This window comes from Cyprinus carpio, chromosome B25 (genome assembly GCF_018340385.1).
Source record: "Cyprinus carpio isolate SPL01 chromosome B25, ASM1834038v1, whole genome shotgun sequence".
Classification (NCBI taxonomy): domain Eukaryota; kingdom Metazoa; phylum Chordata; class Actinopteri; order Cypriniformes; family Cyprinidae; genus Cyprinus; species Cyprinus carpio.
This window is the reverse complement of record NC_056621.1, coordinates 18,579,006-18,723,184: the sequence shown is the minus strand read 5'-3', so window position 1 is coordinate 18,723,184 and position 144,179 is coordinate 18,579,006. Positions and strand designations below refer to the sequence as shown.

Here is a 144,179-nt window from a genome sequence, read left to right as displayed (position 1 = left end):
CTCCATCTGGTAGTTCTGGTAAGTAAATCCACATCCCACCATATTAACGCACACAGCTGCCGCGGATGATGCTGTTTTATCTCTGCTGACAGTTACCATCATTGGGTATAAAAATACATTACTACTGTGTACAGTATGTTCCCACAGATTTAAACAGCAAAACTCTGTCTGATTATTTCTAGGGCTTTTTGGTCTCCATCCAGGGCTACATTAATGCAGAGGCTTACCTGGGATTAAGCCCAGGACCCCTAGGCTAAAGAAGGTCCCCACTGCTGTATGACATATTGAGATTGATTACGGCAGTTTACAATGTCTTGGCTACAGAGGCCAATTTTGGCTTTTTTGTCCATACACTCTTAATGAAGTTTCTTTATTGTCAACTCATTGTTCAGTGTAGCCTCTTTAACATCTACAGAATCTTTCCATTGCACAAAAGATTATTTATTGTGAAGAAAAGATTCTTTGGATTATTAAAATGGTTCTTTTAAGAACTGTACACTTAAAAGGTCTTTGGGGAAGCAAAAATGGTTCTTCTATGACATCACTTTAAAACCCACTTTTGGTAACTTTTATTTTTAAGAGCACACAGTAAAGTTCAATAAGGTCTAATGTAGGGTTGCACGATATATAGAAATAAAATCAATATCAAAATATGGCTAAATGCGATTATCAAATCTTGAAAGCCCGTAATTCAGTTAAATAAATATAAGTGCTGCAGGTTTTTTTATATTTATTAAACATACTCTAATAATCTGTTTTATTTACAGCTTCGAAGAGAGAACAGTGAGAACAAATAGAAAAAGACAAAATAAGAAAAAGAGAAAACTCTTTTTTTTCCCCATATCATTATTTATATTGCAGAAAACAAAACATCACATTGTCAGTTGTTGTTGTTGTTGTTGTTGTTGTTGTTTTCTTCTTCTTTTTTTTCCAGTATCAGGCATCTCTCTAGAACGGTATATGTGAGGATTTCCAGTCAGGATTTAGACCATATCATAGTACTGAGACTACATTAGAGTTACTACATTAGAGTTACAATGCTCTTATCGGCTGTATCTCTCTATTAGTGCTACTGGATCTTAGTGCTGCGTTTGGCACTGTCGACCACAACATTCTTTTGAATAGACTAGAAAACTTTGTTGGCATTAGTGGAGGTGCACTAGCATGGTTCAAATCGTACTTATCTAACTGCCATCAATTCGTATCAGTGAATGAAGAGGTATCTGTGACAAGTGGGGCCGAGAACTGTGAGAATGGAGCGAGGCTGGTGGAGTAAGTGATTATGCATGACACCTGCGCCACTAACCGTTCTCGAAACCCATGGAGAGACGAGAGAACGAGAGAGGACCAGGACTTTATTTTGTGTTTTGGTTCTGTTTGTGTGCGACATTTGTCCACTATGGGCGGTTGCGCTATTTTCAGTTTTGTTTATTTTATTATTAAACTTTTGTTTAAACGTCCACCTATTCCTGCCATGTTACATTAGTGCCGAAACCCAGGAGGAAGGAGGCGGGAACTGGCGAATCAATATGGGATCAGCTTAGGTCTCTACATATTATACTCAGCCCTCTACCGGTTCTCACGGATTCATCGAGTGAGGGCCTGGCACTGGACGTTCCGCCACATCTGGTTGCCAAATGGATTGATGAGCTCGACAGGGTCTACAGTATGGAATCCCTGGAGCAGTTCTAGCAAGCCGACATTAAACCGGGGCCTTCAGTCAGTGCTTCTACCCGTTTGAGGTGAGAACACAGGAGGATACCGGCTCCACACGAAGGCTATAGAATCTAGCGAACATGTTGGGGGTCGCCCAGCCCGCAGCTCTACAAATATATGTCAGTGAGGCGCCACGAGCCAACGCTCAGAAGGATACCACACTTCTAGTAAAGTGAGCTTGCAACCTGAGTGGGCAGGGAACACCCTGTGCCTGATAAGCCAGGGTGATGGCATCCACTATCCAGTGGACCATCCTCTGCTTAGAGATGACCTTCCCCTTCTGCTGTCCTCCGTAACAGACAAAGAGCTGATCTGGGACAAGCAAAGCTAGGGTTGGGTCTGCCTCCTCCGGGGACAGTGCTTGCAGGCTCACCACCTGATCCCTCAAGGGAGTAGTGGGAACCGTGGGCAAATAGCTGGTCCATGGCCTCAGGATTACCTGGGAGTTAGCCGGCCCAAACTCTAGGCACGATTCATCGACCTAAAATGATTGCAGGTCCCCTACCCTCTTGATGGAGGCCACTGCAGGAGCAGAGTCTTCACTGATAGAAACTTCAGCTTAACTGACTGCAAAGGCTCAAATGGGCCCTGCTGTAGTGCTTTGAGTACTAGAGATGGGTCCCAAGAGGGTATAGAGGGGGCCCAGGAAGGATTTAACCTTCTCACTCCCTAAAAAACCTGATGACTAGGTCATGCTTCCATAGTGACTTCCCTTCCACAGGGCCGTGGTTAGCAGCAATTGCAGCGACATAGACTTTAAGGGTGGAGGGAGACAGCCTTCACTCCAACCCATGCTGCAAAAAGGACAGCATGACTCTAATCGGGCATCTCTGGGAGTGGGTGGGGCTAAAAGGGTGGCGGTAGATGTCTTTCATTAAAGGTGATGTTGCCGAAGTGATGGTGTCAACTACCCCCTGTGTTAGGTCGCCTAGAACCTCTAGGCCACAGGGCCTTCCACAGAGGAATCTGCCAGGGAGAGGCTGTCACAAGGAACATTAGTTCCTGGAACCAGGTCCGCCTGATAAGGCGCAACAAGCAGGACCTGCTTCTCATCCTCCCTGATCTTGCACAGCGTCTGTGCGAGAAGGCTCACTGGGGGAGAAACACATACTTGCACAGACCCTGCGGTCAGCTGTGTGTTCCCTCAGACAGGGAGTAAAACAGCTGGCAGTGAGAGGTGTCTGGAGAGGCGAACAGGTCTACCTGAGTGGCACTAAAACATTTCCAAATCAGCTAGACCATCTGGGGATGGAGTCTCCATTCTCCGGGGAGCATAGCTCGTCGGCTGCATGGTTGTGCAGACCTGAAATGTGAATGGCATGAAGCAACCTCAGATTCTTCAGACTCCAGAGGATGGGGTGGCGGGTGAGTTGCGACATGCAACGGGAGCATAGACCACCTTGTCGGTTGATGTACGCAATGGTCGCAGTGTTGTCCATGTGGACCAGCACGTGCTTGCCTCGTAACCGCCCTCTGAGATGATTCAAGGAAAGGCTTACTGCTAACAACTCCAGACAATTGATGTGCCAGTGCAGTTGGGGGCCCGTCCAAACCCCCGACACTGCATGCCCATCGCATGTGGCCCCCCAGCTGGTGGTAGAGGCATTGGTGTAAATCCTTTTCCAGGGCACTCCTGCCAGGAGAAACATGACGTCTGACCATGAGGTGAAGGTTTGGCGGCAGGCTGGTGTGACTTGGACCCAGTGAGTGCTGTGTTGCTACGCCCACCTTGGGACTTGGCGATGAAGCCAGTGTTGAAGTGGTCTCATATGAAGCAGCCCCAGTGGCGTGACTGCCACTGCAGCTGGCATATGCCCCAGGAGCCTCTGGATCTGTTTCAGTGGGTCCGCTGTCCTGCTCTTGAACATGTTCAGGCAGTTCAACACTAACTGATCACTTTCCTGTGTGAGGCATACTGTCTGTTCGACCGAATCTAACTCATACTGAGAAAATAGATCCTCTGCATCAGGGAGAGTTTGCTCTTTTTCCAACCGGCTGAGTCCCTGTGTTCACACAACTGATCCTGAGACTGAGCTAGTATGTGACAGTCATTGAGGTAGTTGAGAATGTAAATGCCCTGCTCCCTCCGCAACTTTTGTGAAGACACCGGGCGACAGGGACAGCCCGAAGGGCAGGCCTTTTACCAATATGGTACCGAATGCTCTGTGGCATAGAAGGATCAAAACATGAATGTACGTGCCTTCAGGTCGATCGCTGCAAACCAATCTCGGGGACAGATGCACCCGAAGATGCGCTTCTGCCTGGGCATCTTGAACGGTACCTTGTGAAGGGCCGGGTTCAAGACATGCAGGTCCAAGATCGGTCGTAACCCACCACCTTTCTTGGTTACAATGAATTAAGGGCTGTAAAACCACGTCTTCATATCGGCTGTAGGGACTGGCTCTATCGCATCCTTCGCCAGTAGGAATGCGACCTCTGCACACAGTTTACACTCGAATTGGATTGGTCTCTCTAAGCGAGATCCCAATTCGTCGGTCACCAACGTGACTCGGAGTTCTGGCAACACTGCACTGGCTCCCTATTAACCCTCTGGTGTTGATCAACGCGGATACGCATTTTGTGGCATCTTCTCCTGATAACCCCAAAAATTACTTAAATTACACTTTCAGTTTTGATCATACAGATAAGAGCAATAAATCAATCGAATCTGTAGAGGGTCTACTTTTATTTGTATACACACATAATAACAACAAAACTTTGTGCATTTATAAAATAAACAAACAGGGTGCGTTGTCTGCCGCCTTGGTTCTGCGTGATCTTCATTTAGAAACACGTCATTAAAATTAACTGTAACTCAGCAAATTCTCAACAAAGAGACATGAGAGAGATATCTATAGAAAGCTTGACATGTCTACTTTTAAACTAAGCAAGTCTTATCGAAAACAAATATTCTGTGATAAAGTAATCCATATGAAAAAACGCGATGTCCAGTCTTTCACGTCTCCATTAATCATATCTAATGCGACCACGACCACGCACTGAACGCGCTATTGATATTACATTGTCTACGTGAAGCTCGTGGTGGGTAAACGCCCACATGACAGCAAACAAAGCAGCGAGACTGTTCTTCAAGTTTTTTTTTTTTTTTTTGGTGTCCGCTTCGCACTGAGAAGAATAATACCGGTACATAATTCACCTCAAGAAGATGTGCTTAGAGGAATAAGATTTGGATTACTTCAGAAAAAAGAATGAAGCGGCTTAAACCAGCAGAGATCATAAACATGAGCAAGTCTTTTTTTATTTTAATCCACTTGTATTAGTTTTCATATAACTTGTACAAATTTTACTAGTTAGACTTTTTCCAAAATATAATTCCTGACTAAATGTATAATCAAGTGAAACATTATGAAGTTTCATTTACATCACCTCATGTTTCACGATGCCAGGATGTTTTTATTTTTATTTTTTTTAAATGTTCTAACGTATAACATAGACCACAATACAATATAAAAGTAATATGAGGTATGTTCCAGGTATGTGATGTTCATTTATATATTCCAACATGACACATTACCAGTCAAAACTTTTGAACAGTAAGATTTTTTATTTTTTTTGTAAAGAATTCTCTTCTGCTGACCAAGCCTGCATTTATTTGATCCAAAATACAGAAAGTTGCATTTGCTAAAGCAGTAATATTATGAAATGTTTTTACTATTTTAAATAACTGCTTTCTATTTGAATATATTTTAACATTTAATTTATTCCTGTGATTAAAGCTAAATTCAGCATCATTACTCCAGTCTTACTCCAAGTGTAACAATATACACTATAACATTCAAAAGCTGGGAGTCAGTATATATAGAAATTAAAACTTTTATTTAGCACACAAGTGATGATAAATACAATAATCTTGTTACAAACGATGATGTTCTTTCAATTAATCAAAATAATAATAATAATAATAACAAATGTTTTTGAGTAGCAAATCAGTATACTAGAATGTTTTCTGTAGGATCGTGTGACTGGAGTAATGATGCTAAATATTCAGCTTTGAAAGTCAGCTTTGATTGTTCCTAATAAACTGTTTAACTGCACTCGCAAGTGAAGTGAATAAACTACAAACCTAAAAAAATATACATTTATTTTGTCCTCACATTCTTTCTTGTAACTTTTCCCTCTTGGTCACACACCTGACTGAAAGGCTCACTATGCAGCTCATTATGTGGGCCTTTGTCTTCTCAGGTGTGAACCACACTAATATTGATGGTTAATCACACCTACTCGCTTATGCCCTTTCGAAACAAAAAGTGTCTTAGAAAATTTAAATCAATCTATTGTTTTCTGTGAGGGAGTAAACAAGATGATTTTCACATCATTTTGAAGCAAAGATTCTAGGCTACAAGGTCCATGTTTGACAGTCTTGTGAACAAATGTTCTCTAGGTGTTTTATGACCTTATTTTAGTGACTTCAAAATTTTAGTTTTACACTAACCACGCATAAACGTTGTTTTCTCAAAAAACACAATCATGTACATACATGCTATTTACATATTATTGTAGCCTAGTTTGTACTGATAACAGTGTTATTAGACTTTAGCCATGTATATGTTTATAAGCAACTGAAAAAAGCACAAAAGTCAGGGGATGTCAAAACTTCTCCAGGCTCCAAAAACCCCTTAGACCCCAGAGGGTTACTGAAGGTAATGATCGTTTGACCAATAACATGCAGATATTGTACGCAATCAACCAATCGTGGTGCGTGAGAAGGTGGGATCTACAGAGAACGGTCAAAGCGATGCAAATACGTATACATATAAGTGTTGGACTTGAAGCAGCACTGAGCACACCGACCGGTGTATGACATCAAAGTACCGTGAGAGTGATTCAAAAGCACAAGAAGCTGTCTGCTCTCTAGAGCTCTTGAGGTAGTTTTTAGTATAACGATTGGTATGCGCAGTGCAAACAAAGCCAAAACGTGGATATTTTAGGCAATATAGAAATCCTGGCCAGGACGTGTCCTGGGAAAATGGCACATTTGGTCACCTTATTTATATAGCACTTTTAACAATACAGACTGTGTCAAAGCAGCTTTACAGTATCAAATAGGAATTTCATGATATGTCACCTTTAAAGGAAATTTGTAAATTATAAATTTTTATTTTTATTTAAACAGGAAACCAAAGCCAAAACCTGGATATTTTAGGCAATATAGAAATCCTGGCCAGGACGTGTCCTGGGAAAATGGCACATTTGGTCACCCTATATATAAATAAAGGTGACCTGACTTGACTAGTCCTGCTTTTTTTTTTTTTTCACCCTATTTCAAATGATCTTCTTTTGGGTTCTGCAAAAAAAATCATGCAGGTTTTGATTGACATGAAGGTGAGTAAATGATAACCAAACTTTAATTTTTTTTGTTGAATCATCCCATTAGTTTTTTTTTTTTTTCTAAATTGATTAAAAGTACGAATATCAATAATTAGCCTTTCATAATATCTGCACACACTTCATGACTGACCACTGAAGCTAGAATGACTTTCACAGCAATAATCTCAGATATAAATGTTGAGTCATGTTAATTAATTCATGAAAATGTCAAGGTTTATTATGTGCTCATATTAAAACAATAGTAAAGTATTACTTGCTTGACATGTCCTATACAAAGAAACTTACAATAAAACTCGAGGAACCAGCCTAGGTTTAACCAGTGATTAAGTGTCTTCCACAATCTACTTCATAAATCACTCTCACCTGGGAATAAAATGAAAATGGCCAACAGTTCAGATCCTCTTTCACCAATTCATGTTTATGTAACCATTCTGCAATGTCATTGCTCTTCGCTGTGTGAGATGCGAAGTATGCAAAGCTTGTTTGGATTGTGAAAAAGTAAAACTAAGATTGAGAGAGATAAAAAGGAACATATATGTACCTAAACATTGTATATTGTCAGTGTGAACTCTGTTAATACTGCTGCACACAACTTATTATAGCACACTTATGATTCTATCTTTTAATGGTAACCATACGTTTTCTGATTGACTTTAGTGATTTTACAGACTTTGCAAAATATATTATAGTCACATTATGCTCAGAACACCGAGACGCACCGACTTAAATCTTTCTGAACGTTACAGTGGGTGTGATTGAAATGAATAAAGTTTGTGTGAAGGGTGTAGTAGACTTTATCTGATTCATGCATGAGTCTGCAAGCCATCTGCAAGCTGGTTAAGTTTGTTAATGCTTAGTTGCAAATGGAGACATTCCCTTTTTTTCCTCTGCATTTTGCATATTAAGAAAAATAATGTTTCTTATTGAACTGGCTTTGCAATAACAATATCATGCATGCATAGATGCAAGTTTGGAGTGGTATTAGTGTCATGGATTACAGATATAGATTGATTAGCAAGTGGAAGTTTTTTTTTTTTTTGGTGTAAGTGTGGAGAGTGTGTTTTTTGATTTTCATTTTAAATATTATAGTTTTTATGTGTATGTCTTATAAATTGTAAATTGTAAATTGCAACATACAAAAGTATGTTGAGCAGCAAGTTTTAGACTAAACACTAAGTGCCTTTTAATAACCAGTTAATGCACCTTTATCTTTAGCATCTGAAATCTACAAGATTTCAAATTTGATTTAGAGCCGTGCTTCAGACATTGCTACAATATTGACATTGAGTGCTAATATAGGCTATGCTGTTCCATGAGTTATATTTGTGGGGATTTTTAATTAAATCTAAGTATTTTTTGAGTGAGTCATTGAATCACTGATCCATTCACCAAAAAGATTTGTTCACGGATTTATTCCATGCAGGTTAAATCATAGTTGGCCAGTAGGTGGTGACAAGTGAGTCTTTTTCGTTCACAATCTTAACAATCAGAATCAGAATTTCAGAATCGGAATTAGCTTTATTCGCCAGGTGTGCACAAACACACAAGGAATTTTTTTTTTGTTTTGTTTTTTTTGTTTAAGGTGCTCCTGATACCTACACACATACATGCATACATACACATCTGACATGAGAACAGAATAAAAATAAAATAAAATTAGTAAGACTTCGCAATAAATAATGTGAATGAATCTGGAACAGTAGATTGATTTATGTACAGATTTGTGCAATTTTACTCTATATAGAACAGTATAAATAAAGAGATATGCATATGTATTTACATAATACTTGAGAAAGGCAGTCATTTAAGACGTAGAATGATTTATGGAAATGAATTACAGAACACAGGTAATGATTCATATGTTGTATGTTCATAAGCTGGAGATGGCATGGGGGAAAAGATTTATGCCTAGATGTTCTAGTGCGTAGAGATCTGTAGCATCTGCCTGAGGGGAGAAGTGCAAACAGGTTGTGTCTGGGGTGAGAGGGGTCTTTGATGATGGTACCTGCCCGTTTCTTCACTCTGTAGTTGTACAAGTCCTGAAGACTGGGCAAGTGCACACCAATGAGCTTTTCTGCTGCCTTAACAGTCTGTTGCAGTCTTCTTAAATCTGATTTGCTGGCTGACCCAAACCAGACAGTTATAGAAGAGCACAGAACCGACTCAATAATAGCCGAGTAAAACTGTGTCATCTGTGCCTGTGGCAGGTTGAACTTTTTCAGCTGGTGAAGGAAGTACAGCCTCTGCTGGGCCATTTTTTCAATGGAGTCAATGTGAATGTCCCAGTTCAGGTCCTGAGAGGTTGTTGTGCCCAGGAACCTGAATGACTCCACTGCAGCCACAGTGCTGTTCATGATAGTGAGTGGGGGGAGAGCAGGGGGGTTTCTCCTGAAGTCCACGATCATCTCCACGGTTTTGGGCGTGTTCAGCTCCAGGTTGTTGTGACTGCACCAGACAGCCAGCTTTTTAACCTCCTGTCTGTAAGCAGACTTGTTGCTGTCCTGGATGTCCGATGACTGTGGTGTCGTCTGCAAACTTCAGGAGCTGGACAGAGCGGTCTTTAGAGGTGCAGTCATTTGTGTAGAGGGAGAAGAGCAGGGGGAGAGAACGCAGCCCTGAGGAGCTCCAGTTGGATTTGAGTTTTCCCAGCCTCACTAGCTGCTACCTGTCTCTCAGGAAGCTGGTGATCCACTGACAGATGGAAGTTGGTACAGAGAGCTGTGTGAGTTTATTCTGAAGGGTGTACAGGATGATGGTGTTGAAAGTGGAGCTGAAGTCCACAAACAAGATCCTTGCATAAGTCCCTGGTTTGTCCAGATGTTGGAGGATGTAGTGCAATCCCATATTGACTGCATCATCCATGGACCTGTTTGCTCTGTAAGCAAACTGCAGGTGGTCCAGCAAGGGTCCAGTAATGTCCTTCAAGTAGCCCAGCACCAGTCTCTCGAATGACTTAATGACCACAGATGTTAAAGCAACGGGTCTGTAGTCATTAAGTCCTGTGATTTTTGGTTTCCTGGGTACAGGGATGATGGTAGAGCATTTGAAGCAGGAGGGGACTTCACACAGCTCCAGGGATCTGCTGAAGATCAATGTGAAGATGGATGATAGCTGGACAGCACTGGCTTTGAGGCAGGCTGGAGAGACACCATCTGGGCCTTTGGCTTTCCTGAAGACTTTGCATACATCCTCTTCACAGATCTTGAGTACAGGCTGAGAAACAATAGGTTAGGAGGGAGGGGGAGGGTGTTGATGGCTGTGCTGTGAGATGGTCAGAGTGGGTGTTGGGTGTCAGACCAAGCTTTTGCTTTTCAAACCTGCAGTAGAACTCGTTCAGGTCTTCAGCCAGGTGTTGATTGGCCTCAGTGCTGAGGGATGGGGTCTTGTAGCTGGTGATGGCTTTCAGGCCATTCCACACTGATTTATAGTCATTACTTGAAAGCTGTTGTTTTAGCTTTTCAGAGTAGTCCAACTTTGCCACTCTTATCTCCCTATTCAGTGTGTATTTGGCCTTTTTTACAAATCTTTGTCCCCACTCCTGTAGACGTCCTCTTTGGCCTGGCGAAGCTGTTTGAGCTTTGCACTGAACCAAGGTTTGTCATTGTTAAAAGTTAAATAAGTCCTGGTGGGAACAGACATGTCCTCACAGAAACTGATGTAGGATGTCACGGTGTCAGTAAGCTCATCCAGGTCAGTAGCTGCAGCCTCAAAAATACTCCAGTCAGTAAGTTCAAAGCAGGCCTGTAAATCTTGCTCTTGTTCAGCAGTCCATCTCGTTACAGTTTTTACTACAGGCTTAGCAGATTTGAGGTTCTGCCTGTAGGCTGGTAGAAGATGAACTAAACAGTGATCAGAGAGTCCCAGTGCTGCTCAGGGGACAGAGTGGTGTGCATCCTTTAAAACAGTCTAGCAGTGGTCCAGTATATTGCTGTCTCTGGTGGGGCATGTGATGTTCTGTCTATATTTAGGCAGTTCACAGGTGAGATTAGCTTTATTAAAATCACAGAGAACGATCATGAAAGAGTCCTGATAACATTGTTCTGTGTGTGTGATCTGACCGGCCAACAGTTCTAGTGCGATGCTCACTCGCGCGTCAGGAGGAATGTACACACTCACCAGAATAAATGATGAAAACTCAAAAAGCTTGCAGTTAATGAAGAAAGCTTCCAAATTTGGGCAGCACATCTTCTTTAAAACTGTCACATCTGTACACCAGCCTTCATTGATATAAAAACATAATCCACCGCCTCTTGTTTTCCCCGATGACTTGGCGACGCGGTCTGCTCTGAACAGCTGGCCCGTTAGATGTAACGCACTGTCTGGGATTGCTCCGTTCAGCCAGGTTTCCGTGAAGCAGAGCACAGCGGAGTTTAAAAAGTCCTTGTTTGTGCGTGTGAGGAATCGTAGTTCTTCTGATTTATTTGCTAGGGAGCGGAGATTCGCCAGATGAATGCTCGGCAGCACTGTCCTAAATCCGCACTGTCTGAAATTAATGAGTGCGCCACCGTGCTTTCCTCTTTTGTGTCGCCTGGAGCACTTGTATAGGAACGCAGCTCCTCCGACTAAAATGTCCAGTAAAATATCTGAATGCTCAAATGTTGGCAGAAAGTTATTTGGTGTGCTATCTCTGATGTACAGGAGTTCATTCCTAGTAAAGCTGATCTGGAAAATATTACTTAAGACAGGACAAACAAACAAAGCGTACAAGTACCAAGGACCAACAAACCATGGCTGCCATCTGTGGTGCCAACCATAAGTTAGATTTGTGTCAGCTTATTTACAGCATCATAGGGATGTAGAAACTTCTACTATGTCTTTACTTGGACCCACTGGACCAACTGTGCAAGTGCTATTATTCCTTATTAAAAACATCAATAATAGTGTTCTACGTCATAAACAATTTCTTCACAAAGCATATGTTTCACTTTCTCCATTTTGTCAACTTCTCAGCATAAATTTTATTGGGGTTTTACAGGTTTTACAGTAACTTAAATCTTGTGAATCCATTCATTCATGGATTTATTGACCAGAGTTGGGTAACGCGTTACACAGTAACTTTCCTGATAACGCAGTAATGTAATGCGTTAAATTTTACATTTATGTAATTTGATTACAGTTACTAATGTCACTAAAATTATGTTACTTGAGTTACAAATGCAGTGTTAAAAATATGAAGTAAAAATCATGTTTTGTGCATCAGTATGCCCTTTAATAAATCTCAGGAGAATGTGAGCTAAAATGCAGATGGCAACGGCAATGGCAATTTTATTTATATAGCACTATTTACTACAACCAGAGTTGACCAATGTGCTTTACAATAAAATAACTAAAAGCACCAATAAGACAATGAAAAATAAAAAGCAGTAAAGCCAAGAGGAAGGAAAAAATATCATAACATGAAACAAAAGGATAAAGAGTGCTTCAACCAAAATTAAAAGCCTTATCGAACAGATAGGTTTTTAATTTAGACTTAAATATAGCAACAGACGAAACCATTCTAATAAAAGTGGGCAGCTCATTCTAGAGTCTTGGGGCAATAGTAGAAAAAGCATGATCACCCCTGTACTTCCGCCTCGTCTTGGGGATAAACAAGAGTCTTTGGTTAGAAGACTGTAGGGATCTGGTTACAGATCAACATTCAAGGAAAGGCTGCCTATCATATTTCAAAATGTTGCACTCGATTTCACATATTTTAGTCTGGCATTATAGCTTGGGAAAAGTTCAGCTAGTGAATGTGTACAAGTTTATGTCACAATAACACTAATTTTAGTAAAAATAGATGACTCATCAGAATGAGATCCTCTGCTGGATTAAGCCGCGCATTGCATCATGCTCTTCTTCTGAGAAAAATTCAAGTCTTATTCCTAACAAGGTGTCTTCTCCCCCCGATACCACCACCCCCCCCAACAAAAATTGTAGCCGATACGAACTCAATTCGATTCGTGCATCTCAGGCCTGGTTTCACGTGGATGATTATCATATAGAGTGTGATGTGCATGGGCGTAACCACATTATAGATGAGTTTAGATGGGAAAGACTGTACCTCATGTTGGTTTCATACGGATTATTTTATGAGAAATTATTTGTTTTGAACATGACTTACTTAATTTAAAATTAGACACTTTAAGCTTTCTTTAGATATATTACTCGTCTGTGTGTCAAGTATTTGCTGAGTTTTTTCGTTTCATTTCGTTTCGAGAATGCAGAAAGCGTACCTTGTTTGTTTTTTTATTTTACAAAAGCACAATGTTTTGTTGATATTGTGACTGTATACAAATAAAAGTAGACCTTTTACAAATGTATAACAGTTTTCATGTATTACTCTTATCTGTACAATAATTTTTTTAAACATTTATAATTCTTTTTGCTGTTATCAGGAAAAAATGCAAGTGATCGTACAAGTTAGTTTTAATATGTATTTTTCAGTCAATATTAAATTAATGAAATGACTACTGTATGAGTTTCACTGTATGAGTTTCACTTTGTAGTAAAATATGGTGGCAACAAGTGAGTGTTTGTTGAACAAGTCATTGAATCACTAAACCATTCATCAAAAAGATTTGTTCACATATTCATCCAGTGCAGGTTAAATCATAGTTGGCAGGTAGGTGGCGACAAGTGAGTCACTGAATCACTGAACCATTCACCAAAAAGATTCATGGCGACAAGTGTGTCTTTTTGAGCAAGTCAACTGATTCATTCACTCAGCATAAGTTTATCAACCAAAAAAAAAAAAAATCATTTTTAATGAGATATCACTAAACAATTAAAAAAAAATATGACATCATTTGAATAGTGAGACTGACTCACATGCTGAGCTAAACAAACAACATGTTCACTCTCATTCAGTCCACTAGTAGATTCTTGTTCATGAACGAGATGCCTCATTTATTCGAGTTTATTCACAAATTAGCAATTTTTTCAATAAAGGGGCATATTCATTCAGTAGGTCCCACCAATGAAATACTCCTTAACAATGGCTTTGTCAAAAAATGCTATTATCATTTATTCAGGCATTTTCTGGATTTTAATGGTCACGCAGTGACTTGTTTATGGAGTCCTGTATGGCATTAGGTTTATATTAAGAGCTATCAGGCTTTGTTATGGCACTTGGCTTCTTTACTCGTATGTGTCAGCACTTCTCATCCCTGTGCATTGTTTCACAATAGTTTCTCATGCCTCTCTTAGACGTTTGTGCCATTTGTTCTTTTTCCCACGATACAGTTGCACTTGCTCTGGCTTCGTCAGACCTGGCTTATCTGAACAATGCTTCAAATAACTACGGGACTCAATGCTGTATGTTCATACGTTTATGAGTGTGAGGAAAGAGCTAAAGCTTTTTTGTGAGAGATCAAGCTTGGTGATCAAGATGCCAAAAATAGTTGTCCCAAACAATTGGAGAGGAGAGCTCTTGACAGAGATAGGGCTTTGACAGGCAAGGAATCCTGCTTTGAGAAGCGTCAGGTAACAGCTGCAGTGTTGTTGTGGCACTGTGATGCTCAGGCCTTTCTTTCACTGCAGCCTGCTCTCATCAGACATGATACCATCTCAGAATTGGTCATTAAAAAAAAAAAAAATTATGATTATTAATCTTATTGTAATATTTAATTATATATTTATAATTTAAATATATCAAATACTTTAAATATTTATATTTTTTAAATTTAAATATTTTAGATTATATTGAGTTATATGTAAAATATTTTATATACTTACATTGAAAAAAAAGTCCTTTGAATTGACTGTGTAAATGATGATCAGACTTTATTCAACGATTTCTTCTCTCTCGGGACTGTCCTCCGTATTGAGTTTTCGATTCAGTCAGTTTTCAATCAACGTGAGAGAAATGTCTGCATTCAACACTCAAAATGAACAACTGAAATCTACTTGATTAAAACATGTTCACATCAGAAATATAAATGAAAATTCATTTTTGTAATTTCAAAGACCTGCTACGTCCATTTTTTTTTTCAGTGTAGGTAATACTGTACACGCATGTACACATTTTTACATATTTAACATGATGTCTTTTCATATTACAAAAACAATAAACATTTTTTTTTCTGTGAAACTCTTTTTCCATGAAGAAATATTAAATTTTAATAAAAGAAAATTTAGTTTTTTCTAACTAATTTATAAAATTTCATATTCTGTAGATTCTTTTTTCACACTACATTCAGTGACACAGTTATGCAACGTTGGCTTGATCTATTAAACTTAAGAAACTTTTGTGAAGTAAAGGTGGAGGCTGAGTACAGTATGAATCACATCATTGTAGTTATTCATAAACAGGGCAGCCATGAACTAGGCTTGAACAGACTTGATTAGTTCAACCAGATTCTGCATAAAGTCCAAATAATTCTACAAAGCCACAAAACAAAAGTCCCTCGCACATTCGTTTGGAAATTACCCGAAAAATCCAACTTGCTGAAACATATTTCTCCCAAACCAGACTAAACTTCCTTTCTCAGATCCCAACCCTCATCCCACCGATGTCCCAAAACCTTGATATGACTTCCCACAGATAATGAGGTCACTGCCTGGAATCAAAATACGCCCACCGGCACCCATACTGAGCCTAGAGACAAAACGCCTTTATGGGAATGTGAGGTTGGACAACAAACCAGAAGAAAAAGCAGCCAAAAGTTCTCCCTCTAAAGAATACGGTTTCCTCTGATCCTAAACGAGTTATGATTGATCATATTAGGATATGGCTGAGATGGGATCAGAAGTGACCTCTGGCCAGAGCTAGAATGAGGTGGCAAAATCCCAGCACTCCTTGTTTGGCAGGACTCCTCCCGCAGGAAAAAACGGGACTGATGTGAGTCATCCGGCAGACATACCTCATCTCTCACGCACACACACGCACACACACACACACACCCAGCTGTAACCATAATACAGCCCACTGACGAGGAGTGGAAATGAAAGGAAAGGGTAAGATTGTTCATCAAAGGATGTTTGATAGCATTTATGATACTCTCAGTACATTACATCGCTCTGGATTGTGGAACTGCAGTTTTAAAAAAACAAATGTATAGGAAGAAAATGACTTCATATAACATATACACAGTCATACTTCATATTACTTCGTTAATAAGTTACTCAAGTCTGTGTTTAAAGAATAGTTGTAAAAGTTCATAATGTATCGCACCCATAAATCCTCTCCATACACATGTAAGCTCCTATTATATATCTTTATAACCATCATGGTATGACCAAAATGAATATTAATATTTATATTACAGAAAATCTGTTTTCTTGTCTTTGTCTGTCTGTCACATTTGTTATATACAAATCTTAACATATTTAATTAATGTGATGATGTCTATTTTATAGTCTGTCTTTTTTTAAATGAGGGAAAAATTATATTTGCTCTTTATTTTACAAATAACAAAAAACAGCAAAAAGTTTTCATTTTTATTAAAATGAATTTATATTTCACAGTGTTCTTTATATCACAGTTTGGTTGTGCACTTTTCTAAAACAGTTGGTTATAATTGAAAATTAATTAATTTAATAATTGGTACTATATTTATTTTATTTTAAATATTTAATTCAAAAGTAATTTATAATATTTTTAACTATATATATATATATATATATATATATATATATATATATATATATATATATATATATATATATATATATACTTTTGCTATATTTGAGCTTTTTTGTTTATATTCCATCTCTGCACAGACTGGACCAACCTCATGAGCTGCATCCTAGGGTGTATTCTGAACAGTACTGAAATTCCTGTGAAAGCAAGACACTTTAAAAATAAAATACAATAAAATAAAATAAAATATAGCCTATTCTATATTTAAATATATGTAATATTTTATTACTAAATAATAAATAAATAATAATTCAATAATTATTCATTATATTTAAAAATACGCAAATGCATGACTTTATGTTATTATTTTGCATTGGCCTATATTATGTTGTATTATATTATTCTAGAATAATGACGATTTTGTGATCGATTCAGATTATACATAAATCACTTCAATTGCATGAGAATCTAAGTTCGGACATGTTAGAGCTGTAAAGTTTTCTCCGGAACGCGGCCGCCCACGCGCTTCCATTCATACTCCGTCACGAGGGGACGGGCGCACGCGGTCTTTAAAATCGGAGCCGGTCTCCGCCGCATCTCACTCGCGTCTGCCTGGATTTTACGCACGCATGAAGAAGCACAGCGTCGGCCGGCGGCTTCAGCGGAGATACGCAGCTCTGGGACGTTCGTACTCCTGTCTCCTCGTTCAGAACCCGAGCTTTACCAAAAGCGCCGCCGTAATGACGGGCTCCGAGATCTCTCACGTGCTGAAGGAAGGCGAGCTGGAGAAGAGGAGCGACAACCTCCTCCAGTTCTGGAAGAGGAAGACCTGCGTCCTCACCACGGACAGCCTGAACATCTACACGGACAACCAGAAAAAGAACAAGAGCAAAGAGCTCAAGCTGCAGTCCATCAAGAAGGTGGACTGTGTGGAGCGCACCGGGAAGTTCGTGTACTTCACGATCGTGACCACAGACAATAAGGAGATTGACTTCAGGTGCCCGGGCGAGGAGAACTGCTGGAATGCCGTCATCACAATGGCTCTGATTGACTTTCAGAACAGAAAAGCCATTCAGGACTTTAAAACGCGACAGGAATCGGAGAACACTTCTCTGGGACAGCAGGAGAGATGCAAGGCTAGAGCACCTTGAGATGTTTCCAATCCAAGCCAAAAATGGTGAGAAATCATCTGCCTATGCTCTTAAAAATAAAGCTTCTTTATTGGCATCAATGGTTCCATCCGTGGAACCTTTTCATTCCAACAAAAGGTTCTTTAGATTATTAAAATGTTCTTCACTCTAAGAAAAAAAAAAGGTTTCTTTTAAGAGCTGCTCACTGAAAGGTTCTTTGGGGAAGCAACACTGGTGAAAACCCCCTTTTGGAACCTCTATTTTTAAGAGTGTATCAATTGAAATGTAAATATTTATTGAATAAAGATGTTTTTCGAGTACTTGTGTGACATAATTGGCTAGTTATAGATGAATCGTTTTACAGAGGAAAACCTGAATTACTGAATTCTCCTTTTTTGATTCATTTAGAGATACAGCGAACTGAATCTTGAAGCTTGGACCAAAGCGAAGCTTTGATGATGTCTGAAAGAAGCCCATGTGCTCAGAGTCTGGACTGTCGTTGAGCTGGTCCGTGAAGGTCTTCGGAATAAACCTGCAATGATTTCAACCAGCAAACCCCTCAAAAACACTCAAGACTGAACCCTTGAACTTTCACAAGGCTGCGGATATGTACATGTAAATGTATCTATTTATTTTTACAAAGGAATGCTGCAAATACCAATGTTGTACTAAGTTATTTCATGATCTGTGTATTTATTTAAATAAATTTGCATAAAACGGAGTTTGTATTTGGACTTCATTTATAAGTAACAAAGTTTACAAAAGTGTGACATTGCAGATAATAGTGTGTGGCTTTCTCTAGAACATCTTCAATTATTTCTGAAGCAAAAGCACTATCTTGAGGTGATGGTGACCAGTTACAATATTTATTTATGATTTATTATTTCTAATCTCTTTATTTTTTTTAAATCGTTCTACAATAATTTATACAATATTTAAAATTTTCATGTCATGATGTGGCTGTAGTCTTGTAGTCCTCATGCAATAGTTACAACATTATAACTAAAAACAATATAGCATTTCTAGAAGACTTACTTGCCTTTGCAATGATATTTTGATATTTCAGATAAATAACTCAATGGACTTGTTGTGAGCCGCACCCACTGACAACGTTTATTACACGCTAACATTTCCATAAAAAATCCTTAAAATGTAACACAAGCGTTGGAAGGTGTCCTTTTGATGCTTTATTGCGGCTGTAATCTTCACATTTGCCCTTATGAACAGGTGTAGGCGTAGATAAGCTTATAAAATGTGTGCTCCACCCCAAACTACAATAAACGCCGCCGTCTTATCAAACTGAGATCCAATAAGTCATGCGATTACAGGAAACCGCTCATCATTACGTTATAACTGTGTGTCATCTGTTCCAACAGCATTAAAACTCCTACAAAACCTATTTTTCTAAATCCAAATGATGTTTCTTAGATATAATGTATTGAAAGGTCAAGATAACTGATAATACAGACTTCTGCAGATATAGCAGTCTATGTTGTTTTGTTGAAGTGTCAGTGAGTTCTCGGTGGAGTTACACAGCTTTACAGATTACGGAGGCTCGGCTTTGAAGTGGTATCCAGCTACTATACGGTAACAAGAGACACGCTGATCTAAGGAGCAGCATCCAGTCAAGAAATATGTCTGGCTCCTGAGGTTCACTTTGTATTCTCTCGTGGGGCCTGGAGGTCTGGAAGTGTGCGGATATCTACATGAAGACATTTATAACCCGGGGCCATAAACCCAGGCATATGTCATCGCTATTTAAGGTCCTCAATCATCTAATTGAGTTTTATTGTTATGACTCATTAAAATAAAAAATAAAAAAAAAGAGGATGAAAACAGTGTGTAACATAAGATGTTTTGGATTCTTATGAAATTGGCACATCTATGATTTTCGGAGATTACTAAATCACTTTTTGATTAGGCCTATATATAATTTTTTGTGGTTTAATTAAACAAAAATATGCACAAAGCTCTGATATATTATGAATATCATCTAAATAGCATTAAGCTGCAATTACATTCAAAATACAGCTTGGCCTCGAGTACTTGCTCTTACTATTTAGGGGACAAATTTGAATTCAAATGTTTTTATGAGACATTAAATTAAAATTAGACATGTTTTCTTTTCAATAAGCGTTTAATTGAGCATATTAAGGAAAATTAAGATTTGAAGTATTTAATTAAGTGTATTTATTAATTATTTAGATATTTAGGGCACACATTTCTATTAAGGTGATTTTGTGTATTTAATAAAAAATATACCAATTTGGACATTTTTTTAATTTTATTATTATTATCAAGAATTCTGTTGGGATTATTTAATTTAAAAATATTGAGGGCACAAATTACTTGTTTTACTTATTTATTATGCATTTTATTTAGTTTATTAAATAAAAAGTGGACACCTTTTTCTGTTATTTCTCCTATGAAGCATTTTATTTAGTATATTTAGGAAAATTAGAACACATATTTCTTTTATGAAGTATTTAATGAAGTGTATTTAGTAAACAAATATTTAGGACACAAATTTGAAATTTATTTAAATTCCATTTTAATGTTTGTTATTATTATTATTATTATTATTATTATTATTATTATTATTATTTATCAAACATTTTATTAAGTGTGTTTAATACAAAAAAAAAACTTTTTAAAGAAATTTTCATATTGATTTTTCAAATAAAATGAATGAATTAAAATATTCAGAACGCAATTTTTAAACTTCATTTATGAATAATTTATATATATATATATATATATATATATATATATATATATATATATATATATATATATATATATATATATATTGTGCCTCCACTGTGTCTCTGTATAATGGCAGTAATAACAAGAATTATTTGTACAATGTCATATATGACATTGTACAAATAATTTTTGTTACTGTTGGCATTATACAGAGACACAATGGTCCGTGTCTCAAACAAACACTTTTGAACATCAAACTTCACAGTCATGCAGGCGGAACCGGAGAGTGTTGTATACTTAGGGTTGGGTTTACAGCGGATATGTATCTTTCGTCCCATATCTAAAAGATAAGCTGCGCCCACCAGTCACTTGTTTGATCTTAAAATTGACATACCCTTATGAATCATACTGCAGTCCGAAGTCATTGTTTAGTGCTCGGTCATATGATGACTCGCTGATTCTTGAGAAAACTTCACCTCCCCTTAGTTTGGACCAAACCAATATTTTTCCTTTGAAATTAATCAGAGATGGTCACTAGAAAGTTTTAACACAAGTGCATCATCTTGTATGTGCGTCCCTTTATTCTTATTTTTTACAAAAGTATGGCATTATTATTCTGTTATCTTTACAGCATGACTCAATTCATTCTTCAGTTAGATTACAATAAATACACCATTGTTTTGGCAACATCTTTTCATTCAGGAGCCCACTTGTATGCTACTGTCAATATTTACCATATTTGATCATTTTTATTTGGTCTTTCAGATGTGTTTTGGGGGGAATTTGCCCTCACAGTCAGGTGAGCCCTCACTTGAGTCCTATCTCTCATTCTTCACCCGTGACCGCACGAGTTAAAAACAGCCAATCAGAGACCTGGTGAAAGAATGTGACTCCTAGAGTGGCATTCAAATGCGCTCGCAAAAGGAGTCAGTCGTCTATTGTAGAAGTGAAATGTTTGTGTGTATAGAGGTATTGTGTCCTTTAAGTTGTAATGCGCCCTGTCCATTTTTTTTTTAGCAGTGCTCTAATTCTTTTTGGTCTGTGCATAAATAACCTGAATGTTTGGCTTCAGGCATTTGAAACATTTAAAGCCACACTCAGATGCTGCCTGATATTTAAAATCAGTTGACAAAGACTTGACAAGTTCCTTCCTGTGAGATCAAATTTCAAGGAAATGGGGATTTTTTTTTTTTTTTTTTTTTTTTTTTTTTTTAATGAAGTTTTTAGTTATTAAAAGATATTTAGGCACAAGGTACTATTGCAATGTTTTTGTGTATTTAATATACAATACCAATTTTGGTCAATTTCTTTGAGTATATAATTTTTTATTAAGAATTTTATTGGGATTATTTAATTAAAAATGTTCAGTGCACATGTTGTTTTATTTATTTATTGTGGATTTTACTTAGCTTATTTAATAAAAAGTGGACACCTTTGTACTGTAATTTTTCTAGGAAGCGTTTTGTTTAGTATATTTAGGAAAATTAGGACACATGTTTGTTTTATAAAGTATTTAATAAAATTGATTTAGTAAAAAATATTGAGGACACAAATTTCAATCCATTTAAAATCCATTAAAATGTTTTATAATAATTACTATTATTATTTATTACATATTTTATTGTGTTTAATAATTTGGATATAGCTGCATCCTAAATATCATTATAAATGTGGTCAGCTTGAGTCTTTTTTTCTCTCAGAATTCTTAAAATTTAATTTTAATTTTAGATTTTAAAAAGGTTATATAATATATATATATATATATATATATATATATATATATATATATATATATATATATTATATATATATATATAATTTCAAACCATATGCATATAGCTTAAGTGTCCAAATATATTGAGAGACTCTATCCTGTTTCCAAAAATGTGGCAATTTTTAATAACATCTGTTATTAAATGTGTCATATTCTGCAGCTGTCTAGAAAGCCAGAGAGAGAGAATGAGAATGAGAAAGTTAATCAAAATCTCTCTGAGGTAAAATTACAATCATTTGCACTTTTACAGCCTAGCTCGAGTTCTTTGAGAAATGCATTACGACTCTGGGTGGAAAGTCCCTGGCACAAGCTTTTTTCAATATGTTTGACCTCTCATTACTCAGCAGTTCAGTGTCCTGTTTTCCAGGAATTAAGTAATGCAAACCTTAAACGGGGTGTCTTTGGGTGTTACCTAGTCACAGAAACCCCTTGATCAATTGCATGGGACACAAAGACTCAAATAATCATGATTTTGATGACTGATGACTCTAGTCTTGTTCCCCCATAGAAAACGCAATGATATTGCAGAAAATAGGTCGGTCGTGCACAGACTTTGGTGATGAATTATTACCTGGGGCAGTAATTGTCTATTTTACAGATGAATGCACGTGCTCGCACCCACACGCAATCAGCAAGCAAGCCACTACCTCATTTCCTCTTCCGACACTTTGTCCTGTTCTGTGGCCGGGAATGTCATGCACCTGTGCTAGGAGCAGCTGTGCCTTTTCTTATGAATTCATGATTTATGTTGCCACTGTTTAACTTGGGCTCGGCTGGGCTGTAACAGTGAAAGCGTAGGAGGAATTTGCACATTAGGGGTTGCACATGCAGAGGATGTGCTCCATTGTATCTGAGATACAATAGCCTGTCTATTTATCTCTATTCTTTGGCGGAATGAATGTGAATGAAAATGAATGAAGGTCTGGGCAGGTTGTTAAATTGAAATGCCAAGTGATCCTGTAAATAAATACATATGACCTCAAGAGCTATTAAAACAGTTCAGATGGATGTTTTTGGGATTATACGATGTCTCCTTTTCTACTTGAAGCTCCCCAAAGAGACTGTAATGGGATGTTTGGCGCAGTTCTGTTGTTACAATCACTGTAGTTTGCAGACAATGAAATTCCTCCTATGGGAGAGTTTTTAAGAACAGACTGTTATTTGATATAAGAGTTTGCATGGGAAACAGAAATGGTATCCTTCCCATGGTCAATAGTAAAACCAAACCCGGAAAAATCAAGCTTTTTAAAAGTTCATATTCCACCCAGATTCAATGGAATCCAGGACATACACCAACACAACTCGAAGACCTTTTCTGGTGAACCTCAAGGAATTCTAAAAAGCTTGTTGAGAGTACACACCACCTGACCAATACTGTCAAAATTGTAAGACCCAAACACTAAATTGCTTACTTATTTGCTCTCCAAATGAGTTGACTGAGACAGACAGGCTCTCACAACACTTAACTTAAAAATGAAAGAGTCTTTCTGTGCAAAACAGGTACTGTTATAACTGAAATGCAAATACCTGTAATAATACTTGCATTCTAAATCTACTGTTTGCTTTCCTTAAACACTATAGACTTTGTCTATTTGCAACTTGGGCTCCGCTATCCTGCAGAGTTTAGCTCCAGCCCTGATCAGGTTCACCTAGCCTGTAACTTTCTAGTAATCCTGAATATCTTGATTAACTTGTACAGGTGTGTAACCTAAACCCTGCAGGTCTGTGGACTTTGAGGGTCAACATAACCCAAAGAAAAGTAAAGTGGATTAATTTAAGGATATCAATTTTTTTATTTTTGTTTTACTACATTTGAAGGAAAGATGTGGTGTGTTAGCATTAGGATTAGCATTGACTGCTACATAAGGAAGGCTGCAGTACAACCTCACTACATTTTGCAGTGTGGACACAAAATGGCACAGAATATTGCAGAGGTATGTTAAAAGGGATACATTTAATGTTTTCATTTCAAACCCCAGCCTACAAAAATCTAAGGTTACTAGACCGCAGAGCTAGTGGGCAGAGACAGATATACTGTATGTTTGAGTATCTTGATATACTAACTTTTCTTTCTACTGTCCTTTCAAGAAAAGATAGTGCCATGGATCTTGAAGGAAAATTGAGGGTTAGGCATATGTATCTGGTCCTAGTCACTAGTCCTTTTCCTTCACTGCGCAAAAACAGAAATTAAACTATTTCATCAAAAGGGGATATCTTTATCATTTTCATCGCTTTCAAATAGTTGTAATTTAGCAAATTGCTGCTTACCTCCAGTTCATGTTGCAGAATGGATAATTCAAGTTATTTAGACTGTTAATAATTTTAATTATAGGCCTATTAATTGTATAATAGAATCATTTTCAATAAAAAGTAAGCTAATCTTTTATTATTCTTGCTGCGTGTCAGTTATGTGGTGATGCGCTCTAAAATTATTGTGGGCAAATGAATTGTAGTAGACCTAAAAATGTATTAACATAAATACAATGATAATAATAATAATTTAATACATTAATTGGAAATGCCAAATCCTCTCGATATCATCGATAACTGATGTTTTTGTAAAAAAAAAAAAGATGTCTCTGGGTCCATATACACAGTGTCATCATCTGCACAACCCGAGTATTTTTATTTTCAACCCAAGTATAGTGCGAGCACATAAATCATGAACTATGTGCTATTGCATGTAAGCTACTCATACAGCATGAGTCAGTAACTTTGCAAGGAAGTTGAACAGAAATCGCACAGTGTACACCCACCCTTAATTGCAGAGCTCTTAGCAGCTGGCCTCAATTACATTTAACCCCATTTCTGTCTTGGCACCAGTGCAACAGGTTCTACTCAAACCAGTGACAGCCAGCATGGGAGATGGGCACTAACAAAGATGCTAAAGACAGCAGCCTCTAGTAACAGTTGCTAGTGCATCTCTTGAGGCCAGGGGGATGATTTGTTACCTACACAGCTCTTACAAGTCAGCTTCCATTACACTCACCCCCATCTGGGTCATGGCACCATTGCAAAGCGATTCTACTCAAACCAGTGACAGCCAGTATGGGAGGTAGGCACTAACAAGGATACTAAATGACAGAAGCCTCTAGCGACAGTTGCTAGTGCACCTCTTGAGGCCAGGGGAGTGATGTTTTACCTGCACAGCTCTTACCTGCTAGCCTCCATTTCACTCAACCCCATCTGGGTCATGGCACCAATGCAACCTGTGTTTCACTCAAACTAGTGTCAGCCAGCATAGGAGGTGGTCGCTAACAAGAATGCAAAAGATAACAGACTCTAGCATTAGCATCTTGAGATTCACCTGCATAGCTCTTACTAGTTTGCCTCTATTGAATGTACATTAAGAATTACATCAAGGCGCACTTTCATCCTCATATATGTTGATAGCCAGTGTCAGTTCTAGATGAGTCACATCCATCTGGGGTCTACATTAGTTATTTCACCAGTGGTATGCAAGATGGGTAGACATCTAGTTGCTGGCACGTTGACTCAAGCTGATCAAATCAAATCTTCAACCTCATTTGAAAGACAGTGTTAATGAGCCAAGAGAAGCTATGAGAGGAACCAGGAGAGGGTTTGGGATCAACTTCAACAGGCTGGGCAATGTCAGGGTCAGTCTTGCCTTTCTAAACCCTCCCTGCTGCCATCCGCTCATGTCTCAGGTCTTGGAAAAAGTGTAAGATTGTATTACAAACACATACAAGTTCAAGCCACCATCCCCACCCCCAGCACGTTCATTTTTGTACATACTACACCCCCACAGCTGTGCCCGAGGTGGCAGGGTCTTGTTTATCGTACCCAATGCAGCTGTCCATGACGGCAACTGCAAGCTGAGGATTAAACAGAAGACAAGAAGCAGCAAGAAGGAGGAAATGTGACGTAAGCAAGATGAAAGGGTGAAAACTAGTTCCTTTATTCTCACTTATGGATTTGAAAAATTCAAAAACCTTACCATGTATTAGATCACAAAACAGGAAAAAGATTCATCCCCCATTAGTCGAGAGGATCAGAAAGTACCACTACCCAGGACTTGGGTTTCTCAAAACACGTCCATGCTATGTGTCAGTGTGCAGCCAGCGCCAACAAAAGAGAATCTGAGATGGTGGACAGAAAGCCAGAGGTTACAATTTCCATTCATGTCAGTAGCCAGGTTTTCATCCAAAGTTGCGAATTTAACTTTTTTATTAGAATGTCGCATAAAACATTTGTGAATAAGCAGCATTTCCATTTGACGAGTCAAAGAGAACAAAATCGTCACTTCCTGATAAACTTACTCTAAATATCACAAAGAAAAGTAGGAGAAGCCACTGAATATAATAATTTTCATATATAAAAAATGACTTGTGCCTCAGAGCAAGCAGACAATTTTGTGAATTTCAAAATTTGGCATTTCCAAATACTTAATATTTCCAAATGCACATTAAAACAGGGATCACATGACAATGGCAATATGGAAGATGTAGTATGTCCACAAAGCAAGTTCTTCATCAAATACAATACATACCAATATGTGAATTTGGATGCAGAACCACAGAATGTTGAGTCATAAATATGTGACTAATAACTGTGGAGCTAATCATGGCAGCGTTGTTTAGCTAATTGCCAAGAACACACACAGACTCAGTCCTAACAGAATGAATACACTGATCTGTACTAACAATAATGCCATTTGTTGATTAGATCACCATGTTATTGTAATCAAGTCTTATGTTGCATAACTTAATTTCACTTGCATGTTGAGTTCACGGGCCTGTCCTGACATGCTGCATTTAGATACACCCAGGAAATCATACCTCAGTCCCACAGTCCCACAGCATAATATTTCCTGGTGTAGTGAGGTCAGTTCTGGGCTGTCAACAAAAGGTTGAAGGTTCCTGCAAGATGCAATCCTTGAGCTATCAGCACTGTTCCCTTGAGTAAGGCACTCAGGTTACTCCAGTTGGATTGTCCCTAAAATAAGTGCACTGTAAGCTGCTTTGGGCAGAAGTTCCTCCACATTATACCTCATTACAAATGGGATTAGGGTGGTTTTGCTGTTGATAAGCAATTCTTACAGCATGTTTCTAACCAAAACAGAATGTATTGTTTACAAGAGATCTATTTTATCTATTCATGGACTACCTATCAATCAAACCCACAACCTTAATGTTGCTAGCATCATGCACTGCTGTTTGAGCTATAGGAACATGTTTTTTTTTTCAACTGCTTACACACAGAATCACACAATTTCTTGAAACTTGACACTCAAACAACCAGAACCACACACCAAATATGCAAAACCATGCATGAATTCTCGGCTTTTTACTCAGTTTTCAATTTCATAAAACACTTTTTGCAAAACACAACACACAATTCTCTATGTATTGTTGGTCCATATGTTTTCAACATCTCTCTGCCAATTACTTTCAGTCTTGTACAGAAATGTATACAGGAGCTCATGAAAGAAGCGCTTTAGGTTTTGAATAACTGTTTATATGAAATATCAAATATTTTGCATTTTGTGTGTGCAATCCTTGGAGTTGTGTGTAAAGTTTTGGAAAAAAAAGAGGCAAAGTGAAAATATGTGTAAGCAGTTACAAAATAATAAAACGGTAAGCAATCCTGATATACAGGTAGGTAGCAATATAATTACAGATATATACTGTGATAAACTCCTTTTTGTGGTAGATTCAAGAATGTGAGCATTAGAGTGCACGAGATGCCAGCAGACCTTAAGATGTCCCTCTAGGGCTCTTTCAGCAGTCACTTCTTTGAAGACTCTGTGGCATGTCCTTGAACTGTTCTATGTAGAATACCTACAAGAGTAGTGACAGTATTGAATTTCGTCCATTTGTAAATCATCCTGTCAACTTATCAAGGACCAAGTGCTAAGAAAGCCCTTTCAAGTCCTCCACAGCTTCTTCTGAGGTTCTTTGATGTCTCTTTCAGTACGGGACATTGACCCTGAACAGGCCTCTATTGCAAAAATAGATAATCAAATTGCATGCTTTTATTTTATATATGACAGACCAGTGTAAGTTTACTATCGTTGAGAGATTATTAGTTTTGATTTGTTTGAATTATTTTTATATTTTCCATTTAAATTTTTGTCGAAGTTTAGGTAATTGTATCTATATATATCCTTTTCTCAGGACCCTGTCAAAATATGATTCACAACAACTGATAAAGTACACGTTATCCTTTTAAAGTACTTGTCACAACAGAGTAAGATTGTACTGTCGTTTTTTGTTGTGGGTGTGCAAGCATGACTGTGTATCTTAGCACGATCGTGTATTTTTCCTTGCAGGCATCACAGCAGGTCGCTCTGCATTTGAAGTCATTTGTTCTGGAACAAGACCTGACAAGCTCAGTCAAGCCAGTCATGACCCACCCTGCTAAAGGAGGCTGGATTTTTCTTTCGAAACAGGTCACAGCTGTCTGTCAGAAGCAGACAGGCAGGGCATCATAGTAGAAGAAGACATGGGGTTCTGTTTATGATGACCGCTGTATCTCATCTTGCGGTGCTTTGAAATATGGGCAGCTGACAACTAGATAGATAGATAGACTAATAGATAGATAGATAGATACTACCTGATGAGGACAAACTGGTAAAGAAAGATTTACTGAACACAACAGCTCCACCACACCTTCAAACAGAAAAGTTCAAACCCTCAACTGCTAATGAATCATTTCCTTTGTCACAAAGGTAATTTTTTTATAATAAAAAAGTAATTTTAACCATAAATTAGGCATCAAAGCTGCTCGAAAATATGCACACAAGGAAGTCACATGTTTAAGACCTAGCACATATTTTCTAGCAAAGCAGTTCTGGGTAGGCCTACTAATCTTCATCAATTTTTGCCATGATATATTCATATTTGTAGAAAATTTTAGTAACACTTTATGTTAAGGTCCAATTCTTTATTAACAAACCATAAACTATGACTCAAAAACCTTAAAACTCCTAATTAGCTGGCTATTAATAGTTAGTAAGGTGGTTGTTAAGTTTAGATATTGGGTGAGATTAGAGATGGTCATGCAGAATATGTGCTTTATAAGCACATAATAAACAGCCAATATAGGCATGCTAATAGGCAACTCACTTAATGGTGAGAATTGGTCCCTGTACTAAAGTGTTAATTTTTTTTATTTGAAGTTTACAAGAATAATATAATGTTTTATAAGTTACAAAAACTACGTGACATGCATTATTTAATAAAAATTATCAACACTTGTTGTAAAATCAAAGTTTAGGTTGATCTCATCCAAAATAATTAGACTGGATCATCTAATGTAAATTATGTGTATGCACTGTAATTCTTTATTATAAAACAGTTAGTTCTGCTCCTTATATTTGATTGGTCAAGAGGCATTTTAAAGACTGATGATATGACAGTCAGCCCTGTTGGATTCCAGGCCCTGCATGTCACTTCAACATGCACAAAAGAATATCTCCTCCGTTCTTTTAACATGCAGATCTAATGTTCTAGGGTTAATTATCGATTTCATGTCTATTTCAGTGTTGATTCAGTGTTAATTCAGCATTTAAAGTCTGTGTGGGTTTAATGTTGATTGATTTGCATTGATTCACTGAATCAGAATTGTTTAAATGTTGGTTGAGCATTGTTTCAACTTCGATTCAGTATTTAGTGTTGATTTAATATTGATTAAATGTTCCTCAAAAGAAAAAGCATACATAAAATAAAATATCTGTGTGACTTAGCACAAACAGTGCAGGATAAGTTCTGCAGCAAAACTGAATACTAAAGGTTAAGAATTTGAACAAATCCTAACCCTAAATATGAGTAATAATGTTTTTTATGCCTAATTATACTGCACAGAAACTACATATCTCATTTATTGTACCCTGTGGTTAAATACGCCCCTATTCAAAACAAACCAATTTTTTATTGCTTTTGTATACTAAAATATAATGAATGTGTCTGAAAATATAATGAATGTGTCTGAAATTGTGACTCATAGCTGAGCGTGGTTGTGTGTGTTTCTGTATGCAAACGATCCCTGATCTGACCTAGTGAACATGTCAAGGCATGACTCTACCGCCTCCCTGTGATCTGTAATCTGAGATGTCTCAGGGGAAGCTCAGGAGTGGTAATTACTGGGCAAACATCCGCAAGAACAACCCAAACTAGTCACCACCTTGTCCTTCAACACACCTTAGTCTAGCATTAGTGTTCTGCCTTCTCACCTCTCACCTTATCAGCATCGGTTGTGGTACATCATAAATAATAAGTGGTTGAAAGTTTGACACTTTCTAATTAAACAAAAGACAACAGACTTTCTTAACACCGGTGAGAAAAGTGGGGAATGGATTCTGGAAATGACAGAATCAGGTTCAAACTCACATCTCTTGCATAAGCAAGCACCATGGCTCAACATGTCAGAACATGCACACTAACTGCTAGGTCAGCACTCCAATGCAGTGGATGTTTTTATCGAGAGTGACCAGAAGTTCAGTGTAGTGATCAGCCGTCCAACATTCAAATGGTCCATCAGTGAGGTTGACTAAGAGAGTTCTACATTTTCCCTTTATTAGCTTTAACATTTTTAAGTGCCTGTTATTTTGCAGAAACAACTTCTAAGAGAGGGATTTAGCTTGCTAGCATGCTAACAGTATCTTTTGTACGTTTACATGCACTTTAAAAGTTTAATTGGAACTAGAAGAGTAACTTCTTGTTTAATGTCTGAATGAAATCATACCAGCCATTTTTTGGGACTAACAGCAATCCATCTATTTTTCAAACTGCTTGTCCTATGTTCGGTCACAGGGATGCTGGAGCCATTACCAGCATCTCAAGCTGTAGGCAGGAAAACACTCTGGACAGATGGCCGGTCCATCACATGACACACACTCACCTACAGACAGTTTAGTTTCCAAGTCACCTATGCAGCATGTTTTTGATTGAGGGAAAATCAGAGCACCCAGAAGAACCTCACAGAAACTTGGGAAGAACATGCAAACTCCACACAGAGAGGCCTCCTGGCTCAAACTGGAGACCTACTTGATGTGAAGCAACTATTCCACCCACTGAACCACAGAGATGGACTAACAGATCTTGACAATCGTAACTAGTGTATATATGCACATTAATTGGACTAGGCAAGGCCTTGGCATTGTGCGTTCCTTAAGACTGACTATTTGTTCATAAAACCTAGTGACAAGTCATTTATGAAATGATGTAGGTTGGACATACTGTTCAAGGACCCAAATATGATAGCTTAAGGCTCACACCTTGCATTACCTTTCTGGTTTTCAGTCATATGAAAATATTTTATATATTTGGTAATAGATTACAGTAACATTAGGCTGCTTTTAGCCTTACCCTGGACTTGGTTTACTCTCTGTCTATAAAAAGTAAGTAAACAATTAAATAAATTAACATGGTATTATCGTGTATTGGCAATCTCACAGGTTAACGCTAGGATGATATGACTATGGAGCATATCGCCCAACACTAAGCAACACTAAATATCGTCTTACTGACTGTCTCGAGAAAGTCCCTCACCTCAGTCTTTAAATGGGACACTGCGTACCTAATATGTACATGCCTAGCAACATGAAGAAGACAACACAGACCACCTTGTTTAAAGACACATTCCTAAAGAGCAAATCTCCAAATGTATGACTGCACTGGAGACATTACAGTGGAACAAAGACTCTTTGCAGGCCTTGGGACTGGAGCCACGCCAAGAGCGCCCAGAAACCGCTAACAAAGAAAGGTGTGACGGTAAGAACCCAAGAGACCCGCCATCCCTCCGAGGGTCTTAACTTACAGAAGTACTGTCAGAACACCCACAACTGCTCTTCTGTCAGTCATGCATGGGTCACGTCCAACTAAAAGGATCTACTGAGGTTTCATCATTTGATAGACAATTTGTCCTCAGGCATCAAATCTTATGTCCACATTTTGTTGTCCAAGAAAGCACATTACGCTACTGTAGGAGGAAGGAATTCTTTTGTGAAGAGTCCAGCAAATATGTGACCTAATTAGGCCTTGCGTTTTCGGAGTGTTTCCGTCTTCCCCCGCATGTATCTGAGCACAAAGGTCCAGTGTATGCGCCCACTCGCAGATATGTAGCCTGAAGGCATTGGCGTAGTAGTCCTTCCTAGACTTGTCCATCAGTGTGATGGGCCGACAATGGCATAAAGAACTGAATGATCACCATGAACACAAATAAACAAACAGTTACCAAGTAAACGTATATCAGATGACTCAAGGCAAAAAATGCTAATCTTCATGTGTTTTTGCATTGGTATCCCTAGAGACTGCATTAACATGACTGTGCAACATAACATCCTGACACCAAGGGATCATGGAAGAGATGTAGAACTAAAATAGCACTTGTCTTCTAACCTACGGCTGTATTGCTTGAAAGTGAATCGCTGACTCACACGCTCCCAAAAAACCACACCCAACCTCCGCCTGGAGGCTTTTTCTACAGTCATAGTTTCCATGAAAATCAACTAGATACCCGTAGGTGGGTTGAGGCAGGCTGCCTCTTATTTCTATTTTCCTTTCACCAGCTCAGACAGCAGACTGCAAATATTGCACTTTCATTCCACAGGCCTGCATTTATACAAGGAAGTGGAGGAAGGAAGGGGGTTTTCAAACAGTAACACACTTTTTACCACGTCCCGACAAGCCCTGCGACTGCCTGCTGTGACAAGAAAACGAAAACTCCAACTACAAAGGACTTTTAACCAGAAATTGAACTTGAACTTTTTGCCAATCTCTTATGCACAAAACCCACCATCACATTTCAAGGGATTGTGGGTAGTTGACAGATGATTGCTTAAGAGTGTTTTGGTGGGTGCCAGGATATTGTACAGTATACTGTATATAGTATACAGTATATAGGAACCAAAAAGCTATATGAGACAAGTACAGTATTTATAAAGTACTAGGTGAAACTACAGATGACCTACCATTTCCAACAAGATTCTGAAATGCACCTCCATTGGACACTTTACTATCTCACGAGGCCTCAGGAGAGGAGCTGTGAATGTCTGTGAAATTCATGGCACCATTGGTCACATGACAATAGCAACTTGGTGAATGTAAAGCATTCATATTTCCTTCATACTATTTAGAACCTACTTTTAACACAATAAGTTTATACCTCATCAAATGTAGAGTCAACTCAGTAAATGATTTTGGATGCACCTTAAGTGACTGCTACTGCTAACATGTTGCTAATGTGTTTTGAGTGGTGTTCTGAGTGGCTGCTACCCCTAGCATATCTAGGGTGTTTCTATGGTAGTACAAAGCAGTTGCTAAGGTGTTTGTTCTTAACTGATTTTTTTCTTGGTTTTCTGTCTTACTTAAGAATTCTTGAAAAGAATCTTTATTTAAATTTCTAAATAAAGTAAGGATAACCACCAAATGACTTTCAAATTATAATCACAACACTTGCAATACATTACTACTTATTAGGAAGTGTATGGCTTTCAAATACTGGCAAAATGGTGAACAACTTTTGTAAAAGTGATCTAAATGGGTTTATTTTATATGTGAATGTTTCAAAAATGACAAAGCAAAACGCTGAAATGTAAAATTTTACTGTGGTGTGGTAATTGCAACAATCATTAACAAACAGTGAGCCATTGACATCTCATTCATTTCAGTTGTCAGACAAGATAACATACTGTGCTCTGTAAAAAAAAGAAAAAAGTAAATGAAAAATAATTTGAAATTCCAATGGGTTGAACTATGGCTCAGGAGTGAAAGCATAATTCAAGCCTGTTTCCTATTTGATTCCTGCATTGGAAGTTTTGTACTTTGACCTTAATATTTCCCCTCAAGGGGTCACTCAAACTACACAACAAAATATTTCAGGAAGAGAAAGCATTTTGATGCTTAACTCTACTTGCTCCCAGAAAACCTGAATGAATGTGTTCTTAAAAACAGTACGATTAAATATAAAACAAATCAAGTGAAATGATCAAATAAATACATTCTCAAATTCAGTTGTTCCAAACAAATACATGTATATACACTTTCGATTAATCAGTCACACCTTCGTTATTGAACATATCGCACTTCATTCAAGCAACTTCAATGAACTTGAACTTCCCAAAAGGCCTCACGTGTCCCTATTGTGACTGACCTACCCAATGCCCAACAAACAGTCATGTATATGAATATTCTTATTATGGCAAGCTGTTTTAACATTTAATCCTCACAACATACTAGTATCTATTTGCATGCAGTATCTATTTGCATGCTACTAGTATCTATTAAATAGATACTAGCACTTTTCATTAGATACAGCTTATTTATTACATACTATAACTTACTGATTAACTACTAGTACTTATTCAACAGATACTAGTACACATTTATTAGATATTAGTACTTATTCTAAATGTTACTTGTAAGATTTTTAATTGAACTCTACAGTGGCCATAACATAAGATGAGTCAAAAGGAATTGTGACTTGTAAGATAAGAATGGTTTCTAGTACTTTTTATATACTAGTACTTATTCAATAGACACTTGCGCCTATTAAACAGATGCCAGTACTTATTCATTAGATACTAGTATTTATACAACACATACTAGTACACATTTATTATATTCTAGTACTTATACCAAATGTTACTAGTAAGATTTTTAATTGAACCCTACAGTGGCCATTCTGACTAGTCATAACATCAGACAAGTAAAAAAAAAAAAAAATGATACTAGTGTCTAAAATACTAGTACTAGTAACTAATGAATAACTACAAATATGGATACTTTTTACAGATACTGGTACCTATTTAGGTCCTTGTTTCTAACGAAAAATAGCAGTATTCAATAAATATGTACTAGTATCTAATAAATACTTACTAGTAATATTTAAAAAGACACTACTCATTATTGTAATGCATATTAGTTAGAACTAAATAGTTGATATGTGTTTTAAGGATTAAATGTTAAATTCGCTTGCCATAGTCTTATGGCTGATTGTTCATTCTGTTATCGTAGTGCTTTCACCAATTCTGTTAACTTCATCTACATTTACACAACGCATTTGGTGTCAGAGCATTGTTTCCTTTGTGTACAATCAAGTTTGTAAACATTTACTCTTCTTTGTATTGTTCTATACAGAAACACTGTTTTGGTTAAATAATAAAATGAGCAAATTTGTGTGGTCAGACGTTCACTTGAAAGCATAATAAAATTGCACTGGTGGACTTCACTGCCTTTTCGCTTCTTTTCCCCCCTTTTTGGCATCAGTTTTAAGGCCCGGTGTATAAATGGAAGAGGAGTTTGTGGGAAATGCACACAGACACACAAACCCATTCAACTGCATTCAAATATGCCACAAATACATGACCTATATTGCAGAGAAAGGGAAGTACGTAGGAAAGAGGGAACACGTCAGTTAACGAGAGTGGCAGTACAGTGTTTTACATCCACTCCGAAAGGATTATCGGTCATATTCATTAAAACAAGAGTCTCTTTCTCTCTAATTGAAGTGCTTAGTGCTTGATGGTGCGGCTACAGTCGGTAGCAACATTACGGTGGGGCATTCAAGGGGCTGTGAGACGGTGATAGTTTGGCTGTGTTTATTGCTAGGCGATGGTTGTTAGGTGACAGCATCTCAAGTGAAGATGTAGTTGATGAGTAGCTGGAAGAGCAACAGCATGCAGAGGATGAGACAGTGGCGGCCGCTCAAGGACTTGCTCTCCTCCGCCGTCTTGTGCCGCGTGATCTGACGTCCCAGTGCACTCAGGTTTCTGAAGATAAAGGGATCAGTGTGATCAATATACAATACTGAATAGCAGAGAAACATGTAGTTATTATGCCATCAGTAATGAAAAGTACAGTATGTCTCAGGCTGTACTTGCCTCTGGATGTCCTGCTGTGTTTTCTGTATAGCTGCTACCGAGGCCTCTATGAGGGCGATGTCCTTCACTTCTTTAGTGCATCTTGCACACTGGTTCATAAAGCCTGAGGAAATCAAAATGAGATGTGTAAAAATCTGAAGACTTGAATTGTTTTTAAATTGTATTTAAAAAAATAATTTTGATTGCCTATTTGTGTATATATATATATATTATATATATCTATATATATATATATATATATATATATTATATATATATATATATATATAAATATAATGTTTTCTAATACACACTTTCATTTTATAATACTGTTTTATTTAAAAAATACATTAGTTTTATTTTTAATACATGTTTTTGTTTTATAATAAACCTTTTTGTTTTAGAATGCATATAATTATTTTAGAATAAATATTTTTGTTTTTAAATAAATATTTATTTTGCTTTTTGAATATATATTCTATTTTAGAAATCATACTTTATTTTTTTATTTAAAATACATTATTTTATTTAACAATACATTTAAATTGTTTTAAAATCTTTTTTTTACCTTTCATTGTCATATAATTTTTATTTTATAATAGTTTTTATAATATGGCTTTTATAATTAATATTTTCATTTTACAAGTTTTGTTTTATCTTATTTATTTTATTTAAAAGTACACATTTATTTTAGATTTTTTATTTTATTTTAGAATAAACTGATTGTTTTAGAATAAGTGTTAATTTAACTATTTTGTTTTATTTTAGAATAGATATATTTTTTAAATATCTTTTTTTTATTTGAATACACATTTTAGAATAAATTATTTTATTTTATTAGTTTTTTTTACCCTGTCTAATCAGCCACGTATGCACATGTGTTAAAACAATCACCCAATTTTAATAACTTTTGTATAGGTACTTAAAAGTCCAAATTGTTTGTATAGGTATGAAGTGGATAAGTCATGTCTGAATCTTTTTTAACAGCCTACCGTCTGACTGATGAACTATTTTAATTGCCGGATGAACTATTTATTCAGCTCTTAGAATGGAGCTGTGTTTGTGTATGGCTTGATGACTGGCCTTCGTTGTCGGATGACTCATGGTTGGGTTCTGGTGTGCTGCTGCTGCTCTCTGTGTTCTGACTGCAGCTGGACGGCTGGCTGCTTGACTTCCTGTGTTTGCCGTTCACCCGCACCTGACAAACACACACGTGCGTCAACCAAACACACCCTGAAGGGCCAGCAGGTTACCTACATGAACACTAGGAACCTGTGGGACTCACCTTCTGCTGTGCAGCCCAGTTCTGGCTGTAGGAGAAGCTTCTGCGCCGGGATTTCTCTTTTGTCTGGATGACGCCGTCTTTCTCGAACTGCAGCAGACAGCGCTCCGGATCCCACGGCTTAGTGCTGAGAACAGAATCAGGACGAGGAGATTATTAGTTTCTGGAACACTGCCAAATTTGTGGTTTAGTAATTTTTTTTTAGCAATTAAAAATGCTTGGAAAAAAGCAATGATTTACACATTTTAAGATTAATAAATAAAAATACTGTAATTCACTTATTAATGTTGATTTATTACAATAAATAGAAAATTCATATTCATAAAAAAAAATCAAATATACACAATTTTCTATAATATTATAGTTATTATTATTAATAATAATAATAATATGTAATAAAAGCATATGCATAATTGAAAAGTAGGGTATCAGCTTTTATATTTAGCTTTTATATTATTTTTCTGTAGCATTTGTGTATGATAATTAATAAGCCTCTATATATGAAAAATAATAAAACAACACACACAAATTAATACTCATACAAGTAAATAAAATATATATCATTGTATATAAATATAAATAACATTATAGTATTAACTACAATTACTACTACTTATAATAAATAATTAGTATTATTATTAACAATTGTTAATTTAATAATACATAATAATATATGATGTAATCAAAAGGTAACACTTCATAATAAGGTCACATTTGATAACATTAGTTATTGGATTACTCAACATTATCTATTATTGAGCAATACATTTGTTACAGTATTTATTAATCTTTGTTAACTCACTTCCATCAAATAATATTAGCAGACAAAACTTTTGATTTCAATAATTTACTAGTAAATGTAAAAAACTAACCAACAATGAGTATTTTTCATTGTTAGTTCATGTGAACTAATGATAACCAATGTTAACTTATTGTAAGGTGTTACAAATAAAAATAAATAAAATGTGCTTTAAAGCGCATCATTTTTCTGTATTGTGTGTGTATGGTAATTAATGGTCTTGTGGACGTACTCTGTGTATTTGTAGTGCCACTCGTTGGTGTCGGTGTTGAAGGTGAAGAGTCGTGGGTTCCAGGGCCGCTCGGCTCGCTCTCTGGCCTCCTGCCGCTGAGCCTCTTCCAGCACAAACTTCTCCTGCGTGGCTCTCATCTGGTCTTTATCGCTAATCGCTCTGGTCACATGCTGCCACAGCCTGCAGGAAAACACACCGACACGAAATTATTGTGAGTGGCTGTTATCTGGTCTTTGTGCTTGATTGTTAACCAGAACATGAAGGTCATATTTAATGATGCTTTGCAAAGTTGATTCAGAGGTCAAGATTCAAGAGATCCAAGAGTGATTTGTAGTCTTCAACAAGGTTTGACTGGTTAGCGTTAGCAGTTCACACCTGCTGGTAGATCCTGTAACTACACCAAAAAACACCCTTCTCCACTCAGTCATGTATTAGCCATGTATTCTGACAACACGTCAGCATGCAGAATTTATGCTAATATTTCATTTCATTATTGAACATGTTTTACCAGAGCTTGAGTTTTTTAAAGAGCCCCAGAAGTGTAATACATTTCTGGCTTTTATTTTTTACCAAAAATAGCTTAGAAATAAAAAGTAATGATTTATAAATGTGAAGAATGAAAGGTATATTAAAAATATAAACAAGACATAAAATAATAAACCTATATACTAGAAATATATTTACTGAGAAAAATGCTGATGTGTTCAATACTTATTTTACCCCGCTATATATATATATATAATATATATATATATATATATATATATATATATATATATATATATATATATATATATATATATATATATTTTATTTTATTACTTATTCAATTGATGTATTGGTGTGTGTGTGTGTGAATATACTACTGATCATGATGATGAGCATTATTATTATTATACTATTATATTTTAATAATAATAATAATGAATTATTTTTACTAAAATTATATAAAAGAAAAAAAAAATCAGTAATTAAAATAAATAAAACATAAAAAATGCATAGTAAATCACAAATCAACTTGCATATGGATAATCTACACTAGTCAACATCTGAAGTGGATCAAAACCTTTTATAAAAGTTGTTCTAAAATCTAAAACCAAAATGTGTTCTTGTCTTAGGACAACTCTGATGAACTTTTTTGATCCTCTTCAGATGTTGCCTATTATATACAGTGCAGCTCTCTCTTCCTCTGTGATGTGAATGTGTTTGTGCACCTCTCGGACTCGAACGCCTCCTGCTGGTCCACCTGCACCACCTGTCTCTTCAGCCGCTGTCTGCGTATGTCTGGACCGGGGTTCCACAGCACCTCCTGCTGGCCCGTCCTCTTCTCAGTCAGGTGCACCTTACTGTCCTGCAGAAAGATTTGGATTCTTACATAAAATTCTTACGTAATTAACAGTATTGTTTATTTTACAATATATTTCATTTTAGATTAAATGATGATTATATAATTGATTTTATAAATATGATTCACTTTATTTTATTAGACTTTACTTTGGAATTTGAAAGAAATGTTTCTGATATGACTGTTCTTTTATGTAAGTGTCTGAAATGATTCTTACCCAGTGCCCATCTACTGTAGCCAGAACGTCTTCCCCCATGCGGATCTTTCCAGAAATCTGGTTAACGTTGCAAGAGCTGCCAAGAAAAGGCTGGAAAAGAGAAAAAGACAACAGTTATTATAAGATTAAGATTATAAGGTTATGATTAAAAATAAATAAATAAGTGGCATGATTAGGTTTGGGAATTACCTTCAATTTGTATTCAATTTCTGTGTAACATTGTGTTTTTTCACACTCAATGGTGATTTTCCCGCCAAGTTCTAATGTCATTGTACCATACAGAATCCCTGTAAGAAAGACACAATACAATGTTCCATGAAAACATTAACATTGACAGTTATTATTTATGCGTTTATGTGTATAAAACAATTAAAAATACATATTATAGTACTTAGTAATATTAATAATAAAAACAGCACAAATAAATACACCAATAAAAAAAGTAATATATTAAATTTTATATAATTTAAAATTCTGCACATTATTTAATTATGAACTTTAAGGTCCATCACCTTTACAGTGAGCGTACGGCATTGTGATGATATACTCTTCATCTCGGGTGAGAAACAAGAGTCTGGCCTTTCCATCGAGTATAGCAGACAGCGAGTTCCCTTTAAGAAATCACACTGAACTTACAACCAACATCACAACAACAGCACATAGGCTGTGTATTTGAACTGCAGTATGAACGTTATATACCATAAAACTTGGATTTGGCCAGAATGCTCCCAGTAATGCAGAATCCGTCCTTCCTATTGCTGATGTAGAAAGCTGAAACCGGAGGGTGATGAGAAACCTGAAAGTACAAAAGTCCACCGCTTATCACACGAGCTTATCGGTTTCCATTGTTATTACGAACAGAGCCTGTCGTCATGTTTACATTGCATGCAGAGGAAGACAGACTAACCACTTCATACTGCAGACATTTAGACAACCAGAAAGTGTCCAAAAACTGAATATCAGTATATTGTTTTAAAATGCCGCTGGGTCTGTTCATTTTTATTTAACCCAATGTCAGCTATTTTATTGTAATTGTAGAGTCTCACCTGCTCTGCGATGTAGAATGTACAGCTGTCTGTTTGTGGATGCAGCCAGCAGCATCGAAACATCTCTCCCAGAATAGGGTTGTATGGTTTCTTCAGCCCCTGAAAGACATTGGAGAAACACAATTAGTGTAAATATAAACCATACGCACACACTAATGATAAATACATGTCTTGAGAAGTATACACTACTGTTCAGTTTTGTTGTTGTTGTTGTTTTTAAAAGAAATTAATGATCTGTCCAGTAAGGATGCAATAAGTGAAAGTAATGACATTTATAATGTTACAAAATAATAATAATAATAATAATAATAATAATAATAATAATAATAATAATGTATCAAAAGAACAAATACATGCTGTTCTTATGAACTTTATATATTAATCAAAAAATTGCTTCCACTAAAATATTAAGCTTCAATGAAAATATTATTTTTTAGCATTGATAATAATAATAATAATACATGCTTATTGAGCAACAGATCAGAATATTAGAATGATTTGTGAAGAATCGTGTGACACTGAAGACTGGAGTTATGCATTTTAATATATATTAAAAGTATAAAACAGTTATTTTAAAGTGTAATAATATTTCACAAAATTTTACTATACTGCTGTATTTTTGATACTTGATACGTCTTTCAAACACATTAAATAAATCTTTTAATCAATATATTTTGGTGTTTCTAGTTCATTTTTAAACATTTTATATTTAAATGACTTTTCAATTATTTTATAATAAATATATTTTTTTATTTCAAAGTAAATATATTGTTTTGTTTTTATAATAATTACATTGTTTTATTTTAGAATGTTAAAAAAAATGTTTTTGTTTATAAAATATATATTTTTAATTTTAGAAACAGCTTTATTTTAAAATAAATATTCTATTACTAATACTTCTTTCTATTAAACTTTCTAATTCCTCACATTTTCATAAAAATTATGAAGCGCCATTTTAAAATATTTTCTGAAGGATCATGTGACATTGAAAAATTATATAATAATAAATTAAAAATTACATGTAAAATGTTTTCAAATGGAAAATGGTTATGTTACATTATAATAATATTACACAATATTCTGTTTTCAATCAAAACAATGCCACCTTGGTGAACTTAAGAGAATACATTAAAAAACATTTAAAAACTTGTCAACAGTATATTTTAGTGTTTTTGTCCAGTTTTTTATGTGATATTCCAAAATATGCATAAAAATCATGTATGGAAACTTGGCTACTATGAATTGGCTCATGAGCACTTCACCCACATCACCTTTGGTTTCTTGTAGAAGCCTGACAGATACCAGCGCAAGACCTGCTTCATCCTGCTGTATGGGCTCTCCTCCATCACAGCCCTGAAACACAAATATATACCTTCATCTCTTCTCCAACAATCCCAATGAAAGCTAAAACTGCTAGTCTCAGTAAAGTGTGTCTGTTTTCAGTAGTGATGCTCATGAGGTGCTCACTGGGACAGCAGGTCGGCATGATAGTAGTAATCCGACAGCTTGTCCAGAAATGAACGGGGCTCCAGGATAAACGTCGGCAAAACAACTTTAGACAAGTCCATCCCTGGCCTCAGCTGCTTCAGGAGAGTCCAGATCAAACCCTTATTCTCTTCAGAGACTGTCTCTACCTGTGACGCCTCGCCAGCCTGTGATTACAACAGAAAATATACCTTAATACACCTTTCATTTTGGATAAAAGCATCTGCTAAATGCATAAAGGCAAATGTACCTATTGTCATTTATGTTCTTCTTAATAAAAGTTGCTGGTGTTGTTGACTGTTTTAAAGGCGCACCAATCAATTTTTAATCCATTTTATTGGCCAATACTACACTACTCTTTGAATTTATATTGACCCCTATTGATGTGGATGTAGAATCAGTTTTGTTATCAATGCAGTCATGGAAATGCCATATTCACAGGCATAATTAACTTATTCTGCAACTAGAAGTGTTAAATATTTGGGGCTTAGTAAAATAAAGTGAGTAGTATTTGACTGGTCATGTGATCTTAAAATGGCCGCCATAAATTCTAAGGTTATCCTCCTAGGTCAAAAGTGACGAACAAATCAGGATTTAAAAAACAGACATGAAAATGTTTTTATGTCATATATACCAGAATCTATTAATCTCATATATACCAGTAATTAAAATAATCCAACATTGTTTATTAATATGTATAGATAAATATACAATCACGATATGCATTTAAATTACATATAATACATATATATATATTTTTTATATAATTACAGCATGAAAATATATATTGTACCCTGAAAAAAAAAAAATTCACTCTAATTTAAGCAATTCATAAAGTCGGATGCATTTAGGAACATTTTTTGTACATATGGATGGATGTTTTATAAATTGTTAGTAGTCTAAAAAACCTGAGAGCCCCAATGCACTCTGACTTTCAAAGAAAATGGCAATGAATTTTGGCTAGTGGATTTTGCATACCTGAGCCACCCCCGTGCATACAGGTATAAATAGATGACAGGTGCATCCACATTTTTTCTTCGAAGCCGAGTGCGTGAATGATTTCTTCTCCACAAAGCCTTTTTCGTTCTGACTGGAAGAAAGAAGCTGTTCCCAGTTGGCGTGACAGCACAAACAGCGGTGTCTCTGTTGATTCAGCAATTCCCCTGGGTGCTTCAACTTAAAGAGTAGTTTCTCATCACGGTTGGCTTGCGTCTTTTTAAAGATGCCGTTCCGTCCATGTTCTCTTAGTTGAGGTCGTTACCTGTCCTATGTTGATGGACACGACCATTGTCTTCAGTTCGCTGAAGCTGCGTTCGTGGATTACTCATGCGTTCATTGCGAGCATATGAGCATGGCTTCACGAAGCTTCATGAGGCTTCGGCACGTGACGGTCCCAGCATTTCATTCAGTGTGCCCCCGGAGGATCGGATGTTGATCGCAGCCTCGGGGGATGGGCTATCATCCTCCGAGGATGAAGATTCGCCGGGTCTGCCCCAAATGTCATAGCGTGGTCTATCAGGAAGGCAATGTCCATGCTTGTGGACCAAGAACACCATCTTTGGCTTAACCTCGCTGAGATGAGAGATGTTGATAAAGTGTACGTTCTTGACGCTCCCATCTCACAGGCTGGCCTATTCATCACAACTGTTGAGGACTTTGCCCACCAGTTTTCAGCAGTGCAGAGACTCCCCTGCGTCCTTGAGAGCACCTCCACCCTGTGCTGAGACACTATCGTGTGCTCTCGTAGGACTGCGGTGCCTTCCATGTCCCAGCCAGCCCCTAAGTCCTCTAAAAAGATGACAAAGCAGCACTAACATGGGCAACCCGGAGATGTGGGAAGCTGCTTTTTTTCAGGAGATGGCGACAGTGCCACTCCTTCCCCTGGAGGAGGGCCAGGTGGAAAATCATTTGTTCTGTTTTGTTTCAGTTCCATACCCACGTTCTTGAAAAAAAAAGCAGTTTTCTTTTCCTCCGGGTTATCAGGCTCATGGGTTGACAGTGAATGACGTGCTGCCTCCTCACCCTCACCCACGATGCCCCCTATCACCAGCAGCCAAGAAATCGCAGCTCAGAGACACGCTGACTCTCCACGCATCTCTGGCCAGTCCCTCTGGGGACATGGGGAGTCCTGCTATGATGATGCCTTCTGTGCCATCCAGCATGACTTCCCACCACTGCCCCACCGTGGATGCGTCAATTGTCCCTTTGGTGCCACTTGCACAAAGCTTTTGAAGCGTGTCTCGGTGCTGCTCAACCCATCCCACTGGCTCATATGGACAGTTTGACTTGGCTACATGATTAAGTTCGCCAGGCGACCCCCCCAGGTTCAGCTGCGTTCTCGAGACTTCGGTGGCAGCTCAAGATGCCCTTGTCCTCACGATGAGATTGCTGTCCTACTGTTGAAAGACGGAATCGAGCTTGTCCCTCTAGCCAAGATAAAGTCAGGGTTTTTACAGCCCTTACTTCATCGTGCCCAAATAAAGGCAGTGGCCTTTGGCCAATCCTGGATCTGCGAGTCTTAAATCGGGCCCTTCACAAACTCCCATTCGAGATGTTGACACAGAAGCGCATCATCAGATGCATCCAGCCGCAGGATTGTTCTGCAGTGGTCGACCTGAAGGACGCTTACTTTCATGTCTCGATTCTTCCTCAACACAGGCTGTTCCTACGGGTTGCGTTCGAGGGTTGGGCATGGCTGTACAGGGTCCTCCCCTTCGGTCTGTCCCTGTCCCCCCTTGTCTTTATGAAGGTCGTGGAGAGGTTTGTGGGTTGTTGTTTTTGGGAAGTGGGCCTTAGGATCCTCAACTATCTCAACGACTGGCTCATCATGGAAGTGGGGCTTTGGTTGTGTGATCACAGGGACCTGGTGCTCTGGCACCTCAGCCAGTTGGGGCTTCGGGTCAGCTGGGAAAAGAGCAAACTCTCACACGTGCAGAAGATCTCTTTTCTCTTTTCTTTAAGTATAACAGTGCATCTCACCAACGAGAGCACCCAGTTAGTGCTGAACTCCCCGAGTTCCTTCAGAGGAAGGAACATGGTAACTCTGAGACTCTTTCAGAGGCTCCTGGGGCATATGGCATCTGCAGTCACAGTCACGCCCCTTGGATTGCTTCATATAAGACCACTTCAGCACTGCTTACACTCCCGAGTCCCGAGATGGGCATGGCATCGCGGTTCACTTCGTGTGACCATCACACCGGAGTGTTGCCACATATTCAGTCCCTGGGCAGACCTTGCCTTTCTACGGGCTGGGGTGTCCTTAGAACAAGTGACCCGGCATGTTGTCACGACGGATGACTCCAGTACGGGTTGGGGCGCTACATGCAATGAGCAGGCAGCCTCTGGGCTCATGACAGCCTAGAGCTGTTGGCAGTGCATCTGGCTTTGCGGCAGTACTGGCCATTGCTGCAAGACAAGCACGTGTTGGTCCACACAGACAACACTGCAGCTGTCTTGTACATCAACCGGCAGGGTGGTCTATGATCACGTCACATGTCACAGCTTACCCGTCATCTCCTCCTCTGGAGTCAGACGTAGCTCAAGTAGCTGTTTGCCGTCCACATTGTGGGGGAGCTCAATCTTCTCACTGAGAAGAACCCCAGAGATGCTCAATTAGAATTTCAATTAGAGTCTCCTGCAAGAAAGGTTGGAGCGTAGGCTGTCACCCTCCACCTTGAAAGTGTGTGTTGCTGCTATTGCAGCACATCACATTGCAGTGGACGGCCGGTCCCTGGAGAAGCATGACCTGATCGTTAGGTTCCTGAGGGGTGCCAGAAGGTTAAATCCTCCTACGACACCCCTGATACCCTCCTGGGATCTCTCTGTTGTCCTGGCTGGACTTCAAAAGGGTCCCTTTGAGCTGCTCGATTCAGTTGAGCTGAAGTTCCTGTCTCTTAAGACAGCACTCTTGATTGTGCTCACTTCCATCAAGAGGGTTGGGGACCTCCAAGCATTTTCGGTAAGTGACGAGTGCCATGTGTTCGGGCTGGCCTACTTTCACGTTGTCTTGAGACCCCTGCCTAGATACATGCCCAAGGTTCCCACCACTCCCTTCCGAGATCAGGTGGTGAACCTGCAAGTGCTGCCCCTGGAGGAGGCATATCCATCCTTGGCGTTGGTGTGTCCCGTAAGAGCATTATGCATATACGTGAACCTCACCCAAAGTTTCAGAAGCTCTGAGCAGCTCCTTATCTGCTTTGGTCAGCAGAAAGGGAAGGCTGTCTCCAAGCAGAGGTTGGCCCACTGGATAGTAGATGACATCACCTTGGCATACCAATACCAAGGAGAGCCATGCTCCCTGGGTGTGAGAGCCCACTCCACTCAGAGTGTTGCCTCCTCCTGTAACAACAAACAGGAAAGGTGTGAAGGACTTTTCACGAAGGTCGAAATCCCTTCTCTTAAGAAAATTTTTTTTTGTGGTAGGAACAGTGGCTTGGCTATCTCCAGTAGCGATGTACTCACCTTTGGTTCCTGCGTGTGCCAAGGTCAGCGAATTTGCACTGGGCCATTGGGAAGGTTATGACCCTCGCGTAGCATTTTTGTCTGACACACAGCTCTACTGGGTTGTTGTGGGGTTCAGGTTGTGGCGCTTTCCATGGACCCCCTATGTCATCACGACATTACTTGTAGTGACCGTCAGACAGGGAAAGTCTTGGTTACAATGTAACCCTCATTCCCTGATGGAGGGAAAGGAGATGTTACGTACCCATGCCACAACCTTGAACCATCGCTGGTTGCCAGGTACACATTCTGGGCTCCTCAGCATAAAACCTGATAAGTGGATGCACCTGTCACGTATTTATACCTGAATGCACAGGGGTGTAGCTCAGGTATGCGAAATCCACTAGCTAAAATTTATTGACGTTTTCTCTGAAAGTCAGAGCGGATTGGGGCTCTCAAGTAAACCCCTCTATTCTCCATTCCCTCCATCAGGGAAAGATGGTTACGTACGTAACCAAGACGTTTTTGTGACAGAAATTGTTTGCAAGTAATTCATGCGTTCAAATCATTTAGGCGCATAGTACCTGATATGATTGGTTATATGTTTTATGAATTCTCAATTGTTATTTTTTTACAGAACAAAAATTGTAACAATATTTAATGCTTTTAATTTAGACATATTGTAATTTATGCAAATAATTTTTCTCAAAAAAGTTTCAATTAGACAATAATTTGCACCCATTTTTCATGACCCACACTTAATTTTTGAATTGAATTGAATCATTGAATTGTTGTATTGTTTCATGCTGACTCATGAGTCTTGTTAAATTCCTTAGGTTTTAAACATTTTAAGCCTAAAAATAGCACTCACATTTCAATCGATTAACACAAAATGTATCTTTGTTTTAGCATGTCTTCCACGACATGACCCTTTTAACATGTCACTGCATAACCGAAACATAATTAACTAGTTCTGCTTAGACAAAGCAGTTCATTCAGACCAAACAGACACTGTGATGAATGTATCACCTCTCCCATCTCTTCATGGGCTTCTTCAACAAACACCGTGGCGTGCTGGCACACGTCATCCGATTGGTCCATATCGCTCTCCTCCGTCAGTCTGCCTCCGTTCTCATTGGCCGCATTGTCCGAGTCTTCATGCGCCTCCCTCTCTGATTTGTCAGAGTTGGCATCATTCTCCATATGGTTTTCCAACATGGAGTCATTCAAACTTTAACAAAATCACACAAACAAATGACCATGTGAGATTTAATTCAGCTGAATTTCTGCAATTATTTTCATTTTTATTATTTATTCTTTAATTGTTATATCAGTTATCAATTTCTTTAACATTAATCATTCGTTCTGCTTTATCTCAGTGAGATTTATTATTATGTTCACGTTCAAAGCCCATCCAGATCAGTTGCCAAAGCAACAAACCACATGATGATCATCTTCGTGAGTAATTTGAATGACAGGGCTGTCACCATGGTCACAAGAGGTTCATTATATGAGTGTGAATGTTATTTTCTAAATTTCTGCAATACGCAATGAGTCTCTATAGAGAAATATGAATCATCTGGCTGGTAAGAGAGTCTTGGATTAATAATCGGAGCATGAGCATGACATTTAATCATCTCTTTGTGTCCACCACACACAGAGATCACAGGAAAACCAGCTTCTGTCCTGCGTCACCAGCTGTCAGCAAGAACGACCAGCGAGCCAAGCAAAAAAAATGAGTCCTTACCTTGCCAAGAATATATTATTCCTGAAATTCCAAAGATTGGTAAACAAAAAATGAGAGAACCTCAGAAATAGTATTTGCTTACAGTCGAAACACAGTGATGTCCCTCTATAGTTCCTGTCTGTATTGGTGTTTGCACAGGAAAGCTCTGCAGTAACGTGTTTTCTAAAGCTGTTTTTCCTGCTTCACAGCTTGTCTGATGTGCTTGTACGAGTGTGTGTGTTTGTGCTGATGGTGGTGTTGGGTTTACATTCTCCTCATCTCTTCCTGCTCCTCTGCCTGTCACGTAAACCTGTAGGACGCAGCTGATTGGACGAGAGCTTCAAAGCCGATAGAAAGAGGCGGGTTTGGGATATATAAATGATTGACAGCTGAAGGATATCACTGGCAAACAACGTCTACTATTTCACTTCCTCTCAGGTACAGAAAAACTGTCATTTAAATACACTTTGAATCTCATTGGAATATTATTTGATTATAATGTACATTTGCTATTAATGTTTGGCGATTATTCAAAATTTGATGTCATGGTCATACACCTGTGATTTTAGCTGTTGATTTTGATTGATGATAATGTAGGTCTCACAGTATTAGCACTGTAGTTTTTCTAAATAATAAATATATTTATTGATTTTTTTGTATTTAAGTATTTAGCATTTATATTACATTATATTGAATAATAAAAATATAATAATATAAATAGATGCAATAATAATAATGAACAACTGTGATTTTTAGAGGATTGTCAAGCCACTGAATAGTAATATGCTAAAAACCAAATCACAAATATATCAGAAAAAACAACAAACTCGAAAAATTACTTATCAGAAACACAAGAGTTTATAACTTCAATCTTAGATGTTTTAGCAGACATGCAGTTTTGCTAAATGTCCAAAACAAAAGATCATGAGAGGTGAAACGGTATTTACTGTAACCAGGTGTACAAATTGAGTTTATAATTTTGTACATATAGGGAGGCAATAAAGCATTTAATATTGATTTTGGGGGTGTTGTTTAATGTCCATCAAGTCATTAAGCACCCATTTAATGCATTAAAGGTTTCATAAGAGCAGTAATAGGTCATTTTCACAGTAACATACTCTGAAGGTGGCTGACTATAATATTGGTTGAAAAGATACAAAAGCTTGGATCTGGACACAATGCGAGTTAGATTCAAACCACATTATCCCACATAATCACCAAAAAACTGCTATCTGAATAATTTATATTTTCATGTGGCAATGTATCTGATGTGAACAAATAAAAATTTGGTCAAAAGTGTAAGAGAATATTTCACACTTTCAGTAGTTTGTGCAAATATTTGGGGTACTAAAAACTGTTCTCCAAAAATAATTCATACGTTTATACACCCTGTCATTTAGTCACATCATATCGAAAGTATATAGTTTTGTAGTTTTTGGAGGATACATAATTTTCTTAAATGCTCTTTTTTCAGTGAACAACAACAATTTGACCATTAATTCTTTGAATTTCTCACTTTTAATTTAGTCATATTGTTTACACAAATATTTCTGATACCAAAAACTATTCCCCCAAAAATCTGTGTAATTTATACTTTCATGTAAGTTCATTTGCACAGATTTGAATGTGAACTGTTTCTTACCAAATGATTTCTGTGAATATTTCGTTACTTTCCTGTCAGTTTAATCATATAGTTGTTAATGCAAATAGTTACAGTGCCAATCATAAGTTCATATTATTTAATGGTATAATACCTGATGTGAATAATTTTAATGCCATTTTGATGAATTTCAGATTTTTTTTATCATTTAGCAATAATCAGTTATTTTAATTGGATGTATTTTTTTAGTATACATTATAGCAGTATTTAAAAATATATATATTATATAAAAATATTTTCCTTTTCTTTTTCTTTGATTTCTATTTAAATAATTAAAAAGAAATTGGCCAAAAATGTTTGAGAAAATTCAGTCATATTGTCAGAAAACATTTACAAATATGTCATTTAACTGCATTGCATCTGATGTGAACACGCTCAGCAGTATGTTGATGTAGAGAGACTCACTGCAGCAGGTCCTGGTCGGTGAGAGCCGAGCTCTGCAGCAGCTGCAGTATGTGTGAGGACTCAGAGGAGCCACTCAGATCTCCATCCCTGCCGCTCTTCGCGCTCATCTTTGACAGGCTGGAGCAGCTGAGAGCCAGCTCCAGAGCGTCCATCCAACAGCGTCCTGTTGCAAACCACAGGCTGTTATCCTCAAATGGACTCCATACTGAGAAGACAGTTTTACAGAAGACAAATGCCAATGCTCACCATCAGATTCAGACGCTGCTCTGAAGATCAGGTAATTACTAGGCAAGGGTTGAGTGATGGAGCCCACAGATTCACCTTTAGGACCCTGAAAAAACACAGATACCAATCAATACCAATGATGAGTTCAAGCCAAACGTTGCATTTCAGAGAAGCTTGTGTCTAACCTTCATGGCCCATATGGACTTGTCCAGCGGATGGTAGAGTTTGAAGCAGAATCCGTCCTTCTTTGAGGGTCTTTCAATGAGTTTGCAGGCGTTGAGAAGAATCGTTCCCACCCAGTGGTCTGAACCGGGCGTCTTGTATATCAGGAGAATGCCAGGCTTCAGGATGCACCACAATTTCGTCCAACTCTTCAATGTGCCTCGAATCTGATGCATTCAAAAAGTGCATCCTTAAAGCAACTGCCAAATTATTCAATGTTAAAATGAAAACCGATGAGGTTTACCAACCTTTAGCCAGTTTGACATAATAACCACACTTGGATCCTTAAGTGCACTGAACAGTTCTTTGGCGACCCTCTTCTTCTCCTGTCGATAGTTCTTCTTCTGAACCTACCATATGAAAGGTCAAGGTTTAATGCATTGCTTGAATATTAGCTAGGGGGCGCAAGTGGGCAGCAAGACATAAAATGTCTCAAAAACTTGTTGAACACTAGAGTGCACCATATACAATGTCAAAGAACTTATTCACCACTGTTAAATCTAAACTTTAATGATGTTATTTTAGACTGCGGAGAAGAACTCTGATTGGACAGTGCAAACATCACTCATCTAAAGTTGGATTCACGACAATTCAAACCTGTTTAAATTTTGCATTTAGAAACTGTATTTAAATATATAAATGATTATTCATTTTAATTACAGCATTTATTATTATTTTGTAGTAACTTTTTATATTTTCAGTTCTAATTTGAGTTTTATTTTGTTTTAGTACTTTTGGTACATGCTTATGCCATTTTTATAGTTTTACCTTTTATAAATGTAGCTGTATTTATTTTCATTTCAGTGTTAGCATTAGTAATTTTAGTACCTCAGTAAATTCAGAACTTAAACGAACATGAGAAATTAGAAATTAAATAGAAATTCTAACTGAAATAAAAAAAAGTTTAAGTTTTTCATCTAATATTTATAATGTATTTAATTTCAGTTAACAACAAAAAAAAATGTTTTAATAGTTTTGGTTAGCAACACTTGATGAGTGGCTCATTAGATTCAGCCTTTTAAAACTAAAACTACAATAAAATAATAAAGTAAAACAAAACAAAACAAAACAAAACAATTTTTTATGAAAGAAGGCATGGCCCCCTAAAATAAATGTTTTTCCCATGAAGAGTGGGACATTTCTGTGTAAATTTAATTCTCTAGCAAAAACAAGGAAGCGGGGCTGATGTTTTGAATTTTGCAAATTTAACCGCTATCAGTCCAAAAATGACACAGAATGCTATTAGTCACAGAGCTTTCGTGCATGCAAACTGGTTAGATAAAATTGGTAGCTGTTCAAAGTAAGAAGAAAAATAGACCAGATGAAAAGCTGGATTAAATATCTGAATAAATATTTCTCAGTATTTTCTCTAGTACAGGAAATGCTTGTTCACAGGTTCAATGCCTTCCACCTGTTGACTGACACCACGAACAAGCTGATGTTTGGAGAAAATGGGTCAGGAACTCTGCCTGGAGTGAGAAGCACATTGTACCTTAAGCGATTCTTTCCTTGCCAGCTTCTCCGTGGGCGAGGAAGACTCTTTCTCCAAACCGATAAACATCCTGGATTCAGACTGAAGCCAAAAAAGAAAAATCCCAGAAAAATCAATTTAACTTTCATTCGAAGTCAACATGAGATCAAAATTGACCCTGTTTGCTTTCATAATACTTGATCCTGGGCTAAATATGACATTTCACAATATCCTGTTTCATGTTATGTCAAATGGGTTGACTTTAGAAAGTCCTACCATAATAATTATAATTATATTATGTTGGTATAACTATATTATTATAGTAATTGTGAAATAACCAAAGTTACTTCCAGCCACAACTCTTTCACACGAAGAGCAAAAGGCAGCAGGCTAAATGCAGCAGGTCTGTTTGGTCAGCTGTGGGTGTCAGTTGAAGATCAGACCAAAATATGGAGAAGACATTTTGCCTCTTAGACCCAAATTAACCTCTAAAGCAGTTCATACAAACAGTGCCCAGAAAAAAACAGTAACACTATTTCAGCGAATAATGGATAATGGAAATCATCAGCTTTAAATTTCATGATCAGTTATCAGGGTCTTTGATGTAGGTACAGAAAAAAACCTACACTGGTGTTGCCATATTAAAATAATGAAAAATTCATTTCTATCATCTAAATTTTTATACTATATTTTTATATAATGTTAGCATCATTTAATTAAGCAAATGCAATTAAATGTCATTGTTAAACATCATATATTTTGTTGAGTTATTTAAACGTGAAAATGTTACTCAATTCACCTTATAGACAAATTTTATATATATATATATATATATATATATACATGTGATTCTTAAAAAATACATTTAGAAATATAATCCACTATAAATAGTAACATTATATAATAGTAACAATTATAAATGTTCAGTTATTTAAATGTGATTTTTTTTTATTACTTTACATTGTAATCATTATAGACACACACACACACACGCACATGCACACACACGCACGCACGCACACACACACACACACACACACACACACACACACACACACATATATATATATATATATATATATATAAGGGATGCATGATAAATCGGCATGATATTTAATGTGCATCTCATCAGTAAAGCCGGTTCTGTAATCAGTGGTAAATCTCTACACGTGCGTGCTTTCACGTGGAGCAGCATTTACTACACAGACCCGTTGTTCACTGACAAGCTGCACAAAACCACGATCATATTTTGCGCATGTTTTAGGACAACTTTGATGAACTTTTTTGATCCTCTTCAAATGTTGACTACTGTATATATATATTAGGGCTGTCATCGTTAATGCGTTAACGCATGCAATTAATTTTACAATCCTTAACGCATTAAAATAATTTACCCGCAATTAACGCAAAATTACTGAAGCACAATTTCTATTCTAACCCTTTAACCAAATTTTGCTTCTCTGCTTGCGATCAGACCATTTTAAGCCTCTAAACTCTGGGAAAGTTTTCAGTGCACTGATCCAGTAAGCGAATGCATTCAAACAATCCGTCCAAAACTTGCTAATATAAAGGAAACCAGGCTGATTACATCAGAAATTGCAGAGAGAACAGAGACTCGCATTGCGTTTTCAGTGAATTATTAATTCCAGTGTGTTTTGCTTTAAAACACAAGCTCTGTCATATTCTGTGATTTTCTCTGAAGAGTGTGAGCCCTCACACGTCACATGCACTGTGTGAAGTACAGACTGAACGGGTTGGCAACACATCCCACCGCTGTATGGCCAGATGAGACACAAACTACATTTTCTAGACTGGAAAGTCTCGCTAGTAAGTTTGATGGATGAAGACTGGAGTCAAGGTAAAGATGATTGCGGTGGCGTACAGTAGCATGCGTGAATCCATAATAATAACTCATAATAATGCGTGTATGAGTGCTCTTGATGCATTGAATGCACATTGTATTTATGCACAGGCACAGACATTTTCGTACATTCACGTTGTTTCCACACACATTCACAATAATGTTTTGATTTGTCATGTTTATTTTACTGTGTTTAGTTATACTGAATGGATCCGCGTGTACTGTAGTAAATATATGCAATCAGCAGGCGGTTGTTTTAGGTTTTTTGGGGGGTGGCATCTCCATGTGGTCCTGTTCGGTATCGCAACTTGGCTTCTCTAAAATGTAAAAAAGCTCTTTGCTGTTGCACTGTACACATACTATATATTTTTGATTTTTTTTCTTTCATATGTGCTTATATGGGCTCCTTATATCATTTGGTTCTTTGTTGTCCTTTTGGAGTTTCTAAGTGTCCTGTTTTGGAAAGACATCTAATTTTATCTTGAAAAAAGCTTGAAGAAAATATAGATTTTTGAGAATCACTCTTCAATCTTTTGGTTAACTTTGCTGGATATAGCAAATGATGACAAAATAAACATTTGAAACCAGAAAATGGTCTATGCTTAACTTCATGAAATGTGTGATTAATCTCAATTAATCACAGAAAAAAGGATGTGATTAATTAGATCAAAAATGTAATCGTTTGACAGCCCTATTATATATATATATATATATATATATATATATATATATATATATATATATATATATATATATATATTAGGGCTGTCAAATGATTAATCACGATTAATCACATCCAAAATAAAAGTTTTGTTTACATAATATATGTATGTATACTGTGTATATTTATTATGTATGTATAAATACACACACATGCATGTATATATTTAAGAAGAATATGTTATGTTTATATATTAAATATATTTATATATAATATAAAATATAAGAATATAAATATATAAATGTATATACATGTAAATATTTTCTAAATATATAATTTATGTGTGTGTATTTATATATACATAATAAATATATACCCTGTACACATACATATATTATGTAAACAAAACTTTTATTTTGGATGTGATTAATCGTGATTAATCATTTGACAGCCCTAATATATATATATATATGAAACAATGTTTTATTGTATAAACTACTGACATCTATATACGAGTAAAAACAGAACAATCAAAATATTATCTTAATATCCAAATAATCAATTAAATTACTGATAGATCAATTAGTATAATAGTTGTTAACTGCAGCTGATGCTAAAAGCTTCTTTTTCAGGTTTACACAGATGAAACACATTAATGCTGCATTAGATCTTTGTGTATTACAGTTTAATGTCTCATATAGTGAATGAATAACAGGCTTTTACTGTATATTCACCCATTTTAAACCACATGATACGGAGAGATGCACTTTACATGTGCCTGAGATGTGAGCTCCGACTTACAAAAAGCTTTTAGCCCACAGAAAACTGTCTGGAGAGTGAAATGCAGACGGGAGGCTGTGATTGGCTGAGTTTTGAAATGCGCTAATTGCAGTTCATTTCACTTCCTTTACATTAGCAGAGGTCTACTGAATCCTTTAATCTTTTTTTATTTAGCAGCATTCAGAAAAAAAAAACACTTTAGTGAGAGGTTAACTAGCAGCGTTAGCGCTGGTAGCTGAAGTAATAGATGTGTTATGGCTGTTCTCTTTCCCGTCTGCATTATAATACTGTCATATTTCATGTGTGCAGTCACCAGGAGGGCTGAACGCACCGTGCTGCTGGGTGAGCGGACCGGGCTGACCTCGTCCCTCAGTAAGGGCAAACCGTTCCTCTCCGATTCATTCCCTGCAGAACACACACATGAGCATGCGCGCGCACACACACCCACACCAGCACACAAACATAGCGTTAACATCAATCACCACAGTCAATCACATCTTTGATGATTATTATAAAATATTTTAAAACATAGTCAGCTTATCTGAAGTTGAAATGATTTTTTTCACATTTTTATTTCTTTATTATGCAGAATTTTTTCTATCGGATTTGTTTGTGTGGTTGCTAGGGTGTTCTAGGTGGTTACTAGGGTGTTGCCATGCAAATAAGGTATTCTTAGTCATTGGTCATTGCTATGCAATGTTTGTGTCTTCTAGGTGGTTGCCAGGGCATTGATATGTTGTTGCTAAGGTGTTCTGAAAGATTTATAGCAGGTTTCTATGCAGTTTTAAGTGTTCTAGGTGGTTGCCAGGGCATTGCTGGATGCTAAGGTGTTCTTAGACACTTCTAGCATGTTTCTATGCTTTTCCTTGAGTGTTTTAGGTTGTTACTATGGTGTTGCTATGCCACTAAGGGGTTCTTAGTCACTGTTAGTGCATTGCTATGCAATGTTCATGTCTTATAGGTGGTTGCCAGGGTGTTGCTATATGGCTTGGGTGTTTTTAGTGTTTTTAGTGCATACTGTATCTATCAGGTGTTTTAGGTGGTTTCCAGGCCATTGCTATGCATGAACTCCTGCATGTGTCTCTTGTGCTTGAAGGATGTGGTGCTTCCACACATTCAGGAATTGAATGGATACCTGGGCTGAGTGGATACAGTTCATTGTCTCCTCCGTAGGACAGGTTGCGGGTCAGCAAACGTGGGTCGATCTTGGGAGGCGAGGTGGCTGTGGGACAGAGAGAGAACCGTCTGCGGAACAAGTTCTCCTCCTTCATTGTGCCGGCCAGTCTGTCCACCTGGAGGAGAAGGAGTAATGTCAGTACAGTTTGAAGCAGCATAATGCGCTGAAATACTACTGGATCATCACACACACACACACACACACACACACACACACACACACACACACACACACACACACACACACAGAGTAACATTAATGCAGCAGTGTTACGCAGTCCTTGTCTTTACAGAAGTAATACATAATCAGCAAAGCAAAGTGGGTGTGTGTGAGGGAATGTACGTGTCTGCAGAAACTTGGATGAAAATGCTACCAGAAAGCTTATGCAACATAAACATTTATGCTAAATGAGAAAAGCAGCTGACAGAATATAAATATATCAAAATCAAAGTCTGTAAATGTGATGTGAAACTGATTCTAAAGAGACAAAAATGCAACCAACCACGAAATATAGCAACATGGCAAAATATGGCAAACGACTTTATGTTGTCTTAGTAAATGTCTCTTATAAGCCTATTTTTGTAATAAATTGTTCAAAAAGACTCATGAACAAGGAATCAGTCCTTCATTGAAAAACTTCCATCAATTATAATTTCAAACTAAATCTGTATCACTTACTCAACTGCATGTTTTTTAATATATCCATCCATCCATCCATCCATCCAATTATCTATTAATCTATCATGCATCCATCTATCTATAGTATACATCATTCTATACATTTTTCTATCTATCCATCCATTCATCCATCCATCCCAACTGTCAATCCATTTATCTATGCACACAACAATCTAACCCACTATCCATCCATCCATCATCCTTCAATTATATTTTCCTAGAAAATGACTTACTGTATGAGCATATTCTTGTAATGAATCAATAAAAAAGACTCATTAACTTTTGAATCAATTTGAATAAGTCCTTTACTGAAATATGTCCATCCATCCATCCATCTATCCCAACTGTCAATCCATTTATCTATGCATCCAATGATCTAACCCACTATCCATCCATCCATCCATCCATCCATCCATCCTTTTATAATATTTTCCTAGAAAATTACTCTTGTAATGAATCATTCAAAAAGACTCATTAACTTTTGAATCAGTTTGAATACGTTCTTTACTGAAATCTGACCATCTATCCATCCATCCATCCATCCAACCCACTATCCATCCTTCCACCCATCCAATCCGCTATCCATCTATCATCCATCTATCATTCATCTATCTATCCATCCATCCATCAACCATCCATCCAATTCGCTATCCATCTATCCTTCTATCCATCTATCATCCATCCAATGATCTAACCCGCCATCCATCCATCATCCATCCATCCATCCATCAACAACCTAACTTACTACCCATCCATAGTATATATATATACTTTTGGGGTGAATCAATGAATCATCAGTTGTCGCAGTATGTTTAAATATTTAAACCCTAAAAACTACATAATTTACCTTTAAATATTTACTAAATTATCCAGATGCATTCTTTAGATATTCTGGTTTGAAATGTAGGGTTGCGAAATGAAAGTTTTTCTGTTACATAAGACTACACTTAACAAAGAAGCAAATCTAAGCAACATGGGCTTTTAGTTGCAGACAAAAAAGAGCATCAAAATCAAGTTCCCAGCATCATTCCTTCTCATGAAAAGGAGCTAAAAATAGTCTTTCTGCTGCAGTGTGGGTCTGAGGGGGGTGTGGGAGCCGGCGTCTATAAGGTGCACAGTTACAAACCCCGCTCTACCTCTCTTTCTCTCACTAAAGCTCTGCAGAGTAATGAACCCCACCCTGCATGTGGCCAGACAGTCAGCTCAACCAATCACAGCTCAGAGCCACAGCTGGAGGGCAAGGCAGGTGGATTCAATTGGCCAGTACATCTGGCTGCTGTTCAATTTGCTCTGTTTACAAGACTACGAGTGGTAGAGAGACGAAAACGCATCCTGAATAGACTAAACAAAAATAACACCTGCAAGAATAATGAAGAAAGAAAAACTAAGAATATTACAAAAGAGATCTCTTTCAAGGAGAAATGGGAGATTTTTTTTTTTTTAATGTAAAATAATTCATTGGACTTACTTTCTTCCATAGAACACAATGTTTTCTATGCAGTTTGACAAATATTGTACAATGACTCCAGTAAACATTTTCTATGATGATCATATATTTAGATTATGCATTAAAATGTATTTTGATATTTTGGGGGGCATAAAGTCCAAATGTAAAGGTGTCACAACTGTCCTCATAGTAAGAAAAAATCCTTATTGAAATTAAATTTAAGAAATCTTAAAGCACTTTGGTGTAATCTTTTATTATTATTTTAGAAAATAAATCACTTTTGCCAATAAAATTGCTTTTTAAATATGCCTTTGGTGAGACCAAAGTCAACTTGTCCACCCAACAAGCAGAAACATTTTGGGGGATGGATGGATGGATGGAACAAAAAAGTATTTATCTTAAATATCAGATAATTTAAACTTTTAGGATTAAAAATAAAATAAAATAAAATATGTTTTTTTTTTTCCCTAATAAAAGTATTTATTAATAAGAATGAAAAAAAAAAAAAAAAAAAAAAAAAAACAAAGTCAAGTGGTCCAGCCAGCATGCAATATATATATATATATATATATATATATATATATATATATATATATATATATTAAAAAGACAACGTCATATGCCAATATTAGTCTCAAAATATCACATTATTTGACATTTTAGGACAGTTTAGTTTATAAAATGTATTGTGGTGCAACTCCCAAAAAACAATAATATTTATGAACTAATAATTAATTATATTTGCATAAAAATGTATTATCTTGGAATCAGAACAATATGAAATTAACACAAGTACAAAACAAACAAGCATATTTCTAATGTTAAATAAAAATTTTGTGACTGTCTTTGTGTGCGGCATAAAGGCCAGGCTGATGGAGCAGGTGGCATTTCATGGTCTTGTTAAGCGTTTCAAAAGCTCATTTATTGATGTTAAACTTCCTACACCGAAATGGGCATGGCTAATAATGATTGCAATTCTAAATTTAACAAAATGCCACACTCAATTTTAGATTGAGACAAGCAAGTGCATTATTAGAAGCTGACGTATGAGAGATCCAGTGGTGGTTTGCAATAAAAGTGCCAAGAAAATAATAAGCTGCCATTATTCACACAAAAACAGCCTGGAGTTTTACAGACAAGCCATTCATTTCTAGTGGCATTCTTGGAGGCCTCATTTTTACAGACCAAAACTGTAAGGCTTGTTATGTGTGCGCCTGATTCATGCAAATAGCATACAGCCATTGTTTATATGTTTCCATTCTTAACTGGCAACCATTGTGATGTTGATGAGGGTTTTGACCCTGCATGCCTGCTTTATGATCTACTCCAGTAATCTTTAAACAGAGCTGAGTAAATGAATGGTAGAAGAACTGAGCAGAACCACAAGAACGATGCCAAGCCACCGTCGGCACAGTCAAACCAGCGTCCTCCTGTGACCCGGCAACTCTGATTTAAGGTCTGGCACTCCACAGCAGCTTCAAAACACTCCCTACTGAGACTTCAGAAGAAAACAACGCTTCAACCTGGCAGCTGACATTTTTAATCACTTCTTAACAAAGCCAGCAAAGAGACTAAATCCCGAGAGAGGTTGACATAGCTTGCACAGCTATGACAACTGAATTGATCTCAGTGTAAAAGTACCAGTGAATTTAGATACTGGGGGATGCCAAAACTTTTACACTAATGCAGCTTCTTTTTGCGGTCAGTGGGTTAGTGAAATATTTTCAACCAAAGAGGTTAATTCCTAAAATCTAAGGCTGGAATTATAGCTAAAATACCAAAATTGGTCATTCATTTTGAAGACTGTTATGTCATTTATTTTTAAAGAATGCATTATAACAAATATGTATAATACAGCCATGTTTATCTGCAACTATATTTTACTGAAACAGAATAACATTTATGGGTTATTATGATGGAAACAAATCACTGAATCAGTGTTTTGAACTGATTAACTGAAACATGCTATTAAAATTAATCTAATTTGTGGAAATTAATAGAACTTTATACCCATTTTCTTCTAAATCGCAGACACTATCAAAATATCTGACATCCAAATGCTAACAAATGTCTTAGTGCTCTTTAACTCTTCTATGGAATTGGCCTACTTGCATGAACTTTAAGAAATCAACAAAAACAGATATTTTTTTAGTCATGTTGGAAAGATTCTTATTTACACTTATTTACACGTTGAACAAACTTAAATGCCACCATAACATCTTAAATGAAACTATGGATTAGTTCAGAGTTTCCTAACTGGACTAGGCTCATGTCAGTGAGAAAACATGGCGGACACAATGGATGCAGCATCTGTAGCTACTAGCTAACAACAGTAGCTAACATTCCTCACAGTTAGCTGCCTCAGCATTAGCAAACCCATATAAACCCCATGTTTTCACCTATTTAATATCTATTAACTTTGTGAAATGATCCTTTTTGACAGCTGAGTGAACGTCTCTCTGTGGATCAATAGACCGCTGGTGTCCAAATGGACTTCGCAACAGCTGCAACTGCAGCGTCCAGCTAATCTCCATCCTTACTGGGCTTTTAATCCAACTCCTAGCACTGGATTTAAGGCCTGGCCAAATGACCTATTTACTCATGTTGGCAGCACAACAGCAGACAGAGCATTGAGTATCTCACGAGACAAGGTCTCTGACATACATTGCGTGGTGACCTCATTTCCATTATACATGGCTGCATGAGGTGCAACCGAAGCTGCCACTCAAGCAGAAAGAAACACATGGAACTGGAAGAAACATAAATAAAGGATGAAGTCTCTGAGGTGTACAAATGGATTTAGTGTTGGTTATATAATGGACTGTCAATACTACATCTGACAATAAAGTTAACATGAAATCAAAACTGCTGTTAATGCACATTACTGATCTTATTGCGCTGGATTAATTAGTACACGTTATTTCGAATGTCAAAAAAAAAAAAAAAAATAGAGTATTTTATCAAAATGTAGCTTGTTCTGCCTCTGAATCAACTTTCTTTTCAGGTGACATCACTGATCTCTTACATTTTGTACCCCATTTTTATGATGAATTAATAATTATCATTAAGCTTTTATAGAGTTGCACCACATGACATTTTATACTGATCTGAAAGAGCTAAATTAATTTTAATACAGAAATAAAAACACGTTTGTTATAGAATAGGTGCATTTAAGTCACTAGATGTATGAACTGCATTTTTAAATGCATTTTTATAGGATAGGACAAAAATAGCATCAACAATATATTATTGACTCATGTCACAGTTTTCAAAGTCTATAATTCACAATGGAATTAATTTTTTGTCACTGGATATACCGGTTAAATAAAAAGTGTCACATTTCATGTTTCATTTAGAGCTGCAACAAAATCGATAATAATAAATAATGAAGATATTCGATAGTGAGTTTGAGTATCGATGAATCACCTCTATGTGCTGTGCATGGAAAATCCTGAGCGTATGATAAACCCATTGGCATTAAACTATACAAGTTTGTTTGAAGTGCATAATTTAAAGCATAAATGTGGAAAAAGGCTTCATAATCCGATTTATCGAAAAATAATCACCTGATTAATCGATTAATCAAAATAACCGCAAGTTGTCACACTAGTTTCATGCTGACCTGGCCAAAAATAACATTGTCTTTTTGTTGGATTGCAAACTGTTTCAAACAACCAGGTCAAAGGTGTTGGGTTTCTTACGAAAAAACAACAAAAACTCAAAAATCCCAACCCATCATGATTTTAAACTGGTTAAACTGGCTTCAGACCGCACACTGCTCCAGTTCAAGGCAAAAATAAAGGCGACACCTTCATTTAAGTGGTTAAGTCTGACTAAAGTTTGAATCCAAAGGTTCTCAAGTGTGCTAAAAGGAGATCAGGGTGGTATTTTCAGACCCTCACATGGGGAAAGTCTAAAAACACTGGCTTCCCACTGAGTAGTCTCTTTAAATAGACTGACAGCATGGCCTCTGCTCTCTCAGCTCTACTAATGATGTCTTCTACCTTGTGGGCGACTGACCAATAACAAGGTCATTGAGGGCTAGCTTGTACCTTCATCCTGGGGGCTGACAGTGCTCAGTCCTACTTTCTTGTCTGAGAAGCAGCAATTACAGTTCCTTGAGAGGCTTGATTGGGTGCTATTCAGGGACACAACCACTAAAGGGACTGAGCTAAGGGGGGGGCGATATAGCAAAAATATCATATGACGATTCATGTTTTTTTCACGATTCTTTGTCATGTTGGTTTTACTATTTTGCAAGTTGTCTGAGCATTACAGCCAAAATAATTTCCCTGTTATAAAGACTAAGCCTTTCAAGGTAACAAAATATAGAAAAAGAATGTCAGATATTTAGGCAAATGTGGGTGAAGATAAAAATCTTTGTCATTATTTTATCTTTGTTATTCAAAAATAAGAACAAAGATACAAATACACATAATATACAAATAAAACAAAACGTGCTTTGTTTTCAGGTACAGTAGGTGTATTTAGCAGGTGCATTCAAGAAATTGAATGAACAAATCTAAAAATAAAAAACTATATAGTTTGATCCCTATTAAACCAACTGTATTAAAGTTTGAAATGTTTAACCGGCAAGGCTTTAAAGCAAATTCAAATAATGTATTTTGTATGTCGCACTGTACAGTATATTGAGAGAGAGGCACCAGAACTGTAACTGATATAATGTGCGCTGTAGCACGATACTACGATATTTCTTCAAAAGTAGATCGTGGAGACATTTTTACAACCATGATCAAAAATCATGATATTGCACACCCCTAGACTAAGCAAATGTTGTTTTTGATGTCAGGGCAACCCTTGAATGCTGTGACTAAACTGCCAAAGTGTCTGCAAAAAAATATACTTAAGAAGTCTGGAAACAAAGTCAGGTTTGAGTTCCTTTCATTTGCCGAACACAAAATATATTGTGAAGAATGCTGGTAACCAAACAGATGATGGTAGCCATTGACTTCCATAGTATGGAAATAAATACTATGAAATTTCTTCTAAACATCATGTTTTAACAGAAGAAACTCATACAGGTTTTGAACAGCAAATGATAACAGAAGTAAATGATATGATGGCAATTTTCATTTTTGGGTGAACTATCCCTTTAAATTTCTGTCTTTTCTCACACAAACATATCTTTCAGCTTAAGAAGATTTAAAATATGAAACATGGTCACATGAAGTACTTTAGAGATACTTTTGTGTCGTTTTTGAAGCACAAGTAACAAATTTAGGTTAGAAAAACATTGTTGGAACATTGTTTTGAAATGTATCTATAATGTTGAAATGTCCAGTTCCCTTCCAATGGGATTTCAAACTGAGTCCTCTAGAGGTCGCTATGGGGAACACCAGCGTGACCGGTGTCTGAAGCATACATCTAAACATGACAATAACATTGGCCGGCAACAGCCTGTGACGTCAGCCTTGTTGCATACCATGCTTCAGGCTTAACTGCTGAAAGACCTGAATAAAGGTCAGGGTCTATCCCCTGATGAGGTGGCTGAGATGAATCGCACCACAGATCTTGCTCTCCGTGCTCGGCTGCCTTTAAATCCTTCATTCCACAAAGCTCCAGGTCTGAGGCCAAACAGCAAAGGGCTCCTGGTAGTGTTGTCACAGTACCAAAATTTCAGCATTCGGTACCGATACCAGTGAAAATCCACGGTTCTCGGTAACTATTTCGGTACCAAAGCAAAACACAAAAATATGCTAATAAAAAAAACACACTTTTTATCACTAAAAATAAAACCAATGACATTCTTTATACTTATTTACAATTGTGTTTAAAGTTTTTCTACAAGTAATATAATTATGAAAAACAGTAAACAAGTTTCACCCAAATTTAATTTGTCTTTTAATTAATGAAATTTAAACACATTTTATTTTTTTGTTAAATGAAGGGGATTTGCTAATTAAAACATGGAAGAAATATTGTGTGATTTATTTCTTTAAAAAATAAAGTTTTATTAATTTTTTCAACAGTAGTAGCAGTATCACATACATTCTACTAAATAATAGTAATATTTCTAACACAATGCCTTTATGTAAAAATGAACTTTTATTTTGACGGGTTGCAGTGTTTCCCACAGCCTTACACTCTATTTGTGGCGGCACTCCCCCGCCCCCATATATACATATATATGCAAATTCATTTTCTGCCAGCAGGAGGCGCTTTAAGAGCGGGAGAGATACAGGATTCTCCGGTAACGGCTGCAAAGCAGCGTTGAGCTCACACACACTGCCTTATCAAGCATTACATGCAAAATGAAATGAAAATTAAATAGAAAATTTTCTAAATACAGTCGGGTTACTTCTGAAATACAGTGTTATAAAAACACCCGCATCGGTTTTTGAAACGTGCAGTGCTCATGGTTTTTCAATGAAGTCAAAGCCTTTTGGAAAATCTATTTGTGGCGGTCAGTTTTGATATTGTGGGGGCCCGCCACAAATAAATCAATGTGTGGGAAACCCTGGGTTGCCGTGAATACCTTTAAATTTACACTGGTTTTACTCAAATGAAATGGTAAAATGCTTGTGAAGTGACTCAGAACAGTTCTGGTGATGTTGTTTATGTATTTATGTCCTCATTGAGATGGCAGATGCTGAAATTACTGCAAGCGTCACGCGTTTCAGTCTATGTAGTAAACAAAACTGCACATCTCTGCCATTCATTAATTCGCATCTGCTGCTGCAGAACATGCAGGATTTATATTTCAACCAAATTTTGCGGCTTAACATTTACAGATACTGGTCCATATGGAGATTTGGAGATTTGATTTGATTAATTTATGCTAACTTTGACAAATTCCATGACTGTCCATATTAAAATGTAAGTTTCATTTTCATGACTGGATTTTGAGATTCCATCCGCGTTTTCTGCTTCGCGGAAATCATAGCGATGTATGCGTCAAGAACCAAGTTGACCAGGTACTCGAGCCATCTACTCACCACCCTCTCTTCCTCCCCTTAATTCCCCTAAAAAGCTTCCCTCTTGACTGAGGTTAGGTAGGAGCCTACTGTGCTTGCATAACAGTCTCTTATGCTGGACCTATGAAGTTTTGGCTAGTTTCTATGTCTCATAGAACTTCCTGCTGATGGCCTGGACCCCAGTGCTCTTCGGACTTCGCCTCCAACTTAGCGCCTCCTTCTGGTCGAGCTGAGAAGTGCTCCCCTCACTGTGAGGGTTAGCTGTGAGTCACTCCCAGTATATGCTGTAAGGGCCCTCACTTTGAGCCTGCTGCTCCTGACTGAGTGTCTGTGGACTTCTCTCATCCGCTTGTTTGGGCTCCATTAGCCGCTTTTCCACTGTAGGGCCAGTGCAAGCCAGTGCTTTAAATGGGCTGAGCGGGGCTAATAGCCTCGGACCTGTAGCACAGAGGCCAAAATAGTGGCACTAAAACCCGCCCGTTACATGCCTCTCAGGCACTAAAACCAGCCCTTTACACGCCTCTCAGGAACAGCGTCATGCAACCCCATCATTTCACCAACAAACAGAAATGATCAGAAATCTAATAAGAAATAAGTCACTGGGACTAGCGCGATCACAAAGCGAACATGATAAAAGCGGCCATTTGTTTGCATGCTTTGTTAAATATTTAAATCCAAAAGCATCGATGTTTTACTATAATTGGCCTAAGTGATATACTGTTCATAATGAATAAATTTATCAGGATTGAAAATTAGTCACACAGAAATAAAGCGTTATGAACATAGCCTGCTTATTCAGTCGAGTCTGTTTCTGTTCATTTGTATTCACAGTAGCCTATATATACACATCACATTTAGAAATAATGATAATTTCTATATTTTTATTAAAGCTCCCGAACAAAAACCATTATTATATTTTTATGACATAGACTATGCGGAGCTAAACTCTTGAGACGAGGCGAGACTTATGACAGATAAAATATGTAACTAAATAAATACATGGTTGTGATAGAGAATAAGTGGTCACATTTACCATGTTTACTATGGTAACGTTAATGCCTAGCGTGCATAGGTTATTAGGCCTCTCTCCACCACCCTTTTGAGCCACTTTCCTTGTGGGTCGAGCTTAACAGTGCCCTTGGAGGTTTCATATGAAGACACCCCTCTCGATCTGAGCATCCGAGTTCTCCTTCTATTTTTGAAGTTGGGCCTCCGCTCTTTTGAGCACCCTGGATAGCAATCATGCCAGTTGGGTGAGTCATCTCCTGCCTCCCTGGCGGCTTGCTTGTTTAGTGAGCTACCTAAGCTCCCATGAAGGGCCTCTTGCAAGCCTGCCACTCCCTTTTGGTTATCTGTGAGCAGATGCTTCGTAGTCTGTTCTGAGAGCGTGCCACAGGTAACAGGTAAGTTCTTTTAGGGTATGCAGCTCAGGCCCTTGGCCGAAGGAGATAATGTCACTGACAGCCGTCAAGATGTCCTTGGGGCAACTCCCATGGCTATGGTAGAGTTGGTACTTAGTACTCGCCGTCGTTTCTGGCATGCACTCCCCTCAGCATGGCGGCATGGGTATACCATTCCCCACAGTGACCTCTAGAGGACGCAGTTTAAAGTTCCCTCGGAAGGGAACGTCTCAGGTTACGTATGTAACCTGAGCTCCCTGAGAAGAGAATGAGACACTGCGTCCTCTAGTTCCTTTGCCAAGCTTCGGACGTAAGCTTCAGACGAAGAAGTGGATGACGTGTTCTCTTGGCACCCTTTTATACAGTGGTGGCACCAGGTGATGACGTCACAGACTGTTGCTGCCCAATGGTAATGTCGTGTTTAGATGTATGCTTCAGACACTGGTAACTCTGAAGGCGTTCCCCATAGTGACCTCAAGAGGACTCAGTGTCTCGTTCCCTTCTCAGGGAACCATAGTTACATACGTAATCTGAGACGCTTTCTTGTCATGGTTATAACGTTATTTAAAGGTTATGGAAATGTTTCTTACATTGTTCTAATAACTTTAAATATTTCATTATTTGAATGTTTATTTTTAATATTCTAAGAGCGTTAAAATGTTTTCGTGTTGTGATAATAACATTATTTAAAGGTTACAAAATAACATCATTAGGATGTCCCAAGAATGTTGTTAAAACGTTTCATAAACATTACTTTACTTTAAGAATGTTTTGTCTTAAAATTTATATAACTTTATTACGGAGAACCGCACATGACGTGAGAAAAAATAAATAAATTGTGCACCAGATTTACTAATTTGTTCCCTCGATGTACTAAAACGTGTATACGATCACTTTTTTTAAAAAATCAATTTGCTAATTTTTTCCCTTGATTTGCTACATCATGCGCACAATTTACTAATTTGTTCTCTCGATTTATAAATCGCATGCACGATTTGGTAAATCGAGGAAATGAATCAGTAAATCGTGCGATTTAGCCTACTATTTTTTTCCTGCATGCCATGTACGGCGCTCCGTACTTTATTAAAAAGATGTTAGTGAAAGTTGTGAGAATGTTAGCTGGTAGTCACTATTTATTTTAACTGCATGAACGAAAGAAAATAAATATCTAGAAACAATTTTCACTCGGAAATTGCCAGTACATTTCACAATTAAATACACAAGTAACTAAAATTTTGAATTTTTGAAAGTTTACAACTTCTTTAGTATACGTTCCTCAACATTTCTGCTTGTGTGACCCACAGATTGAAGAAAGCTTGGAGAAACAGGTTTGGAATGACACAAGGGACAGTAAATAATAAAAAAAATGTAAATTTTTGGGTGAACTATTCTTTTACAATATTGAGAAAAATCAAACAACTCAAGATTGAAGTTTATATTTGTGAATGCAGGCTGTGTTTTGTAACTAGGCCTACTGTGGCCACTGCTGAGGTAGAGCTTTTAGTCTACGAGTTTTATTTATTCATTGGCGTGTGATGCATTAGAGACCAGCTAATGGTGGCATGTCTGTACCTCAGTGCTATTTCCAGCAGGTTACAGCGGTTGTGTCTTTCCATCATAACCCAACATCACATCACACACTCCATTTAACACAGACTTTAATGTGTCTTATGTAGGTCAAAGCAGTTGAACGCAAATTTAAAGACTTTCGTAAAAGATCTCCCTCCCTCTCCCGCCGCCCCACACAGCCTAATTTCTGCAGTTTCTGGAGGTTTCTGAAATTACACCTTGTTTTTTTATCTTCCCCATCAGCATTAATTGCAATCAAGGGCAGCGCTACACATAATCAACATCTGATTACTCATGTCTGGATTATAGAGAAAAATACCCTACAAACATCCAGTATAATCTAGAGTGTTTTAGTTCATTCACTCCATTTCCCGTTCAACCTCATCAACCTTTAGTTATTAGGATACATCCGGAGAATTTTATCAGTGCAATCCAAACATTCTACTGATAAGATGCAAATAAAATAAAATCATTAAACAATATGACTGCTAATTACAACTGCCTTTATTACACTGATGACTTTCATAATTTCTACTTTGCTTAGAAATTATTACTTAATACTTAATATTATTACTTAGTACTTACTGTATGATTACATTATTACATTAATGTTATTACTAATTATCGGAGAACATGCACCACAAGGGTAAAATATAAAAACATAAGCTTATGTTTTCATAACCATGTTAACATAGCCTAGGTTTCACTCAAAAAAAAAAAAAAAAAAAAAATAATAATCATAATAATATTTTGCATGCAAAACCATTAAGATTTTTTTTCTGTTGTGACAGACAATTTAATGACAAATTAACACAGCTTCTCTAAATTCTCATTACCACCATGCTTTTTTTTTACATTTATAAATGTTTTTTTTTATTTAATAGTAATGAGAATTGTGCTTAGAGAAAAATAATTGTTAAATTAATTAAAATGTTAAAATTATTAAATGAAATTAAATTAAACAAATAAAATTATTAAAATAATGTCCCAGACATTGCTACAAATCTTAAAAATATGCTATAATGTTTTAGTTTAAGAAATTAAATTAAATTAAATTAAATTAAATTAAATTAAATTAAATTAAATTAAATTAAATTAAATTAAATTAAATTAAATTAAATTAAATCCAATTCAATTCAATTCTTCTTTCTTTCAGTGTTGGAAAGGGTGAAATATGACCTTGACGAATGCTTGAATATTCTTGAACAGTTTTCAAATATGACTTATTAGCAAAGAATTTCTCAACAGTGTCTGTTTCTTAATGTTTTGTTGACAATATAGGTTCAGATAAGATGCTCTGACACCAAATTCCAGATTTTCCTAGAGAAAAAGGACAGTCTTTCTGTAGCATTAGATTAATATGAGTTTTGCACATGTGCAAGTGCTGATAGAATAATCCTGCAAATACCAGCTCGAGTGTTAAAGCAGAGGATGGATTACTCAAATGTGATGGTTTATAATCTGTCCTGAAAGAGGACAAATGCTAATGGACGTGATCACTGATGGCTGTCTTCAACGTAATGGAAAAAACATCAAGATATTGACCTTTAGCGCTTTAGTATGTCTATTTCTGTCCTGATATCCTCTGAGGTTATTGACTGAATGATGGTCAATACAGACCAACTCTGGGCTGCAAAAATTAACACATGGCCGTTTGGTTTAGAAGAATGCTAATGCAGCTCCAAGTGTAGATAAGAGTAAATGCATGTAGGCGAACACTCAATTAAAACATTAGTGGAGGTGGAATTATGAGCTATAAACACCTTGTTCCTCTCGGAGAGGTCAATCACCTGCTCTGGTCCCACTGTGTGGTTTGACATTGTTTGAATCTGATTCTCCACTGAGACTCCATCTAAAGCAATCACAGCGAGTAATGATTTTTAAAGAAACAGTTCATCTAAAAATTAAAAACCATTTACTGATGTCTTTCCAAACCTGTATACATTTGTCTTCTGAAATAAATAAAACAAAATATTTCATTTCCATGCTGCTTTTTTTTCTATCCAATATAAATATATAGGCTGTCAAGCTCAAAAAGGACTGAAAGGGCACAATAAAAGTACCTTTAATGCAGCACGCAACTACTTCAAAAGTATTTCTATTGATTCTTTTGTCCTTTTTAGAACGTAACATCAACTTGTCTATAGAGCGGCAAGATTCAGGAAAAATTAAGAATTGTGATTTTGTTGTTTAAAATAGAAATCACATTTCTCCCAAAATTATGAATACACACCTTAACAAAACAGCATGTTTACTAAAGGTTCTGACACAATGTTATTTTTTCAGTAGTCCATTAAAAAAAAAACTGGGGGAGGTGTGCCCGAAGCGTGAATAAGGGAAAACAACTAATGATTCCTAACACCGCGTCTACACCGGATGCAAGCGGCGCAGCGCGGCTTGACAAAATACTATAGAACCACTGATCTACAGTATAATAGAGATTCATTATATATAGATCAGTCAGTAGAACTCATTATAATCAGTGCTGTTGTCTACACTGGATGCGGCGTGGCATGACACCACAAATCCCAGACAGTAAACTGGTGCCGCATTCTATTTATGACACAAATTTCAAATTATTTTCAACGGTCCTTTTGTTGTGTCCAGTGTAGACAATCTTTAGCTGATGCGCCGCGGCGCCACACAACAACTTTCACGTCCGGTGTAGACACTGTGTACGGAAAGATGATTAAGGATGATGGCGAATGATTTGCAGATCCTCAGTACCACTGACAAACATATAATCTTGTAAAATGTGTGGTAAGTACTGCCGGTCCATAGTCTAAACAGAGTATGTGTGATCGCGAATCTCGAAAGTGATAGTGAAACTAAAACGCAATCGTGCATTCAAAAAGGGGGGGGGGGGATATCACGATGCCGACACAACATCATGATGTCTATCAGCCATGGCATCGTCTATCTGCCCACCCCTATTGTCAACTTGTCAACACTTACTGGCAAAACAATGTAATTTATGCATTCTTTTTTTTTATGAAGTGTCAAGTCATGTTATAGAAATTTATTTACTCTATTTTGATTGCTAGACATCATTTCAATCCAAACTTTTTGAATCAAGATAACCCTAATTTTAATGAATAATCATGCAGACTGAAACATTTTCTTATAAAACATACTCCACTAAACTTTGTTTTATTTGCCAGCTTGAAAAATGCTACTTCTTATCCAGTGTGTAAAAGAGCAGCTTGAACATTCTACTAAATATCACTTTTTGTATTTCTCAGAAGAAAGTCAGTCATGTTGGTTTTGGACAATATGTGGATGAGCAAATGCACTTTAATTTTGAGTGAACTATACCTTTAACTCAAAATAAGGTCAAACGGATAGTTGACGTCAGGGTTTAATGATCTAACAATCAATTTCATCAGTCATGAGTCATTTTTGGTTTGCAAGCTCAAGCTAGTTAGAAGCCAAAACTGCTTGATAACAACAATGCTGATGATAACATGGGGGTGTTTTCCCTCATTTCCTATTATAAATAAGTCACCTAAATACTGTTACTAAAGCATTACAAAGTGATAGTTTGTTATATAATAGCTCTCTATACCATCATTAACTGATTTAACCCTGTGTAAAGGCCTTTTTGGTGAGCTGCTAGTTGTAATGATTCAATTAGAGATTCTTACAATGCAAAAGACAATCTTAATTTGTTTTAAAAAGTGATCTAAGAATATCAGTTTGGAAATCTGGGACATTAAAAGAGATCTACAGCCCTCCTTTTATTTAAAGGGATAGTTACTCCCTAAGATCATTTATTCACGCTCATGTCATTACAATCCGTCTTTCATCTTAGGAACACGAATAAAGATATTTCGAATATTTTAACCACTTTATCCAAACAGTGAAAGTCAATGGAATCCAAAATAATACTGACAATTTCCATGGACATTTTTCAACATATCTTTATTTGTGTTCCACAGGAAAAAAATCAAACAGGTTTGTTATGACATGAGAGTGAGTAAATAACCCGGACACACACACACACACACACACACACACACACACACACACACACACACACACACACACACACACACACAAAACTTGTGTGAGATACCCCCTTGCTAAAATTCACAAGTCAATGGCCCCGTCTATTAACCTATCACACAGTTATTTTAGGTGTATCAAGGTCAAATCCATGAAACCTTGACCAAGTACTATAAAAATTTGCAAACATAACACAAATCACGTTTGCTCTGTCAATGATTAGATGTCCCATTTACACACACCTCCAACAAATCAAAACATACAGTCACGGCTGACAGTAAATCCTGGAGGAATCACTTGGGTGGAAACTGGATTCAAAATGCATTGAAGTTACAACTACGCATGGACCGATTCAGCTCATTCATTGTTCCTGACATTGTTTCCCCTTGTCAATTCCTTCAAAACGAGTTTGTGTGCAAACAATAGTAGTGAAAAGCGAAGGGTGCGATAAGCTGCATTTTGAAACAAGTTCTGATAAAATCAGCTGCAGAGAAAATCAAAAGCGTTTCTCAATCCTGTGAATCGTATGCAAAAACACTGAGGGGAAACGCAGCTGCCGAGCCCCCTCTTATTCCTCTGATAGGCTGAAATGGCATCTGGTGATGTTTTATCATTCAGCCAGCTCAAAAGCAGAATTTAACCTCATGTATCTCCACGCCTTTAAAAAACATCTCCCTGCTGCAGAAACGCAAGCGTCAAACTAGAGTTCAACTAACTTAAGAACAGGATTCATATTATTCCTTGGGAAGGGAGTGATTTATACTCCTCTTTTCTTGAACTGGTTGGGGTTTTAATGAATGTCCCTATTATTACAACTGGTTATTTCACCCTGAACTCAAATAAATATCACCATACCAATTAGAGACTAAAAGGGTTTACAGACTGATCTGACAGATGAAAATGATAAATGTAACTTTGTTCTGTAGATCTCTGGAAAATCATCTACTGCGGTGTATGAATTAAACAATGGATTTCAAGGGGTTAAAAAGATTTTCGATTCTTGTATTTTCAAAGAAATTTTAAACATCAACAACAACAAACTAAATTATTTAATGTAATCATATATATATATATATATATATATATATATATATATATATATATATATATATATATATATATATATAATAGTGATAATATTATTGCACTTTATTTAGTTTTAAAATTAAATAAATAATAATAAACAAAATAATAAAGTGTGATAATACTTATATATTTTAAAATAAAAAGGGAGTATTACATACAAACAATTATTTTGTAGTAAACTTAAAAATAAAATTCTAATATTTCTTTTTGTTTCCTTTTCTGTCTTTTTTTTTATATGAATTTTCATCATTTTCAACCTTAAAATCAGCATTTTCTTTATTTTGCGGGTTGCAAAGTTAGTACATGCACTGCTGGTGTTGTGCTGAATTCTACACCCCTGCCAGATTATGCACCCCCTCATTAAAATCTCTACCTGATTGACTAATCCCAACCCCACCCCTTATCCTAACCCCACACCTACTCCTAAATTTACCAATATTAAGGGATGCATAATCTGGCAGGGAACAAATTTCGGCACTACACTGGGTTTAACGCTTTAAAAATGGCAGCGGGTAACCTAGATTTATGATTTTGAATAGAAATCTCATACAGTACAGTTTGTCGATCTAAAATGGCAATTGTGCATTAACAGCTGTCATCGATAACTGGCCGCCAGCAGAATGACAGCCAATGCCATGAGTTGCGCACTTGAAAACAAAGCCCTCTAGACAGTAAGCATGTGCTCACTCTGAATGCGTCTCTCACAGACTGACAAAGGAGTATACTTTATAGGCTTGTGCACTCAACTGTTTGTGAAATGGAGCTTTGTGCTCGTGTATCCTACCTCTCTCATTCGGCACAAATCCAAATATTCCAAAATATTTCCATATTTACGATGTTACGTATCTGAATGCTAATCTATTATTTATTATGTAAATTATAGCCTTTGTACTTCAGTCGCTTTCCAACGGTGACACAGAGGTGGGCGTGCTTATGTTTGGTTAACTGTATTTTATTTTGATAAAGTACTAACTGCGCTGTCAAGATAGCAATGCTGAAACTGATATGTTTTGTGTGTGTGTGTGTGTGTGTGTGTGTGTGTGTGTGTGTGTGTGTGTGTGTGTGTGTGTATGTGTGTACGCGCGCACCGGGGTGATCACGTCAACTGTTTGCTAATACCAGCAGAATCAACTTTAAAGACTTACTGTCTTATTAATAATGCATCACTGTATAAAGGTCTGCTTTTATTGGTGTATATTCACAATGAAAACAAAATATTGTGCTTTTGTAAAATAAAGAAAACAAAAAGGATGTCGCTTTCTGCCACTTGAGTTTCCTTTCTGAAGTGAAACTCAGCGTATATACTAGGGCTGTGTATTGGCAAGAATTTGACAATACGATACGTATCACGATACATGGGTTGCGATACGATATATTGCGATACATTGCGATACTGTAAGCAAGGCGATATATTGGGATATTTCTTATTTTAGGAATAGGATATATTTTTAGGAAAGTTGTCATTAAGAACACACCACCATATGCAAACCTTAGAAACAAATACATAAATAAAAAATTGTTTAACCAGAACACACTGGGATCTGCATTTGCAATAATCAGTCCCTGTAACATTCAACTTTATTGAAGCAATTTTTGTGCAGTATGAGTAAAGGGGGAAAAATTCAAGTGCTTGCAGGATTCTTTAGTTAAATGTATGTATAAAATGTATTTTATAAAAAGACCATATATCTTTTTAGACCCTGCTTTAAAGGTTCACGGTTTAAGTTTACAATTGTGACATATAATGTCATAACATTTTGATCTGAACAAAAAATTGCATCTGCTTAATATCAATGAAAAATAAAGTTCTTTCAGGATTCCTAAAGAAAACAAAGCAATTGTAAAACAATAAAATAAATACAGATGTTGAACATTCTCAGAACCTTTGAACTTGGATTTCACAGGTATTTCAGTTTGTATTTATGTTTCACCTGGAATCACTGAGACCACAACACGAACACTGCCCCAACTGCACAAAACACCCCCATCATGAGAGAAAGCTTCAGCTGCGAAGTGCTCTTCACATGGGACATGGCAAGTGGTGGAACCGAGGTGCCACCCGCGCAGAGGTCCCGGAGCGGACGTTACCACAAAAGCCCAAATGACATCACACTTCACCGAGGCGGGAACTGAAACAATTCTTCCATCCTTCATTACTGGCAGAGTACTATTTTAACGCTAACGATAGTGGCGTGCCTTAATGCTAGTATTTCCTGTCACTGTTCAAGTTCAGAGATGAAGACTGCTATGTAGCGGTTGGGATACGAACTCTTGTATGAATTTTTTTTTAAATATCGATATTCCATTTTTGTGAATCGATACAGTATCGGCAAAAAAAAAAATATTGCGTTATTCATGTGTATCAATATTTTATTACACCCCTATTATATACGCTATGTTATGTGTCACACTGTTTTTTCCCTTGTTTATCTGTAAGCTAAATCAAATATATTGCAAGAATTTGTTCCTTGTATATATACACTGTATATATATATATATATATATAAATCTATAAAAATTATTTTTCCATTTTCGGGTGATTTTGTGATTTTTTCATATTCTGACTTTTTATGTTTCTATTTATTTACTTTAATATTATATTATATTATATTATTTTATATTATATTATATTATATTATATTATATTATATTATATTATATTATATTATATTATATTATATTATATTATATTTTTAATGCAATTAAATACATTGTACATCAATAACTTTTTAATCTAAAGAATTATGAAACAACTCAAGAACCCAATATAAACCTAAAATAGTTCTCTATGAAACAGGGTTCTTTGCTGAAACATGATGCAAAGTGCTTTCATTTAAGCACTCAAAAAATACTTTTATATAATAATACAATGCAATACAATAAAGTATCGATTTTACTCCTACAACTCAAAGTAGATGGAACAGTCTCTGTAGACTGCAGTTTAAACCAGGTTGCCCATTACACCAATCAGCGTTCTCTGCTGAAATGACGATTTGTGGGAAAGCACAGCTGACTTCCCTCTGTACATCAACTCCCCACGGGACGTTACTATCCTCAGCCCCTACCAACCACACACACACCCATGCTGCCGAGGTGCGCCCCTGGTGTGTTTGTTTGCACTCCACACTGGTTGCCAAGGTAAACATAAGCGGGGAGGGCTGGTGAGCACCAGCGCCTCTAGCACAGGGGTGTGTGAAACCCGTCCCTCGCCCCTCTGCATGTGCGCAATGCCACAGGAGATCACTGTATGGAGTACCCCTACTGTCAATGAGAAGGCTTTTATTATAAGCCCTTTTTCAAATCTTTAAGAAATAGTTCACCAAAAAATAAAAATCCTGTCATGTACTCAACCTCAAGTTGTTCCAAACCTGTGTGAGTTTCAAAAGAGAGTGTTTTGAAGAATGTTGGTAACCAAAGAGTTTTATTTATTTTTATACTATGGAAGTCAATGGCTACCGACAACTGTTTGATTACCAGCATTCTTCAAGACGATGGTCTTTTGTGTTCAACAGAAGAAATAAACTCATACAGGTTTGGAACAACATGAAAGTGAGTAAATAATGACAGAATATACATTTTCAGACAATCTATTTCCTTATCTGATGGTTTTTAATCGTATTTCTTGACATTAGCGCTGTTGCTAACTTGCGTACAGGCTCTTTGAATATTAGCTGGCCAGAACTTGGCACAACTGGCTGGATTTCTTCCTCCTCACAATTCACCTCTTGTATGTTTACATTTTCTTTCTTCCCTTAGCTTTCTTCCGACATGAGGAGCAGAGAACAGACTTGTTTACCCTTCATGAAGCACAGTCAGGCGTTAAGTACAGACTTGATCTGAGTGTTTATGTACCTTTGAATATCTAGTGGGGCCAATTACAGCTCAGGATGGCTCAATCTCTGAGGAAGCGTTCTCCGGCACGGCACGAGGATCTCTATTTCCAGATGGCACAACATGAAGGGAACGCTGTGATCTGTTTAGTTTCTTCGAATCAGTGACCAATTTTGTATCACACTTATGCTCAATTTCACTTGCTAAATAAGAGTCATGGAAAACTTTACGACTAGATTGTATGAGCAGAATCTATGGGTCAGATTTACTAAACAGGGCAAATTAGCATTAGAGTGCAATTCCTTAAAAGTGCCAATGGGAAGGGAAAATTCTGCGGGTGACTTATTGACAAGGCGCACATTACCAGTGAATTGATAAGTGCAAATCTTTGTAAATCGCGTTGCATGATTCATTTCAATACTCTCTTCCCATAAATTTATCGATAGAAAGGGAAACTCCAACAAATGCATGTTCAATAAGCTGAGTCGCAAAAAAAAAAAAACTGAGTCCACGCCTTTTCAGCACTAATTTCCTACTGCATGTCTTTAATAAATCCTGACAGTAGTTTTTTTAATGCCAAATGAGAGTTTGTGCTCGTGCAAGCTGATAGTAAATCTGTCCTAAAGTCTAAAATAGCTAGTTAACAAACCACTAGCATAAAACGTTGCGCAAAATATGTTACCGTAATGTAGCATCACTAGCTAGTCCAAAACGTAGAGCTGTAGCACTCATTGGGTCAAATTTAACAATTTCACTTATTAAACAGAGTCTAGCGACGGAAATCATTATGACTAGCTTCTATTGGCAGAATCAAAACTTAAAACTATCATAAAGCACTAGCATGAGGAATTTTAAATTTACATACCTGAGTAAAACATGCAATGTAGCGCACAAGTTCACATCACTCATTGGGTCTAATTATTTCACAATATTAAATCATTGTAACTATTTTTAGACACCAAGCTAACTAGCATAAAATGTTGAGCGGTTTAATTAGAAATTTCACTTATAGGTTTTAGTCATGGAAATCTTGCAAAAATAGGTCAGATATTTTTAAACAGTTAGCTAACATAAAGCAGTTGCAAAAATATGATGAGAGCATAAATTTTACTATAATTTATAATTTATGCTCTAATCTGTATGCTAGTGAAATGTTCAGATCTTACTGGATCTAAAACTTATTGGATCTAACGTAGCCACTTCACTTGCAAAATTAGCTTCATGGAAATCACAACTAGGTTGTATGCACAAACAAAACAACTAGCTAGCATAAAACAGTAGCATGAAACATGTGTTTACAAACTTGTGTTTACGTAAAATATCTTGCGGCATTAACATAATGGACTAGCATATAACATGCATGTTACAAAAAGATTGAGCAGTAACACTTATTGGGTCTATTTTAATTGGGTCTAATTTCGTTTATTTTACTTGCCAAATTAGCCAATAAAAATTTAAATATTTGCAATTGTATGTAACGATAAAGAGCCTAAAACAGTGAGGTAGCATAACATCCTAGCATATTTTCATAAATATGTTGTGTACATAAGTGTTAGCATAACACACATGCTACAAAACATTTAGCTAGCCGTAGCACATGGGTCTAGTTTAACAGTTTCACTAGCTAAATTAGCTTTTAGGAAATGTAGTTTTGTGACCAGGTACATGCAGATACAGAACCTAAAACAGCTACCTATCACAAACCACAAGCATGAAACATTTGTTTACCTTAGTAAAATATGTTTTAGACATTTATGTAATAGACTAGCAGTTAGCACAAGTTGCAGTGTTTACAGCAGTAAGAGATTAAATCAATCTTTTTTGTTTTCGGGTCCCTTTTCCAGTTCTACCTGTTATTTCCCGTTCTCTTTCCATTATCTTAAATGTCCTATATATTTTTCCCCATCTTTCTCTGTACTTTGCTGTGTCATTCTTTAACAAGCCCCCCATGAGTGTGTGCAGAATAGCATGCACTCTTTTAACATAGTCACACTGCAGCCTCAGAGGAGGGAAAGTAGGGCAGGATGTCTTCCATGCTCCAATCAAGGCTAGGAGAACTTGAACAGCAGCCTGGAGAATCTGATGCCATATAGACTTGATGTGGGGAGGAGGAATAATCTAGAAGCTTCCACTGTAAATTACAGACTGTGTCAATCATGGCTTTCTAAATCAGGTAAAAAGGATAATTCAAGTGGTTTAGAAAATATACAGAAAGAGAAAGAAATCCTCCTGCCAGACCATATATTTACAAACTTGTACATGCAAACAAGTGAATGCTAGGTGACGGTTTACCACATTTATTTCTTATGAAAATTAATTTTTTTTTTTACCACAAATAAAACCAAAACTAAACATGGTAACCACAAATTAACCATGGGGTTGCTACACTAACCCCAGTTAAACTGAGGTATCTGTAGTTAAACTGTGGAATACAAATAGTAATCAATACACCAAAAAACCATGGTAACTATACTTAATAAATAAAATATAATAAAACCATGGTTAATTTTCATAAGGGATGTACCAGTGTTTGTCTGGTTAGCATTAGCGGTTAGCACTAGCGTTAAGCACATTCTGGTAAATGCCACAACTAAACTGTTTTAGGCCCAAAAAGTATATTTTTCCATTGACAAATTTCTGTTGTCACATGAGCAAAGATGGCAGATTTAAATCTCTAAAAAAGCGATCATGAAATGTAGGGGAAAAAAACAGCAAGTTTAGTTGTGTGTGCGCACAAACGCTTAGCTGAGCAAACATGCCATTAGCTACTTTACTCAATGGAAAACAAATACAGCATGACTGATGTATTAAACTCCTAAAGTCAAAGATTAGCACACTTTTAAAGCGCACAACCTGTGTTTATTACATTACATTTATGTACAAAAGCATAAATGTATAAAACATGCTCCAGGACAGATGAAATCAGTTGCTGCACTTTCTTTTTAAACATATCATGCTGGTATTGAGTTGATTTCTTTTCCTACAGGGAAGCTGAGAAACTGTGTAATTTCTACGGGTTTAGTATGAGATGAATGAAGGATGACAGAGGCAGAAAACTATTATGTTTGAATTCCAGGGTGGGAGAGAAGTCGTGTTCGCATCTGCCCACTTACTGCAGCACAGTAAGGTGATCTCACAAACTTCATCCAGTCTAGAGTAATGGAATATTACTGCACAATCAATATGAACATAATTCTGCACAGGCTATTTCTTCTGATCATATGGTTTGATGCTAACCAGCAGATGACCATATAGCCTAAGTATCAGTATAGTGTGCTTTCCGTGGCCTGTAAATGTTGAATAACAAGTGACTGATATATTTAAAGACATTCTCATCCGCCATATTCCCCGGCAATACTCTTTGTATTGCAGAAAAAGTAGACAGTCAGGTCTTAACATATTGGATTAGGTGTAAAGGTATTAACCAGGATGCTTTTAATGAATTAAGGCAGGCGGTTCCACAACAAACATCTTCACAGATCTTTGGCCTCCGCTTAGATGTTGTCAAACACTGGAAGAGGGAACTTAAGGACATTCTATTACACTCCAAAATCAACACCAGACCAAACAAAACTGAAACATGTTATTTGCCTTTAGAATTAACATTATCCTAACATTTAAAACTTTGAAGAAACCAGAACTGGACATTTAAATGTTAGTTTTAAGGTTTTGCTTAAAACTTGGGCTAAAATAGGCATTTAAAATGTATAGTCTTTGGAAAACCGATCAAAATACTGATGACTCAATCCTGCACTCATTGGCCTGTCCATATTTTTGTTCAATAAAATGCTGTCTGGAATGAATTTGAAACCTCGCACCACCTGACATTGACTAGAAGTAGCAAATTATGGTCGACTACAGTACCTAAAGGATATTTGCTATTGGCTAAAACATCCCAGCTTATAACACAATATATAATGCATCTGTGATGATGTCGGCCAGTGAATGTGTTTGAATACACAATCTTGGAGAAAAAGTTCTAGTCATGTAGCGATTTAGAAAGCCAACTTTCATTAAAAGCCCATCTTGTCAGGTGTGAAATACCCCGTTAAGGGTTAACATGCATATTAATAAATTGACAAAGCAAAGGTTTTTTTGTGCTTGATGTCAACATGTAATAACAGACCTTTCATGACCTGAGAAATAAACAGCATTCAGTTTTACACAACCCTGCAAGCTGTTGGCATATTAAGCATAATCACAGTTAGCCTGTGCATGTAAATGCACTCATTATTAGCCATTTTCTTTCAATTTTTGCTATTGGTCAATATTAAAAGATGAAAATACGAGGTCTAATATTTTCTAAAACAGTGTAGGCTACTTTTCATCAATATCAGGCTGCAAAAAAAGTTTTTATAGCTTTATAATGTTTTTTTTTTTTTTTATATATAACAGATAAAAGTACAAATTATTAACATTGGCCATAATGTGAAAATAATCTTTACCAGCAAGAATGTCTACAGTTCTACATAAATGCATCCCTAAGCACTACAGTAATGGTTTATAAAAAGAGTTAACAACATTTTTTTTTTTAAATGAAAAAAAAAAAAAAAAAAGCCCACTTGCATGTAAATGTATTGCTAGAAACAACCTGGCCATATTTCAAGCTTTCAAGCATGAGCCAAGCATGAGTAATCAGCAGTTCCTATTGGATATCCTAGTGGATGAGAGGCTAAATATGAAGAGTTTGGCACTACTGGAATGTATCAGCTCCAAGCAAATTAACACAGAGCTCTGCCGAAAATGTTGCCTTAATGCTAAAACAAAACTGACAATCTTGTTACCTTGAAGTCAGTCTGAAACAGCATTCCAAAAGAGTTATATGTTCATAACATGATATATTTCCAAGGGAAACTATTAACGTTGTCAACGTACTATATTTAACATACTACATTTGATTTATTATTTCGATTTTTTAGCTAATCCACCAAGATCTTAAGTGCTAGTGGAGTACACCATCAGGGCTCGCAAAATTTCAAAATCCCTGGTAGCCCGGGCAGGCGTTCCTCAAGGCTTTGGTAGCCCAAAATTAATTTAACTAGCCTAAATAAAAAAAGACATCGGCTGAACTTTACTGAGGACAAATCAGCATGATAAGCAAAAACTAGTAGCATATCGGGATGTAACGATTCAATAAACTTACGATGCGATAAAATTCACAATACAGATTACACCACACAATTTTTTTTACAATTTATTTATTTTTTACAAAATGAGATTTAAGACAAATTATAAATGAAAAGGTGTCCTTTTATTATTTCTCAGACAAAATACTGCATATTTCTTTGTGAAATTGAAATGTTAAATAATAAAACAAACTTTTTTTAAATTTTAAAACAAATCTCAAATCAAATAAAAAAATATACAACTAAAAGAAATCTCTCCATATAAACAAAGGCTTTGTCTGTACTCTTTAAAATCAGAGGCAACCATTTGTATTACTATCCCAAAAAAAGATGCTAAATACATGTTATGCACTCTCCGACAGCAGGTGGCGCTAATGGAACACCAGGTATTTAAAGGCTGCTGCCCCTTTAAGACCGAATGCATGGATCCAATATAATAATGCACAGGAGATTTCTTTCTCAACTGTATACGTTCACTTAAGACATAACCGACTGTGTTTACGAGAATACTTGCAGACACGATTATTTTGAGATAATTTTGTTTGTATGTGTTCATTCAGAAGCAAGGATACGTGAAAGAGGAATCAATTCTGTGTACGTGCATTGTCTGAAATGCGGCTCTCTGTGCGCGCTTTGAATGAGTGCACGCAAGCTCTGAATGTTCACGAATGGTTAAAAACGCTTGAATGTTTAAATCAGCAAGACTTAAAAAACAAATGCAAACGATCAACTACGATCCGTTTCACCCCTACAAGTGAGTGGACAACGCAAATCAAGTTAGAAATTTTACATCACTATTCAAGATAGCCCATCGGGCAGGGCAGTGAAACATTTTGGTTGCCCGACTGGAAAACACAATAGCCACGGGATGTCAGGCTAGCAATTTTGCAAGCCCTGGCCATCCAACTGCCATTGGTCGAAAAAGCAAATAGCCCCACCCCAAACTGACACTACTGGCTGAGCCAAAGTTGCACACTAAAAAAACAAAGAAATGTTTTGATAGTAGCTACCACAAAGCCACAGTGTTTACTCTCTTCATGGTAATCGACTAACAAATGGCTTAACAAACTTTCAGTAAGTTTTTTCTTTAAAATCCAACAACAGCTCTGTAGCATTAGATATCAGAAACCGTGGTAAAGAGCTCAGCTGCAGAGACAGGAAGTGCCGACTGACCAGCCAACGACCCCTTAAAAAAGAATTCAGCTGTCTGGAGTTCTCACAAAGAGCTATCAGCGAGAAAACCGACACAGTTGGAACGGGAGGGTACGAATAAATTAAGGAACAAACACTGGGCTGTTAGGGCAGCTAGATTCTTGGTTTGCTCTTCCCAATATGTCACTAGAGACTTCTGTCTAAAGCTATCTGAATGTAAACTAGCGGTCGACCGTTTTAATGAGCAGGGTTGAACTATCATTGCATATCTCAAGATATATATCTTTTTTTTCTAATGAAAGAGCAAATAATAATACAAGCAAACTCACATTAGGTTTACACTATTTACACCCTACTGCTGGTGGGAATGCTATGATTTTGGCTGATGTCAGCAGGGTCATGACATAAGAAACACAGTTATGCTATCCTCAGCATCAGATATAGAAACCGAAATAACGTTAAAGCAATAGTTCACCCATAAAATAACATTTGGTGAGAATTTGCTCACCCTCAGGGCATCCAAGATTTAGATGAGTTTGTTTCTTTATCAGTTCCGATTTGGAGATTGTTGATGGAGAAAGCATTATTATGGATTAATATAGCCGGAAGCAACAACAGTTTGCGGTTAAAAAATGTCTTAATATCAGATTTGTTTCATACAAACATGCAGCTTTTCACTTCACAGGATGTTAACTGATGGACTTATTTGTGGATTATTGTGATGTTTTTATCAGCTGTTTGGACTCTCATTCTGACGGCACCCATTCGCTGCAGAGGATGAGCAAGCGATGTAATGCTAAATTTTTCAAAATCTGTTCTGATGAAGAAACAAACTCATCTGCATCTATGCTGCACATGCGAGCACATTTTCGGCAAAATTTCATTTTTTGGGGAACTATTCTTTTAATATAGGCTAGTGTAATTAATAAAAGTTAACATGATATTAATTATGCAAATATTAGTATGAAACCTTTGGATGCTGATTGGTCAATAAAGCATAGCAGCCTTTCATACTTTATTGCTTAAATAATAAAAAATATATATATTACCTATATTATATAGGCCTATGTATTAATAATTGCACATTGAATGTACTTACATTAAATTATATCTCTTGTAAAGTGAACCAAGCTCGAGAAGAACACTATGCCAATTGGAATAATATTACTGTTGTTACTTTTATAGCCTATTAAAATACACAAATGTCTTTTTTTAATATTTCAATTAGCTACTAACTCCAGTATTAACGCATCAGTGTTTAATGTAATACAGCGTATGCTATTATTTGCAAGTCTATACTTTGAATGTCTGACAGCTGCAGGGCTTTTTGCCAATAGGATTCGGTTCAATAATGTTTAAATAAGGGAGGAGGCGAACAGTAGGTGACTTCATATGAAAGTGGGGGTGATATCAACTGCAGATATGAAAAATATAACGGAACAATGCAGCGCTCTAACGTTTTAAAGGATTCGTGCTGGTTAGGGATGGATGGATGGATGCCGGAGAGGAAATTCAATAATCACAGTCACATCCAAACGCAAATAGCCTAATCAATGCTGCTCGTTGTGGTTATTTGCAGCCCATCATTCCATCCCGATTCAAAGCACAGCAGCTGTAATACAGTCATATTATCATATTTCTATCGCTGATTTGTCTTACCTCTGTTGCAGACGCAACTTCAGCCCTCGAAGACCGAAACGTGGCAGGAGATCTAGACGTATCCGAACGACTTCATGTCAGATCTAGAACGGCTCTGTTTGGGTTTGATAGGGTTCCGATCACACCTCAGGAACCGTCAATCATCTAATAAATGGAATGGATCTGTGCGACGCTCCCGTTTGTCCCGAAACAAAGTAACGCTCGCGCTTTATGCCGTCTCAAAATGTGGAAAGGCCGCTCAAAACGCCGTTTTCCAAACGCGATACAGTTGGAAGTTAACCGCGCACACCTGCATCCTCAAGAAGATGGAAAATGATGGAGAGATAAAATAGCGGTCCATAGCATGCCTCAACCGCTGGTGTACAGCTGTGTATTCTGGAGCGCGGACGGCAGGAAATGCCTTTGGAGGAAAGGAGGCGCTTAACCAGTCAGAGTGTAAACGCGTGCGCTGGATTTAACCTCATAAAGCCTGACGTCATGCTGGACAGCAGAACTTTTAGACTTCATTCTTTAGTCTATAATATTAGTGCATATTAAGACTGAGGTTTATACAGAAATCAAACGTTTCATCAATGCTCCTTCGTCCACATTGTATACAAACTAAACATGACATAATGTAACAGAGTGTAAACATGGGGCTTGGAGGTACACTTAATAGTATTAGTTTTGTTTTACTGAACAATATGGATTCATTATTGCATGTATTTCCTTGGACATGCAGCCAACATTATTCTGAATTAATATTCTAATGTCTTTATTATTTATAGACAAAGCGTTGCAATTGTAAGCAGCTTTGTGGCAAGTGTCCCAACAATTAAGTGTCATTAAACTGTATTCAATCATTTCCTCGTTGTTTGCATCAAAAAACGGAGAATCCCAATTTCCATAATCGGATATGTTATGAAAATATTGTTTATTTGCTTGTTTGTTTGTAATTTTTTCCACACTCTGATAAAAGGGTATGAAGACAGTTAGTTAATTCGTTTTTTTTTGTTTGTTTGTTTTGCTTGTGTTGGTTATACAGATTTGTAAATTGTTTCAGAGTACATAAAAAAGTGAATGGCAAAGAATGGACACAATTTCCACAATCTAAAAAAAAGGGTTATGAATACAGTTTGTGTTTATTTAGTTAGTTTGTTAGCTAGCTTAATTAGACAGTCCATTCTTTTGATAATTAGTTATATAGATTTACTAATTGTTTCAGCATGCATTAAAATAAATAAATAAATAAATTAAATTAAATACAAAGAATTGACATGATTTCCTAATGGGTTATGGAAACACTTCCATCCTTTATTTGTTTGCTTGCTTGTTTGTTTGTTTTAATGTTTATTTACAACTCTGGAACTAAATCAGTAGTTGAGTTATCAGCATTAATCATCACTCATTTTCATTTGATATAAATTAACTCAAAGGTATCAATATTTTTTTTAGCATAGGAAATGTCAGCAGGAAAGGGTGAGCTGATTTTCCTGAAGTGACTATAAAACCCATTGTGAAATATCCCTGCCTGGTATTTCTGATTACCCTTATGAGGTGTAAACACTGGAAAAGTGCTTTGCTGCCCTCTAGTGAAACAAGAAGAAATTTTCCATATGAACATTACTATGTTCACAATAGGTATAGAAGTGATAATTGAAAAACATTCATGTATTTGAAACAAAAACAAAAGCACCAATATTTTAATATTAATTTAGGAGTTAAAAAGAAACGAGTGATATGTGGATGCTTGCCATTTATATTAGTAGGAAAATATTTTTTGAATAAAAATGTCAAAAAATATTTCATGTGTTGATCAAAGAAAAGCATTAACAGTAATAAAAAAGGAATGAAGTGTTTTATAAAATATATTTTGCAATTTAACTTGCTCTTGTCCCCCCATACACATTAAATTCAAAACAAATGTACACGTACAATATACATAAATTAAAATACAAGTTAAATTCAAAACACAAATATGCACATACAGTACAAATATTCATAACAAATGTGCACATATGGTATACAAATTCAAAACAAATGTGCACATATTCAAAACCTACACAGGTGCACATATAATACACATTTAAAACAGATGTGCACATAGAGTACAGAAATATACAACCTAAACATTTGTGCATTTACGGTATACAAATTCAAATCACAAATATGCACATTCAGTATACCAATTCAAAAACTACACAAATGTGTACACCATGGACATACCTTTATATTTCAAGAAATAAACATATCCTTAATAAAAAAGGCTACAGTGGTCACCATATGCATTGTATTATAAACACCTCAAAGGGTTAGTTCACCTAAAAATAAAAATTCTGTCATTAATTCCTCACCCTCATGTCTTTCCAAACCCGTAAGACCTCCGTTCATCTTTGTGGGATTTTTTAAGATATTTTTGATGCAATCTGACAGCTCTCTGACCCTCCCATAGACAGCAAGGGTCCTTACACGATCAATGTCCAGAAACGTATCAAGCAGATAAGTAAAATAATCAATTTTGGGGTGAACTATCCCTTTAAGCAATTCTCAAAAGTATTAATGAAGATACAACTGGTAAAAAAGCCGGCTGTCAAATAGCCTGATGTGGGTTTTAACATTTCCACATTTAATTAGCAGTTATTTAAGCAAAGATGTTGAGAAATACAGGGTATGGATTTAAAGGGATAGTTCACCCAAAAATCAAAATTATGTCATTAATGACTCACCCTCATGTCGTTCCAAACCCGTGAGACCTCCGTTCATCTTCGGAACACAGTATATTATGTTTTAGATTTAGTCCGAGAGCTTTCTGTCCCTCCATTGAGAATGTATGTACGGTATACTGTCCACGTCCAGAAAGGTAATAAAAACATCTTCAAAGTAGTCCATGTGACATCAGAGGGTCCGTTAGAATTTTTTGAAGCATCGAAAATACATTTTGGTCCAAAAATATCAAAAACTACGACTTTATTCAGCATTGACTTCTCTCCCGGGTCTGTTAGGAGCATGTTCACAACACTGCAGTTTAGTGATATCCGGTTCGCGAACGAATCACTCGATGTAACCGGATCTTCTTGAACCAGTTCACCAAATCGAACTGAATCGTTTGAAACGGTTCGTGTCAACAATAAGCATTAATCCACAAATGACTTAAGCTGTTAACTTCTTTAACATGGCTGACACTCCCTCTGAGTTCAAATAAACCAATATCCCGGAGTAATTCATTTACTCAAACAGTACACTGACTGAACCGAGCCAGATAACGAACGAAACATTGACTCGTTCTCGAGTCAAGAACCGGTTGCATCGGTTTTCGGCTCACTGGTAGTGATGGGAAGTTCTGTTCTTCTCCGCGAACCGGTTCTTTCGGACAGTTTGATTCAATAAACCTTGCCGAAAACGGTTCACCAGTTCTTTTGCGCTCGACGTAATGACTTCATTGGCGATGATTGCCCTTGATTCAACCCTTCGGTTTACCCGCGCTCATAACATTAGCACAGAATCGGTTCAGAATCAATCACCAAAAGTACCAGTTCGGTTCAGACGCGCTGTGTGTCAGTCTGAATCACGTACGCGCAGTATCATCAGCTCCTCGGTTCTCGAACCGGACGCGTCCGACAGAAACGGTTCTTGACTCGAGAACGAGTCAATGTTTCGTTCGTTATCTGGCTCGGTTCAGTCAGTGTACTGTTTGAGTAAATGAATTACTCCGGGATATTGGTTTATTTGAACTCAGAGGGAGTGTCAGCCATGTTAAAAAAGTTAACAGCTTAAGTCATTTGTGGATTAATGCTTATTGTTGACGCGAACCGTTTCAAACGATTCAGTTCGATTTGGTGAACTGGTTCAAGAAGATCCGGTTACATCGAGTGATTCGTTCGTGAACCGGATATCACTAAACTGCAGTGTTGTGAACGCGCTCATAACAGACCCAGGAGAGAAGTCAATGCTGAATAAAGTCGTAGTTTTTGATATTTTTGGACCAAAATGTATTTTCGATGTTTCAAAAAATTCTAACGGACCCTCTGATGTCTCATGGACTACTTTGAAGATGTTTTTATTACCTTTCTGGACATGGACAGTATACCGTACATACATTCTCAATGGAGGGACAGGAAGCTCTCGGACTAAATCTAAAATATCTTATACTGTGTTCCGAAGATGAACGGAGGTCTCACGGGTTTGGAACGACATGAGGGTGAGTCATTAATGACCTAATTTTGATTTTTGGGTGAACTATCCCTTTAAGTTCGAGTAAAGTCTGACTTAATTACTAAATTGAAATGTCTGTCCTTACTGTGGTTAAAAATGTCTCATATTGTGGTAAAGATTTTGGTAAAATCGCCCCCTCCAAGTAGTTTTATCAGAGAGCTGCTATAAAAATTCATGACTTACAGGGTTAGTTCACCCAAAAGTGAAATTTCTGTCATTAATTACTCATCCTCATGTTGTCCCATACCTGTAAGATCTTTGTTCATCTTTGGAACACAAATAAATTAAATATTTAAATATTTTTGATGAAATGCGCAATGTTTCTAAACCACACATAGGCAGCAACGTCATTCCACCTTTCGAGGTCCAGAAAGGTATTAAAGACATCGATAAAATAGTCAACGTGACTACAGCGGTTCAACCTTAATATTATGAAGCGTCAAGAATACTTCTGTGTGCAAAAACAAAACAAAAATAACAACTTTATTTAACAGTTTGAACTGTTGACATACGCAGTTGAATGCAGTTCAGAGCTTCTGTGTACTTACACCAGAACATGGACTCATTATTTGCTGGCTCCTCCTTCAGCATCACACACACATTGGCCAATACTGAGCCCGAGTTCTGATGTAAACAATGAAAGCTCTGCAACGAAAATAGCATAGCAGTATGACAGGAGACAGAATAATTTGTTGAATAAAGTGGTTATTTTTGCGCACAAAAAGTATTCTTGTCGCTTCATAACATTAAGTTTGAACCACTGTAGTCATGTTGACTATTTTAAGGGTTTGGAACGACATGAGGGTGAGTACTTAATGACAGAAATTTCATTTTTGGGTGAACAAACCCTTTAATACTTTGATCTTTTGATGTGGCAAAGAACTATAATAATTCCATTATTCCTGTAATTTATTTAATACAACATGCATAACTAGATTAAAACAACTGTATGTAGGTATGATTTTTTTTTCTTCTTAAAATAACACTTTCAAATAATTCTGATACACTGACTTCTAATAAGATGAATGGCTTCTGTTTTATGCTCCCCTCTTAAACATCTGTTGTAGGAGTAACGTTAAGTTTGGGGCACTGGTACGAATTTCCGCTGAAAGAGCGGATTGCCTTACGGCTGCTCTTTCGTCTGGGTTTTGAAGTTTTATTACAAAAAATTCAGCGAATTCAAATGCTTCTCACTGAATCTGGTGTCTGTTGCGTGAGTGATGTGTGAGCCCAGCTCGCTCGAGCAACTTCATTCACTAGTCCGATCCGATAAATGGTCCGTGCGGCTTTTCTAGCCTAATGATTTCGGCGACCTTTCACATTTCACCAGACATTTTTTATTAACGTTAAGTAATAATTCTCTAAGCAGTTTTGTCTTTCAGTTAATGTTTTAATTTATTAATGCTGGCAAGCAAACGGGAATAGCATATTTATTTACAATCGATCTGATTCTCTGGGGAAGAAAAAAAAACTCACTAAAGGGAATTAAAACTTCGTTTTTTAAATAGTTTTAGGATTTAATTAACGTTTCAGTACACATTACTTAATGTTATAACAGTTATATACATCATAAAATTATATTAACAGTTACTTACCTTTCATAATCATACGGAAGTTCTAAGCGACCATCCATTATAATTTTTTTCCTTTTTGTTTTCTCATTATAACGACTTAATTTTCTCGTTATCTCGACATAACGAAAGTCGTTTTCTCGTTATAACGACTTATTTTTCTCGTTATCTCGACATAACGAAAGTTTGTTTTCTCGTTATAACGACATGAAAGTTTTACTGTTGCTATAGTAACGAACTCAACTTTGACAGGCATCTGATGGACAGCCATGCAGGCGCTCTTACTGTAGCCTATATTTCAGCAAATTTTGCTTCGCCTAGGTAATAATAACGTCTACAATACTGTATAAATAAAGGCTGATCAATCACTGTTGATTTTTTCCAGAGACAGTACAATGAACGTTTTGTTTTTGTAATTAACATGTTTAAATGGCAACACCGCGCCATTAGAGCTGCTTGGATTAAACTCACTTTTAATTTTCCCTTTATATGAAATAAAAATTATATATAATTTGTAAATTGTAGTAGTCATTATGTGGCAGATATCATGTGTGTTATAAGCTTCTGTTTGAAAAGAGCGTTCATGTGTACGTGTAGTGTATGTGTGTGTGTGTAGAAGAGAAGTTAACAATAAAGATTAGTAATAAGGAAAAGAAGCACATCAGCCTACATCGTTAAATCCCGTCCTACTGTAGATAAACAGAACATCTCCGCTTATTAACTACCTAATCATTAAATTAAAATTAAATTTAAATTAATCATGAGCCTAAAAGAAGCACAAATATTATATATATTGGTGCAAACAGAATACAGTGATGTCAACCTTGGTTTTGATAAGCAGTTATTGATGAAACAGAATGCGTTGGTGAAACTCATGCATCTAGCAGGAACTTAATACACAAAATATTCATATTGATTCAAGCATTTAACATTTATGAATTAATTAAATGTCAGTAATAAACAAGACTGCACAAATTATAGCGATCACGAGGAAAGTCCGCGTACAGTAAAGTGGATAGTATACAACACCCCATCAGTTATATTCAGGTCTATAGTGCCACCTGCTGGCGCAGTTTTGTAAATTCTTAGAGAAAATTAAGTCGTTATAATGAGAAAACGAACTTCGTTATGTCGAGATAACGAGAAAATTAAGTCGTTATAACGAGAAAACGAACTTCGTTATGTCGAGATAACTAGAAAATTAAGTCGTTATAACGAGAAAACGACCTTCGTTATGTCGAGATAACGAGAAAATTAAGTCGTTATAACGAGAAAACAAAAAGAAAAAAAATTATAATGCATGGACGCTTAGAACTTCCGTATAATCAGGCAGGCTGGCGCTGATGTGCTGACTGGACAGTTCAAATTTGAACTGGAGTGAAGCGGGAACCATATTTAACCCAACAGTTGGGTTATAACTAAAAATAACCCAACCCCCCAAAAAATGACCCACCAAATTTTAAGATAACCCAACACAGTGACCCAATATGTGTAACTCAACGGTTAGGTTAAAAAAAAAAAAACAACCCAATGTTTTTTTTTTACTGTGTAGTTGAAACAGACATTTGGATTTCATGTAACTGGGCAGCAGGCGTAGCTGAGGGCTGGGTAACTGACTGATGAGGGACAGAAAACGTCTCGGTTACGTATGGTAACCCTCGTTCCCTGAAGGAGGGAACAGAGACGTCACGTCGGTGACCGAGTAATTGGGATATCGCTTTGATAGACCAATCTACTTCAAGTGTAAACTAAACGATCCAATGCACATTGGCATGCAATTATTGCATCCAGCTGCCGCTGATCACAGTGTGAGTATAATAAGGCAGCAGGTGCAATGCATACCAGGTCTTTGCTGAGGAGCCGAGCCGGAAACCCGCCGGCTCAGCCGTGGTACAGCAACCGTGGTGATGGGATGTGACATCTCCGTCCCCTCCTTCAGGGAATGAGGGTTACCATACGTAACCGAGACGTTCCCTTTTCAGTTGGTCACTCTCGACATCACGTCGGTGACCGACTAATTGGGATCCCTACCAAAGCACCATGGGTGCTGCCCCTTCCAGTGCCCTGTGTGAGCCGCCTGCTCCCCTATTAGGTATAGGCCGGGGCTCGGAACAAGCAGTTCCACTCACCATTGTCAAAGCACTACCTCACTGGGTGAGATTGGATAACACTAGGAAAACGTACCCGTTCCACTTGGAACAGGGACGCTGCAGAAGCCCCATCCTTCCCGAAGGAGTTTTCGGAAGCAAATACACATATAGCATCCATTTAGGTGTATATAGAGAAATCTGAGGTGATTCAAACCCTCTTGGGAAGGCAGAAGTCTGCCGGGGAAACACAGGCTCTAAGGCTATACCATGGACTATACGCATACAAGTACCGCTTAGGTCTCATTATGGAACCCAGCCTTCCACGGTTCTCACGGATTCATCATGAAGGCCTGGCGCCGCATGCTCCGCCGTGTCCAGCTGCCTAGGGTAATGGAGGATCTCAACAGGGTCTACATTACGGACACTCTGGAGCAGTTTTAGCAAGCCGACACTTACCAGGGCCTCCCGGTGCCACTACCTATTTGAGGTGAGAACACAGGAGGATACTGGCTCTACACAAAGGCTATAGAATCTAGCGAATGTGTTAGGGGTCGCCCAGCCCGCAGCTCTACAAATATCTGTCAGCGAGGCACCATGAGCCAGCGCCCAGGAGGATGCAACACTTCTAGTTGAGTGAGCTCGCAACCTGAACGGACAGACCACACCCTGTGCCTGATAAGCCAGGGTTATGGCATCCACAATCCAGTGGGCCATCCTCTGCTTAGAGAAGGCATTCCCCTTGTGCCGGCCTCTGTAACAGACAATAGCTGGTCTGAGGTCCTGAAGCTTTGTGTCCGGTCTACGTAGCATCTCAATGCTCGGACGGGACAGAGCAAAGTAAGGGCTGGGTCTGCCTCCTCCAGGGGCAGCACTTGCAGGTTCACCACTTGGTCTTTAGAGGGTGTAGTGGGAACCTTGGGCACATAGCCGGCCGGGGCCTCAGGATTACCTGGAAGTCAGCCGGCCCAAACTCTAGGCACGAATCGTCGGCCGAAAATGCATGCAGGTCCCCTACCCTCTTGATGGAGGCCAGTGCAAGCAGGAGCGGAGTTTTCAATGTAAGAAACTTTAGCTCAACTGAATGCAAAGGCTCAAGTGGGCCCTGCTGTAGTGATTTTAGCACTAGAGTCAGGTCCCAAGTGGGTATAGAGGGGGCAGAGAAGGATTTAACCTCCTGGCCCCTCTAAGGAACCTGATGATGAGGTCATGCTTACTTAAAGACTTCCCATTCATGGGGTCATGGTACGCAGCAATACCAGCAACCTGGACTTTGAGGGTGGAGGGAGACAGCCTTCGCTCCAGCCCTTGCTGCAGAAAGGAAAGCACAACTGCAATCGGGCATCTTCGGGTGTCCTCTTGGCGAGAAGAATACCACTCGACGAACAGGTTCCACTTCAAGGCGTAAGCGTGTCTCATAGATGGTGCTCTTGCCGAAGTGATGGTGTTCACTACCTCCTGGAGTAGGTCACCTAGAACCTCCGCATCCCGTCCAGGGAACAGACATGGAGTTTCCAAAGGTCTGGACACGGGTGCCAAATGGTGCCCCGTCTCTGAGTCAGTAGATCCCTCCTCAGAGGAATCGGCCAAGGAGGGGCTGTCGCGAGGAGCACTAGTTCCGGGAACCAGGTCCGAGTTGGCCAATACGGCACCACTAGCAAGACTTGCTTGTCGTCCTCCCGGACTTTGCACACTGTCTGTGCTAGAAAGGTTAACTGGGGAAACGCATATTTGCGTAGGCCCTGCGGCAAGCTGTGTGCCAGTGCATCCATGCCAAGTGTCCCCTCGGTCAGGGAGTAGAACAACTAGCAGGGAGAGGTCTCTGGAGAAGCAAACAGGTCTACCTGAGTGGCTCCGAACCGTCTCCAAATCAGCTGGACTGTCAGGGGATGGAGTCGCCATTCTCCCGGGAGCATTGCTCGAGACAGCTTGTCGGCTGTACGGTTGAGCAGGCCCGGAATGTGAACAGCACGAAGTGACCTCAGAACCTTCTGACTTTAAAGGACGAGTTGGCGGGTGAGTTGCGACATGCGACGGGAGCACAGACCACTTTGTCAGTTGATGTACGCAACGGTCGCTGTGTTCTTTCAGAACTTCTGGATCATGACCACCCTCGTGCAGGTCCTTCAGTGCCTTGGCCTGGTGCACCTGCGGTAACGCCATAGCGTGTAAGGCGGAAGCAGCTTCCCCGCAAGCCATATAGGCACTGCTGGTTAGACCAGATGAATGCCTATAGGCCTGGGAAGGAAGCACTGGCAGGAGGCAGACTTAGGACACAATTGCATTGCTACCGCCGGCTCCACTGGGGGAATCACCGAATACCCCTTCGCTGCACCTCCATCGAGGGTGGTGAGGAAGGAGGAGCCCACCAGCCATTTTTTTGGCAGTAAAAGGTGCCATCCATGACCTGGTGAGCTTGTCATACACTTCTGGGAAGAAAGGCACCGGGGTGGGGTGCTGAGAACCAGCGTGAGCCACCTTGAGAAACCAATCATCCTGCCTCGAGGGCTCGGGACACGGTGGAGATTTCCCCTCGAGCCCTACCCTCTCGGCGGCCAGGGAAAGGATAGCTGTCATCTCCGGATCCGATTCAGGCTTTGCCACCATCCCGGGGGCGGCAGCGCTCTCCCTCCGATGCTGAGATCGACATCTGGTCAGGGGGAGGCCCACTGTATACAGCTGGTACGCTCTTTGAAGAGGGCCCAGCACGTTCTGTGGGTTGCTCCACTGGATCGAAGGTGCAAGAGGAGTGATAGTCCCCAGAGGGTTGGTTTCCTGCAGGGTTTGCCACCACTGTAATCCTCAAACCACCCACGTTACTGCTGGAAGTGGTTCTCGTCTGTCGGCCGCCAGAATGAGCCCCAGATCGCGGCAGCGGCAATGGGACTCCGACCCCCTGAAGGTAGCAGAGCCTGGTTCGCAGCTCCACAGTTGGAACATGACTCATGACTCCACGAAGACCACCTCAGCGTGCTTGATGCCCAGACATGTGAGACAGTGATCGTGACCATCACCCATTGACAGGTAACGACCGCACCCAGAAATGCACGGGTGAAACAGCATCCTTATAAGGCCGATCCGTCGTCTTTACAAAGACGCACCCATGAAGCTCTTTTAGAGAAATTTGCTCTTTAGGAAATGCTCTTTTAGTGCTGAGGCGCACAGGGGAATTGGCCGCTTGCAACACGACAGGGGGTAGTGCAGCCTGACGTGCGCAACCCACTCGACACGGGAACGACAACCGCTGTAGCGCCATCTCGCCAACACACAAAGTTTCCGAGAGTGTGCTGAACTCGTAGTTCACAGCAGACACAGTTGAGCAGAACGATATTAATGCTCAGCTCCGAAGCGAAAAAGCTGGTATACATTGCACCTGCTTCCTTATTATACAATAATTGCATGCCAATGTGCATTGGCTTGTTTAGTTTACACTCAAAGTAGATTGGTCTATCGAAGTGATATCCCAATTAGTCGGTCGCCGACGTGATGTCGAGAGTGACAGACTGAAAGGGAACTCACTCTCAGTGATGGGCAGGTGGGTAGGTTTCCAATCTAAGCCTCAAACTCCACGCACATACCTTCAGCGATGCCCAGGACAGCCGGCTTGCACACCTGGTCAGAAAGACCCGACTCAGAAAGACCCCATGCTCCATTGCGTGAGTATGTAATACTTGGTCACTCCTGCCATTCCTTGCAGTTGGAGAGATTCTGGCTGGGCTCTGGATTGTGATTGGTGTTGTCGATAGGTCTGACAGTGAGCGGTGATCCACAGGACACCAGCACCCACTCCACAAAATCAACAAAGCTCCCTCAAGCACCCTCTCTGGGCAACTGCGCCTTAGTGGGGGTGTTCAGGCTGACATACAGCAATAAATATAAACTTTTGTACGGGAAGGTAGTTTGATATGTGAGGTCAAGGAATTCTTAGGTATTCCTCGAGGGCACGATTTCCCTGCTTAAGGCACAACAGGAGAACTGCAAGGATGTCCATGATGATGGGAAAACAGAAAAAAAAAATCTTAGCTGGCCCTGCCTTCTGTCATGGTTTGTAATAAAATGAACACAAAGATGACAAAGAAAAGGATCAATAAAGTATTTTAATATAAGTCTCAGGCAACAGAAACACAGGTTAACATCCACAAAGCATTGACAAGACAGGGCAACCTGAACAGAAACAGAGAAAACAAGTACTGGTGATAACAAGGTGCACACTGCTGAACTAAATGACAAATCAACCATCAACCATGAAAACTAAGGGAAATGGTGCAACGAATGAAAACAGTCCAAACAGTGTGTGTGACAATATTCTTCTAAATACCTTTGAATATATAAACATGTTATAAAAGTTGGGATCACATATATAATTATATCATTAGTAAAATGTACAGATTTTTGATATTGCAGTAAATATATGATGTAAACTTATACAAATATCTCTTTTGGACATTTTGAAATAAAGACCTCTTGATTGAATTATCATAAATACAATTTCTTTATGTTTATTTTAAATTGTTATCATAGAAAATGGCTGCATTTTTTCCAGTGTAATCTTTTACATTTATTAGTTAAAATGTTTATATTACTCAAAAGTTTGGAGTATTGTACAAGAAATAAATTACATCATTACATACATATATAAAGGACATATGTATATTTATATATTATATTTATGCATTTAGCAGACGTTTTTATCCAAAGCGACTTACAGTGCATTCAGGCTATACATTTATTTTTACCAGCAAGTGTGTTCCTTGGGAATTGAACCCACAACCTTTTGCGCTGCTAACGCAATGCTCTACCACTGAGCCACAGGAACAGCATTTGTATATGTATATGTGAAACTTAAAATGTGCTTTATGCAGTCTTAAATTTCCCTGATTGTTGGACAAGGGCTATCTCGAGGCCATCTGCATTCACAATTGTTGATATTTTACATTCTGATAGATACTGAGCTCGTCTGAGTTTTGGTAAATTAAGTCCATGTTGATTCCTCCTCTTGATTTAATTATCTTATGTGCACACTGGTGGAGGTAAACATATTGTTCCTGTTGTAAAAAAAAAAAAAAAAAAAAAAAAAAAAAAAAAAAAAAAAACAGTAGTGTAAAAATATGAGTCTTTATTCTAAGTGGCAGTTCCTTTGTATAAGTACAACAAATGTCAGCACCAACTTCTTTGTAAATGTCATGTTAAAGGAATATTCTGGGTTCAATACAAATTAAGCTCAGTCAATAATATTTGTTTCATAATGTTGATTACTACAAAGATAATTTTCACTTATCCCTCCTTTTTTAAATAAATAAAAGGTAACAGTGTTTGGCTGAGCAGTATAGTTAAACAGAATATCTAAACCAGGGATCTCCAACCCTGCTCCTGGAGAGCTACTGTCCTGCAGACTTCAGTTTCAACCGTGCTCCAACACACCTGTCTGTAATTATCAAGTAGCTCTGAACACCTTGATTAGCTGGTTCAGATGTATTTGATTGGGGTTTGCAGCTGAAATCTGTAGGATGGTAGCTATCCAGGAGCAGGGTTGGAGACCACTGATCTAAACAATAAGCATGTTAACATGCATACATATATGAGAAAAATAGTTTATTAATGCTTTTTCAATTTTACAACTTCATTGTGACAGCTCGTAATCCTACAGAAATTATTTTAACAGCTTTACAGTTAAAATAATACATACTTTTCAACAGAATAACTTGTGCTTTGGATACATCATTGGTCCAGATAGACCATAAAAAAGGATCCTAGCTATCCCTGGGTGAACAAAAACCCAAGCCACCACAATGGAAACTGTATGCTCATGTCACCCTGTGGAACTAACTCCTGGACACCTTGTACTTCTCTCTGGCCTCTGGGCATCCAGGGACAACACAAATCCCTGGCCCAGGTTGTACCATGTCCAAAGTCCCTCACAACCATCCAGCTGAAAGCTCCTTACACTGCCCACTCCTCACCATCTATGGTCACATCTAGATGTGGACTTCATGACCAACCCTCCTCCCTCAGTAGTCAAACCTGTATCCTGATACAATTCATATGCCAATTCCAGAAGCTTTCTTCAAGTTGCTTTTTCTAGGCTAGCATGCCCAGTCTCCCAGTTCCACAAAACTTACAGCCATGAACATCAGTAGTACTAGAGTCACTTCCTTCCCTGAGCTAAAGGAAAATTTGGGAAATTCCTTCCCAAAATTGTCTCCGCCAGTGTGCTGTCAGGCATCAGAAAGGCCATTCTGATGCCCAGTAATCAGACACCTCTTCCTACCAGTCCAGACAGAATTTCTTGTTTATCTACACATACTATGTCTCTGTTTTCCATGCAGAAAGTACACTGGCCCATTTCTGTGGACCATGCCGGACTTCCAAGGCTAGACAATTTCCAACTCACTGTGTTCCACTACATATATCCCAACCATCCAGCTCCTCAGGGAAGTGGTTAACCAGAGCGCCCCTTCTCCACTGCGCTCATCAAGGACTCCATATATACTGTACTCATCACATACTCACCCACAATGTTTAGTCTTACATCGAGGACTCTCTGATTGCACTACCCTTCAGTAGTGTTCTCTTCATGACTCCCTCTTGGATCTGCTGTGTGTACCATCATTACCAACAGCATAATCAGTGTGTCATCTTCTACATCTGTGTCAGATTTCTACCACCATTTCTGCTCCACCTGCTGTTCACCCATGGGTTCAATAAAAATCCAAGCACTTGGGTTTAAAAGTTATCTGGCTCAGTCTGCTTTGTTAAGGCCCAGGTACTCTTGGCTATACGTTCCGTTCCGTCTTGCACACAGCCGTGTCTGCACAGCTTTCAAAGTATACTCAACCGCAGATGAGTGCGGACGGATGAGCTCGACACATGCGCAGTACCACCTATTTGACTTGCGCACTGTCTTAACATTCACCTTGCGCATACGCTGTTGTATGCGCAAACGACAGTATCAAAAAATTGCCTGCATGTGGACAGGGTGCGTGGCTGTCCACGAGCCCTCCTGATGACAAAAATTATGTAATGCGGACGGTGCACTGACACGGACGGCCGAAGTATACTTTGGCCTTTACAGGAAGGTCTTTTACAAATTTGTAAGTCTCATATTTCTGCTCTAAAAACTGGCTGCATTTACTACCAATGTAAGTGCCTCACTGTAACTTTTACAATTTTTAAAGGAAGTACTTAACTTGCTTAACTTGTACTGATCCCTCTGAAAATTACTCTACAGTCCCTTACCTCAGTCTGCACCATGAGAGGCCTGTGTATGCGCATATCATTAACGATTCCGTAGATGTCCACCATGCTGTCTCTTTCAATCTGGAAGATCAGGTGGTCAATGCCAATGAAGGTCCCCGTTCTTCCCACACCGGCGCTAAAAATATGAGGGTCAAATAATGAGATGAAAGTTTAATCTAACCGATGGCAAAGTTGATATTTGATGTTTGCACTGTAATATAAATTCATAAACACTTGTCAACAGGAACCTCATTTACCTGCAATGCACCACAGTTGGAGAGTGGCGTGAGTACTGGTTCATGTGTTCTCTGACCAGGTGTCTGAAGTCAATGAGGACTTCAGTGGTCTGTGGAACTCCATGATCTGGCCACGCCGTGAAGTGGAACTGGCATATGTTACGAGTTTCTGCTGTTTTTACCTACAGAATTATCAGTAATGTTATTGTAAAATATCACTGATTTATAACAACAACAAAAATGTTACACTCCTGTATGCTACTGAAGGAATAAATGGAGATATCAGGTGCAGGAAGTGTTGCTTTACATTTTTGATTCCGAAGTCTCTTATGGTCCAATTCTCCAGTTCTATCTCTGAGGTGGTTGTCACAGAGATGTTTTGATAATGATTAGTCCCTGATGGCCAGTATTTCTCACATTTTACCTGGAGAAAATAACAGAGTGCTGGTTATGTTTACTCTGAATACTGTATACATTTGCACATTTTACCACTTTTCATTGAGAGTAATAACATTTCCCCTTCAAGGGAACTTCGAGATGCATCCCCCTCTAGGGGACACTTTGGGGAATGCTGCCAGCATGACCGGTGTCTAAAGCATGTGTAAAACAACTCCATTCCTATTGGTCCACATGGCCCATGACATTACAGGCAAGTACCCAAAAGTATAAAGGGCACCTGCTAAATACCTCACCAACTTTTGTTGTCTTGGGAGGCGTCTGTTTGTTCACATGTGTGAAATGTCATCCTGGTGAGTTGAGCATCGCTTTAAGGAATGTGTGCCTCCGTGTTTGGATTCTAACACTTGAGGGCATATTCTAACTTTTGCATCTTTAGCCGCTTTTCCACCAAAATTACCTGGAACAATTTGTCCCAGGAAGCTTTTTCCCCCCAGACCTGTTGCTGTCTGCATTTCCATCACAGTCTAAAGTACCAAGAAGATTGGGCAAAAAGTCTTGTGACGTAGGTTTACGCACGTTTCTCAATGCCAAGTGTGCAAATTTCTGAAAATTGCAGTAACCAAGGCGAGCTGACTGATGTTATCAAGTTCGCTGCTATTTGCAGAATTACTGGACTTGGATGCAAGTCCGGTAATTCTGCAAACAGCAGCGAACTTGATAACATCAGTCAGCTTGCCTTGGCTACTGCAATTTTCCTCTTTGTATTTACAATAAGATGAAATATGATATCAAACACCACTGCCTCTTTTTCGTTTTCATTTAAACATATTAATAGCCACAGAAATGTAGTTCAGGGAAAGTACATACATTACAATGAAACAAAATATTATATCAAACAGTATTGCCTTCTCATTCTCAATTTAACATACTGTATTAATAGATTAATAGAATAAAGACCAAAGATTTACTAGATTTTAGATTTACTCAAAATTAATTATATTTTATGTTTAACCACTACAGAGACATCAGAGCCAGCGGCAAATGTCAGAAGGACTAGCCGAGTTGAGTTGAGTTCTCGTCTGGAAACATGAGCACTGAGCGCCCGCTGATCACGTGGAGCTCACATCACCGAAATTGGCGAAGCACATTTTCAAGTAGGTGCTGTCTTTATAAACAAACTGCAGATTTGAATTTTAAACAACTGCATTCTTGCCTGAAATATTTTTAAAACTACATTTCAAATTATGCAAATAAATGGTGGTTGAAAAACAATGCTGTGTGAACTCAAACATGTTCAGCACCCAAGTTCTGCCCCCAAAAGTTCGGGACCTTTGAAAACGTACTAACTCACGAGCAGGGACTTTCTGAGGGGCAAAGTTTTACCTTGAACTTTATTTAGATCCTTGTTTCTACAGTGGAAACACACAGAGTACCGGCCCAAAGTCCCTATTTCCTGGGGAAAGTTCCTGCGGTGGAAACAGGGCTTTTGTCTCGGAATCTACACACTCATTGAGATGAGTCACAATGATAACGCTACGCTTGCGCTTGTTCCTATTCCCGTGGGATGCAGGGCTAATCATTTGTTTCTCCGGCCGTTGCCACGGCATGGTCAATCTCAGCTCCCGGCAATTCCTTTGATCTTCAGTGTCCGCATACCCTATACAATCGGGTGACCTGATGCTGTGGATAATGCTTTTGCCATGGATAATGCTTGCGTTGCTGTATTGTTTTTTAGCTCCAAGCATGCGAGATTGTGAGGTCATGGGCGGGGCTATTGTATGTAAGTTTCTGCCTCTAGAGGTTGCATTTTCAAAACAATAAAGGCAAAGCTTGATGATGCTATGAAGGAGGATGTTCACAGATGAGGTTATGAATTATTATTTTTTTATTACCTGTATCTTCCACAGTTATTCAAACAGCGAATAAATTATAAAGAGAAAGCATGCAAAGAACATTTATATTGTCAAAGAACATTATGACTGACTTTGGTCTAGCCCAAGTTTAAGCACTCTCAGAAAAACTCTCCTTATAATCAGTAAAGCTGTCTATACAGGGTTTCATACATCATTCGTACAGCTGCACTTTGTTGTTTATGATGAGAGATGCGTGTGAGAGCTGAATTAAGTCAGCAAGCTTATACACTGAACAAAAACTCATTTGAATGCCTCTGATTGGCCATTGCATTCATAAGCTCAGCAGACTCCTGTGTGATTGGTTATAATGTGCAACACTGTAAAAACGCATAAAAAAAATCATGGCACAACACTGAGCAGATCTAAATGTAATGCTGCGGGCAACCCTTTTCATTATATTTTAATTTTATTCGCGACAGCCATAATGGATGTAGTTTAACTGTACAGCAGCATTTGTGTCCATGTGTTGCCATAGTTTCTACAAGTGGAAACTGGGGATATGCGGATGTTACATCATTGATAGGCGACAATGACCAGGGACAAGCCATTATTTAAAACTGGAATTTCTCTGGATTTACAAATCCTTGGGAACTTTTAAAATAACGTAACTCACAATTGCATGAAATATATCACACTATGCAAGTAGTTTTTTATATTTTATTACGAAAATCTTACATATTGTGCCTTTCAGCTCAGCTGTGCCTCTCTAATATGCATGTTATTGTGTGTGGAGAGCCTCGCTGGGCATGGATATATTTAATGCTCTGTGGAGAGAGCTTATGAGCTTCTCCCAAGGGTGTTTCTGTGACCTAGAGTGGTTATGGGGAATGTTCCTTCCTGTGTTAAGCCGTATGGATTTAGGAGTGGACTGCCTCCCAGGCTTCTGGGCATTTTTAAGTGGGCGGTCCCTCTGAATCCTGCTTAGTAAGTTTGGGCTGAGTAGATTGGGCTGTTCCCCCTCTGAAGGGCTTTATTTTGTATTGTAGAGTGAGGGGTATGGTTCGGTATTTTTTGGTGGGTATTTTTTTTTTTTTGTGATGTTGTAATTTTTTATTGGTACCAAAATAGTGAACCGTACCATACCACTTTTTGGTACCCTTCCGTTGGGGTACCTAGCACAGCAAAGGCTAACAAAAGGGTAGAACTAAACTCACTGGAGAACAATGATTGGTTGACTAGACTACCTGCAGCGTTTCGGCACTGTGCCACCTAGTGGTCAGGAGATATGAAATATGCATATTTTTGTTTATAACTTCTGAATGGCTGGGCCAAAAATGACAAAATTGGTCTCTTTAGATTCCTTGCATCATTCCAAGTCGAATGATATCCAATTTTCCCATGTCAGCCATTTTGGGCATCGGCCATTTTGAATTTTGTCATTAAATGCTATAATTTATTGAATGCATTGACTTATCGTCGGTAAGCATCTTTGACACGTAGTTCATTCAACTCATCATGAGCCAAGGCTTCAGAGGAAAAAATAATTTTCATTTTCTGGCTTACGGTTCAAAAGTTATTAGCATAAACCTGAGTGCAACTTTGGACAAGTAGTGGCGCTAGAGAGTTTGAGTTAGATACTCCAAATTTGCTATGGGGACTTTTCTTACTGTCCTGTATCAGTGCGCCAAATTTTACAACTTTCCCGCAAGGGGTTCTATGGGCTGCCATAGACCTGTGGTGGAAGAAGAAGAAAGTCACGCTAACGGATACAATAGATGCCTAAGCACCTTTGGTGCTTGGCCCCTAATAACACCAATGCAAGCAGCAATTACGGGGCCAAGCACTACAGAAGCAAGCTTCAGACCAACTGCAGGAATGAGTAATTAAATCCATTTTAAGATTATTTTAGTCACTTTATCCCCTTTTGCATGATACAAGGGGATAAAGTGTCCTTCACTCATTACGCTTTGCTGTCCATGAGTGTTGGGCTTATTTACATAATAAATGCACAAACACACAAAAAATAACTGTGTATTTTATAATTTTATATTTTCACACAGACAATAGCCATTTCTCAATATGCGTTCTTGTCTGTTCTTGTGAACTTGTGAAACGTCATTGCCCAAAAACCCTCATAATTTTCTAAATATTACCTTTAATTGTGTCATGAAATGTAGTTTTAAAAGTTTTTCAGGCAAGAATGTAATTGTTTAAAACTCATATCTGTGGTTTATTTATAAAGACAGCACCTATTTGAACATTTGCTATGCCAGTTTCGGAGCTCCAGGCGATTATCGGAGCTCCAGGGTGCTCAGTGCTCATGTATTTGCATAGAGCTGCCTTAGTTCAGCTAGTCCTTCTGACATTTGATGCTGGCTCTGATGTCTCTGTAGTGATTAAACACGAGATACAATTCTTTTTGGGTAGGCTATATTTAACAGGCATTCGTGGTCTCATGAATCTATTATTTATTCCTGGTCATATCATTTTGGCTGAGCACAAAGTTATGTTTAACTTTACATATTTATTATATATACTTTATCGAAGTATAGTGCTGACTTTGTAGCATACGTTTGACTGAATTGTTTGCTTTTGTCTTTATTTCCTCTTATATAAGCCTCTTATAAATTGTACTTATACTTTTATAATGGCTGTTATTGTTCATTAAAACCTACATTTAACAATAGAGGCAGAGCTGTGCTTATTGTCGTGCTTTATCGTCGATCGCTACTTTCCGGCATACACCATGCCTATCAAGAAGGGTAGCTATGTTTTAGCCTGGCGTCTATGACTAGGTTGGGTTCCCCTTGACACAAGGACTCTTTAGCCTTATCTGAGGGAAATGCTATTTCGAGGATAGCTGTGTCCAGCCACCTAGTGTTAAGGCCGCTACTTACATTAGGCTTTGATCTTGGACTAATGGTATTTTATGTGTTCGCTCTTTAGCGAATCATTTACTATGGTCTGAATCTCCCTCTTGTGAGCCTCTGGTCAATATACAGTGCTCACTAGCCTTCTGTGGGACTGACACTAATTGAGGACCTCCTTAGTATAGCCATCTTAGGATGGTTATAATTCAGCCATTTTTATGGCAGGACAGACTTAATTGAATACAGCTATCTGAGGCTAGCTGTGTTTCACCTTGCCCTTTCCCAGAAACATAGCAATCTGAGGATAACTATGTACTAGCTCCTTAATTAGACAGCCTACTGCTGGTGGTCTTGGCAGTTGCAGTTGCAGTGTCCCCTTTCCTACAGCCTAGCTATCTGATGATAGTCATGTGCTAGCTCAGTGATTGCTCCACTACCTAGTGTTTTTAAGTAGCAGTCTATTTGAGCCCTTACCTAGAGAGTGCTGTCTCCCCTCTTTGGGTTGAAAGTAGATAGCCCACTCTCGGTGGTATGGATATTTTCAGTCAGTCTCTCTTCTGGTAGCCCTTCCTACATGTATAGCTATCTAAGGATATATATGTGCTAGCTCAGTGACCGCTCCCCTTCTTAGGGCCTTTAAGTAGCAGTCTCCTTGAGCCCTTGCTTAGACAGTGCTATCTCCCCTGCTAGGGTCATAAGTAGCACACTCTCTTTGCTCTTGGCAGCTTCACTGGAAAGTTTACCTGGTTATTAGGCTAACTGTCTAGGATTAGCAGTGTGACAGCTCAGTGATTGCTACCCTTCTTAGGGTTTGTAAGTAGCAGTCTCCTTGAGCCCTTACCTAGACGGTGCTGTCTCTCCTGCTAGGGTCTTAAGTAGAAAGCCCACTCTCTGTGGTCTGGGCAGCTTTGCAGGAAGGGTCACCTGTCTGTCTAGTAACGGTAGCCTATTAGTTTTTGGTCCCATCGGGAAGCCCCTTCTTCCCTGCTGGGTTTTAAGTAGATAGCCATCCCCTTGGTCTGGCCAGCTTTTAGGGAGGTTTATTTCATAAGACCCTTTGGATATAGCTATCTGCTGATAGCTGTGTTTTAGCTGGGATTGTTAGTAGCAATCTTTCAGCTCCTCTAGGCCTGCAGCCTCTTCAGTGGTCTTATGTATCTTGGCTACTATTGCTCACATAGCATAGCTATCTGGGGATGGTTGTGTTCCTAGCTTGGTAAGGGTGTTTCCCCCTTATTTGGAATCTAGCACCCTCATTTCTACCAATTTTTATGAGCAGCCCGAGGCGTCAGTGTCTTGGCCCCTTTCTGAGGAAAGGTTTGGTATATGTCTGTCACCAACAGGTGGATAGGCATGCGCTTTGGCATAGTGTGATTGGATATTGTTCCTCAAAGTGTCCCCTAGAGGGGGACGTAGCGTCTCGTTCCCTCTCGGGGGACGTCTCGGGTTACTCATGAAACCATGGTTCCCCAAGAGGGAACAAAACGCTGCATCCCCTCACCATGCCTTGGCCTGCCTGTTTATGTCTCCTCAGACAACTGAGTTGGTGATGTATTCTGCAGGTGTCCTTTTATACATTCGGGTACCTGCCTATATCGTCATGGGCCACATGGACCAATAGGATTGTAGTTGTTTTATACATGCTTCAGACACCGGTCATGCTGGCAGCATTCCCCAAAGTGTCCCCTAGAGGGGGACGCAGCATCTCGTTCCATCTCAGGGAACTATGGTTACATGAGTAACCAGAGACGTTCACAAAGGTTGCCGGCGATAGCCTCGTAGGCAGTGCGCCAACATGTAGTACCATTGTGCTTCAGGTGTCCCGAGTTTGAGTCCTAGCTCGGGGACCCTTCCCTATTTCTTCATCTCTCCCCCACTTGGCTTCTTGTCAAACTACTGTCCTATTGAAATAAAGGCATAAAAAAACAAACAAACAAAAAAAAGAATTTCCCATTGAAAACGTACTCGTCCCATCTCGTTGCATTTGGTCAGCATCACTATGGTGTGGACATTCTTCTCCCAGACCATTCTCCAGAATTCATTCACTGTGGTGGGCAGCGGACCCTGAGCTGCTATAAACTCTTTTCTTGAATTGTAGCCCTGATCGAGAAAAAAAAAGGAGAATAGAAAATAGTGAAAAACATGCTTAGACATGACTAAAAAAAGGGAAAAAAAGGTTTCAGAAAGTGTCATTTCTGTTTGTATACTCACTGGGATGTAGTTGGCATTGATGTAGTCATCAAAGGGACTACCACACATTGATAACTTCACTCTTGAAGCATCATCTGATAAAGGCCAACATGATGCAGTTAGTATCAGAAAGTAGTTATTAATTATGCGCTAAAAAAATATGCATCTGATTTTGTATATAAAATACATTGTAGCATCATACCTGTAATGTTCTGTTATATTCCAAGGATGCTTACTTTGATATTGTTTTATCACATATTGTCTGTATACATTTCCTTTTCATTCATTTCTGTTTTTTATTGGTTTCTGATTGTTATCACCTGCGTCTAGTTAGATAATCATGTGTTTCTAAATATAATGTACTTTTTATTCTTAATTTCCTTAAAATTACAATATGCAACATTTGGCCCTCTAGCAGTTAACAAATAAAACTATGCATCATGCAGAAAAACAATGTTTTTGTTGTGCTTTGGCTGTGTGCCTCAGGAAAAAATGTATCTAACTTTGTGCAATGTGATTTCAGTGTGAATAGTCCAGGTATAATCCATCAACCAGCTAATCAGATTGAAGCCTGTGATTGGGGAAAACTCATGCAAACTTTTTAGTACAACATGCAACAGTCAGGTTACTCACAAGGTAGCACATTGCTGTAACGGTTCTTCTGCTTGTTTTCAATAGCCAGGGCAGTGTTTTTGGACTGCGCCGTTCCAACTGTTTTCAACTCCTGCAACAACACAGCACTACTTTAGGTCTAGATTTTGAAAACACTATTATAATTTCTAAATGCAATTCTGTGACAAGTCCAGATTAAATAATTTGATAATATCATCGTAGGGTGTGTGTGTGTGTGTGTGTGTGTGTGTGTGTGTGTGTGTTTCCCATGTGTACCTCATACTCTTCAGCAAAACCACAGTTTGAATCCTTATGTTTCTGCTTAAAGTACTCTTCGTAATCTTCTATTCTCAAAGCAATATTACTGTACCATAAAACAAAAACAAACATGTAAAAACATAAAATAAATGATAAAGAATCATGTTTCAACGTTAAAATTTAAAAGATTAATAATAAAAAATTACTTACATTGTATTACTGGAAAAAGAAAGAAAAAGGCAATGCATTAACAATTTTAAGTTTTGTAAAATAAATATTCAACTATAAAGATCTAAAACAAAGTTTACCTAATGGTGTGTATGGGGATGCCTGGACATTCGTTTTTGGTCGGTCTAGAACAGAGAGTAATAAAGAAATGTTGAACATTCAATAAAATAATTCTGAAAGACTTTTGTATCTTGAAATATATCCAGTATTTACTTCTCTAATGGCACTGGCAACTCACCTTCTTGAATAGAAGAAAAGAATGAGAGTGATGATGAAGAGAAAACAGATCACTCCCAAAACTATGCCAACATACCCAGTGGAAGTGTTAGACTCTGTGTTCGGGGAACCTACATGAGAATATGAAAATAAATGTTATTATATCAGTTTTATAATAAGCAGAATGCAAAATATTTTGAGTTTAGCTTCAGCCCTCATAAAAATTCACCTGCCTGTATCTATCTAGTAATCCCGAAAACACTGATTGCCTTGTTCGGGTGTGTTTAATTAGGGTTGGAGCTAAACTCTGCAGGACAGCGGCCCTCCAGGACTGGAGTTGCCTATCCCTGCCCTAAGGAGTGTATTTGCCACAGAAATACTCTGTCGTCAAGTAATGTTTTTGAAACTTTGGCCATGTTCAGCATGAGAATCCAACTCTTTAACATTATAAATAAGTTAGAATGCATGAAATAGCTTTAGACCTCTCTTTTAAGTAACCTTCTAAGTTTTACACACCTAGAAAAGGTATACCTTTAATTAAGGTATACATTCAGAGTCTTCATGAAGCGCTAAGAGATAATGTTATCAGGAAACGCACCTCTGTATTGTGCAGTTTTCTGATTTAAGTAAACCTGAGATGGCATCAAAGCTGAATCCAGATTAAATCAGTACAACATACCAGATTAATAATAAACAGAATTTTCATTTTCTATTTATCATGTTTACACAGTTTTCCATAAATAAAAATACTCAGTTGGAGCTGTAGTTTGAGACTTAGCTGAATGAGCTTTTGGAGTGCCTGGAGCTGCTGGGACATTTAGACATAAAGAAACAAAACAACAAATAAACAAACATACATACATATATATACATATATATATATACATATATATACATATATATACATATACATATATATACATATATATATATATATATATATATATATATATATATATATATATATATATATATATATATATATATATATATATATATATATATATGAGGGCTGGGCAAGTTAACGAGTTATTGTTGTGTTCATTATTATTTATTATTATGAAACTCCGTTGCTCACTAGCTCTGAATACACATACAGACAGTTCATGGGTCACAGGAGGGGTGTGATGTTGATCAGTACTGGCTTGGGATGAGCGCCATTGCGCTTCTCAACCAACGAGAGCATTTGGGGTGGGCCTAAAGACTGCAGCAGCACTCAAGACTTCATAAGTGGGAAATAGGAAGTTTCTGATAGCACCTGAAGACAGCAGAGAAGTGCTCTTGCTCAGTACAGTGGAGTCTATCGCTTGTTAACTTTGTGGTTTATTATTTTGGTAACCCACGGCCCTCTCACAAAATATTGCTTTACTAATCCATCACTTTTGCTGCTCAGAAATGTTCACGCTATCATTCTGCATGTATCAGAAGCAGAGGTGGAAAGTAACAAATTACATTTACTCGCGTTACTGTAATTGAGTAGCTTTTTTAAAATCTGTAATTTTACTTTTACTTAAGTATATTTTGTTTGAAGTATTGTACTTCGCTACATTTTAAAACGCATTTATTACTGAGTAAAAAAAATAGCTCCCTGGAAACTATTTCAGTAAATAATGGTCAGGAGGGCAAACTGGTGCTAAAATCACAAGAAAGATGCAGACGGACAGACAGGCGTTATGGTGCAGACCCAGCTGAAAATGAAACCCCATAGTATTCTGCTGAAGTTGAGCTCAAATGAAATTAACTGAACCCCATGGACATATTTATGCTCTATTATGCAGTGTAGCCTAAGCTGTGTTTGCCTAGGGAGACCAAACTAGCAGCTTATAAAATCTTGACATCAACCCTTCGCAAGCATGTAGAGGTAAGGTTAATACTTGCATTGTTGCATTGGTGGTTAAAAGGAAGCTTTGACTAATTTGAGCAAAACCTTTTTTAGCCAAAAAGACAGTGGTGCAGGGTGTGCGATAATATCGTAATTGTTGTTTTAACAATGTGGGATTTGACATTATCAGTATTTTGCCAAAAACCAAACCAAACACTCCTACAGAGTGCCGTGATGTGTAGTAGATTAGACTAGTCTTTCACTGCCTGATTCAGTCTGTTAAAATGCATTTAAAATGATCACAAAATTGAAGATATAGGGGCAGAAAATGTATATATTTATATAATTTCATATAGTAAATCAGTATAACATGAAGAGTGTGTTTTTTCTTCCAAAAATCAGTATGATTTTATATATATATATATATATATATTTATATATATATATATATATATATATATAAACAAGACGTTATTTAAGAGACTTGCCGTTTAGACACCATATTGTTTGTTTTTTGACAACAGCACACACAGCCACCATAGGAATTTTTTTTTTTTTTTTTTTTTGCGTCTCTGAGGAATGACTGTGTTTTGTTCCTGAATGAATCAACCATTTAAATGATTTGGTTCAATCACAATGACTCACTTATTAACAGTGACTTGCTGACACCTACTGGTGATTTTAATTTCACATTTAATGTATTATTTTATTATTTTTTATAATTTCAAATGAGTCCTCAACATTTTATGTCTAATATATAAAAACATTATTTTTGCATATGTAACTGCAGGTTAAATGCATTTATGTCCTGCATTAAACAGTGTGTGAATACATCTAAATCCCACTTCAGATGCAGCTTCTCTGCATTGAAAAGATGAATTTTGTTGATATTGGTAACAGCCCAAATGTCTTATTATTATAAATAACTGATTCCTTCAACTGGTTTGAAATTTAAAGGCCTATATGATTAGATTAGCTGGATCAGATGTGTATAATTAGGGTTATATCTAAACTGTGCAGGGCTATGGCCCTCTAGGAACGGAGTTTGACACCCGTGGTCCCATTTTTGCCTCCCTCCCACTGTTAAAATGTAAATGAGTAAATTTTAAATGAGCTACTTTTTACTTTTACTTGAGTAGATTTTTAGACTTGTACTTTTACTTGTATTTAAGTAAAATTTCATTAATGTAATGGTATTTTACTTGAGTAGAATATTTTCGTTCTCTTTCCACCTCTGATCAGAAGTTAGCGCTCACACTCACTGATCTATATATAACTGAACGTGCTCTGGCCCACCTCTTCCAACTGAGCCAGTTCCAGCTAAACAAACTGTGCCTGAGTGTGGTATGGAGCTATCACACTAGTCAAATGAACCAGGCTTTGGGGGTCAAACGTCCTCAGGCACAATTAAGATTGCCTAGTGTGGGTAATGCTGGACTCTGAGCATAACTTGTTTTTCTATAACAAATTATAAAATATTTTCTATAAAAACGTTAATGCCATGGCAGTAGCAAATACCTTTCACTGATAAAAATGAGACTATGATGAACTTAAACTTGTTTTGCATGACAAAAACTATGATGAAAATCTATTGACATTTTTGTCAACGAATAAAAACGAGACGAAAATGTTAGGGAGCAAGAGAAGAGCAGACATACGGATAAATTTGACAATGACAATGCAAAAGAGAACTCAATTCGGTCCGGTTTTCTGAGTGCAAACACCGAAGGAGTATTCATACAGTCGGTTACATCTGATGTGAACGTAAACAGTAGGGAAAATATTGGACGGGTATCAGTACATTGCATCTGTGCATTCAGTTTTAAAGGGACAGCAGAATTTAGTTGTTATTGTCTGTGGCATGAGAAAGAAAAAAATCACTCACTGCTCTTGACTGAATCACTTTAGTAGACCTAAAGATTAGTCTAAATGTATTTATAGAATAAATGTGTCTGCTTGAAAGAATGAAAAATATGGTAAACAAGTTGTTATAAAGAATGCATAATTAGCCTATATAACCATTGGTATTTCATTGAAAAGAAAACCATGTTCTTGTTCTTTATGAGAAATGGTTTTATTTAATTTTAACATAAAGACGTTGTGTGTCACCGCCGTGTCACTTTAAAATAAAACCTAGTGAATTTGGAAAGTTTAGAGAAATGCTTAATAAATGCATTACAACTCTAAACCCATATTGTAGATTTATTCGACTAAAATCTTATGATTTTACTGTTACTATTACGGTAAGGTGCATGCTTTTTGACACGGTCAACCCGAGTGTCAAATTACAGACCAATTTCAAATCTTCCATTTATGTCTAAAATTTTAGAAAAAGTTGTCTGCTAAATTGTGCTCCTTCCTGCAAAAAAAAATTATCTCTATGGAGAATTTCATGTCATGTTTCAGGCCCCACCATAGCACAGAAACTGCACTTGTTAAAATTACAAATGACTTGCTTTTTCTGTTAGACCAGTGCTGCATCTTATTGCTAGTTTTACTTGATCTTAGTGTTGCGTTCGACACCATAGATCATGACATACTCATATATCGATTACAAAACTATACAGGTTTTCAAGGGCAGGCTCTAAGATGGTTTAGATCCTACCTGTCAGATCGCTACCACTTTGTTTATCCCATTTATCAGCAGTAAAATATGGAGTGCCACATGGATCTGTCCTAGGTCCTCTGCTATTTTCAATATACATGTTGCCCCTTGGTAATATTATTAGAAAATACGGGAATAGTTTCCACTTTTATGCTGATGATACTCAACTACATATCTTAACGAGACCAGATAAAACTTCTAAATTATCTAAGCTAACAGAGTGTGTTAAAAATGTTATATGATTGGATGACCAATAATGTTCTCTTATTAAATTTGGATAAGACAGAGATATTACTTATTGGACCAAAAAAACAGTACACAGAATATCATAGATTACAATTTGCAACTAGACGGATGTACTATTACTTCCTCTACAGTAAAAAATCTGGGTGTTATATTAGACAGCAACTTGTCTTTTGAAAATCATGTTTCCCATGTTACAAAAACAGCATTCTTCCATCTTAGAAACATTGCCAAGCTACAAAACATGTTACCTGTTTCTGATGCAGAAAAGCTAGTTCATGCATTCATGACCTCTAGACTGGACTATTGTAATGTACTGCTAGGTGGTTGTCCTGCATCTTCAAAAAACAAGCTACAGGTAGTCCAAAATGCAGCAGCTAGAGTCCTTATCAGGTCAAGAAAATACGATAATATTACCCCAATTTTACAGTCTCTGCATTGACTACCTATTAAGTTCCGTATCAGTTACAAAATATTATTACTTACCTTTAAGGCCCTTAATGGTTTAGCTCCTGCGTACCTAACTAGTCTTCTACCACGCTACAATCCATCACGCTCCCTAAGGTCACAAAACGCTGGACTTTTGGTACTGTAGTACCTAGGATAGCAAATCCACTAAAGGAGGTAGAGCTTTTTCGCATTTGGCTCCCAAACTCTGGAATAGCCTTCCTGATGATGTTCGGGGTTCAGACACACTCTCTCTGTTTAAATCTAGATTAAACACATCTTTTGCCAAACATTCAGATAATGCATCTCATAATCTTGGACTGCATAATCTTATATCTAATCAAATGCGCATTATTATTCTTTAGTTTGGGTTAAACAAATTAATTTTACTTGGTTGGAACAGCAGCTACGCTAATTAAGTCTCTACTTGGATTGACATCCCCATGCTCTCGAAATGCTCTCTCGGTACTTTGATCTTTGATGCACTGCTTCAAGTCAGATTCCGATCGGTTTGCGCAGTGCTGCATGAAGTCGAACGCACCTATTGTGTCATGTTCTGATTGGCTGTCCAAGTCATGTGTCTTGTTCCTCATTGGTTGGATTGTGACATGTGACCCTGATTGTTTGGTATATATAGGCCTCATGTAGCCTTTGTTTTGTCATGTTTTGTTGTAACCTGCTGTCAGTGAGTCTAGTTTGTTCATCTCAAGTCAAGTCTGTTCAAGCCTAGTCTGTTTGTGTTAAGTCAAGTCTGTTCAAGTCAAGTCAAGTCTTTGTTTGTATTTTGGATTCACTTTGTTAAATAAAAGCTGCACTTGGGTTGATCACTACGCTCGCCTGTTGATATTTGCACTTAGTGTAAATAGTATCTATCACTATTTACACTTACTGCAAATAGCCACTGATATAATTTTCTTATTAACACATTTACTCAATTGCCCATGAATAAAAATACTCATCAAATCAAATTTTATATCTTAAGACTTTTACAGTTTACAGCAATTTCATGTATTTTAATGAGTAGAATTTTGTCTTACTGTTTTCTATTTCTCAATGTAAAATTTTAACTGGTAGACGCTGATGTTTGCAACTTAGAATTTGACATGAAATAACAATTATTATTATAATGTACTACATTAACAATACATATGAACAAAATACAGATCCTATTAACACATTTGCCCAACACAAATAAAAATACTCACTTGTAGGAACTGATGTTTGATACTCAGTTGAAGGAGAGCATGTAGTGGAAGTAGCTGCTGGGACATTCAGATGTACAAAGAAACAAAACAACAAACAAATAGTTTTTTTGTCTTTTTTTTGTGTGTGTGTGTGTACATTTTAAAGTTAAATTATTCTATTTAATGCACTTTGAGAGTTCAAAATTAAGGGCTCCAACCCATGTTTTTAACTAGGAAAACTTAAGTCAGAAAAAAGTCAGTGAATTGACTTGTACCTGAAACTCTCTTTATATTTGATGTATACCGTGTCAGTCTAAATTACATTCTCACTGGTATATTAGGAAGCAAAACAAATTAGAATATAATAATAATAGCAACAGTGATGGTAATAGCCATATATTGTAAAACAACTGCCCTGAAAATATATTAAAATGAATATTTCCTAGGTATATTATTTGTTGCTTTACACTACAGTAGGGAAATTACAATACTAATTTCCTAATTTCTACACTTGAAAGAGATATTTTGAATTTTGACTGCATTTAACCCGCTAGCTGTCAGCAATTCATACTGCACTTTTAAGCTTTTATTTTGATGTAAAAGGCAGTAGAGCTTTTATTTTGAAAGAAACCTCCAGCTTCAGTGAAAACATGCTTACAAAAACACATCTCACTACAAATCTACTGAAATGCTGTAATCATCTACTGTGAAAATAAAGCCTAACTGGTAGGGGTGTAATGATATTTCACAGTATGATATTTTGCAATGCAAAAATGTTACCATATGTATCGTAGAGTGGTGGCGATACTTTTACGATATGATGGCAGTCTAATCCTATTGGTTGAACTGCCGTAGTGACCTACTCTGCAACAGTGTCACTTGTGCTTTCATCGCAGTTGCAGAAATCGCTTGAACTGAACATTAACACATTTACTCAATTGTCCATGAATAAAAATACTCACATGTAGAAGTTGATATTTCAGACTCATTTGAAGTAGATCTTGTAGTGGTAGGAGCTGTTGGGATATTAAGATGTACAAAGAAACACAACAAACAAACAAACAAACTTTTTTGTTGTTGATAAAATCAAATTTTATATCGTAAGATTTCTTATTAAAATACATGGAATTGCTGTAAACCGTATGAGTACAATTTTGTCTTACTGTTTTCTATTTTCTATTTCTTAATGTAAAATTTTAACTGGTAGACGCTGATGTTTGCAACTTAGAATTTGACATGAAATAATCACAACTTTTATTTTAATATACTACATTAAAAATAAATATGAACAAAATACAGATATAATTTCCTATTAACACTTTACTCAACACAAATAAAAATACTCACTTGTAGGAGCTGATGTTTGATACTCAGTTGAAAGAGAGCTTGTAGTGGAAGGAGCTGCTGGGACATCCAGATTTACAAATAAACAAAACAACAAACAAATAGGTTTTTTGGGTGGGACAAATGAAGAATTTAAAATTTTGTACATATTAAAAAGTTAAATTATTTTATCTAATGCACTTTGAGAGTTCAAAATTAAGAGCTCCAACCTATGTTTTTAACGAAGAAAAAAAGTCAGTGAATTGACTTGTACCTGAAATTTAAAGGGGATTCAACACTCTTTTTATTTGTGGTTTAATTTTTCGTTTAGATTTTTATTATAGCTGGTGTTTTAGGAAGCCAAACAAATTAGAATATAATAATAAGAGCAACAATGATGGAAATAGCCATATATTGTAAAACAATTGCCCTGAAAATTAAATTTAAATTAATATTTCATGGGTATGTTATTTTTGCTTTACACTACAGTAGGGAAATAACAATACTTCTTTCCTAATTTCTACACTTGAAAGAGATATTTTGAATTTGAAATCCAAGATGGCGCTGATGCTGATGGCAGCCTCTGTGACGTGCTCTGCAGTTATTTTTGTGTTTTTGTTAGTTTGTCGAATTCCCCTGAGGAAAGGATCTTCTCTCTCAGTGGCTGGGCACCATATGGCACCTGCATCCAACCCAGAGCCCCTTCTACTAGGCAAGCTTATGCTTGAAGAGGAGTCTGTTCACTGACTGGTGTTCTTCTTGTCAAGAAGATCCCTAAAGATGCCCATTTAGAGTCATCCTTTCTTTCCTGCAAGAAACAACCTCCTGGACAGCAACCAGTCTGTTTTCAGGAGTGGACAATCAACTGAGACTGCCTTGCTCTCAGTTTCTGAAGCACTAAGACTGGCAAGAGCGGATTCCAAATCTTCAATACTTACCTTTGTTGGATCGGTCTGCTGCTTTTGACATAGTTAACCACCAGATCCTCTTGTCAATCCTATTGGCAAAGGGCATCTTAGGAACCGCACTCCAGTAGTTTGAGTCTTACCTCCCAGACAGGTCCATTAAGGTATCTTGGAGAGTTGAGGTGTCCAAGTCGCAACATCTAACTACTGTAGTGCCTCAGGGCTCAGTTCTTGGACCACTTCTCTTCTATCTCTACATGGCATCACTAGGTTCTGTCATTCAGAAACATGGCTTTACATATCACTGCTATGCTGATCACACTCAACTCCACCTCTCACTCCATCCTGATGTTCCGAAGATAGCTGCTGGCATCTCAGCTTGTCTAACAGACATTTCTTGCTGGATGAAGGACCATCAACTTTAACTCAACCTTGCCAAAACAGAACTGTTTTTTGGTTCCATCAAATCAACACAATTTCACCATCCAGTTAGGCACATCAACCATTACTCCTTCAAAAACAGCAAGAACCCCTGGCATTATGATTGATAATCAGCTGACTTTCTCAGACCACATTGCTAAAACTACCCGGTCCTGCAGATTTGATTTATTCAATATCAAGAAGATCAGGCCCTTTCTTGTGAAACATGGTTCACAACTCCTTGTTCAAGCTCTTGTTCTGTCCAGGCTGGACTATTGCAATGCTCTCTTGGCAGGTCTTCCAGCCAATTCTATTAAACCTTTACAATTAATCCAGAATGTGGCAGGAAGATTAATTTTTAATGAGCCGAAAAGAATGCACGTCACACCTCTGCTCATCAATTTGAACTGGCTTCCAATAGCTACTCACATAAAATTTAAGGCATTAAAGGTGCACTAAGCGATTTTTGCCAAAAGATGTTGATATTTGAAAGCACCAAAACAATCAAGCCCATTCCCCAACAGGACCTTGCCCCTATTTTGAAATCTCCACCCCACGTGTACGTACATAACCATGGCAATGACAGTCACCGAAACAAGTGAAGATGAGACACAAGCATATTCAAACTAAAGCCAACATGGATAAGTTGTGTGAAACAAAGCAAAATCAACATTACTCACCTATCAAGAAGAAAAAAAACACGACCTAAGCATCTGAATCAAGCCCTTCCTGCTCCATGAGTTCCCCTGCTGGAAAGCTGCTCCGATATTTACACAGGTCCACTTGCCTGATTGTAACCCTTCTTTTTAATGTTTTGTTTCTCTGATATTTTCCTCTTTTTTTATCTGCCATCTCTCTCCATCTATAGTCGATCTTCTAATATCCGTCCTGTGCACTCAAATTGAGCGCTCTTTTCTCGCTATCATTATAAGACTGATTACAAGACCCTTACTGCTGACTGGCTACAAGTATGTTTTGGGACTCAGTCCGATGCTGTGGTCAAAAGCGTTTTTCAAAATCATTTAGTGCACCTTTAAAGTTTACCTACAGAACCACCACTGACTCTGCGCCTCTTTACCTAAATTAATTTACCTAAATTCATTACTTCAGGCTTATATGCCCTCTAGATGCTTGCGTTCTGCAAGTGAACGGTGCATTATTGTTAAGAGGCACAAAATTACTTCCACTCACTTTTACATTAAATGTTCCCTCCTGGTGGAATGACCTGCCCAATTCAATCCAAGCAGCTCTGAGCAATCTGAGTCCTTAGCCATCTCCAAGAATCGCCTAAAAACACATCTCTTCCATCTTTATTTGGCCCTCTAACTCTAGCATTCTCTAATTCTATTCTTAAAAAAAACCTGCCCCTTTTAGACACTCTTGCACTCTATTAATTTACTAACTGCTTGTTTTCTTAAAAAAAAAAAACCTAACACTAGGTGCTCTATTCTTCTTTTATTCTATTTTTATTTTTATTTATTATACAATTAACAAAAAGCAAAAAAAGCCTCTAACACTAGCTTTCTCTATTCTTTTTGTATTTTATCTGCCTCCTTTTAATTTATTATATAATTTAAAAAACCCTTGCTACGTGTACTGTGTTAGGTTAACTGAGACTTTTCATAAAACTTGCATATCATTGCTTTTTTGTTGATTTTGATTGCTTCCATTGTTCTCATTTGTAAGTCGCTTTGGATAAAAGCGTCTGCTAAATGACGAAATGTAAATGTAAAGGTTGGAGCATACGCTGTCACCCTACATCTTGAATGTGCAAGTTGCTGCTATCACAGCACATCATGATGCAGTGGACGGCCAGTCCCTGGGGAAGGATGAGCTGATCATCAGGTTCCTGAGGGGTGCAAAAAGGTCAAATCCTCCTTGGTCACCCCTCGTCCCCTCCTGGCATCTCTCTGTTGTCCTTGTGGGAGGACAACAGTCCAGAGGGATCCCTTTGAGCTGCTAGAGTCAGTCAAGCTTAAGATCCTGTCTATTAAGACAGTGCTCCTTACCGCGCTCACCTCCACCAAGAGGGTCGGGGACCTGCAAGCTTTTTCGGTGAGCGAAGAGTGCCTTGTGTTCAGGCGGCCTACTATCACTTTGTCCTGAGACCCCGGACTGGATACGTGCCCAAGGTGCCTCTCTGGCAGACATTTGTAGAGCTGCAGGCTGGGTGACACCTAATACCTTTGCTTGGTTTTACAACCTTTTACAACCCTGCATAGAGCCAGTTTCTTCCCAAGTGTTGAGTAATAGGTAAGTGGCGCGAAGAACGCCACGCATTCCCCCACACAAGGAGATGTGAGCCCCTTTTTTCTCTCGGTGACGTTCCCCCAGATGGCGAACCCTGGTCGAGCATTCTCCAGCACCCCCAAGCCCAGTACTGGCATTAGCATGCCTGGGGCCCCAGTCAGCCCCTGTTCTGGGCTAGGTGTCCATATGGCGCGATTCCCTGCGGGCAATCCCATATGTGTATTCTTCCACAGTAAGGTTTCCCTTGTGGTAAACCTGTGTCTTCTCCTTGACAGTCTTTGCTGGCAGTAGTTCCATTCCTACTCCAAGGTTGACCCTGCCTCAGAGACCCATTCCATATGCAGGACTGACCCCTGGGTCATATTAGTATCTCCATATGTCACCTCCCTACGGGTAGGATGTGGTCTCTGTAGCGACCTTCTCTTTGGAAGGCACACTTCCCGAACATTATCTAGTCTGGCTGGAATAAAAGAAAGAACTGAAGCAGTCTTTCTCCTGAAGGTTGAAATTCCTTTGAAATTATTGGGGGACGGAATAGCAGCATGGCTTTCTCCAGCAGCGGTGTACTCACCTTTGGCCCCTTTCAGTTCCAAGGATGAATTTGGGCTGGAGTGTTGGAAAGGTTTCGACTAATGGATTGGCATTTGCCTTGACTTGACTTGGCTTGTCATCATTTGCAGCGCCACAGGTTGTAATGGCGTTCAGTGATTGTGGCACTTTCCATAGGATCCCTAATGTAATCACAACACAACTCATAGTGACCAACAGATAGGGAACATCTCAGTTACATACATAACCCTCTTTCCCTGATGGAGGGAACAGAGATGTTATGTCCCCTTGCCGCAACCCTGAACCACTTGCTGAATGCTGGGGCACATTGTCAGCTCCTCAACGTAAACCTGAATAACTGGGGGCACGCTGTCGCCTAATGAGTGTGTGCGGGGGAGTGGCTTGGCATGCAAAATCCACTCTTCAATTTTGACTGGAGATTTCTTTTAAACTCAGAGGAGATTGGGGCTCCCAAGTTAGACCCCTAATGTAATCACAACATAACTTATAGTGACCAACAGATAGGGAACATCTCAGTTACATACATAACCCTCTTTCCCTGATGGAGGGAACAGAGATGTTATGTACATTATTATTACAATATACCACATTAATGATAAATATGAATAAAATACAGATATAATTTTACTATTAACACATTTACTCACTTGTAGGAGCTGATGTTTGAGACTCAGTTAAAAGAGAGCTTGTGGCAGGGGCTGCTGGGATATTTAGATATACAACGAAAAAAATAATTAGTTTTTTGTTTTTGTTTTTTTGCATGCAATACAATTTATACTGTGATAACCATTGAAGTACATGAGATTGCAATAGACTGTTTTCTATTATTATTTCCAGTTATGTTATTTCCCAACATAAACTTTAGCAGGTAGATGCTGATGTTTGATACTTGGGATTTAACATTAAATAAGCACAATTATTATTACAATATACCACATTAACAATAAATATGAAAAAACAGAGATTTTCATATTAACACATTTACTCAATTGTCTATCAGGCACGTGCACACATAGACATCAAAGGGAGCTTGAGCACCTACCCTTTTTCTTCCTCGAGAGAAAATGCCCTTTTTTTCTGGGGAGTTATATATAAATATATATATATATAAATGAATATGTGTGTGTTTGTGTGTTTCTGTTTGTGCACGTCTTTCCCTGTAAAACTAATTTTAAAAAAATCAAAATATCAGGTCGGGTTGGGAAATGTTGACACTCTGTCGAGTTCCGATGCCTTTTTCTCCCTCCGCGCAGCACAGCGGCGTAGCACACATTGATCAGCACATCACATCACAGACAGAGAGCAGCAGAAGTGAAGCCCTCCCTCCCTTTCCAATGTGTTTGTCATGGTATGGAGATGAGTGGTAATGAACAAAAGATTAAGTTACCTGTGCCTTGAATTTACCGCTAATTATCCAAAAGACAAAAGGCAAATATAGTTAATTTGTATTGTTTTATTATTTTTATTATTTTTTTGTTAGATGAATTTTTGATGATGTAATGTTATTTGTTGTATGTTAGAGCAGTGCGTGTTCTTTCACTGCATGATTCAGTTTATTAAAATGCATTTAGAATGTTCACAGAATTCAAGATATGGGGGCAGAAATGTATTTATTTATAGAAAGTTTTAAGTTAATCAGTATCACATGAAGACTGACGTTATTTCCACCAAAAAGCAGCATGTTTACAAATGTGATATTGATTTTATACAGCAGGTCAATAAACAAGAATTTAACATTAAGACACTTACGTTTTAGACACAATATTGACTGTTTTTGTTCTATTTCGTCAACATATATAATTCCAAATCGTGTCTCTGAGCAACATGACGGTGTTTCGTTCCTGAATGAATCAACCGTTTGAATGATTTGGTTTAATCGAAAGAATTTTCGTATTAACACATTTACTCAATTGTCCATTAATACAAATACTCACTTGTAGGAGATGATGTTTGAGACTTGTTTAAAGGAGAGCTTGTAGTGGCATTGGCTGCTGGAATATTTATGTGAACAAAACAGATATATCATTTTCGTATTAACACATTTACTAAATTGTCCATTAATACAAATACTCACTTGTAGGAGCTGATGTTTGAGACTCGTTTAAAGGAGAGCTTGTAGTGGCAGTTGCTGCTGGAATATTTATGTTAACAAAATAGAGATAGAATTTTCATATTAACACATTTCCTTTATTGTCCATTAATACAAATACTCACTTGTAGGAGCTGATGTTTGAGACTTGTTTAAAGGAGAGCTTGTAGTGGCATTGGCTGCTGGAATATTTATGTGAACAAAACAGATATATCATTTTCGTATTAACACATTTACTAAATTGTCCATTAATACAAATACTCACTTGTAGGAGCTGATGTTTGAAACTCAGTTGAAGGAGAGCTTTCAGTGGCAGAGACTGCTGGGACATTTAGATTAACAGAGAAAGAGAACAATAAACAAACAAACAAGCAAATAAATAGTTTTGTTGTTGTTGTTCAAATCTAATTTTATATTGTTTTTAAAATACAAGAAATTGCTGTAAACTTTATGAATACAATTTTGTGTTACTGTTTACGGTTTCCTATTTTTCAACATAAAATTTTAACTGGTAGACACTTATGTTTGATACTTTATTAATTATTATTACAATAAGCCTATACCACATTTATGATAAATATGAATAAAATCGAGATAGAATTTAACCTATTACACATTTACTCAATTGTCCATACTCACTTGTAGGAGCTGATGTTTGAGAATCATTTAAAGGAGAGCTTGTAGTGGCATTGCCTGCTGGAATATTTATGTGGACAAAACAGATATAGAATTTTCGTATTAACACATTTACTAAATTGTCCATTAATACCAATACTCACTTGTAGGAGCTGATGTTTGAGACTCAGTTGAAGGAGAGCTTTCAGTGGCAGAGGCTGCTGGGACATTTAGATTTACAGAGAAAGAGAACAATAAACAAACAAACAAGCAAATAAATAGTTTTGTTGTTGTTGTTAAAATCAAATTTTATATTGTTTTTAAAATACAAGAAATTGCTGTAAACTGTATGAAAACAATTTTGTGTTACTGTTTACGGTTTCCTATTTTTCAACGTAAAATTTTAACTGGTAGACACTGATGTTTGATACTTTATTAATTATTATTACAATAAGCCTATACCACATTTATGATAAATATGAATAAAATCGAGATAGAATTAAACTTATTACACATTTACTCAATTGTCCATGAACAAAAATACTTACTTGTAGGAGCTGATGTTTGAGCCTCGTTTAAAGGAGAGATTGTAGTGGCAGTGGCTGCTGGAATATTTATGTGAACAAAATAGAGATATAATTTCCATATTAACACATTTACTCAATTGTCCATTAATACCAATACTCACTTGTAGGAGCTGATGTTTGAGACTCAGTTGAAGGAAAGCTTGCAGTGGCAGAGGTTGCTGGGACATTTAGATTTACAGAGAAACAAAACAACAAACAAACAAATAAACAGTTTTGTTGTTGTTGATGATAAAATCAAATTTTATATTACAAGACTTGTTTTTAAAATACAAGAAATTGCTTTAAACTGTATGAATACAATTTTGTGTTACTGTTTATGGTTTCCTATTTTTCAACATAAAATTTTAACTGGTAGACACTGATGTTTGATACTTTATTAATTATTATTACAATAAGCCTATACCACATTTATGATAAATATGAATAAAATTGAGATAGAATTTAACCTATTACACATTTACTCAATTGTCCATGAACAAAAATACTCACTTGTAGGAGCAGATGTTTGAGACTCGTTTAAAGGAGAGCTTATAGTGGCAGTGGCTGCTGGAATATTTATGTGAACAAAATAGAGATATAATTTTCATATTAACACATTTAATCAATTGTCCATTAATACCAATACTCACTTGTAGGAGCTGATGTTTGAGACTCAGTTGAAGGAAAGCTTGCAGTGGCAGAGGTTGCTGGGACATTTAGATTTACAGAGAAACAAAACAACAAACAAACAAATAAACAGTTTTGTTGTTTTTGATGATAAAATCAAATTTTATATTAAAAGACTTGTTTGTTAAATACAAGAAATTGCTGTAAAATGTATGAATACAATTTTGTGTTACTGTTTACTATTTTCCGATGTAAAATTTTAACTGGTAGAAACTGATGTTTGATACTTTTCATTTGACATGAAATAATCACAATTATTATTACAATATACCACATTTATGATAAATATGAATAAAATAGTAATTTTCATATTAATTATTTTATCATATTACACGTTTACTCAATTTTCCATGAAAAAAAAAAAAAAAAAAACTCACTTGCAGGAACTGACGTTTGAGATTCGTTTAAAGGAGAGCTTGTAGTGACAGTGGCTGCTGGAATATTTAGATGCACAATGAAACATTTTTGCATACAAAAAAAAATTATACTGCCAGAATGGTTATTGAAATACATGAAAATCCTGTAAACTGTATGAATATGATTTTGTTGTTACTATTTCTTATCTTCTATTACTATTTCCTATCACATTATTCCCCAACATAAATACAAACATTAACAATAAAATGAATAAAAACACATTTTATTTTCCTATTAACACATTTACTCAGTTGTCCATGAAAATAAATACTCACTTATTTGAGATCCAGAGCTTGTAATGGCAGGGGCTGCTGGGATATTTTGATGTATGAAGAAACATAAACATAACTTAAGTAAATTGTCATTTGTAAGTAATTAGTTGACATGCTTAAAATAATATTTTTTGCATACAGTGAAACTGATATGTACTGTAAACTGCATCAATTAAATGTTCTCAATTACAGTGTCAGTCTGGTAGGTGCTGATGTTTAATACAATTATCATTATGAAATTATATTAGCAATTAAATGAATAAAATACAGCTATACAGTAAGTGTTTACACAGTAATTACATGAATAATACTCACTTGTAGGAGGTGTTTGAGGAGATGTGTGAGACTCATCTGAAGAAATACTTGAAGTGACAGGGAGTGATGTGATATCTGGAAATACGTAGATAACAGAACACATTTAATAAATAGTCTTTCTTGACAAGCTCAGAAGGTATCTGGTAACACTTTAGAATAGGGAAGACATATTCACTATTAGGTTGTTAAGTTTAGGTATGAGGTAGGATTAAGGTATCTAAAATATGATCATACAGAATAAGACATAACTATGTGCTTTATAAGTACTAATAAATAATAGTTATATTATATGTTATATTAATTAGTAATGTGCATAGTTAATAAGAATCAGTTCATACAATTAAATTTTGTATTATGCTATTATATATTGCATTATACAATATATTAATATTAAAATACTAGCATAGGTTACAGGATATAACCATTTTAACTGGTCAGACTCTGATGTTTCTTACTCAGGATGTGATTGTAAATGTTAGCACTGACCTGTATGAGTCTGTGCATTCAACCCCTGAGGAAAGAAGTGAGTTGCATTATTAAACAATTTTAAAGACATTTCAAGGATACTCAAATCTAGGTCACTAGAACGACTATTAAGCCCTGTTATCTAGGGAATAATTGCACTAAAAGGGCACAATAAGGATAAGGTTGTGGTAGTTGAATCCCAGAGAAATCACTCCGGTTGAGGATCGAAAATCACACAGATTAGGCAAAGAAAACTGTTACATTTATTAGAGATCGCACAATAACATAAAAAGTAACAATAACAATAACAAATAAAAGTATGTAATAACAAACAAAAGGAAACTATAAAAGAAAATAAATTAACCTAATCGGATAATAAAATAAAAACATAAAATTGATCAAACTCCCTATAAAAAAACAAACAAAACAACACAAAAGAAAAAAGAAAAATCACAAAATAACATCAACTTTAACATCAACAAATATGAGCTCTAAGTTTTAATTAGGACAACATTTCGTTGAGACAAGTTTGGTTGGGACAGTTTGATTGTAGGCCGGAATAGGAAACCAGGAGATCTCAACCCATTCACGGTTACACCATCAATTACTTCCACAAATGAGTTCTAGTGAATATGACCATGGAAAGAGAACGTCAGTAACTGACGAATTGGGATCTCGCTAGAGAGACGAATCGCCTTTGAGTGTTAACAAAACAAGCCAATGAATGTTGGCGTGCGAGATTTGCATCGCACACCCCGCCCCACAGCGTGGGTATATAAGAAGAGCGCGTGCAGTCGCACATTCAGTTTTTTTGCTGAGGAGCCGAGACGCTGTGCCTCGGCCGTACAGCGGTGGTACAGCAACTGTGGTGACGGAACGTAACGTCTCCGTTCCCTCCTTCAGGCAACGAGGGTTACATACGTAACCGAGACGTTCCCTTTCAGTCAGTAACATTCAACGTTACGTCAGTGACTAACGAATTGGGATCCATATGGAAAGCGCCACTATTGCTGACCCCCTCCAGTGCCCTGCGAAAGCAGCAAGCGAAAGCAAGCAAGCCCCCCCACACCAGTTGGGGCATAAGATAGGACAGGGCTTAGGCAGAGGAACCCGCTACTGCTGTTCCATACAGTGGGATTGGATAATACTGGAAAAAGCGTACCCAAGTAGGGGAACACTACGAAACCACATCCTGCGCATAGGAGGTAACATGTGGAAATTACACATATGGACTGGCCATAGGGCAGTGCTACATATAGAAGTCCCTGCGGTAGACTCAGCCCGCCTGGGGTGGGATCACTACGCAGCAGAGACGGCAGAGAAATCTCTGCCAGGGAAAGACAAGGGCTTACCGTGAGGGAAGCTGTACCGTGGAAGAATACACATGTGGGATCACCCGGAGGGGGAATCACTACACACGGGCACCTAGTCCAGCACAAGGGCAGACCTTGTGCATACACACGAGTGCTGGACCTGGAAATGTCTGCTATTGAGGCGCCCCGTGCCAAAGCCCAGGAGGAAGCCAAAGCTCTTGTGGAGTGTGCTGTCACTCCAAGGGGGCACAGTAAGCGATGGGCCTGATATGTTTAGACTATAGCCTCCACTATCCAGTGGGCAAGTCTTTGTTCGGAGACAGCCTTTCCCTTTTGCTGTCCTCGGAAGCAGACAAAGAGCTGGTCTGAGGTCCTGAAGCTCTGTGTGCGGTCCACGTAATTGCTCAAGGCGCGAAAAGAACCGAGCAAAGCGATGGCTGGGTCTGCCTCCTCCCGGGGCTGCGCTTGCAAGTTCACCACCTGATCCCTGAAAGGCGTGGTGGGAACTTTGGACACGTATCCAGGCTGGGGTCTCAGGACAGAAAATTCCTGCAGGTCCCCGGCCCTCTTGACCGAAGCCAATGCAGTGAGGAGCACTGTCTTCAGCGACAGAAACTTAAGCTCTACTGACTGCAGAGGCTCGAAGGGCTCCTGCTTCAAGGCCGTCAGGACCAAGGGGAGATCCCAAGATGGTACCAGGTGAGGGTGCGGAGGGTTCAGCCTCTTTGCCCCCCTAAGGGCCTCCTTGCCCCCCTAAGGAACAGGTCGTGCTTCCCAACTGACTTGCCGTCTACTGCATCATGATGTGCAGCAATAGTGGCAACATATACTTTGAGAGTGGAGGGAGACAGCCTTCGCTCCAGCCTATCTTGCAGAAAGGAGAGCACAACCGCAATTGGGCATCTACAGGGGTCTTCCCGGCGGGAAGAACACCAATCGATGAACAGGTTCCACTTCAGCGCGTAGGCATGCCTCGGAGAGGGCGCTCTAGCTGAAGTGATGGTGTTTACTACCGCTGGAGGTAAACCACCTAGCTGTCATGAGGAGCATCAGTTCTGGGAACCAAGTCCGACTGGGCCAGTATGGCGCTACTAAGAGGACCTGCTCCTCGTCCTCCCTAACCTTGCACAGCGTCTGTGCGAGAAGGCTCACTGGGGAAACGCATACTTGCGTAGACCCCGAGGCCAGCTGTGTGCCAGTGCATCTGTGCCGAGGGTGCCAGAACAGCTGGCAGTGGGACGTGTCTGGAGAGGCAAACAGGACTACCTGAGCATCCCCAAAGCGTCCCCAGAGCAGCTGGACTGTCTTGGGGTGGAGTCGCCATTCTCCCGGAAGGGCGGGCTGACGAGAGAGCTCGTCGGCTGCACGATTGAGCTCGCCTGGGACATGAATGGCACGAAGCGACCTCAGATGCTTCTGACTCCAGAGAAGGAGATGGCGGGCAAGTTGCGACAGGAGCGTAGACCACCCTGGTGGTTGATGTATGCAACAGTTGGCTCTAGGCAATTGATTTGCCTCTGCAGATGAGGCCCTGTCCAGGTGCCTGAAGCTGCATGCCCATTGCACATGGCACCCCAGCCGATGGCAGAGGCATCTGTTGAAACAACAACAGGCCTGGACACTTGCACTAGTGGAACCCCTGCCCATAGAAAAGCAAGGTCCGACCACGGGCTAAAGGTTTGGCGGCAGGACGGGGTAACCAAGACCCGGTGTGTGCCGCTTTGCCATGCCCATCTCAGGACTTGATAGTGAAACCAACGCTGAAGCGGTCTCATATGAAGCAATCCTAGTGCCGTGACAGTGGCAGCGAATGCCATATGCCCCAGGAGCCTCTGAAACTGTTTCAGTGGAACCACCTTCCTGCCCTGAAATGACTCCAGGCAGTTCAGCATCGACTGAGTGCACTCTGTCGAGCGACACGTTGTCAGGTCGACCGAGTCCAACTCGACACTGAGAAAAGAGATCCTCTGCACAGGGGAGTTTGCTCTTTTCCCAGTTGACCTGAAGCCCCAACCGGCTGAGGTGGCTTAGTACCACGTCCCTGTATTGGCACAACTAAACTCGAGACTGGGCCAATATTAGCCAGTCATCGAGGAAGTTGAGAATGCGAATGCCTGCTACCCTCAAGGGGATGAGGGCTGCCTCCACAACCTTGGTGAAGACACGAGGCGGATGTTTAAGAGTGTGGGTGGGGACGATTGTGATGATATGCCCACCCCTCAAACGCGAAGCGGAGAAACGGCCTGTGTCTGGGGAGAATCGAGACATGAAAGTACGTGTCCTTCAGGTCGATCGCTCCAAACCAATCTCGTGGACGAACACATTGAAAGATACGTTTCTGCGTTAACATCCTGAACGGGAGCTTGTGAAGGGCACGGTTCAGAACACGCAGGTCCAGGATTGGCCGTTACCCACCGCCTTTCTTGGGTACAATGAAGTATGGGCTGTAGAACCTCGACTTCATATCGGCTGGAGGGACCGGCTCTATCACATCCTTCGCCAGCAGGACCGCGATTTCCGCTCGCAAGACCAGAGCATCTTTGTCCAGCACAGAGGTGAACCAGATGCCCCTGAACTTGGGAGGACGCAGTGCAAACTGAATTGCAAAGCCGAGTCTGGCGGTTCTCGTGAGCCAGCGAGACGGTCTGGGGAGCACTAGCCAGGCCCCCAGAGATCGAACAAGTGGGTCACAACCAAAGTACCCGCGGTGGGGCAGCGAGGCAGAGCACAGGGACCCAACCCGGAAGGCACAGCATCCCAGAGTGGGGTCTGAGTGAGTGGTGTGACTCTTACCTGGCTCCGCGATTGGGCAGGGGGTGCATGAGAAGGCAGAGCGGCGTGCTGGCGAAGGGAGAGGGGCTGCGCCTCGTGCACCGCCATCCTGGCCCTCTTGAGAACCAGAGAAACAGGAAACTGCTCTTTTGTTGAATGTTTGGGTACCACTGGCTGGGGAGCCAGTGGCGGAACAAAACAAAAAGCAGGAGGGCCATGGTGTGCAGGGCAGAGGTGGCCTGTCCAGCAGCTCCTTAAGCCTTGGCCGTCAGTGCGGACGAGAACTTACAGGCCCTGTACGGGAGGCGTGGATTACCCCGCCAGGCGGCAGTGCTTTGTGGGCAAAGCCGCATCGCACTAGCGTGCTTAACTGGGGGGATCTCCACATACCCCTTAGCCACCCCGCCGTCGAGGGTAGTGAGGGCGGAAGAGGCACTAGATCTGTTTGGGTCGGGGGTAGTGTGGGATGAAGGAAGTGGTGACCTGCTCATGCTCTTCTGGGAAGAATGGAACCTGGACGATCGGCGTGCAGCACCCCCAAGAACCAATCATCCAGCCTTGAACGTTCGGGAGATGGAGGGGCCTTCCATGGCAACCCAACGCTCTTGGTGGCTCGGGCAAGCATAGCAGTCAGCTCTGGGTCTGACTTGGGCAACGCAGCCGAATCTTCATCTCCAGATCCTAGCTCGTCCCCCGATGCAGTGATCGACATCAGGTCATCTGCTGGTGGGCAGGATGAAGTGCTGGGCCCCGCCCTGCCCGAGGCATCAGCATCCGCATCGCGGTACACCAGAGGGTACGATGCGCCGGAGGAGTGAGGGGCCCGTGGAGACTCGCTCGGCGGGGAAGCCCTCACTGTGACCCTCAGATCACCCTGGCCATGAACTGAAGTAGCCCTCCTCTTGAAGGAGGAACTAGAATGGGGCATGGGGAGGGGGACTCCTCCTCATTTGACAAAGAGGAGCCTTGATCGCAACAATGCGATGGTCATGTTCCCACAAGGAGAACATGACTCATCCATGAACGCTGCCTCAGCGTGTTCGAGGCCCAGGCACGAGATGCAGCGATCGTGACCATCAGATGGAGCCAGGAAGCGACCACATCCAGAAACGCACAAGTGGAAAGACATCTTTAAAAAGACGCCCCGTCACTCGTGGAGCTCTTTTAGTAATTGCTCTTTTAGTTTGAAAAAACACCGAAGTGTTGAAGCGCCCAGGAGGAGTTGCAGCGTGACTGCAGAATGGGAAGCTGCAGCATGCTGAGAAAAAAGCAGCAGCACTGGCAACCCCCGCTGACGCGCCGTAACACCAACACCAACATTCATTGGCTTGTTTTGTTAACACTCAAAGGCAATGTGTCTCTCTAGAGAGATCCCAATTCGTCAGTCACTGACGTAACGTTGAATGTGACTGACTGAAAGGGAACTAGAGCTGATACAAACCTCAATATGTTGTAAGGCCAGCAGCAATGTTAGTGTTTCCTTCTCAATGGTACTAGTAACTTAACCCTCTGGGGCCTGAGGATGGTTTGGGGGCTAGAGAAGTTTTGACATGCCCTGATATTTGTGTTTTTTCAGTTGCTTATAAACACATAAATGGCTAAAGTCTAATAACACTGTAATCAACACAAAGTGGGCTACAATAATATGTATGTATGTATGCAGCATGTATGTACATGATTGTGTTTTCGAGAAAGCGACGTTTATGTGTGGTTAGTGAAAAACTAAAGTTTTAAAAGTCACTGAAAAAAGGCAATAAAACACCTAGAGAACATTTGTTCACAAGACTTTTGGGAGCAGATTTTGAAGCCTAGAGTTTTTGCTTCAAAATGATTTGAAAATCATCTTGATTACTCGCTCACAGAAAACAATATATTTATATACATCTTTTAAGACACTTTTTGTGTAGGAAAGGTATATGCGAGAAGGTGTCAACTATCATGCATAATGCTGTGATTCACACCTGAGAAGACAAAGGTCCGCATAATGAGCTGCATAATGAGCCTTTCAGCCAGGTGTGTGACTGAGAGGGAAGAGTTACAAGAACTCTGAGGACAAAATAATTTTTTTAAAAACTACATTATTAACATTATTGTGATGGTCACTGATACTAGTACTAATTTATAGGAAAAAAGAACACAATTACCACATAGCACACATATTATCAGTGATATTTACAGCTTACTTGATACATTTACACCTCAGAGGATCCTCTGTATAACACATTCAGTAAAGTTTTGTCTAACCATTCTTACTGACATTAGGCTAGCAACAATATTTTTTTATATCGTATTGCTGTTTATGTTATATAACATAAAAAAAGAAAAAAAAAAAAAACATCCTGGCATGGTGAGACATTTGGATGCTGTGAATGAAACTTTATAATGTTTCACTTGATTATACATTTAGTCAGGAATTATAGTTTGAAAAAAGTCTAACTAGTAAAATGTGTACAGGTTATGTGAAAACTAATACAAGTAGGATAATAAAAAAAGGCTTACTCATGTTTAGGATCTCTGCTTGATCAAGCCGCTGCATCAATAATCCTAAGGTAAATCAAAGGTTTCTTGAGGTGAATTCTTTCTTATTTGTCACAGCAAGTCTTTTCTGCAGTGAATTCAGTCTCATTCCTCTCAGCGCGAAGTGCAAAGTAAAATGTAAAAAACTGTTTTGTTTGTTGTTGTGGGTCTTTTATGCAGTGTGTTCATTATAATGCCAATAGCGCGCTCGGCACGTGGGCGTGGTCGCATTAGATATAATGAAGGGAGACGTGAAAGACTGGACATCTCGTTGGTTTCATATGGATTACGTTATCACAGAATATTTGTTTTCGATAAGACTTGCTTAGTTTAAAAGTAGGCATGTCAAGCTTTCTATAGATCTATCTCTCATGCCTCTGTGTTGAGTATTTGCTGAGTTATAGTTCATTTTAATGATGTGTTTCTCAATGAAGATCACCGCAGACCAAGGCTGCAGACAGAGCACCCTGTTTTTTTTCTTTATTTTATAAAGGCACAAGGTTTTGTTGTATTATGTGTGTATACAAATAAAATTTGACCCTTTAAAGATTTGATTGATGTATTGCTCTTATCTGTACGATCAAAACTGAAAGTGTAATTTAAGTTCTTTTTGGTGTTATCAGGAGAAGATGCCTCAAAATGCATATTTGCGTTAACCGGGTTAACTGATGTTTTAGGAATTTTTGTGAAAAATCCCTAAAAGAATGCTCAACACCATCTTCATCATCTTGCAGTAGGACAACACCCACGCCAGTAGCACTTGCTTGTTTAAATAAGATTGTTTAGTTTAAATGAGCATGAATAATTTGGTGCAGCTAGAACAATCAATGGTGGACTGGCATTCATCATTCCACTCACAATCCCATGAAGCACAAAGCATATTTGCTAGAGGCAGCGCAACATCTGATAAATTTCTACAAAACTTTCCTATAATCCATGCTCGGGACTGCAAGTCCATTCTCTATTAAATATTTTACATCTTCTTCTATAACTTTATGTTTGGAGGGGTTCACTCCTCTCTATTAGCAATCCGCTTAGTTGGCAGATGGGCATCAGCGTCAGTATCATGTTTCAGCACCTGAGTTTGGGGCGGGACATCTGAAAACAAACCTGAGAAAGAGTTAATTATCTCTACCATATCAGTTCACTGATCGGACAAGTGCAACAAATGTGAATTTAAATCCTCCAAAATCTTGGAATTATTTAATCTGCCACTCGAGGCTAGAGGACACTGCAAGCTTTGCCCATCTTGATCCGGAGCACCATCAGAAGTAAACACGACAGAAGCTACAGGGGTGATAATGGGTTTTTGACCTTGAATACTCATACCAACTTACATACAGCTTCAACATATTTATGTGGCGCACAAAGTGTTTTCCTCCAGCAGTCATGAGTTCGAATCATATACAACCCCTATTCCAGAGAAGTTGGGACATTTTGTAAAATGCAATAAAATCAAGAATCTGTGACAAGTTCTGCTTGATACAAGACTTCAGAAACTATGCAGTCTGTGATCCTCATTGGTTAATTCTCGACAGATCTAGACTGCAGGTAGGCCAGTCTAACACATTCACTCCGTCTCTACGAAACCACACTGTTGTAGCACATGCAGAATGAGAGCTGGCATTGTCTTGATCTAATAACCATGGACTTCCCATGAAAGACATCATCTTGACAGCAGTATATGTTTTTGTACAATCCCAATATATGCCTCCGTGTCAACTCTACCTTCGCACATATGCTCTGCTGCACCCCATACCATGACAGACGTTTGCTTTTGCTTCTGTTGCTAATGAAATTCTGGATGGTCCCTTTGGTCTGTGGGACTGAGAACTCAAAATCCATTTTTCCCGGAAACTAAGTTAAAATTTGGACTCATCTGAGAGTCTTTTTGATTATCTGAGATGAGCTCTGGCCCACAGAACCCAGCAGCATCGCTGCATAGAATTGATGTATAACTTTCTCCTAGAGTAACAAATATTCAAGTTACATTTCTTGATGCAGCTGCAGACTGTGTTAAGTGACAGTGGTTTTCTGAAGTACTCCTGAGCCCATGTGGCTATATTTAACACCACAGCATGAAGGTTTCTTATGCAATGCCATCTGAGGGCTCAAAGGTCAAGCACATTCAACTGAGGTTTCCCACTATGCCCTACATGTACCGTGATTTCTCTGGATTCCCTGAATCTTTTCAAAATATTATTATGATACTGGGTGAAAGAAATTCTTTGCAATTTTGCATTGCGAAATGTGATTTTTGATTTGTTTGACACTTCTCTCATGAAATTAGGCACATAGTGATGAGCCATAATCTAGCTCTGCTTGCAAAGACTGAGATGCTCCTTTTATACCCAAACATGATACCTTTTGAGAGGACCTCTCATGGTGTGTCTGAAAACTAGCTCTGCTGTGCTGAACCCCAGTGACTCCTGAACGGACTCATGGACAGCAAACAGTAATAAAGGCAACTTCCCATACCAGTCTTAGCATGGACTTCAAAGTTTGATGGAACCTTTGCAAAGCACCTTGGGACTCAAGACAGTAAGCACTAGATGTATCATGCTTGATTTTCAGTTGAGACAGCACCTGTTTAAACAGTCGAAGCATACAATTTGTCCCCTGACTGGTTTGAATCACCTTCGGAAAACCAAAGGTCGAAAAGAACATAATTAGAGCTTTCACTACATTCTCGTTTTCAACGAATGTAACATATTGCCTCTGTGTAGCATGTAGCCATGCACATAAACGAGGTCAGATACATATGTCTTGGCTGGCTCCAAGACCTACAGAACCTGTTGACCTGGTACTGCATTTCCCAGAGTCTCTTGTAGGGGTAGCTTATGAAGTCAAATATTTTTGAGTTGCCACTCGAAGATGCTCGTCCCAGTAAAAGCATATTGGGCGTGATGTACTGCACACTGTCTTCACGGCTCTGCACCCTGGCATCTATCGGATATTCATTGGCAAGGTTGGCAGCGATCTGAAGGGTTGTCTGGAGCTCACTCTAGCTGGGGCCTGATTCTTTCCCCAGACTCTGAAATGCCTTCACGATGCGAACAGCAGATTCCACAGGACCATTTCGATGAGGCGAATCAGCTGGTTGAATTTTCCACTGCCAGTCAGTTCCATTTTTAGCCGAAGCTTCCTCCACAATAGACCTGTCTAAGTAATTTAGGAACTTGAATAGTTCTTCCAGGACAGATTTGGCACAGATGAAGTTGGTGTCTGGGTCAGACCAGATCTTCTTAGGATGCCCTCGAATTGCAGTGAACCTCTGGTACGCCATCAAGAAACTCAGTTGACATGGTGTTGGCCAGCTCTGTGTGAATAGCCCTACTGGCCATGCAGCAGAATACAAATCCCAATACCTTCATTGTGACCCGCTTCTTTACATCGTCCTTGACTTGATAGTGTCCAAACAGGTCAACAGCTGTAAAGTCAAATGGGGCTGCATGTCTAGTCCTTTCTTGAGGCAAGTCGTCCATTACTTGTTGATAGGGCTGCACAATTAATCGAAATTAAATCGCAAAGGAAATAAATCGTGATTAGGCAGAAGCTGTAATTGTCATGCATATCTTTCAGTGAAGCACAGTTCTGTGATTAGCAGTAAATCTCCATCCAAAGGCCAGAGGGCGCTCTTGCGCTGAAAATCCAAATATGCCCGGAAGAAGAAATCCAGGAAATGCCTATGATGCAGCTGAATAAACAGAAGATTTAACTGCTTTCATTGATTCAACATGACTAATAAACACATGACTACAGCAATATATGGTTTATCATAGTTCTTATTATTATAATTTATCACAAAATAGTATATTTATAATTTAATGCTAATCGACATATTGAAATATTGTGTGCCTTAATTATTCTAAGGAGTCACATCATTTCTTAGAAGGATTTATTTCAAACACTCGGCTGACATTATAAAGTGTGTTTGGAGTAAAAATATGCTATTAAATGTGTGATTTTCACATGCTCTCAGATGGAGCGACATTACTACACAGAGCCGTAGTTCACTGAGAAGATATGCAAACAGCTGTCATTATCGCAAATGATTTCGTCAATTTCATAACCCTACGATTATATCGTCTGTGATTATGAATGTGATTTTGCATAGCTTGTCAGAGAACTACGGCTCTGTGTAGTAAATGCTGCTCCACCTGAAAGCAGGTGATGGAGATTTACTGCTAATCACAGAACCGGTTTTACTGACAAAATGTGCATGACAATCGCGATTAATTGCATTCGATTAATTGTGTAGCCCTATTTGTTGACATCTTCTGGCTCTGGCTTTCTTACAGATTATGCAGTTATCAATAACTTTTTGAGCAATTCTTCTTCCTTTGATGACCCACGCTTTCTTCTTCATCTTCATTAGAGTCGCAGCCACTCCATGACCCTCATTTTGAGCCTCACAAGCCAGCAATATTTAGATCCATGTGCTGTAAGGTAGAAGAGGAACATCAACTTTGTCTTCTTTGAAGCTCTGGACTCTTCCACCACAAACCAGCAGCCCAGATTCCTGCTCTTTATAGACGACCAGTGGATCTGTAGTAGTGGTTGGAAAGGTCACGCCACTTTGTGCAGCCAAGAAAAGATCTCTTAAGGCATCCAATGTTGATCCTGGTGAAAGCATACTCGCCCAGTTCTTCCTCTTCTGAGTCACGCCACAAGAACCTATGTAAATGTACTTCTCGTTCTTCAAGCCAAACTTAGTTTTCTTGATATCTCCCAGAGCAGCGAAGGCACCCTTCCGGAATTTTAGAAGCACAGCACGAATTGGATTAAGGACATCAGGACCTTCTAGCAGGAGGCCATTGAGACTTAGGCCTCTAAACTTTTGACTACTGTTCCAGAGTCTTACTGGAGTCGTGACAGAATGTGGATTTGGAGCAGTGAGATGGGTAATGTACCAAACTGGTCCAGACCAAGTAAGTAAAGCTTATTTGGACAACTTCATCGCGGACCGGGCGATTGACCATTTCGTGGACTTGAGCAGCGTCAGCAGCTTTCCATTCCAACTCTTTGGCCAACTGTCTCTCATTCCTCAAGAGGGTGTGCTCAACTGCCTTTCTGTTGTTCGGCAATGTGGCTGGATCTTCTATCCAGGGGTATCTGGCATGCCAGTGGGGCCATTCACTGTGGTCATCGGCAAGTGCTTATGTAAGCCCACTCCTCACCACTTCCAGCTCTCTTTCTTCAACAAGGGTCTTCTCTTTGCTGTCTGGCTGGCAGTTTCCACAATGACAGCCTCCACATCTTGGCTCACAAGCAGCACCAATACTATCCCATCTCAACCACTCAAGGAAGTCACTAGTAGCTGCAGAACTAAACTGCTGAGGTTTGATGGTTAATGAAGCTTGCACAGCACAGCCCACAGCACGGGGTCTCCCACAATGCGAAACATTTGAGAAGAATTTTTGCAGTTGATTGGCTGTTACATGTCTATGAACTTCTGCAATGTTGTCATGACCATAGAAGATCAACTGGTGGGACCTGAGGGTGCCTCTTGGAGTCCTGACTCGAATCTTTAGCAGGTAATGCTTCTGTTTTAACAAGGACTTTCATGCCTCCGACACCATGGACCACGAGTGTGATGTATTTGCTTCTGAAGTTGATCAGCTGTCTTATGAGTTGGTGTCTGAAGCTAGGTCAGTAAGGGTACCAATCTTTTGTCCAGTATTAGCTGATGACAGGCATCATGATGACAGGCCACTCAACTAAGCCAATATCCTCTAGAAGGCTTGATTGACTCTTTGCAGTATGAGAGGTCCTGGACACCATGTTGCAGAAAGCATTTGGATGAGCTCAATGATTTTCTTTGGCTGGTGGCCTTTAACTGCTGGAAGCCTCTGGAGCTCTCAATGGCGATGGCAGTTTGGCTTCCAAAACGGTTCTCCAAAATGCAGAAGATATCATCTGCTGTATTATAGGACATCAAGCAAAGATTGCTTGTAATTTTATCATCCAGGCTATCAAGTAACTAGAACTTTTTGACTTCTTTTGACCCAGTTGGCTCCCCTTGTCTCTAAAGGGCTTCCCAATCTCTTCACTTCAGTGAAAGTCACGCCTGATGCCAGTAAACTTAGGAAGGAAGGTTGGCTTCAGTTTAATGGCTGGTGTTGAGTAGCTGATGGAACTCAAGCTGCAGTCACCACTCTTTCGGCATCTTCTATGGCTTTTGCTTGAATAAAATCTACTTTTCTTGAAGTTAAGGTGAGAAAGACCTGCTCAAGTCCTCATATGCGACACTGGAAGTCTTTCTGCTCAGTGGGAGGGGCCCAAGATTTCCACTGTGCATGCAGCTCTTTTGCCGTTTTAACAAGTCTTTCTAGATGGTCGAGCATGAAGTCAAAGGCCTCTTTGTTTCCACTGGGTTCGATGGATTACACACACTCTGCTTCATCCTCTGCAGCCTTTACCACCATAATTAGCTCCTCTTCTCCAAAGCTGGTCCAGAGTGTCTTTTGGATGAGGTCTCTCTGCACCTTTAGTTTCATTTCACACTCACTTGCAGTTTTTTCTATATTAGCATTTTGCTGTTCATTCAACACAGGAACGTCTGCATCCAGCTCCACTTCTGCAAGATACTGGGCCTCCACATCATCATTAGCTTCTATGACTTTGTTAGCCTCAATTGTGAGTTTTTTAAAACTGTCTCTGAGCTCCTCTTCAGACAGTACTGTACACATCCTAACAACATTGTTTGCCAGCCGGGAGAATTGGCGTTTTGCTGTTGTCCTGTTGGCTTTAAGCTGCTCCAGGGACATTTCAAGTCAGCCATCCTCTATTCCAGCAGATACAGGTCAAAGGATGGTTTACACTTCTTTATTCAGTGTCTTACCACATTTCTGGCTTTACAGTCTTAGCTGGTTGCTGTTCTGGTCTCTTTTCCAGTCTCCACAGCCCAGTTTTTCACTGTCAAGTGGTTTCACCATTTACAAAGTTTCAGTGTGCAGAACTCTCCCAATTGATAAGCCAGCCCACTACAAGAATCCCACCATACTTTGCTTTCTTTTCTTTTTTTCAGATTTCTTTTCTTTTCTTTTTTATTTTAATTTTTTTGATGCAGTGATCAATCAACCAGTTGTTAGTCAAGCAGGTGAAAAACATTTAGACAAATACAAACACCACTGTAAGAGCACAAATACATACAATCAAAAATACAAAGCAAAGCTTATATACAAAGTGTTCTTTTTAAATTAGCATAGAGAATATCATGTAAGTAAAAAACAGATATTTAAACATTTATACACTTTTACATACCAAATACACTGCATTTTAAATGACTGAATTTAATGTTTAATGATTTTAAACATCTACTTTTTGTAGCTTTTAATCTAAATATACTCTCTATATAGAAAACCAGACCTAATTCACAAACCAAACTAATACACACACAAAAAAAAATAATAATATTCAGATACAACACGATTCAACAAAACAATCCAAGTACTAAAAGAACAAAATATTAAAGCTCACCAGCTGCTTCTTCAGTTTGTTGTAGTAGGCTTAACTCTACACAAAAGGAATCTTTCCTTTGTTCAAGCCACAGATTGCCACAACACATAATGACCAGTGCAATCTACCCAGAGCAGTGCAAATTAACCAGTGAATTGACTAATGCAAATCTTAGTAAATTGTGTTGCATGATTTATTTAAATACTCTCCTCCCATAAATTTACAGATCAAAAGGGAAACAGGAAAAAGGGCATATTCAAAAAGGTGAGTCACAATAATATTTGTCCATGCCTTTTCAGCACTAATTTTCCACTGTGCGTCTTTAGTAAATCCAGACAGTAGTTTTTAATGCCAAATGAGGATTAATGCTTACACAAGCTGATAGTAAATCAGTCCCGTAATGGCAAAGAATTGTCCCTTAACGGAAAAGTTCATTTCTGACCCTGCGGGGCAAGTATAATGTACAATGACCACATAACATTAATTCATAAAAACTTAATTTTTCCATCTTAATTTAATACATAAAGTTAAACTAAATCAAAATGAGAAATGTTGGCTTGGAAACTGAAATAATACATTAAAGTTTTTAGATGGAAACTAAGGTCCCTCTCAGCTTTAGAAAACTGATATGCTCTGCTCCAATATTCCAGGAGAAATACCAAACGTGTTGTTTAATAACATGACCAAATTCCTTGTCACAAAAACAGAACCTGCTAAATTTACTGACAGAAACTCAAGGGGGGCGGGGGGATGCTGGAAAGCATGCTGGTGGCATTAAAAAAAACAAAACAAAACAAAGAACACAAAAACAACAACAACAACAACAAAAAAGATTATTTTCCTGGATAAGCAATATCTATGCAAATCAATTCCAGTCATGTTTACATATTCCACAGAATTTACCCATTCCACAGAATTTACACAGTACTGTCTGTCTAGCTTATGGTGACGTCTACTTATCATACTAATCGCCAAATTCCAGAACATTATCACCTGTCCCTCAAGCAGATATTTGGGCAAACAAGCAAAGCCATGACCAGTTAACTATATTTTATCAATGATGAGATACAGGTGGTTTCAAATTCAAAAAAGATATTTTTTTTTACTTAATTCAACTTATTTAATAATCAATCAGTTTTGTTTTAAACTCAAAATTGTAACAAACAAGACAAACTTGTAACAAACTTGTAAACAAATAAAATGTGTGAATGATCAAAAACATTATCCATATAAAATTACGCTCAAAATTTTATATGATTGAAGCATTCCACAGTACCTTAATATCTGCATGATCTAGACATATTTCTAATCACATAATAAAATATTTTACTTGAATTTTTATCCAGACCACTAAAACAAGATGTGAGCTTCAGGGAAAGTTTGCAGGTTGTGTGAGTTTATGGCCAGGTAAACAGGCATGTGAGTGGCCAGGTAAAAAACTGTGGCCTCCCACAGTTAAGGTAAGTCTATTGAACATTAGCTTTAAGTAAAAATACTTAAAGGGATACTCCACCCCAAAATGGAAATTTTGTCATTAATCACTTACCCCCATGTCGTTCCAAGCCTGTAAAAGCTTAGCTCGTCTTCGGAACACAATTTAAGATATTTTGGATGAAAACCTGGAGGCTTGAGACTGTCCCATAGACTACCAAGTAAATAGCAGTGTCAAGGTCCATAAAAGGTATGAAAGTCATCGTTAGAATATTCCATCTGCCATCAGACGTGCAATCTGGGTTATATGAAGCGACAGGAACACTTTTTGTAAGTGAAGAAAACAAAAATAACGACTTTATTCAATAATTCCTTTGTCAACGGTCTCCTCTGTGTCTCTCCGTATCACTGTATGCTGTGTATGCTCTTCTGTATCATCCGCGCCACAAGGATGTGCTGTTTTATTTCAAATCAAAGCTAAATACATGTAGAAAAAGTGTTCCTGTCGCTTCATATAACCCAGATTGCATTCAGTACCCCTGTGTAGGTTGTGGCGAGTCGGCTGCCTCCTCCCCATTTATCATCATCACCCCATCCCTTAATCAGCGCCCTTCACCAGGCTTCCGACAGGACAGGGTACGTGCAGAGAGGAGGGGGCGCAGAATCATCCAGGTCTGGCGGTGTGTGACGAGTCACACCTGAACCAAATGGAGCCTCATTACCGCCGCTGTTAAATGCCTCTCCTCTGGAGACTGGTAACTTCCCTGTGCATTCACGCTGGTGTCCTCGTGGGTCCAGGATGTGTGTGTAAAAGGACTCCCGCACCGACAGAGCTGTGAGCTGCTGGACCCGCGGTCCAGTCGGGAACCGCACCCGTTATACGGCTCACGGGCCAGGATGCCAGGCTGTTTATCCCTGGGAAGCGCCGTGGGCCAAGGAGGATTAAGCTGCTCGTCAGAAGCCTCCACCCCTCATGCCCCGGTCCAAGAGGGGAGTGCGTGGGGCCACCGGAATCCGCCCCCTACCTGGACCCTTCCTTCCCAAACACTGCCCCACCTTCACGAACCCCGCAAATGGATGAGGACACCAGATCTATTCTAATTTATGAGGTATGTATGATTTAACAACAGTCGTATATTTGCAAGCGATTTAGCAAAAACATACACTGTGTACTTTTTAATACCCTACATATATATATATATATATATATATATAGTGTGACGAGCGTCCCGATTCCACATCAGCGTTGCCCTGGCAATTCACGAGGAGCACCGGCTCGACACTCATCACAGGCTGATCACCAGCACCTGCCTCTCATCAGCCGGGCTCCATATAAACAGCGTGCACTCAGGACACGGGTGAGAAGCCTCTCCACGAGCTACCCCACTGATACTTCTCTCTCCGATCTCTTCCAGACAACGAGTAACCAGAGGACACTGCCACGAGCACCTCACGGCTTCACCCGCACCCGGACTCGAGCGAGAGCACCACTGCACGCTAGACCACCGCCATCACCCCCGTAACCCTGCACTTTATAATAGAATCCACCCTCCGGGGCTTTG

At 38.3% G+C, this 144,179-nt stretch overlaps 3 protein-coding genes across 3 annotated transcripts; 1 reads left to right on the top strand and 2 right to left on the bottom strand.

The window, feature by feature from the left end:
* Positions 1–17,211: 17,211 nt before the first annotated feature.
* On the top strand, positions 17,212–18,478 carry LOC109051146 (pleckstrin homology-like domain family A member 2). Its single transcript, XM_019068701.2, has 2 exons — positions 17,212–17,804; positions 18,166–18,478. The coding sequence occupies exon 1, from the start codon at positions 17,257–17,259 to the stop codon at positions 17,776–17,778; it is 522 nt and encodes a 173-aa protein (XP_018924246.1). The 5' UTR covers positions 17,212–17,256; the 3' UTR covers positions 17,779–17,804; positions 18,166–18,478.
* Positions 18,479–33,787: 15,309 nt separating this feature from the next.
* LOC109051145 (oxysterol-binding protein-related protein 5-like) lies at positions 33,788–86,406 on the bottom strand. Its single transcript, XM_042752613.1, has 22 exons — positions 85,982–86,406; positions 57,052–57,208; positions 56,248–56,321; positions 52,636–52,716; positions 51,392–51,493; positions 51,107–51,310; positions 50,943–51,027; positions 50,697–50,859; positions 47,935–48,136; positions 42,448–42,632; positions 42,252–42,333; positions 40,981–41,079; positions 40,634–40,730; positions 40,447–40,545; positions 40,124–40,221; positions 39,935–40,024; positions 39,587–39,723; positions 38,373–38,552; positions 37,345–37,468; positions 37,143–37,257; positions 36,081–36,183; positions 33,788–35,969 (listed from the first exon to the last, which is right to left on the bottom strand). The coding sequence occupies exons 2-22, from the start codon at positions 57,185–57,187 to the stop codon at positions 35,834–35,836; spliced, it is 2,592 nt and encodes an 863-aa protein (XP_042608547.1). The 5' UTR covers positions 57,188–57,208; positions 85,982–86,406; the 3' UTR covers positions 33,788–35,833.
* Positions 86,407–98,619: 12,213 nt separating this feature from the next.
* On the bottom strand, positions 98,620–118,566 carry LOC109062575 (receptor-type tyrosine-protein phosphatase eta-like). The gene is made up of 12 exons (XM_042753349.1): positions 118,491–118,566; positions 109,951–110,059; positions 109,793–109,837; positions 109,695–109,703; positions 109,503–109,590; positions 109,248–109,338; positions 108,636–108,709; positions 108,390–108,524; positions 101,610–101,726; positions 101,324–101,484; positions 101,067–101,202; positions 98,620–98,875 (listed from the first exon to the last, which is right to left on the bottom strand). The coding sequence occupies exons 1-12, from the start codon at positions 118,564–118,566 to the stop codon at positions 98,744–98,746; spliced, it is 1,173 nt and encodes a 390-aa protein (XP_042609283.1). The 3' UTR covers positions 98,620–98,743.
* Positions 118,567–144,179: the final 25,613 nt, after the last annotated feature.

Bases quoted from the DNA above. Each gene is read 5' to 3' on its own strand.
- LOC109051145 (XM_042752613.1), bottom strand. From the start codon at position 57,187: ATGAAGGAGGAGAACTTGTTCCGCAGACGGTTCTCTCTCTGTCCCACA. The intron at 50,860-50,942 runs GTGAGCATTGGC...GGTTTGCAACAG, and splicing joins AGCAGCGTCTGAATCTGATG to GACGCTGTTGGATGGACGCT. The intron at 37,469-38,372 runs GTACGTCCACAA...TTCTGTTCTCAG, and splicing joins TGGCACTACAAATACACAGA to CACTAAGCCGTGGGATCCGG.
- LOC109051146 (XM_019068701.2), top strand. From the start codon at position 17,257: ATGAAGAAGCACAGCGTCGGCCGGCGGCTTCAGCGGAGATACGCAGCT.
- LOC109062575 (XM_042753349.1), bottom strand. From the start codon at position 118,566: ATGCCCTTTGCCAATAGGATTGACAAGAGGATCTGGTGGTTAACTATG. The intron at 110,060-118,490 runs GTAAGTATTGAA...ATTCTCATGTAG, and splicing joins AGCAGACCGATCCAACAAAG to GTTCCCCGAACACAGAGTCT. The intron at 101,727-108,389 runs GTACGTTTTCAA...TATTTTCTCCAG, and splicing joins AATGCAACGAGATGGGACGA to GTAAAATGTGAGAAATACTG.